The sequence below is a fragment of the Mesocricetus auratus genome, unplaced genomic scaffold (genome assembly GCF_017639785.1).
Source record: "Mesocricetus auratus isolate SY011 unplaced genomic scaffold, BCM_Maur_2.0 Super-Scaffold_100008, whole genome shotgun sequence".
In the NCBI taxonomy this organism is placed as follows: Eukaryota; Metazoa; Chordata; class Mammalia; order Rodentia; family Cricetidae; genus Mesocricetus; species Mesocricetus auratus.
In genome coordinates, this window is record NW_024429192.1 from 57,819,324 (window position 1) to 57,941,219 (window position 121,896).

The window sequence follows — 121,896 nt, forward strand, 5'->3', positions numbered from 1 at the left end:
ATTTTACAACTAGACCAGTCTGAGTGTCTCTGTAGATGCAGAATCCTAATAACATTATCTGGAGTCACCAGCATGTGAAGTTAGTGAACATTCAGGGGCACAGCTCAAGGTCACTTCAGCTTCAAGATCACCCAGCTCCTCTTACAGGCCTGGCCACTCTAGTATTGTTGTTGTTGTTATAAAATACTTATCCACTCAGAGTGTGTGTGTGTGTGTGTGTGTGCCAACACCAAAAGAAAAAAAAAATAAAACCTTGAATTCTGGCCTCAGACTGCAAATCCTAGTGACACTGTTTCTTACTGTGTATGATTTGAACAAACTGTTTTGGCAAGCCTCAGTTTCTTTCAGAAGAGAAAAGCTCCCTCCTTCCTGGCCTGGCATCTTCCCACAGCAGGTCAGGACTCTATAGCCCATTGGCTCGTAGCTGAATGTTGTTTCTGGGGTGGCTTTTAGAGGAGGCTGCTTTGTCCCAGAAGCTAATTGTGTGGTGGCATGTATGACACATTGGCACAGGGCTAGAGGATCAAGCCATTTCACCCTCTCACATCAGCCATAGCCTTCCATGAAATTAATTTTCTTTTCTTTAAAGATGATTTTTAAATTTTTATGTGCATTGGTGTTTTGTCTGCAGGTATGTCTGTGGGAGGACGTCAGATCCCCTGGAGCTGGAGTTACACACAGTTGTGAGCTGCCATGTAGGTGCTGGGAATTGTACCCAGGTCCTCTGGAAGAGCAGCCAGTGCTCTTAACCACTGAGCCATCTCTCCAACCCCAGGAGTTTTCTAAATACCAAAATAGATGTGGTGGTTTGAATGATAATGACTCCCATAGGTTCATATATTTAAATTTTGGTCCCCAGGCAGACAAACTATTTGAGAAGGATTCAAAGACATGACTGTGTTGGAGGTGTGTCACTGAGAGTGAGTTCTGAGGTTTCAAAAGACTAATGCAATTAATTCTCAGTGCACTCTGTCTCTGCCTCCTGGTTGTGGATCAAGATGTTCACTCCCAGATGTTCCTGCTGCCATGCCCTTGCTCTGCCATCATGGACTCTAACCTTCTGAAACTGTAAGCCCAAATTAAACACTTTCTTTTATATTGCTGTGATAATACACCATGATCAAGGCAACTTTTAAAGGTCACTAAGATTCTAGAGCAGAAGGAAGCTGAGCACAGTACATGCCTGTAATCTCAGCACTTGACAGGTAGAGGCAAGCCTCGGCTACACAGAAAGCTCAAAGCCAGTCTGGGTTACCTGAGACCCTGCTGAGAGGGAAAGGGGGATTGGGGAGGGAGAGAAAGGGTGGGAGGAACAAAGAGAGGGGAGGAGGGGGATGTAGGGGGGGGACAGAAAGAGAGAGAGAGAAATGAATGTCCTTAGGAGAAGAATCCACTTGTGATCCAGAGAGAAGCCAGAGATGACTGAGTTTGTCCAGAGTAGGAGACACAGGGGACATCAAATGATTTATGATGCCAAAGACAACTTTCTACAACAAGAAAATTGTACAATGCTACAGGTATGGTGACATGCAGAGTCAGTAAATCATAGGTAAGATTATCCAGTAGAATGAGCATAAGATTCAATCGGACTTGCCAGAGGATGCCTAGACAGAGCCCACGGATTAACGACCTAGAGGAGGTATTTCCTTTTCTTGGGGAGTGTAGTCATTATCTCTCTGGTCTTAGAGGATTTTAGTTCATCTTCCTAAGCTAAAAGGAGGAAAGATGTGCTCAGATTGTCAAACCACAAAAGCTGTTTCTCATTCTCCGAAAACCTTTGCTGCAGTCATTGACTGAACCAATGTTCAAAAATATTTTTAATGTATTTATTTTATTTTATATGTATGAGTGTTTTACTTGCCTGTATGTTTATGCACCACATGTATGGTTGGTGCCACCAGAGTCCAGAAGAAGGCATTGGATCCGCTGGAACTGGAGTTGGGGATGGTTGTGAGCCACCATGTGGTTCTAGGACTGCTGTGCAAATAACAAGTGTTCTTGGCTGCTGAGCCATCCCTACAGCCCCATGGACAAATAAATGTCCTTCACAGGTGGATAAAATGCCAAACACTTTGCTATGTCCAAAGGGGGCAATCAAAAGCTAGATGTCATCTCTGCCTTAGACTTGAGGGACAAAACAGGAAAGCCAGGTGCCATATAAGAAAAAAAATCTAATGAGAGGACTAGAGACCTATTTCTGTGACATGACACTACTAAGCATGCATAAGGCCCAAGTTTAATCTGTAATGCTGAAAAAATAAATAAAGGAAAGGGGGAATAGATGAGTCACTGGACATGTCAGGTCAAGAAATTCAAACTTTTTCCTAAATGCAAATAGTGGCAATTATTCCAAGCAAAAGAATGAATTACATGATGGCATTTGAGTCGTTTAATGTAGAAAGACATTTGGAGACTGAGAGATGGCTCAGTGGTTAAGAGCACATACTGCTCTTGTAGAAGACCCCAGTCCAGTTCCCGGCACTATAGATGCTAAAGTAGAACAGGATCACCTTCCGCTGAGTGAAAAAATTCTCAGTACAATGTAAATGGCCTAACGGGTACAGACTTCATCCTTCCTTCCTTTGAGGCAGCTGAACTTCACCATAAGCAGCTTTTTATAGCAGTTAAAGTCATTCACATCTTGCAAACCATAGCTGGTGACTGCAACACAGTAACAACAACCCACCCCAGCTCTTCTGGGGCACTCTGTATGTTTCAGAATTTGTGTTTTTCTTCTTTTAAATTTTATGTGCACATTTATCTGTGAGAAGATGTTGGCTCTCCTGGAACTGAGTTGCAGACAGTTGTGAGCTGCCAATGGGTGCTGAGAATTGAATCTGGGTCCTCTGGAAGAGCAACCAGTGACCTTAACTGCTGAGCCATCTCTCCAGCCCCTTGTTCTCTTAATTTTTGAAACAGACTTTTTATTCTAGCTGTATGAATGCTTTGCTTGCATGTACAGCTATGCACCACGTGTGTATCTGGTGCTCACGGAAGAACTGGAGTTACAGTAGTGAGCTACCATACAGGTGCTGAGAATTGAACCCAAGTGCTCCTCAAAAACTGTGTTTTGAGGTGAGTCCACCAGAGACCACCACACAAACTCTCTGAAAGCTGGAAAGAAAGTCTTTATTGCTGGCTAGTGAGTGCACAAGGCATTTGCCCAAATCATGCAGTCCGAGCCTTACAACCCTTTTTTGTTTATGCACTAAAACCACATCTTAGTTTTCACACTTCAGTTAGCAAGGAGCAGAACTACAGAAGCCAAAAAGCAAGGTTAGTAGATGTAGGAAGTTTCCTGAAACTATGAACTAGATCTTTGTTCCCATTTTGGCAGGTGTCAGGCCAAATGTTGCCTCGGTTAAGGTCCGAATGTTGCCTCTAACCCTGCATCAGTTGTGCTAAGTGCCTGGGTGTCTGCTACAACAGCAGATGCTTTTAACCATTGAGCCCTTTCTCTAGGCCCATGTTTTAGAATTTAAATCACCATCATGTCTTAACTGAATATTCACATATTCCAGGAAGGTACTAAATGTAGCTAACTCATGGAGACCATAGCCAAGTAGATGTGTGCATCTCAGAGAAGCAGAGTCTGTGCCCTGGTCCTGTGTGGTGTCTGATCCACTGTGCTTCCAACCTTGGAGAACTTGAAATCATTTCCATGCTGACTTTTGGCAAATGCAGTCTTTTCTGCATGCCAGGCAGCTAATAACTTAGAGCAGCATGGTTGCCCGAGGCCAAATTCAGCTCACCCTCTGGCTTCCGGTCTTCAATCTCCCCAAGCTGAGCTCCCCCCACATTCCAGTGACCTGTCTCCTCCTCATCACACTCCCAGTTCCCAGCTTTTATCTCCAAAGAACAAATGTGGTGTTGGTTTTCCAGCAGAATAAAATATAAAAGAAATATTAGCCTTATCTGGTGAGACATCTGATGACCTCCTGAAGGGTGAAGGTTAATACATATGGGATCTTCTTAGTTGACAAGAGTCACCTGTACGATGGGTGAATGGGGTCAAATAAAGGAATACAGAAGGCGTGATGGGTCAGGTGTGTGTGTGTGTGTGTGTGTGTGTGTGTGTGTGTGTGTGTGTGTGTTGCATCATAGGAAGAAAGGCGTCCTGCACATGGTGCCAGAAAGACTCCAGCAAAGCCCAGACTCACACTTTCAAGGCTATAAAGTTGGGTTTAACCAGAAAGTCCAAAGGTTTTCAGTGTTCACCACCATTCTCTAAATTAAATAGTGTGGGACCCCAAACAAAGCATGTTGGTGACAAGATCCCAGCGTACCAGTTCAGAATCCACTAACCTAAAATTATTATTATTATTTCTATCATTTTGATTACGGTGACTCATATACCCTGAACTGGACTCCTGATCCTCCTACTTCCACTGGCAAGCGGTGATATTACATACATGTGCCATCATGCATAGCTTTGAGTCAGTTTTTATTGTAAAAAATTTCTTTTTATACTTTACTACTTCAATAGTTCCTAAATATCTCTGTTTCTCTCTCTCTCTCTCTCTCTCTCTCTCTCTCTCTCTCTCTCTCTCTCTCTCTCTCTCTCTCTCTCTCTCTCCTTCCCACCCTCGCTCTCTTTGGTGTCAATGTATTACACAATCCTCCCTCAGCCTCCCAGATGGCTGGGATTACAATTGTGTGATATGTGCCACTATGGCAAATGTAAAATTTTTTCTTTAATTTTGAACATTCCAGCCATACATGTAATGAAATGTGATTATATCTACCCCCACTCCTTCCTCCATCTCCCCCATTTCCTCCCCAATATGCCTTTCCTTCTAAATTCATGTCTTTTTTGATAGTCCATTAAGTCCAGTTAGAGCTGTACATGTATTCGTTTAGACCTTGTCTCACGTAACCCAGGATGGCCCTGAACTCATTATGTACAGGATGACCTTTCCCTTCTCATCACCTGTGTCTGCCTCCCAAGTACTGGTTACAGGCAAGCAACATCATATCCACTTTATTATACTCAGTTCTTACCGTAAATCAGCACTCGGAGACAAAATACATACTTTAAGAAGGTTTGATGAAATATAAGCACGTATCCTGGTGGTGTCTTTATGACGGGGCCTTTTGAGAATATTTTTGTCTTTTTTTTTTTTTTTTGCAGTGTTAGGGATGAAGTCTAGGGCCTTGCAAGTGCTTGGCAAGCAATGTACACCTTAGCTACACCCCTAGTCTTGGGAAAGGGGTTTATAAACAAAACTTTTCCATTTCCATTTTACCAGCCATAGGTAAAGAGGACAGGTGAAAATGCAGGCATATTCATTTGCTACCATTATTACAGCAAAGTGCTAGAGGCCATGTGGCTTAAACGGCAACCATTTGCTTTCTCATCAGCCTGGGATGGAGACGGAAGCGGAACTGGTTTCTTTTAGGGTCTCTGTATCAGTTACCTGTCTCACTATTGTGATAACTCTAACAAAGCAACCAAAGGATTTCCTTTGGCTCCCAGTTCTGAGGCACTGTTCATCAGGCTTACTGTTCTATATAAAACCCTAGCTCCTGGTGCTGGCGTTGTGATTATGTGGTGGTAGAGTGTGTGTCTAGCAGGCACAAGGACCTGAGTTCAAGCCCTAGAAACCCTCCAAGAAAGAAATTCTAGACCCCAAAGTCCTCCCTTCCCTCAGCCCCTTCCTTTATATTTGGAAGTAGGGCACATTTTCTTTGAGTCAAGGTCTCATGTAGCCTAGGCTGGCCTTAAACTCACTTTGTACCAGAGACTTGCCTTAAACTCATTATGTACCAGAGGCTGGCTTTGAAACTCACTATGTACCAGAGGCTAGCCTTGAAACTCAGATTACAAGCATGTGTTCCCGTATCCAGGTAACCATTCTTTTTAAAATGTGGGTTCAAGCAAGCATTTATTTTGTGGCCGATATAATATGCCATGAGGGGGACCTTGGCAGATCCCATGGTGGGTGAGGGACAAACACATCCTCTGTAGACCAGGCTAGCCTTGAATTCACAGAGATTTACCTGACTCTGCCTGCTGAGTGCTAGGATTAAAGGTGTGCACCACAACCAACCTGAATGTCACCTTTTTTCCCCAGTGAGGATAGATTCCAATATCAGAGCTGATCCCCCTCCCCACTCTCACTAAAGTCTAAACAGAATGGAGCACAAACTGGTTGTCCTGTGCTGAATAGTTTTTTTTTAGATGCAGACAGTTGTGAGCTGCCAATGGGTGCTGAGAATTGAATCTGGGTCCTCTGGAAGAGCAACCAGTGACCTTAACTGCTGAGCATCTCTCTGGCCCCTTGTTCTCTTAATTTTTGAAACAGACTTTTTATTTTATTCTAGCTGTATGAATGCTTTGCTTGCATGTACAGCTATGCACCACGTGTGTATCTGGTGCTCACGGAAAAACTGGAGTTACGGTAGTGAGCTACCATACAGGTGCTGAGAATTGAACCCAAGTGCAGACCAGACAAGGGCATCAGATCTCATTATATACAGTTGTGAGCTGCCATGTGGGTACTGGGATTTGAACCTGAGTCCTCTGGAAGAGCAGCCAGGGCTCTTAACCACTGAGCCATCTCTCCAGCCCTTTATTAATTAATTAGTGCTGAATAGTTTTATGCCATCTTGACACAGCTGGCTAGAATCATCTGAAAGGAGGGAACCTCAATTGAGAAAATGCTTTCAGATGATCCAGCTGTAGGGTATTCTCTTAATTAATGATTGATGGGGGACGGTCATCCTGGACTGGTGGTCCTGGGTTCTATAAGAAAGCAATCTGGCTGGGCGGTGGTGGCGCACGCCTTTAATCCCAGCACTCGAGAGGCAGAGGCAGGCAGATCTCTGTGAGTTCGAGGCCAGGCTGGACCAACAGCCTCCAAAACAATACAAAGAAACCCTGTCTCGTAAATACCAAAAAAAAAAAAAAAAAAAAAAAAGAAAGCAATCTGAACAAGCCAGTAAGCAGCACACCTCCATGGCCTCTGCATCAGCTCCTGCCTACGGTTCCTGCCCTGTCTGAGTTCCTGTCCTGACTTCCTTTGATGATAGACTATGGACGTGTAAGGGTAAGCCAAATAACCGCCTCCCTTCCCCACTTGCTTTTGCTCATGGTGTTTCATCACAGCAATAGTAACCCTAACTTAGTCTCTCTCTGACTGTGAAAGTACTTGCAGGCTCTGAGATCAGTCTTGGGGGGGAAAGAAATTCTTCATTCCTGGAGGGTCTTAGGGAAAAAAATGATCAGTAGTTTGTTCACCACGGGGTTGGATAGAAGCCAAGGGAGGTGTGACACCAGGCAAACCTGACTCTAGAACTAAGGTTCTGCTGTTTCACAGATGAGGGTTATCAGGAAGAAAGCTGCCACAGGGAAGGGAATGTGGAGTGCAGTTATTCTAGGCCTTGCAGATGTGGTGGTGTTCCAGGACTGACCGCTGCCAGCCAGTGTGCTGGACAGGATCCTACCCTTGAGTGCTCTCATATGTAGTGGCGTTCCAGGGCTGGTGACCCCTGCCAGCCAGAGTGCTGGACGGGATCCTACCCTTGAGTGCTCTCAGCCAGCTCTTCCTGCAATGCGTTTCTCTGACAAGCTTTCTACTCAACCCTGTTTCCCCTTGTCATCAGTTTTCTCCTTGCGTCAGGACTGTACAGAGAACATACAACACGTTGCCATCTCTCCAAACTCAGTGGCTCTTCCTGAGAGTCATGGTCCCCTTTCTGGCTAGATTCTAACAAAACAAATGCACTCTGTGGTTTTCGAGCTGAGTTCTGCTGTGCCCAGCATTACCTGGATCTGAAGTAATTTGGGGTTATTAATATTATTACTATTGAGACAGGCGCTTATTATGTAGTCCTGGCTGGTCTGGAATTTACTATGAAGACAAGGCTGGCATTCAACTCACAGAGATCCGCCTGTCTCTGCCTTCTGAGTACTGGGATTAAAGGTGTGTGCCACCACTACCAAACAGGTTTATGATTGTTACTATTATTACAATTATTTATGTACTGTGTGTATGTGTGTGTGTAAATGCATATGCTGTGGTGTATGTGTATGAATGCATGTATATATGTAAGTACATGTACTCTGGTATGTGCGTGTATCTATGTATGCATGTATATGTGCTCTGGTGTATGTATATATCTGTGTATGTATGTATGTACATACATGTGCTCTGGAGTGCGTGTGTGTGTGCATGTGTGTAGGTCAGAGGACAATTTTGGGGAGTCAGTTCTTTTCTTTCACTATGTGACTACGTGGGTCTAGGGTTTGGACTCAAGTTGGCCGTCTCACCGGCAACTCCCCTCCCCATGACAACAAGGGTGTTTTCATGGCAAATGACAGCTAATGTTGTTTGAAGCCTAAGTTTATCTATCCCATCCCAAGCTCCCAGTGGAGGGACAGCCCTTCACAGTTTGTCTGCAGTTCTGCTTTCTAGACCCACACTAGCTTCCTACCCACACTGCGCGATCAAAATAATCTCAGGGTTTGATCCCATGTTTGGTCTAACTCAGTCTTCTCATTCGATTTTGTACTAGATTGTCTCTGGAACCGGGCAGCACATGGGAGGCAGAGGCAGGTGGATCTCTGTGATTTTGAGACCAGCCTGATCTACAAGTGATTGTCTCTGGCTGGGGGTCTTTATTGTACACAACTTTTGCCAACACAATGTGGAAGTATAAAAATATCCTAAGCATAATGAAAATTAATTCCTCTCTAATGTTCTGTTTGCATATGTATGTGAACTTGTGTCAGGATTAATTGCAGAAGTGGAGCAAAGGACTCAGCACCCCGCGCCACCCCGCGCCACGCCGCGCCACCTGTGTCACCCGGTGTCACCCGGTGTCACCCTGTGCCACCAGTCCTTCCAGTCCGTAACTGCAGGACACTCAGAGTCAGCTCTTCACAGCCCACTGCAAAGTAAGCCCCATAGGCTGGGTAGGCTCTCCTCAATGCCTCCTCCTCCCTTTTTATAATGTTTGAGTCATAGAAAAGAAAAAGTTAGCTAGGTGGTGGTAGTGCATGCCTTTAGTTCCAGCACTTGGGGGGTAGAGGCCAGCCTAGTCTACAGAGTGAGTTCCAGGACAGCTAGGGCTACACAGAGAAGCCCTATCTTGAAAAACAAAAAGCAAAAACAAAACAAAACAAAAATTAGAAGGTAGTAATTTAGCTCAGCATTAAAGCACTGTAGCATAGCTACAGCTCAGGGTTTAATTCCTAGCACATGTATACACACACACACAGTACCTGTATAAGTTGTAAATAATGGCACTGTTTCATGTCTTTTTATCCCTATGACTTAGCAAAGTACATGATACAACAAATACATTTCCAATAAATGATTCAGCTGGGTGTGTTAGCACATGTCTTTAATCCCAGCATTCAGGAGGCAAAGGCAGGAGGATCATTGAATTCAAGGCTAGCCAGGGCTTTGTAGTGAGAGTGTCTCAAAACAAAACAAAAACGAATGAATGGATGAACCCTCCCAGATCAAATATCTATACGTAGTCAGACAGCTAAGGTTATTATTCCAAGGTGAACTGAAATTCCTGACAAAGTGTATGAAAGCCAAATGCTATTTGCAGAGTTAATTCTTTCCTTCCCATTTGGATGCTCTGTAGAGCGGTCCTCAGCAGGCTCTGTAGTGGAGATGGTGTGGTCTGGCTGGAAGGCTGTTCACTGGAGTGAGACAGCCCCTCTACTTTTGAATTTAGCTCTACTCATTATTATGCTGTGCCTACATGTTTGATTCCTGTGGGTGCACACACACCACAGTACACGGTGGAGGTCAGAGGACAACTTCGTGAAGTTGGCTCATTCCTTCCACCTTTCTGTGGGTCTTGGGCATGGAAGTCAGGTGGTAGAAGACAGGTGAGTCTTTGCTCACTGGGCCATCCTACCAGTCCTGATGTGAATCCTACTCCACTAGCTTCTTATTGTATGGCCTTGGTCAAATTACAGCATGCTGAAGGCTTGATTATCGTATGGAGTAAATAGGAATAAATACTTGATCAGTTTACATTCTGTCTGTTGAACTGTCGCACCATATCCCATCTTATATTCAATTATATGCCTGTAATTCTAGCACTTACAAAGCCAAGGAAGGAGGGTTATGAATTTGACACTAAGCTGGGCTGAGTAGTGACTGAGTTTCGCATAGTGAGATCCCTCTCAAACACGTGTGTGATTTTTAAAGATAGGACAGTTTTTATCTTATGTGTATGCTTTTTGCCGGCATGTATGTCCATGTACCACGTGCATGCAAGTGACTTCAGAAGCCATAAAATGGCATCAGCCACTCTGGAGCTGGAGCTACAAACAGATGTGAGCTGCTATGTGGGTGCTGGGAACTCAGTCTGGGTCCTCTGCAAGAGTAGCAAGTGCTCTTAACTGCTGAGTCATCTCTCCAGCCCCACGTGTATGATTTTTTTGGGGGGTTTGGTTTTTTATGTTTAGAGAGAGAGTCTCTTTGTAGCTCTGGCTGTCCTGGTACTCAATCTGTAGACCAGCCTAGCCTTGAACTCACAGAGATCTGCCTGCCTCTGTCTCTCAAATGCTGGGATTAAAGACATGTGCCACCATCGTCCTGTTTGTGATTTTTAGATATCAATTTAAAACTAATATATAGGGCTGGGAGCTAGTAGAACACTGGTCTAGTACACTCAATACCCCTAGTTTGATCTTTAACCCTAATAAAAACTAATAAAATCATAATAGACTTAATAAAATATTCCCACCCCTAATATGCAAAAAGGGGCGAGGGAATAATAATACCTGCTGCTGTCATGGGATGGGGGCAGGGGTGGTCCTAGTTTTATTTCTGTCACTATGATAAAGTATTCTGACAAAAACCAACTTCAACTTCCAATTCCAGGTTGCAGTCCAATATAAAAGGGAACTCAAAGCTTCTGGAACTTGAAACAGCAGGCTACATCACATCCTCAGTCTAGAGCAAATAAAAACAAAACAAACAAAAATAAGTAGAAAAACATACAAAAACCAATTGATCGTGCTGCTTGCTTGTTCTCAGCTTGGTTTCTCTGCTCTCACACAGTTCAGGACACCACTAGCACAGGGAATAGTGCCACCCACAGTGGGCTACATCATCTCGCATCTGTTATCCAAGACAATCACCACGGACCTGCCCATAGGGCAACCCAGTATACACACTCTCCAGTCCCTCTTCCCAAGTGATCTAGGTTGTGTCAAGTTGACGGTTAAAGTTAACTATCACAGGAGGGAAAGTGAACTAGCCTTTGATATTATTACCTTCCCACAGCACTTTGGCTAACAAAATCAGGTCTAAGTATTTGGAGATGGAATTCATCTGACCCATTACTGAGAGAATATTGAAAGTTGGTTGACAGCTGTTAGTATGAAGAGTTCCCATCTGCCTGCAGGTTTCTACTTTCCTGCTGAAACTATATTCCCCACGGAGACTTCCCATGAGCACTATCCCTTGATGGCTTCATACTGCTTCTGACCTTGAGGGTAATGCTACACATGTCACCGTGGGTCCTTGTCTGTCAATTTTTCCTTTGGAGGGGCATTTGGAGCTTCCTAGCTGGATTTCTGTTACTGTGATAAACGCTGTGCCTTAAAGCAACTTGTGGAGGAAAAGCCATCTGCAGGGGTCGCCACAGCAGTAACTTAAGGCAGGGACGGAAGCAGAGACCGTGGAAGAACAATGCTTTGTGGCTTGCTCAGCCTGTCTTCTTTAATTTTTTTCCTTTTTTGGATGTATGAGTTTTGCCTACAAGTATGTGCACCATATGCCTGCCTGGCGCCTCCAGAAGTCCGTTCCCTTGGAGCCACCACGTGAATGCTGCGAACTGAGCAAGTGCTCTTAACCACTGAGCCATCTCTCCAACCCTCAGGCTGCTTCCTTTCCTTTTTTTTCTTTACTTTTTTGTTTTTGTGTTTTTCAAGACAGGGTTTCTTTGTGTAGCTTTGGAGTGTGTCCTGGCATTTGCTCTGTACACTAGGCTGGCCTGGAACTCAAGAGATCCGCCTGCCTCTGCCTCCTAAAGGACGGGATTATAGCCATGTGCCACCAGCGCCCAGCAATTTTTCCTGGAATTAATCCTAGAGATGATCAGTCTGTACTGTGACTCTTTCAGACAGTAAAGGGAGCGAAAGAGCTGCCGGGGGGGGGTTCATATCCAGTCTGGAATGTTGCTAATCTGGTGTGCCCGGGCATGATTAGCTGCTTCCAACAACTGTGTCACCTCCCTTCAGGGCAGCATGTAGCGACTTTGGCAGCCAAGGACATGGCTCCCATCCACTCTACTTTCCTGGGCCAACAGCCAGGTTTGGGGCTGGGCCAGGAGAGGGATTGGGGACAAGGCAGATTATCCCGGGACCAGAAGTCTGACTCTGCAACTCAGGACATCTTTCTAGACCTTCTACTCCCCACTCCCCCAGACCTCTGATTTCCAATAAGGAATAAAAGATAGTAAATATGTTGTGTGTTGGTTTGCAGTTTACAAGTGACATATTTTTATCCCCAGGAACCTACTGTCTTATGTGGTACAACTCCCTTGAGTTACTCTTAGGATTTTCATTTAACAGACAATGAAAACAGAAGTTCAGAAATGAATTTTTTTCTGGTTTGTTTGTGTGCCTGTGGCCTAGCATGTTCAAGTTAGAGAGAAGTAGCCTAGCATGTACAAGGCTGCAGGTGGGGCAGGGGCTTCTAAAACCATCTGGAGAAAGGATGTGAGAAAATGTTCAGTGGTCACTGTGTTGTGCCCAAATTCTGAACCCCAAAATCACCAAGAGGCCCATTTTAATGCAAAAGCAAAGAGTCTTTTATTGTAGATGTTTAACGAGCTAACCCATTAGCTCGGGCCCTTCACCCCACCACCTTGGCGAATGGCTGGAGAAAGACCCCAAGCAACCTTGAGGCAGGGATCTTAAAGGACAGTGTAAGGGGAGTGTCTAGGGGCATGAAACAATCTCAGGATTGGTGCGCTTCTAGGTTTGGGTGACCTGCCTTGTGTTGATTGGTCAACTGGTTGTTAGGTCCATAGGCCCTCCCAGGGCAGTTGCTGTGTTCTGCATGTCACTGTTGTGCACTGTCCGCAAAGCACACCCAGAGCCGTAAAGCACACCCCACCAGCTAACTTTTGATTGGCTCCTTGCCACGAGGAGGGCATCTGACCTTAGTGACCAGGACAAGAGCGGCAAGGTCATGCAAGCACATGTTAGCCTGTCATGGCTGCTAAAATGGGGGACTGGTCACTACAACTGGAATAACCAGAGAATGGGCTGTTTTCACAGTCTCCTCCCACATCTATCTCTATAGACTTTATTGAACAAATACCTACGTAGTGCTCGTTAGGTACCTGGTGGTCCTGCTCTAAGCGTATTGCTAAGGCTAGCCCAGCCAACACGGCACACTCATAACTTAAGATTTGAGCAGTTTTGTTAATTTGTTTAGTGTATGTGGGTGTTGTGATTCGTGCATGCCTGTGTATCATGTGCATGCCTGGTGCCTGAGGAAGCCAGAAGAGGGCGTCAGATCCCCTGGAACTGGAGTTGCAGACAGTTGTGGGCTACCATGTAGGTGTTGGGAATTGAACCTGGGTCCTCTGAAAGAGCAGCCAGATGCTCTTAAGCCATCTCTCCAGCCCTTGAGATCTCTTAAATGTTTATTTTTTTATTTTCAAAATTTATAGGCAGGGACTCAGGTATCCCAAGCTGGTCTCAAATTTTCTACATCTCTGAGGATAACCTTGAACTTGTGGATCCTCTTGCCACCTCCCAGCTGCTGGTGTCACAGGTGTTTGTCACCATGCATGGTTTTATCAGGTGTTGAGATCACCAAGGATTTCATGCTTCTTGGGCAAACGCTATTGACTCAACTGTCTTTCCTTACTTTTCTTTCTCTTTCACTTTTCTTTTTGAAATGGGGTCTCACTGTGTGGCCCTGACTGGCTTTGAATCTGAGCCTGTCCTCCTGCTTCTGCCTCCCAAGACCTGGATCACAGGTGCGTGCCACAGTGCTTGGCTTTGGGTGGTGACATCAACACTTGTCACAGCATACTGCTCATCCAGAGAGGCCTGGGCTGCTTAGTCAAATGATGCCTCAGTCTTGCTTCCTGGTATCAGATGAGCCAGCTTTGCCAGTGAGTGCCATGTCTTTGTGTGGCTCCAGGGACTGGCCTGTCTCCAGGGGCAATGAGGGAGTGAGAAAATGGCAAAGACACACAGACAGAAGCTGGGGTCGGGGCCAGTGGACTTTATGATAGAGAAACCGCAGAGCTCTGGAAGCTCCGAGTGTTTATATATGCAACTGAACAAGGAGGCAGGGTTTATGCACACGAACTAGGAGATGTGGTTACTACATACACATGAACTAGGAGGCGGGGTTATATACACATGAACTAGGAGGCAGGGTTACTACATACACATGAACTAGGAGGTGGGGTTATATACACATGAACTAGGAGGTGTGCTTATTACATACACATGAACTAGGAGGCAGGGTTATATACACATGAACTAGGAATTGGGGTTATTACATACAGCTGAACTAGGAAGTGTGGTTACTACATACACATGAACTAGGAGGCAGAGGCAGGTTTACCCAATCTCCATGGCAACAAGGAGCACACTTCAGGTTGTAAATGTAGAGGGGGAGCTATGGTAGACATTTTCTGCACACACTACCAACATTTACACAGGGACCAGAGGAAGGCTTTGCCATTTCTCTAAGTCTCACCCCCCACAAGGTCTGGGTCTGAAGCCAGGGTCCTTGACATGACTGTGCTCATGTCAAACAGTACACATTTTCACTCAGGACTTCACTCTCTCAGGGATTCCTCTGCTCCCCACAGTAGAAATTCTTGCCCAGCAGTTTAAAATGTGGCATCAGCCTTTGTTTTTGTAAATCCTTCAGGTCTATTTGCCATAGTATTTTTTTCAACCTTTAAACTCTGTAAAAAATAGTTTTATTATTTGCGTGATACCTGTATGTGTTATATCTCTGTGTGTATGTGAATCTATGTGTATGTGATAGCTGTGTGGCTGTGTGTGATAGTTATATGTGTGTGACCTCTCTCTCTCTATCTCTATCTCTATCTCTCTATCTCCCGTGTGTGTGTGTGTGGTGTGTGTGTGTGTGTGTGTGTGTGTGTGTGTGTGTGTGTGTGTCACATTCGTGCAGACGTCAAAGGACAACTTTCAGGCGTTAGTCGTTTCTCTCATTCAGTTGTAACCTCCAACTGAACTGGGGTTGGCAAGTTTGCAGAGCTCACACTTTTACTCTGTGAATCATCTTGCCAATCCTTGTTTTCTAAAGATAGGGTGCTACTTTATAGTCAAGGCTGTGTTATCCTGGAACTCAATATGTACCCAAGTTTGTCCCACAATTTATAACCATCTTCTAGCTCTGCCTCCTGAGCACTGGGATTATAGGCATGAGCCACACCACCTGTATAAACTTTCTTGTTTTAAGACAAAAACCTAGCCTGTCTTCAGCAGGTTGGCATGTGTGTCTTCATGAGCCCTTCCCCGTGCCCTGCACCATCTTGTACTTTTTTGTGTCTAGGAAGCATCTGACCACTCAAACAGGCAGAGTAGCTTAGAGGTTACCAGAGTGGGCTCTGAGACCCAGTCTCCTGGCTTTGGATTCTGGCTTTGCTCTTTCTGCTTTGTGATTTTGTCCAAGTCCCTTGCCTTGACTGTGCTTCAGTTTCTCCACTGCAAAGTAAAGAGAGAAAGGGAGCAGGTACTGTATCTCATTGGTATCTGTGGCCTTGACTCATCGTATAGTGCCAGGCTCAAAGCAGCTAGACCTAGACATGTAGGATGGGTGTCCCCTGCTCTGGGTTTGGGAAGCTTCCTTTAGTTTGCAAACTTTTACCCCTCGATAGGACCTGCGGAGAGTTGCATGGCCCCATGTGAAGTCCCTGTTTCCAGGCAACAAGAAAGAACATTTTACTGAAGTCTTTACAGAAAACCACAGTGCACCCATCTTGGTTGTCTCTTTTTGCTGTACAACTTCCCAATACAAAGGGGAATGGATACTAGCTTGAGAATGGAAGTAAAAAAAGGATTAATGGGTTATATTTTTATAAATAATGTCCTAGCCTGGGAATATTGTCTTGACCATTGACTCCATTTCCCTCTCTCCCTGACCTTGCAGGGTAGAAACTAGCTGTTCAGGGAGTCTGAGGAGCAGACACCTTGGGACTCTGCTCACTTTCTTGGAGGGGTCCAGGCAGAATGCACCCTGGAGACCCTACCCTTAGGATGTCTTAAAGCTACCTTTTTATTCCTTTTATGGAGCGTGGGATTCGGGCTGGAGTTGGAAGGGATGCTCAGGGCTTTCTGGGGGAGATGAGAGAAGCGGCCTAGAACACACACTCTCTTGAATAGAAGGTTGTGAGCCGCCATGTGATTGATGAGAATTGAACTCAGGACCTCTGGAAGATTTGTTTAAAAAATTACTGCTTGCACTGGGCATTGGTAGTGCACGCCTTTAATCCCAGCACTCAGGAGGCAGAAGCAGGTGGGTCTCTGTGAGTTCGAGGCCAGCCTGGTCTATAAAGCGAGTTCCAGGACAACCTCCAAAGTCACAGAGAAACCCTGTCTTGAAAAACCAAAAAATAAAAAATAAATTTTGTTTGCATGCCTATTGGGTGGCCCAAACTTTTAATCTCAGCACTCAGAGGCAGAGACAGATGAATCACTGTAAGTTTGAAGCCAACCTGATCTACATAGCAAGTTCTAGGCTAGCTAGGGCTACATAGTAAGACCCTATGCCCGAATAAAACTAAATAAATAAGTAAAATGAAGTGGCAGAGGAGGAAATCATTGCACTCATAGACTCATAGTCTCTAAAGACAAAGATGGACTCCAGGGCTGAATGTATGACTCCATTGTAAAGAACTTGCCTGGCCCTGGGTAGTGGTAGCGCACATCTTTAATCTCAGCACTTGGGAGCCAGAGGCAGGTGGATCTCTATGAGTTCAAGGCCAGCGTGGTCTACAGAGGGAGTTCCAGGTCAGCCTGGATGGTTACACAGAGAAACCCTGTCTCTGAAAAATAAAACAAAAAGAAAACTTGCCTAGATGCACAGGGCCCTGGGTTTAATCCCCAGCACCATAAATCAACAGTAAAATATGGGTCCCTCCGCAGATCTCATAATCTTATGTGGCAACTGCGGTTCAGGTGCTGAGTAGGAGCAAAGACAGCACAGGTCTTAGGACCAGCTTGGAGTGAGGCGGTTGGTGCCTGGGGGATGTGAGCCTTGTCTAAACAAATCTTAGGTGATGAATACACTTAGGCCAGTGAAGAAGCTGGGCAAGGGTTCTGCATATGGAAGACAGGAGAGGCAGCCCCAGCCAGAGCTTGGAGGTGGGAGAGGCAGCCCCAGCCAGAGCTTGGGGGTGGGAGAGGCAGCCCCAGCCAGAGCTTGGGGATGGGAGCGGCACTGCGGGTCCAAACGCAGACGCTGGAGTTCCCAGCAGGCTGTGTGCAGGCAGGGTTAAGACCACAGAGGTCCTTGGGGGTCACGGTTTTCTAAGGCCCACCCTCTCCTCTTTGAACAAGAGTCGTGGGTGGGAATGGGCTTCTGGGATGGAAAGAACGTTTAAAAGGAGTGACCCTCTGGGGAGAGATGAGGCCCTGTTACCACAAGTCAGCGACACTACCTCTGATGAGCTCTGGGCCATCTGCCTCTACCCAGGATAACAGCTGAACAGGGAGGTGAGGTCAGTGTGGATTTGCTGGGGGATTCTCCGAGGCCCACAAGCCCTGCGGAGCCCTGAACTGTAACTCCTTTAACTCCCGAGTGCCCTTCCCCAAACAACCTGCCTGCTTTGAGTCTCCCTAAGCCCCTCATCCTCTGAGGCTGCATAGGTTGCTCCTCATCTCCAAGGTGAACCAAATGCCCAGGCTCGACCCCCAGAGCAGTCTCCTGAACTGGGCTCCAGTGTCACTTCCGTCAGACCGACTCCTTTAGTCAGGTCTCTCCAGTCATTCCCCTCAGCTGGGCTCACAAAGCCGCTCACACACAGACTTTGCCTTTCACTCTGGGTTGCTGTTCGCTTCCTGCAAACAAGACTCATGTGATCTCACTCCTCCGCCTATGTGCAGGCGAGTCTCTCTTCTCCCATTCAGCCCTCAGGGAAATTCCCAATCCGTCTTTAATACCCAGGGGTAGATGCCTCAGTGCGTCATTCAGACTCCTTCCTTGACCCCATTCTCCAGGCCTTTCTTCACGTCTCTCTCCCCAAGACCTTTCTTTGCCTTGTGTGTGTCCCTGTTGCCTAATCTGTCATTGCATCGTGACTCCTTGTATGCTTGACTCACCTGCTGGACCGTGACTTTCTGGCGGATAAAGGCTTGTGACTCGCCACAGAAACACAATGGTGTGAAACAAGACTGAGTAGGCTTAAGTCCCAACCCCAGATACACTGAGGTGACACTTCATGTCGGAGAAGAGCCAACCGTCCATGTCCATCTTGTCCTGGACACAGTCCCCTCCACCCACCACACAAATACCAGCATTTTGAGGTCAACACAGTTCATAGGAGGATGGCTTCCCATCCAGGGTCCTCGCCTCTACAACAGCAGTGCCTGGCTGTGTGAACGGTCAGGGTCCTGTGTGGGCGACCTATCTGTGACGGTAACTGGACGGCACAGAGCACCATTTCCTACGCCTGTCTGAAGAATCCTTTTATCCTCCTCTGGAGAGTGTACGTAAATACAGGATTTTTTAAAAAAGAACATGGCGAAATAGACTCTGGAAATTATGCACTCTCTTAGAAAGTACATTAGCATAGAAGTCTGGTGCTAAAGCTGTTGCAGATTAAGCACAGCCCGGCACATGTGAGGACAGTCTTGGGTGGAACACATGGTTTGAAGTCTGAAGGTAAGAGCAGGGTTTGCACTTCCTCCCCAGTCAGAGGACAGATGTGTGGGCTTCAGGCAGACACTTCCCCTTCTGGAACCTTCGATTCCTCGTTTGTGAGTCGAAAGAACTGAAAACTCCCATCTAAGGACGCAGCTTGGTGTGTGTGTCTCCCATGTGTGAGGTGCTGGGTTCTGCCCTCCGCACTGAGTCTAAATGTCACGCTTAGATTAGATATTTATAATGGCCTACCTAATCCCTATTTTCCACCCAGTGGAGCAGATGGACAGCTCTGGCTCTGAGCCCTTTGCTGAGGCTTTTAGCTTCTAGGCTCCCATGAGGGGCACTTAATGTGGTCTCACCTCTGCCCTCCCACCCAGGGACAGCTGGGTGAAAGCTTGTTCTCATCTGCAGCTCTGCTCCTCCCATGCTGGGCCAGGAGGGTCCTTGGGGCAGCTGTGAGCTGTGTGTCAACTCTGCCATCTTTCATCTCTTAAAACCCAGTTTTTGCCTCACCTACAAGGGATGAACCCAGCACTTTAGTCCCAGCACATTGGAAGCAAAGCCTGACTGGGAAAGATGGAGCAGTGGGGACTGGAGAGATGGCTCAGTGGTTAAGAGCACTGGCTGCTCTTGCAGAGGACCTGGGTTCAGTTCCCAGCACCCACACAGTGCCTCAGAACCATCTGTAACCCTAGTTCCAGGGGATCTGTTGCCTCTTCTCTCATGACCACGGGACCTTTAGGCCTCAGTTTTCTCTTTGTGGGTGTCTGAGGCTGTTGATAATCAGCACCCATCCCCTCCATGCTACAAGCAAGACCCATTCCTTCAAGTGTGTCTGAGGAGAATAAAGTATACATGGTACCTGCAGATGACCCGTGTGCCTAATGACCTGAATTCAGTCCTTGGGACCCACATGGTGGACAGAGAGGACCGACCTCTGAAAGTTGTCCCCTGACCTCTGCACACTTGCTATTGCATGTGAGAGTACCCACCCGAATACACATGTGATAAATTAATGTAGTATAAAAAGAAAGTACACCTGCTTCAAGTCGGATTTTGTAATGTGAAGTTCACATGCACGGGTTGGCTGAGTGACATTTCCCGCTGACAGAGCACTCAGGAGGGCCTCACTGAAAGGGCTGAGTGTACCTAACAGCTCCCTTGTAACAATTCCCTGAAGATCTTTATTTTCAAATTGGCTAGCGTTCTTTGGCTGTCATATCAAAAGTCCGCTGAAGCTGGCTGAAGAGAAAGGGGAGTCTTTACAAGTCTCTGCTTGGTGTTATCTCGTGGAATCCAAAGGCGGCCACGTGACACAGCAATTTGAAGTGCCTGGAGTAGAACCAGGAAGCCACTAAAATGCTGCCCTGCTTGCCCGAAGGCCCCAACCCCTTCACCTGAAGGCCCCTCCCCCCTCATTGAAGGTCCCACCCTTCTCATTTGAAAGGATATTGTGGCTGAATTCTCCTGAGAATGACGGCTACGTTTTTCAAGTAGTTCAAATCCATGGCTGTCTAGCTTACAACTTCCAATTCCTAGCTTTCTGTCCTGGACTCCTTGTGGCCAGGAAAAGGGAAGCAGTGTGCGAGACCTCCGGGGCCTATCCCGTGGCAAGCAAAGCATACTTGCTAAGATGGCTCTAGACTGGGTATCTGCGACGCATAAGAAAGCAGAAGATGACTAAGTGGGACCGGGTCTACCCAGGAGAGCCTAATCATGACTGAAAGGGAACAAAGTATCCTATCGTCTGCTGATACACACCGGCACAACAAGAGGCTTGGGAGGAAGGGCAAAGAGCATTCTGGAGCTGGGTAATTGGGGACTAAGCAGAGGTGTGGCTCAATGGTGTATCAATTCCTAACCTGTGTGAGGCTTTGGGTGCCAGGAACCAAGTAGGTTCATAGGTCCCAGGACTAGGGCAGGGCTGTGTTTTGGGATCTTTATCCTTCGCATCATGGGCGCTGTGCCTGCCTCCTTGGAAGGTCCATAGGTCCCAGGACTAGGGCAGGGCTGTGTTTTGGGATCTTTATCCTTCGCATCATGGGCGCTGTGCCTGCCTCCTTGGAAGCTTCCTGACGTATTCCCAGCTCTAGCAGAGCGCTTGTCCAATAAGAAGCTGGAGGCACACGTGTTAAGTTGATGAGAGAGGAATTGTAAATCAGATTAACTGAAAAGCTTATCCTCGCAGCTTTCACTTCTTGTTTTCAGTTTGGGGTTGGTTTTTGGTTGCTCTATCTTAGGAGTCACAAGGACCAGAATGACCATCTCTTTTATTGAGCAATCTGTTCTCCCAACTGGCCCGGAATTTACAAAGGAACAGCCGCAGCCTCCAGAGCCTGTCATTCACAGCTGGTTGGAACTCTAGGCTACCAGTAAAATTTAAAAGCACAGGCTGTCTGCAATCTACAAGAGCAACCTTCACAGTTGCTTAAAACAAAGCAATACCCTGTACTTTGTGGGGCTGCAGTCCCGGACATGAGACCTGAAGGACCAAGGGGGGGCTTCTTCAGGGTACCCCATGACTTCTGGAGGTGGTGTCCCTAGAGATGACAAGCAGATGGCTGGGCAGGAGATGGAGGTCACAATGGCTGCACAGGAGGGACCACACACACAGGAGTCTCAGGGAGCTTCAGGCCTCAAGGAAGACCCTGAAAATCCCACACACTAGCAGCCAGTGCTTGTCTGTGAAGTTCTGACTGCATGAAGTCCAACCCAGCAGGGCCCAAGCTGCAGGACTGTCTGGTATGGACTTCTGCTATAAAGTTTCTCCCCAGTGAAGATGGCCATCAGTTCTCATCCGCTGCCCCATCACACAAACGCCTAATTGCAGAAACTGCTGGACCAGCGAATCCTACCCAGAACCCTTCAGCCTGGTGAACAGCAAGCCTTATAGGGATGTCTCCCTCCAGCATTCCGTCCCAGTGTCTCCTGGACCCTGGGGTGCCGGGGCCTTTGACATAGTGGGGAGAAGCCACAGAATGAAATGTTTCCAGCCACCTGTGTGTCCTCACAGTACCAGAAATCTACGCTGTGCTTTCTTCCCATCTATAATACTTAGATAAAAACTGAATTTTCAAATGCAGTTAGAAAATATATTACTTCATATTAAGACCGAATAAATCAATGAGCCACAAACAACCCTAATACAGATGGCAAGAACTGAAATAGACATTTCTCCAAAGACGCAAAAACTGCCAAAAAGCATGTGGAAAAATGCTAAATTTCATTGGAGAAATGCAAATCAAAACCTCTTGGATGCCACCTCACATTTGATAAGGTAGCTATATTTTCCCCTTAGACAGACTCTCACTATGCGGTTCATGCTGGCCTTGAAACTGATGGTCTTACCTCAGTCTCCAGAGTGCTGGGGTTACAAGCATGCACCACACACCCAACTATACATTGTTCCCAGCAAATAAGAGTTAGTGAAGATGTACAAACATGGCTTGGGAACCAGGAATGGTGTGGCCACTGTGGGACAGTCTGGTCATTCCTCAACTGGTTAAACTTAGAACTGCTGTAAAAGTTCTATGGAGTTTTATGGAGAACATAAAAACTCCAAATCTAGTATCCACAATGCCTAAGACAATTTAAATCAGATTGAAAAACATTTGCATTATTCACAATAACCAGAAAATGGAAAAAATTTGCCAGGTGGTGGTGGCGCACACCTTTAATTTCAGGGCTTGGGAGGCAGAGGTAGGGGGAATCTCTGTGAGTTCGAGGCCGGCCTGGTCTACAGAGTGAGTTCCAGGACAGGCTCCAAAGCTACACAGAGAAATCCTGTCTCAAAAAAACAAAACAAGTGGAGAAAAACTCACATGTCCACCAACAGATGGATAGATAAAAGAAACATAGACAATGGGATATTATGTAGCTGAGGCAGGAGAATTGCCACAAGTTTAAGGCCAGCCTCAGTTATATAATGAGACTTATTTTCCAAAAAAAAGAAAAAAGAAAAGCTAGGGGCTGGGAGGTGCCTCCATGGAAAAGCTCTTGCTGTGTAAGCTGATGGCCTGTGTTTGGATCCCCAGTACTTGCATAAAAAGCTGGGCATGACAACAGGGGCCTGTAACCTCAGAGCTGGGGTGAGGGTGGGGCACAGTCTCTCAGGGGGCTCACTGGTCATCCAATCTAGCCAATAGCAAGCTCCAGATTCAATAAGAGACTCTCAAAAATAAGGTAGCGAGCATTAGAGGAAAGGCCCTACACTGGCCTCTAACTTCTATAAGTGCATGTACAGATGAGTACACTCACACGTACAAACAACACACCTCCACACAAAACCAAAATAGCAACAAAATATCCAATGGCCTCACAAAACGCATCAAGTGAGACAAACATGCCAGGAAGCAACAGATACTCTGCGTGTCTAGCACACGTAAACTCACAGAAACAGAAAGCAGCTTCCAGGTGCCCGGATGCGCAGGGTGAGGAGGATGAACGGGGACTTCTTGCTGCAGGCTCCAGAGCTCCTGTGTGGAGGATGACAGGGTTATACGTAGCGGTGATTAGCACAAGATGCTGAGTATAGCTGATGGCGAAAAGTGGTGTGTCCTGTTTTCATTCAGGACAGTTTTTAGTTTTGGTTTTTAAAGATCTATCTTTAAGTATGCGTGTGCAGGGTATGTGTAAGTAAATGTAGGTGACCTCAAGGCCGGAGGATGCCCTGGAGCTGGTCTCACAAGATGTTGTGAGCCACCCAACGTGGGTTCTGGGAACTGAACTCAAGTCCTCTGTAAGTGCAGCAAGTGCTATTAGCTGTTGCGCCACCTCTCAAGAAACCTGTAACAATTTTTGAACAGTAAAAAAATAACAAATTATGAGATAAGAAGATGGCTCAGGGGGGCGTGGGGAAAAAAAAGATGGCTCAGGTCCTGGGCCAGCATGAGGACACGAGTTCAAGTCTCCAGTAGCATGAAAAAGTCAGGTGTGGCCACACAGGCCTCTAACTCCAGCACCATGGGGGCCACAGACTGGCGGACTGCGGGGGCCGCTGGCTGCCCGCCTGGCTCCACATTCATTGAGAGACCCTGTCTCAAGGTAATGAGGTAAAGAGTGATAAAACAGGACATGACAGCCTCCTCCGTCTTTCACCTGCATGCCATACAATACACATGCACTCTAAAAGACTAAGTTATGGACATTTTGCCAAGGGAGAAGCATGTTCAATGAGTCAATGGGGTCACAGGGTAAAAGCATGGACCCTGCTAATCCCCAGATTTATCGCAGAAAGAGATGTTTAATTATAGAGGCCTGGTGGAGACTTGCTCCACTAAGCCTTTGTAGCAGCATGGGAAGCAGCCAGACTAGTTCTGTCAAAACCACTGGGGGTGGGGCAGGGGTGGGGCGGGGTGGGGCAGAACTGAGACTGATGCACCTGAAAGTGCCCGTAGTCTGATTTTAGGGTTTAAGGAGACAAAGCAGGAAGGACAAACATTGAGAGAAGAGATGTTGTCTTCCATCTGACAAGAACAGGGCTAACGTGTGCCAACAGGACATATTAGAGAGAATGGAAAGAAACCCTGAAGCATTGAGCTAGAGTTACATTTACTGTTGACAAAAGAAAGTCACCAAATGATAAAATGGTAAACCTTAACTTTTCCAGGAGAAAAGAAACAGCAATACTCTTTTTTTTTTTTTTTGAGACAGGTACCCCTACTACTTTTGGCTACCTTCCTAGTTTAGCAGGTCAAGTGCTAGGATTACAGACAATTACAGCCAGTATGCTTGGCTGCTCTGGGTGAAAACTTGGGATATAAAGAACAAAAGAAAGGGCCATGGACTGGAGAGATGGCTCAGACGCTGAAACTGTACACAGCTCACAAAGAGTTCAGGTCCCAGCATCCACATCAGGCGGCTCACAGCCACCCATAACACCTACTCCAGGACTTGGAATTTAAGGGTCCCACACCCTCTTCTGGCCTCCAAGGATACTCATGCGCACACTCCCACACATAGGTGCATACCTATACACATAAGTCTTCACAAGTGAGTAAGATGATTTCATAGGCTAATGTAAGAGATAAAGTGTCACTGAAGGACAATAAAACTCTCCTTGTGCTCTTCAGCAATGGGAATCTCTGGGTGTCTACCTGAGGTCATTTAGTAGTGGGCTGTTGGGGAGCTGGAGGCACTGACTTTTTAAATGTTAAGAACAGTCTGTCTTAGCAAGGGTTTTACCGCTGTGATAAAATACTGTGGTACTCTGAATGTAATTGGCCCCCATAAGCTCATAGGGAATAGCACTATTAGGAGGTGTGGTTTTGTTGAAGGAAGTGAGAGCAGGTTTGAGGTTTCCTGTGCTCAGGATACCACTGAGTGTCTCAGTCAACTTCCTGTTGCCTCTAGTCTGCCTACCAACATGCTCCCCCATGATGATAATGGATGGAACCTCTGAAACTGTAAACTGCCACCTCAATTAAATGTTTTCCTTTATAAGAGTTGCTGTGGTCATGGTGTCTCTTCACAGCAATAGAAAACCCTAAGATGAGCCAGGCAGTGGTGTCGAACATCTTTTAATCCCAGCACTCGGGAGGCAGAGGCAGGCGGATCCCTCTGTGAGTTTGAGAGCAGCCTTGTCTACAGAGTGAGTTCCAGGACAGGCTCCAAAGCTACAGAGAGAAACCCTGTCTCGAAAACAAACAAAAAATTTCTTTATCTGTATGTGAGTTGTCTGCACGTATGTGCATGTCCCTGTTGCTATCAAAGGCAAGAAGAAGGGGTCAGATCCCCTGGAATGGAGACAGTGGGACAGTGACTTCTGCTGCTTGTGGATCAAAATGTAGAACTCTTGGCCTGGAGAGATGGCTCACCGGCTGCTCTTCCAGAGGTCCTGAGTTCAATTCCCAGAAACCACATACGTGGCTTGCAACCATCTGTAATGAGATCCGGTGCCTTCTTCTGGAACATGCAGGCAGAACACTGAATACATAAAAGACAAATAAATCTTTTTAAAATATAGACCTCTCACGGCTCCTTCTCCAGCATCATGTCTGTCCTCATTCTGCCATGAAGATAATGAACTAATCTCTGAAACTGTATGCCAGCTCCAATTAAATATTTTCCTGTATAAGAGTCGCCATGGTCATGGTGTCTCTTCATAGCAATAGAAACCCTAACTAAAACATACAGTCAACCAACACTGCCAGGATTTTCTGATTACTCTTACTATATTGTTAGCTTCCAGCGGTGTCTTCCCTTCCTACCAGTTTCGTCCTCCTAATGTAATCTATCGTGAGCCCCTGGCCTGAGAGTCTGGCAGACTAGGCTGGAAGCCACAGACTCTGGGAAGCTCAGTCTGGCTTACCTTGACATTCTTTCTTGGGCTGGAGAGATTGCTCACTGGGTAAAAGCCCTTCTCACCAAAGCTGATGACCAATCGGAGTTTGATCCTCAGGCTCCACTTGAGAGGACAGAACCAACACCTTCACATCATCCTCTGACCTCCACACATGTGCTGTGTATACATTCAAACAGATGTGGATGATTCATAGATATAAAGGTAGATAATGGCTGGGTGTTAATCCTAGCACTCGGGAGGCAGAGGCAGGTGGATCTCTGTGAGTTCGAGACCAACCTGGTCTACAGAGTGAGTTCCAGGACAAACTCCAAAACAATACAGAGAAACCATCTCGAAAAAACAGCAACAACAAAAAAAGATAGATGATGGATAGATGATAAATATATGTAGATATACAGCTATAGATAGATATATCTACATATATTTATCATCTATCATCTATCTTTATATATACTACATATCTACAGCTATATATGCATATATATACATACATACGGAGAGAGAGAGAGAGGTGAGAGATGACAAATGAGGAGGTGTCACTGAACTCTTACCTGAACACCTGCTTATTCAGCACCCATGCAGGACAGAAAGGCAAGGCACAGGAGGGAGGAAGAACTGACCATTTTCACTTTATTTTGCTGACGCAGAGTCAGGAACTTTGACATGAGCACATCACTTACCTCCATTCTTAGCTTGTTGGAGCTATAGTAGCTCACAGCTGTCATCTTAAAGGAAATAAGATCCAGTTTATTCAGGAGCCATTCTGAGTGGCCATGGTCTGGGACACAGATTTCGGTTACTCCAAACTCAATGTTCCAATGTGGAAGCCATTTCATTAAGTTTTTACAGTTCTACAGAACAAAGAAAGTCATAAATCAAGACAGGCTTAAAACACATCTTTGGTGTCTTAGTTACTGTTCTGTTGCCATGAAGAGACACCTTGACCAAGGCAACTCTTATAAAAGGAAGCATTTGGGCTTGCTTACAGTTTCATAGGCTTCGTCCATTGTCAGCATTGCAAGGGACCTGGTGGCGATGATGATGGCAGGCAGGCAGACTCTAGGGAAGTAGCTGAGAGCTACATCCTGATCCATAGGCAGAGAGAGAGAGCGACACTGGGGCTGGCATGAGCTTTTGAAACCTCAAAGCCCACCCCAGGGACACCCTTTCTCCAACAAGGCCACACCTCCTAATCCTTCTAATCCTTTCAAGTAATTCCACTCCCTGGTGATTAAGCACTCAAATATATGAGCCTATGGGGGTCATTCTCCTTCAAACTATCACAGATGGGTACACCAGAGATGCAGGCAACAACAAGATGGGGAGAGTTATTCTATAGGTCTAGATGCTATTTAAGACATTTTAAACGTTTGGATTGGTGGGAACTAGTGGTTTGCTAAGTCAGTAGATTCTAAAAGGTTTTTATTAATTATTACAAGATGTAGAGTAGGGCAAGGAATGGCTGTTCCAGAAGGCTAAAACTAGCTGAAGATAAGGTAATTATCTCCTGAACCTTCAAAATTCCCGTCTCTCTAGAGTACTGAAATTCCAGTCAGTCCATCAGTCTCTGTAGACACAGACGCCACCATCCAGGAGTTTTTCATTCACAGCCAGAGCTTCTTTCCAGGAATTTCCATTCCCACACCTTTGCCTCCTAACCTATCCCCCCAACACCCAAGCACAGTTCCAGTCACACTGGCCAAGTTGGTGTCTGTATGAAACTGATGACATGACCATTCTATGGTATGGTTAAGGGGAAGGTGTCCATTGTAGATGAGAGAGAGAGAGAGAGAGAGAGAGAGAGAGAGAGAGAGAGAGAGAGAGAACAGCCAGAGGCATCTGAGCACAGAAGGAAAGAGTTTAGCTGAACATGGCCAGCAGACTGAACTTTACCAGGAGAGAAGCAGTAGCAGAGAGACAGAGACAGAAAAGAGGAAGAGGAGGGAGACAGAGAGAGAAAGAGAGAGGGGGAAGGAGGGAGGGAGGGAAACAGCGCAGTGGAAATAGCAGGGTTATAAGTTGAATGAGTAGCTGTGGGAAGGGAAGTCCATGAGATGGAGGAGTTTAGGGTAGAGGAGGAGGTGAGAAGGGCTAGGAGCCCAGCATGGGCTTTGATATGATGATAGGCCTCACAGGCAGCCATAAGGCCTCTGTCAGAGGTAAGGGAATGGCTCTCTTTGGTAGGGAGGAATTGGCTTCACAAGTTCCTGAGCTTTATCTATCTGCCAGAGAGCCTGCTATAGTCCAGATTGAGTCCATTTCTGGATATTTGGACTGCCTTTTGAAGTCTGGGGAATTGGAGTTTCATTTGGATCTAACAGTGTCCAAACTGGCAAAGCCTGCTGGGATCTTTACTGCTGGAACATGCATCCAGTCAGCTGGCCAGATGCCAAGGGAAAAGACCATTTAGGGATGTGATGGCTCCTTTAGTGCCTTCTTCAGTGGCAGACAGTGGCAGGCATGCCAGGAACCCACAGTACTGATGACGTTCGCTCTGGCCCTCCTCGCTGCCAGCTCTTCTGCTCAGAGCAGTTCATCTCAGGCAAGGAGGCTGCTGCCAATCACTATGCCAAGAGTAAACGCCATGGGAAAGGACATCGCTGACCTTGTCTTGAGAGGAATTCACAAACACATGTCTGTAAAGAGAGGCTTTTTCCTCTGAGAGAAGCCTTCCCGCCAGCCTGGTTCCAGAGCCGCATCAGTCCCAAATAAACACACAGGAGACTATATTAATTATGAAGCTGTTGGCCTTGTTTGTTTCTTACTGGCTAGCTCTGACTTAAGTAATTACCCCATAATTGTTAATCTAAGTATGTCTCTTACTGGAGAAGTTTCCGGGCTTCCTACCCCATGGCGTCACATCTTGACTCTCTTGTTTCTCCTACCCAGAGTCCTTCTGGACTCCTAGTCCCTCCTATCTAGATTCCCTATTGGCCAGACAGTGCTTTATTGACAAATAACAGGACTTCCCCAACACCTCCTCTTTTCTGTTTAAACAAAAAGAAAGGTCTTAACTTTAGCATAGTCAAATTATATATAACAGAACAGTTATCAAGTAAGAACACAGTTACAACATTTTGTCTATTAACATTTAGCAAGATCTAAAGAAAATATCATGCATCCCATCCTTGTGAGTCCAAAGATCTATATGTAGCTTATCTTTTATCATAACTAAGGAAAACCATAACTACAACTATCTGCCTTCAACTCTATCAAAGACCACAGAAGGATAATATATAAACACTAGATTGACAGAGACATCTTATTGCCTGGACAGTCACCCAAAGTTCCACTGTAACGTTGGGGCATCCATCTTCAGCCCATAGGCCACAATGTATCCAGAAGATTTCTCAGCCAAGCAGGAAATTTCAAAACTGTCCATCTGCATCAGCAGTCTGTCAGTCATTTTTCTGTGTCCTGCAGAAAGTCCCGTAGACTCTTCCATGAAGCAGGAACCCTGTAAGACTGAGTTCAGCAGTAACTTTCCTGTGGGTCCTGCACGTCCAGATTATATAACAACAGTCAAACAGTCTAGGCAAGAGCAGTTTCTTGCCCAAATGGCTAATCTTGCCATGTTGAAAGCAAACTCCATAACGAGTTTCTTCGATGCCCATCTCAGACATAATTGGTGCTGCCAGGAGCAGACATTTCTCATTGTCAAGAAAAACCCTAAACCATTTTAAATGCCATTTTCTGAAGGTCTTTGAAAGGTTTGAAGACTATCTATCTGTCTCAAATACATCTCTATATATCTAGAAAACCTAACTTACCTAACTATAAGTTCTATTATAAGTAACTATCTATAGTCTGTATTCAATTATGCATTACATTTTAAAAGATCAGTATAAGCACAATACTTAATCAAGAGAAGTATACATGTCACAAAATTGACCTTGAATTTGTATCAATAAATGAAAAACCATACCCATACCATAATTCCCCTTTTTACCATTAAAAAAGAGATCGGCTTTTATCATTAGCCAATGATAAACAACCCCATTTAAATGAAAACAAAGATTTATAAACAAGATGGGAATTAGGACGTCGCTCATTCCAAGCTGTTTCATGCTGGAAGGGGGTGCTGTTCATACCATGGGGAATCATGACAAAACTCAGAAACCTGTGTAAGTCCTTATTTTCAGGGTCTGTAAAGCTGCATCATCTTAGCTATTTCAGTTGTTGGAACACCTGGCCCACTGCTTCCGGGGGTCTTGGTTCGTCAAACCACAGAAGCCTGGAAGGAATCCTCAGCTTTTCATTTTCTGTAGAAACATAAGTAAAATCTCCTTTCCCAAGTAACATATTCTTATACTTAAATTTTGAAGTCAAGGCATTTTCAAAAGATAGAAGTTGGATTAATTCAGCAGTATTTATAATCAAGTGTACTTTAGCAGCTGTTCCTTCCTGAGCAATTATAAAACTGAAAAACACAATAGCATACAGTATCCAGACTCGCTGTGTATTTTCCATCTTTACGTGGCTTATTTATTTATCTATTATTATTATTATTACTCTATTTCTTTCACTTTTATTTATTTTTCTCTGAGACAGGGTTTCTCTTTGGAAATCTGCCTGCCTCTGCCTCTGGAGCAATTTCTACCGGCGTGCGCCACCACAGCCGGCTTCTTTATTTTCTCTCTCAATCTTATGTATATTTTTAAACACACTGTAAACCTTTAGAGGTTTTTCTTCATCCAAGTTTGACTTTACTGTAAATCTTTACGTTTTTCTGGCCACGTGTCTTATCTGTTAAAACCGCGGCAGTTTAAACTGCCTTTCCAAGATGGCGGGCATAAGCGTGATTCCAGTTTACCGCCTCAGTCCATGCCGACATCCAGCAAAAGCTGCCACTTCCAGCTGTACGTACACACCTTTTAATCTTTAGCAGAGTCTCTTAAAACAACCTTGTTGGTTTTTTTTTTTCTTTTTATGCCGAGTCAGGAAGACTCCGGTAAGCGAGCCGTGTGAATCTCGGCTTGTCGCTAGCAAAACACCTGAGAAAAATGCTGCTATCAAAAATCTGTGCTTCTCTCCGTTCTTCTGTTTCTAAAGTTCCTTTAAAGCTTTTGTCATTCTACGTGGAAATTCAATCCCGCTCTGACACCATTCTGTAAAGAGAGGCTTTTTCCTTTGAGAGAAGCCTTCCCGCCAGCCTGGTTCCAGAGCCGTATCAGTCCCAAATAAACACACAGGAGACTATATTAATTATGAAGCTATCGGCCTTGTTTGTTTCTTACTGGCTAGCTCTGACTTAAGTAATTACCCCATAATTGTTAATCTAAGTATGTCTCTTACTGGAGAAGTTTCCGGGCTTCCTACCCCATGGCGTCACATCTTGACTCTCTTGTTTCTCCTACCCAGAGTCCTTCTGGACTCCTAGTCCCTCCTATCTAGATTCCCTACTGGCCAGACAGTGCTTTATTGACAAATAACAGGACTTCCCCAACATGCATGGTCTTGATTTTCCATAGATTTGGTTCACATACACCCTTCCCCTTTCTGGTCACAAGTCTCTGTTGATTATGGCAAGAAGCTCAAGGTGGATTTTAAACTGGTCCAGATCACCAGGTTTCTAAAGCTGCAGTCGAGCTGGGAACTCTAGCTACACACCATCCCGGAGTGTACCAATTGTGTGTCCGTGATAGACCGTGGGTCTGCCTGTGACGTCTGTCACAGACACCTTGATCCTGACCTCAGTTCCTTTATTATTGTCTTCCATCACCACTTCCCTCAGGTTTGATGAAGCCCTAAGTGTTAATGTAGCAAATCCAGACCAACGTGGGGCCCTGCTCCTATACCCATCACCTTCTGTGAGGTGCGACATGAGCAGTTTTCTGTAGCAGAGGTCACTACAGCTTGCTCTGAGCCAACCATATGGTTAGACCCTTGCCAGCATGGGTGCTGGGACCAGAACATGGGTGCTGTGGAAGAGCAGAACACACTCTTAACTGCTGAGTCATCTCTCCAGCCTCTGTTGACATTTCCTACCTTCCTCTTAGCCAGTCTGTTTTGTTTTTCCAGCATAATGCTTCTATTGATTATTTGGTGAATTTCACATCATACATCCCAATCACACTTCTCTGTCCTTCCTGGTCTCCCCCTACCATTTTGCCTCCCCCACCAAAATAAAAAGGAAGAAAAAGAACAAACAACCAAAAAAAAAAAAAAGAAGAAGAAGAAACAAAATAAGAAATACATATTGTGTTGCCCATACACTCACTGGAGCATGGTCAAACTCCCAGTGGCCAGTTCCTTAAAGAGAACTGAGTCCTCCCCCACCAGAACTCATCAGTTGTGGAGAGCCACATACCAGCATCCTTACCAAAATTTAATTGTTTTTCAAGATAGGGTCTTTATGTGTAGTCCTGGCAGTCCTGTAACTCACTCTATAGACCAGGCTGGTCTTGGAACTCAGAGATCCCCCTGCCTCTGCCTCCCAAGTGCTGGGATTAAAGGCGTGCACCACCACCACTGGGTACCAATCTCTTTTTTAATATGCTAAAATTTGTAGCCTTTGCAGGAGTCTCCCCAGGCTTTACCCTCTATCCTAATTTCCTGCCTCAACAGCACCTGGAGGGGGGTGGGAAAAGCCAAGTTCACACTGTACTATAGTTTTGAATAAGCTTTAATTTTTTTTTCGAGACAGGGTTTCTCTGTATTGTTTTGGAGGCTGTCCTGGAACTCGCTCCGTAGACCAGGCTGGCCTTGAACTCACAGAGATCTGCCTGCCTCTGCCTCCCGAGTGTTGGGATTAAAGGTGAGTGCCGGCTTAGTTTTAAATTTTTTAAATGATCTGTGTATGAGTGTTTTCTACATGTATGTCTTCACTGTGTGTGTGTGTCTGCACTGTGTATGAGTGTGTTCTACATGTATGTCTTCACTGTGTGTGTGTGTCTGCACTGTGTATGAGTGTGTTCTACATGTATGTCTGCACTGTGTGTGTATCTGCACTGTGGATGGCAGCAGAAAGCACAGGATCCTTGGAACTGACCTTGTGAGCTGCCATGTGGATATCGGGAATTGAACCAGGATCCTCAAAGAGTAGCTCTTGCTATTAACTGCTGAGTCATCTCTCCAGCCTTCTGAACAGAAGTTTTTAAATGACCAATGTGTCTATATGGTTGATGTAAAAGACACAGCTGTCTCCTTAAAGGGAACCAGAGACTGCTTATTCAGGAGCCATTTTGAGTGACTATGGTCTAGGAACACAGATTTAGGTCACTCCAGTTCCCTTGTTAGAATGTGGAAGCAGCTTCATAAAGGTTTATAGTCTTACAGAACAAAGATATAATAAATCTAGGCAAGTTTAAAATACATTGGTGGGTACTGTATAAGCTGATGACAGGACTGCTTCATGGTATGGTTAAGGGGAAGGTTTTTATTTTAGATATGAGAGAACAGCCAGAGCAGACAGAGAAAGCAGCAGAGTGGACAGGGTCAGCAGACTGGTCTGGCTCTCTGTGAGAGAGGGGAGAATAGCGGGGGATAGAGAATAGAGGAAAAATAGAGAATCAGGTGCAGAGCACAGAGAGACCACAGCAAGAAGAGCAGGGTTATAAGGAGAATGAGTAGCTGTGGGGAGGGAAGCCCATGTGGAGGGGGATGTCCTTCTGTATGCTGTGAATATGTTTCTCTGAATGGTTGATGAATAAATGCTGATCGGCCAATAGCCAGGCAGGAAGTATAGGCGGAGCTACCAGACTAGGAGAATTAGGGGAAGAAAAGAGACAGGGCAGCAGTCGTGTGAGAGAAATACAGTGTAGCCACCAGGAAGACAGGATGCCTGGGTGTTCTCCAGCGAGATAAGGCCATATAGAAATATAGATTAATAGTTATGTGTTAATAATTAAGAGAGAGCTGGACAATAAGAAGCCTGAGCAATAGGCCAGACAGTTTATAATTAGTATAAACCTCGGTGTTTATTTGGGACTAAATGGCTGTGGGATCAGGCAGGACAGAACCTGAGATGGAGGAGTTTAGGGTAGAGGATAAGGTGAGAAGGGCTAGGATGCCAACATGGACCTTGAAATGTGTAACAGATAGCTGTGATACTGAGAAACCCGGAGACAGCATGGGCTTTGATGTACTGATAGGCACCGCAGGTAGCCAGCTCTATGTTCCTCTGTCACAGGTGAGGGCAATGACTTCTTTTGGTAGAGGGGAACCAATTTCACAGGTTTCTGAGGAATGCTGGCTTTTGCCTATCCTCCAGAAGTCCCCCAAATAGACCAGGCTGAGCTTATTGGACTGCCTTTTGGAGTTTGGGGAATTGGAGTTTCCTTTGGACCTGACAGGTACAACAAAGAGGCGGTTATAGCTGATGGAGAAGCTTTTCCACAGGCCTCAAATGCTATCTGATGACATACTTAGCTCATGGGATGGTGGAGGCTAGTGGTTTAATGAATTTGGAATTACCAGATTCCAGAATGTATTTGTTACAGGATGTTAGCTTTGACACAGAGGTGGGCAAGGATGGGTTAAAGCTAGCCCAACATAAGGGAATTCACCTCTGGGCCTGCAGCAGTCCAACCTCCCTATATCCTACATCACTGGAGTTTTAACAAGTCTTTGCCGACAGAGCTTCTTTGCAGGAATTCCTGTTTATACCCTGGAGAGCTGAGGCAGGTCTGATTCAAACAGAGACAACAAAGGGGACTCACTATGAAGAGGAGGTGCCATGCCTTTATCTCAGTTAGTCATCTGGCATATCACCACAGGCTCTTGTAAAGAGCCCAACAGGTCTCCAGCAAAAATCAGCCTTTTGTGAAGTAACTAGGCAACTGTTGTCATGATCTAGTCAAGCTAATTGGAAGCTAGTAAGGCGCTACTCAGCCATGTGAGCTCCCAAGCCAGTGATTTTAAATCACCCAAGAGCAAGCACAGGGAGATGGCTTTTTGAGATCTTATGTAAGGATTCCTCCCCCAACCAACCTGTCTTCATTTGCCACTTGTGTGGCTTTCACTACTTTCCATTGCTCTGGTCATAAGAAGTCCTGTTCTGTAAAGATCCTCGGCATGTGGCCCAATCAGGCATTACATCTGTTCCAAGGATGGTTTTAGAGGGCCATAGATCCAACCCCCAAAGTTTATTTCCTTCTTGTTATATTGTAATGGCCCACACAACTATGTGACATATAACCCTGGCCTTTAGTGATCTTAAGGTCTAGCTGGGGGCTGGGGAAGAGTGCAGAAGACTAACAAAGTAGCCATCACAGGGAGTTGCAATGCAAATTCACAATGTACATCTAGCAGGAAAGAATGTGGATATTTTCAGGAAGGTGACATTTAAAGTGAATTCCAAGGACTTAATGAGATTCAACTGTTAGCTTGTAGTGGAAAAATACAGTAGCAGGAAGAAGGGTGTGATCTCTGCAAGAACGATGAGGTTATGCCAAAGGCATTAGCTAGCCCAGACTAGCAGCTGATACCTTGGAAAAAGATATTTAAGACCTAGGGTCAAAGGATGAAGACTGAATATGTCCCCCAGCCTAATGCAGTGCTGGGCACATACAAAGAGGGTTGTGACTATCAAAGAAAAATACAGTTTAAGTGTGCATTAAAAGCCAGGGGCATTGGTCCACTCCTTTAATCCCAGTACTCAGGAGGCAGAGGCAGGTGGATTTCCGCCAGTTTGAGGCCAGCTTGGTCTACATATCGAGTTCCAGGTTTAAAACATTAAGCATTAAGATCCAGTAATCAGGAAGACCGTACCATCAGTAGTAATCTTTAGAGGGAAAGACTCCTAGAGTGAGTACACCGCTTGGAGAAGCTGCTCCACAGCAGGAGGTTTTTAGCTGTGCTGAGCCCGGTAAACAGAAAAGGCTGGTGGTAGAGCCTGGGGCGAGAACCCAGCTACCAGCTACCACTGGGACAGCCCAAGTTGCCTAGGCTTCTGTCTCCCTTGCTCACCACCACACTTGTGCACAGACACGGACACACCAAGGTTTCTTCTGGGCAGATGTCTTGGAAGGCATCTGCCCACTCCCCACAGAAGCAATGAAGCACAGACTCTGCATCATGACACACTTGCGGTTTAAATCTTGTAATGTTTCACTACCATAAAGTGCCCCATAAAGTCTGGCGTGCCTGGGCTGTTAACTTCTCGGAAGTGAGACCACTTCCAGAATATTGGGCTCCATTATTTCAGAGCAGGATCACCATGCCCAGCTCCCTGCCTGCAAGCAACAGCTACAGCACCTACCCCTGCTTTACACGTGGCTTCCTGACCTGTGTGCAATGGATTGCCTATTTTTCTTTCTTCTTTCTCTTTCTTCTCCTCCTTTCTTCTTACTCCTGCTCCTCTTCTGATAATCTTGTTGGGCATGGTGGCTCATGCTTTTAATCCCAAGCAGAGGCAGGCAGGCTCTGAACTCAGAGGCCAACCTGGTTCCCTTCCAGGCAGGGCTACACAGTAAGACACCACTGGAAAATAAAGGCATTCTCTTGTTGAAATGCTTGTCTTTCCTTCTTTTGAGTACATGGCATTGGCAAGGGCTGGCCTGGTCAGGCATTGGCTCTTGAACTACCATAGCTTGCTTGGGCAAAGGGCAAATGCTCCAGACCAGCATGGTGAAACTGAAGACAAGATGCTTTAAATGCTGGGAGGAGTTCATAAACACTCCCTCCAAAGAGCCCATTGGCTGGTCCTCATGAGTACTGTGTGCTAGGCTCCTTCACTTCAGTAAAAGTCGTCCGTGTTTTAAGAAAGTGATCGTGCTGTCTGGACAGCTGTGCTGCCTTTTGGACACAAGAGGATCACAGGCAGAGCAGGGAGCGGCATATGGAGGATAAAGTACACTGTGCTGGTGCATGATGTGCCGTAGGGAGGAGCAGCATGTGGGGGATAAAGTACGCTCTGCTGGTGTACAGTGTGCTGTAGGGAGGGATATTGCATTCTTTATTGAATCACTCCCTTACAGCGGGACATTTATATGTTTGTCAGCACAACGATTTACCTATATTTGGTTGTAGTTCCTTTAATATTTGCCTAGTGGTCACAAGCAAGAAAAAGGAGGATTAAAAATAAAACAAAGATCTGGGCATGGTGACTCATAATTCCAGCATTCTTGAGGCTGAGATAGGAGGAGCATCCAAAGTCGGAGGCCAGCAGGGGGTGGGGTCTGGGATGGAAGGAAAAGAAAAGAAATAAGAAACTAAACACTAGGTAAAGAATAGTAATTGAAGGCATCTATTTACAAAATTTTTCATTCCTAATAATAAAAACTGAGGGCCAGTAAAATGGCTCAGCAGGTAAGGACCCTTGCCATCAAGCCTGGTGACCTTAATTCCATCCCCAAGAAGTACTTGGTAGAAGTAGAGGACTCCCAAAAATTGTACTCTGGCGGCCACATGATTACCATGGCATGCTCTTGCGCACAAAGACACATAATAAATAAAGTTAAAAAAACTGAAAATAGATATAATTTTTTTTTGGTTTTTACGAGACAGGGTTTCTTTGTATTGTTTTGGAGGCTATCGGTCCAGCCCGGCCTCGAACTCACAGAGATCCGCCTGCCTCTGCCTCCCAAGTGCTGGAATTAAAGGCGTGCGCCACCACCGCCCGGCAAGATATAATTTTTTGAAATTTTCATTTAACATTATTTTATGTGCATTGGTTTGAGGCTGTTGGATCCCCCTGAAAGTGGAGTTACAGATAGTTGTGAACTGCCATGTGGGTGCTGGGAATTGAACCCAGATCATCTGGAAGAGTAGCTACTGCTCTTAACCACTGAGCCATTGCTCCAGCCCCAAGATATAATTATTAAAAACCTGTTTTATGGCCAGCAAAATGGCTCAGTGGATAAAGCAGTCTAATGATCTGGGAACACATAATGGAAAGCGAGAACCAGTTCCTAAAAGTTGTTCTCAGGGGGCTGGAGAGATGGCTCAGAGGTTAAGAGCACTGACTGCTCTTCCAGAGGTCCTGAGTTCAATTCCCAGCAACCACATGGTGGCTCACAACCATCCATAATGAGATCTGGTGCCCTCTTCTGATGTGTAGACATACATGGAGGCAGGATGTTGTATTCATAATAAATAAATAAATCTTTTTTTAAAAAAAGTTGTTCTCAGACCTTCACATGAGTACCGTGTCACACACACACACACACACACACACACACACTGACACACTAAAGTGAGCCTATTTGAAAGAAAAGAAGTCTCGAACTTATACACACTGCTGTGTAAAACTAAATACGAACACAAGTCCCCAGAGTGGGAGTTGGGGGTGGGCTGTGTTAAATATCTTGTAAGACCGATTGACTGGATTGAAAACCTGCACTTGTAGAGAACTGGAATGTTGCAAGTCAGAAGCCAAATTAATCTTGGAATGTTTTCAGCAACCAAAATGGCCATTTATTACACCTTCTGTTTGATCTATGATCCTGTGATTTTCAGGTAAAAAACTTTTCAGATGTATAAAGAAGATCCCTTAGCTTCCACCAACCAAAGGCTACGAATGTCCCCAGATGGCACCTGAAGCTTAGACACTCCTCACTTTGCTGTAATCGCCTGTCTGTTTGATGTTTCACTAGTGTGAGAACTGCCCTGATTTCTAACTTTATTCTTGTACCGAACCTTCATTAAACGTTACCACAGTACCACACGGTGCTAGGGAGTAACCTGAATGCCCCTCCCTGGCAATGGTCACTCAAACTTGGCTCCATAATAAACTTTCTTACTCCCTTTGAGGGAAGAGCTGTGTTTTTGTGTCAACAGTCACCACAGGAAATTATCTCTTTTGCAAAAGCTCCATTCACAGACCACATTCCTGGTAGACGGAGGTTTCTTTCCTGGAGGCAGCAGCCCAGCTCTTTTCTGTCCTCTGTCTCACCTCACAGTGGAGGCAGTCTGCTCCGCACGCTGGGTGTGGCTGCTTCTCTCTGTTCTGAGTCAGCCTGCACGCTCTAGTCTCTTCTATTCGTGCCTCTGCTACAGTTTGCATTGCGAAGTCTCAAAGCCCAATATGCTAACAGCTCAGCCATTAGCCTTGGCACTTTGGGGAAGCGGTGAGGTCACTGATGGGGCTATGGGAGTGGGAGTTAAGAGGGAACTTGTCGAGACTCTCGTTATGGAAAGTGGCTCCCAGGATGTGATTCCTGGGACTGAGTCCATCAGTGAGGAAGTAGCTCATTGGCTTCAGTACGGGGCGTGGTCTACAGGCACTTCACCTCTCCACTCTCCTCATCAGGACAACACTGTATCCCCAACCACTATGGAACACTTACACAGACTTTCTGCTTAGCCTTCTTAAATCTACTGTGAGAAAGCAAATAGCTCCACGTTTACTTAGTCACATCTCATCTTCATGTATTAGGAGATGAAATGTGTAAGCTAAATCCCTGAACCATTTTTAAAGTAGGGATAAGTTCATAAAGACATCCATTTAGAGATCAAGTCATGCAAATTAGAAATTAGAACCTAATATGCAAGGAAATGAGCTTCCAGTCTAAGTTTGCATCCTAACCAATTCCTAACCTGGAAACACCGAGCACATGGATAAGTGCTCCCTGACAGTGCCACTTGTCGGGTTATGAACAGTGGTGGTGTAACGGGCACATCCAGTGTCAGCCATACCTTCCCTTGGGCAAAGTCAGGAGTGCCCAGTTGATCAGGCTCTAGGAGCCACTGGGCAGCTGTGTGGAGGCAGGCACGCCCACTGGTCTTTGTGGTTACCTACCTGCATGGGTCTGCCCATCCTCAAATACGACATCATCTTCCCATGAATGCCAGTGAGTGTGAACGCGTGGGATGCTCTCCCATCCTCAGCCTTCTGAAGGGCACTTCTGAAATGCTGGTAGGAGAGACCTAAGATGGGGAAACGAACTGTTTGGATACTGTGATTTGGATAGTTTTAAGTAAGGCAATATCATAAAACCGTCGAGTCTTTAAGGTCCGTTAAAACTGAAAAATAATGTGGGTTGGGGGCACTAAGTGCTGATATATATTGAATCTAAGGTAAAACGTATAATCCCAAGATAGGAAGGCAGAAGGGGGCTGGAGAGACGGCTTGGTGGTTAAGAGAGCTTGCTGTTCTTCCAGAGGACCAGAGCCTGCCCCAGATCACAGGTCAGGTGGCTCACAATCTGAACTTCACTTTTAGGGGATCCAACCTCTCCTTGTCTGCAAGGATACCCACAAACATGTGTACATACACATGAAAAATTATAGCAAATATAGACAGAAAATATTTCTACATATATAAAATGAAAAGGTTACTGGTCATCTATAGAACACCAGACCATATATTTAATGGTTTTACATTTTTTATTTATTGTGGGGAGGGGGAACACCGCAGCGTGCATGTGGAGGTCAGAGGACATCTTGCAGGTGTTAGTCTCCCCCCCTCTACTGTGTGGCTCCTGGGACTTGAACAGAGGTTGTTAGGCTTGGCAACAAACCACTGAACCATTTTAAGGGCCCCAGATCACATATTTAAAACACTTGATTTATTCTGCAATTTTTTTTTGAGCTAGGGTTTCTCTGTCCAGCTTTGTCTGTCCTGGAACTCGCTCTGTAGCCCAGGATGGCCTCAAATTCAGAGATCCGCTTGCCTCTGCCTCCCGAGTGCTGGGATTAAAGGCGTGCGTGGTCACCACTGCCTGGTTATTCTGCAACTTCTTTTTTTTGGAGACAATGTCTTACTTTATACTGCACGACTGCCTTGAATTTGTGGCATCCCCACCACAGCCTCCCAAGCACTGAGGTTACAGGTGTGGGCCACCTAGCTTAACATTTGTGTATGATGAATACCAGTGTATGTGTTTGTGTCTGTGTACATGCATTTGGAGGCCAGATGTAGATGTCAAGCATCTTCCCGTATATCTCCCACTTTTTGTGTGTGTGTTTGACATACAAGCATCATGTGAGTGCAGGTGCCCTCTAAGACCAGAAAGGGCTTTGGATTCCCTGGAACTGGAGTTACAGACAGATTTGAGGGTACCCCTCCCACTTAACTGAGGGTGCTGGGTAGTGAGCCTGGTCCTCTGCAAGAACAGCAGTGCTCTTACTCTCTGAACTACCTCTCTAGCTGCCCACTTACGTTTGAGTCTCCCTAGTTGGCTACAGTAGCACTGGCCAGTGATCCCGAGATCCTCCTGTCCCTGACTTCCCAACACTGGGGATACAGGTCTGTGACGCCATGCGTGATATTTTATGTAGGTGCTGGGTACTTGCTTGTATGGCGAGTGCTGTACTGAATAAGCCATTATTCCCTGGTCCCTTATTCTGAGAATTTTAAACCTGAACCTTCGGTGAAACCATGAAAGCTGACTCAAACTCCTTCATTTAAAAAAAAAGCCAGGCGTTGGTGGCGCACACCTTTAATCCCAGTACTCGGGAGGCAGAGGCAGGCAGATCTTTGTGAGTTTGAGGCCAGCCTGGTCTACAGAGCAAGTTCCAGGACAGCCTCCAAAACAATACAGAGAAACCCTGTCTCAAAAACCAAAAAAAAAAAAAAAAAAATTCACTGAGCTGGGTATTGTGGTACATATAACCCCAGCATTTAAGAGGTAGAGACTGGACTGGAGAGATGGCTCAGAGGTTAAGAGTACCAGCTGGTCTTCCAGAGTTCCTGGGTTCAATTCCCAGCAACCAAATGGTGGCTCACAGCATCTTTAATGAGATCTGGCGCCCTCTCCTGGCCTGCAGGGATACATAATAAATAAATCTTTAAAAAAAAAAAAAAAGAGAGGTGGAGACAGGAGGATCAGAAGTAGGCCACCTTGGGCTACATGAGATCCTATTAAACCAAAAGCCAAAACCCATGAGAAATGCTATGAAAAAAAAAAAGACTGCAGCTGGGATCACACTGATCTGGGGATCTGTCTGGCCTGCTGTCTTTCCAGCTTAACTCTTTCCTGTAGCTTTACTCATGGCTTGTCCCCCGTCCCCATTCTGTCCCCCCCCCCCCCGTCCCCATTCTGTCCCCCATTCTGTCCCCGTCCCCATTCTGTCCCCCGTCCCCATTCTGTCCCCATTCTGTCCCCTGTCCCCATTTTGTCCCCCATCCCCATTCTGTCCCCCCGCCCCCATTCTGTCCCCGTCCCCATTCTGTCCCTGTCCCCATTCTGCCTTCTTTGCTTACACTTGAGTAAACCGTGTGTCATTTCACAGTAACTTCCTCATCTTTCCCCAAAAGAGTTCACAACAGTGCTTGTGTTTCTTATCCAGGTTTCAAAAAGGTAATGATTGTTGGGCTTTGTGGCACCCATCTTTAATCCCCACACTCTGGAGACGGAGGCAGGTGGATCTCTGAGTTGGAGGCCAGCCTGGTCTAAAGATCGAGTTCCAGGACAGCCAGGACTACATAGTGTGACCCTGTCTCAAAAACAAACAAACAAAAAATAAAACAACAAGAAAGTTAATGGATTTTGGTAAAGACAAGCTTCAAGTCAGTTTCCATTTTTATTAAATGTGTTTTTCTAAGGAATATATTACACTTTACTTATTAAAAATGTAAACATAAAAGAATTCCCTCCCCGGTCTGTTTTCAGCTCAGGCTTCAGCAAAGCACATCAGTCCTCCTGGGCGGGGCAAAGGTCACAAAGGTCACGGCAGAGAGAGCTAGTGCCCACCTCGAAACTGGCTGTGAGGCTGCAAATCCATCTCCCCCTGCAGGGTCACTCAGCTGTCTTCAGAGCCTGGCTCTTTTCTGTTCGCCTGGCCCTAAGTCCACAGCTGGGCAAGGCATGGAACACAGCATCTAGGCTGGAGACTCCAGGAGGCTGAGCAGGGCCAGCAGTGACCTAGTCCTCGTCAAGTGTAAGTCATGAGGCTTTGGAGTGTAAAGATTCGGACCAACCATCTAACTGCTTTATGCATGGCCGCAGTCAGGAAATTTTCTTTTTTCAGGGGACAGTAGAAGTGAGACTGTGTCTCTCTACAGCCAAGACTGGTCTTAAAATCATAATCCTCCTACCTCTGTCTCCCTTATGCTGGGATTATAAGCATGACCACCATGCAGGGTTCTGTCTGCAAGTCCAGTATTGAAGAAACGTTAATAACATTTCATGGAATACTCTCATATAATCACTTATGTATCTTCCTAAAACTATTTACAACCCAAACAATTATGTTATATCTTCAAATATCAATCAACTCTAGGCCAACCTAGACTAAAAACTAATGCTAAGCATAATTTTAACACTTTTAGGATGCCCATTTGGTCTTAGAAATGTAAGAATCCTATAGGAAAAATGTTAGGATTACTGGAAGGATGTTCTGCAGAGTATATCAGGAGTCAACGTACAGACTATCAAACTCTGTCCAGCTCCTTTCCTGTCCTGCTCAAGCCTCCTCACATGGCTTTGCTTCCTTCCTGTAAATTCTGAGAAAACCTGAGACAATTCACTTGGTATGCTTGACACCTAAGACCTTAAAACACTTACAATGACCTGACCTGCCTGAACTGAACACCGAGGTAGTCAGTTTTTATAGACTCTTGACTTCTGACTCAGGAAGGGACTCCAGTTCACAGCCCCTTCATCAGCTGTCCCTCCCCTCTCCTCCCTGCCCCACTGCACTCGCAAACACCCTGCTCGTTTCCCTCTATGGCCACTGGGTTGTCCTTGTGATGTGAAAGGGCTAATCTGCCACAGAACACTAGCAGGAGGCTATTTCAAATCCTTAAGTTCACAGCTGAATGCTATAGATAATTCTGCACCGGACTCTCAGACGGTAGACTCCTTTTTAAAGTTATTATTCAAAGTGACAATGAGCCTCTTAAACTGTCTTACAGGCTGAGTGACCATCTAAGTCTTGCTAAGTCCGCCATGTGGGATCAGGGATGAGTGACCTCAGCTCTAGCCTCACTGAAGAGGAGGGGACAAAGCAGCGAAGCCAGGAAGTCTTGGGAGTTCAGTGCTTCTTGACATGGGCTGTGTTAAGTTTCATGTTTGTGCAGAGAAAACACTGGGACACCACATTCCAAGCTTAATAAATATATATACAAAAAATGTCATCTGTAACATTTTCTCCAGAAAGTCATTAGTGCAAATATAATTATATTAATTAAAAAATAAAGCAAAAATATATTTCAAGTATAAAAAGCACCATGCTTGGAAACAATATTACCTAAATGGCATTACTGCACAACAGTCAAAATGTAGTCAAATCTATCACTGACTCTCAATATACTCCACTGTTATTTTTGGTGAAATTCTTTATACATTTTGTAGGATAACTCATAATCATCATAGGTATGAAAGTTCTTTTTTCCCCCTTTACACAGGTATATCTCACTATGCAGCCCTAACTTGTCTGGAAAATTACGTTGTAGACCAGGCTAGACTTATATTCAGATATCCACTAGCCTCTGCCTCCCAAGTGCTGGGATTAAAAGAGTGTGCCACCATGCCCAGCATATTGTACACTTTTAAAAAACATACTCACTTTTCTGACTTTGTACAATTTAAAGAATGCAGAATACTGGAAAAACATGGAGTGCTGCCATGACTTTTCTTTAGCTGACTGAATTTAGGACCCTCAGCTTTTCACAAGGATGAATACCTCCAACTTGTACTGCATGCAAGTATACATTTTAAATTTCTGCCTTCATAAAAAAAGGGGGTGAGTTTCCCTATATTCTGAGCCTGCTGTCCCTCTGCAGTGCCGCAGTTACTGGAGTTACTACTTAGTGTCATGGTTTGCTCACTTACACAATTTCTTTCTTTTCTCTATTCCTAAGACAGGGTTTCATGCAACCAATACTGGCTTCAAATTCAAATTCCCTATGTAGCTGAGGATGAACTTGAACTCGGGATCCTCCTCCTAAGTGCTGGAATTACAGGCCACCATGCTCAGCTTTAACTGCACAATTTCTTAAATAGAGCACCCAGTAACTATGTGCTAAGTGGGACAGAGGGAGATAGAGGAGCGTGTCCAAATGTCATGTCTCATTTTAGGAACCGTTTTACATTTGCTTTCCTGCACCAGCGTGTGTGTGTGTGTGTGTGTGTGTGTGTGTGTGTGTGTGTGTGTGTGTGTGTGTGTGAGAGAGAGAGAGAGAGAGAGAGACAGAGACAGAAAGAGAGACACAGAGAGACAGAGAGAGAGAGAGACAGAGACAGAAAGAGAGACACAGAGAGACAGAGACAGAGAGAGTGAGAGTGAGAGAGACAGAGACAGAGAGAGAGAGAGAGAGAGAGAGAGAGAGAGAGAGAGAGAGAGAGAGAGAGAGAGAGAGAGAGGGACTTTCCGCAGTCAGTCCCTTTCTTCTCCCAGGTGGTCTCCAGGCTTCAGACTCAGGATATTAGGCTTAGTGGCAAGTGCCTTTACCCTCTGAGCTACCCCCTCACTGGTCCTAAAGGCTACAGAATTGATCATCTTTAGGGAGAAAAACAGGACATCACTCCTCACTAAAGAACTTCAAAACTGAGTTAGGAGAGGTTGGTAAGCTCTGGCAGAGCAGACTGCTTCACAGAATCCATGTGGACATTTAAAGCAAAGGTAATCTTCCAACTCAGTAAAGGACACAGGTGGCCGGGCCCCTGTGGGCGGGCAGCCTGGATGGCAAACCTACACTTGGCTCTTAGAAAGCAATTCAGATCACCTTGTTTTGATGTTGTTTTTCTTCCTGTCCATGAAATAACTTCCAGATATTAGCAGTTCTTCTGTAACAGCTCTGTCCACTTGGAAGTAACTGCATGTCTGAACTCCTAGAATTTACATAGCCAGAAAGGATCAGTTGGGTTTTAGTGGATTACAGTTGATCTAAGTATCACCTGAAGCACACAGCCATGCTGTCTTCTGTTTGCACGATTCCAATGCTCCTACTGTGCACTGGACTTCACACTCTCCCACCGGTTTTCAAGTTGCTATGAAATTAATGAGAAATGCAAGTGGACACTGACTCAGATGAGGACAGCTCAGAGCTGACAACACAATGGTGACAGCTCAGTCATGAACGGGCCACACAGCTGGCAATGGTGACAGCTCAGTCATGAACGGGCCACACAGCTGGCAGGAACATGGTCAAGTCAGAAGCTAGAGCAACATTGAACTGGCGGGCAGCAGGATGACTTGAGTGTATCATGTCCAGGTGTTCATTTAAAACACGTGCAATGTTGACAGGAAATCAGAAATCCCAATGACCATTTTTGGACTTGGAGGACGGGCTCTTCAACCTAGAGTGGTCAGTAGCCGCTCTGTGAGTGATCTTAGTGCACAGGAACTTCTTCAGTTAACGCAAACACTGAGGTATGTGACCATGACAATCCCCACATCCGCCCTGCATTCAAGGGAGAGCTCACTGCCAGAAGACTGCATATCCATAAACTAAGGGGCCTGAGCCTCTCCAAGCTCCGAGGTGGCTGTGTGGCTGATGAGGAGTGGATGCTGTGGAGCTGAGATGCTTCACAGTCCTGCTCAGCCAGCACTTCCAAGCCAGAGTCAGGAACGCCACTTCTGCCATCTGCGTCGTCGCATGGGCTGGCACTCCACCAGGTTTTGTGCTTTGTTCATGGGAACACGCCAAAACTGTCGTCTTGAGAATTCACTTTTCCATTCCTAGTGCCACACACACAGAAGAAATCCAGCCAGCAGAGGAAACAGGTTGCCTACGAGGAGCCAAAGCGTGACCACCAGGCTAGAAGAGCAGGAGCAGAGGTCTAGGGTAGGAAGCAAACAATACAGCATGTTTGTGAGTAAATCATCCCAGTTAAATCCTGAGAGAAGGGGAGCAAGGACCACCTTTAGAGAGGGGGGCAGACAGTCTAGACTCAATGGTACAGTGCTTGCCCTACACGCCTGTGGCCATGGGTTCAATTCCTAGCCCTCTATGAGCAGAGTGTGGTGTGCACTCTTGTAATCCAAGCACTGCGGCGGGCAGAGGGGAGAGGATCATGATGAGTCTAAGGCCAGCCTGGTCTACACAGAGTGTTCTAGGCCATCCTGGGTGACACAGTGAGACCCTGTCTGAAAATAAATTAAAAAATGAGTTTTAGTAATCTGAAATATATTGTTTCTGTAAGATTAGATGAACAAGTCAAATTGGAACAATACAACAAATAGAAATTCACTCTAATTTATTTCAGAGTATTAGCAGGTTATACATTTGCTTGTTTTTAAAAACAGGGTCTCATGCAGTTGAGACAAGCCTCAAACTCTCTGTTGTAGTTGAGGAAAACTGGAACTCTTAATCCTCCTGTCTCCATCTCCCAAGTGCTGGGATTGTAGGTATGTGCCACCATGCACTGTTAAACATTAGCTCTTTTTTTTTTCCTTTTTCTTTCTTTCTTTTTTGTTTTTTTGTTTTGTTTTTTGAGACAGGGTTTCTCTGTGCAGCTTTGGAGCCTGTTCTGGCCCTCGATCTGTAGACCAGGTTGACCTACAACTCACAGAGATCCTCCTGCCTCTACCTCCCGAGTGCTGGGATTAAAGGTGTGCAAGACCAACGCCTGGCAAAATATTAGCTTTAATGTTAGCAGCTTAGTACTAAAATAGTCAAATTCACAAGACAGCTAGCTACATTAGGGATGATACTGTTAAAAAGGTGTTGCTGTAGGTTAACTATATGTCTCATGCAAGTACACTGAAAATATTACATTTTAAAATTTGGCAAGTAATAACTGTTTTAAAGAGAAACAACAGAGGCAAGTAGATCTCTGTGAGTTTGAGGCCAGCCTAGTCTACAAAGATACACAGAAAAACCCCTATCTCAGAGAAAGAGAGAGAGGGAGAGAGAAAGAGAGGGAAGGAGGGAGGGAGGGAAGGAGGGAGGGAGGGAGGGAAGGAGGGAGGGAGGGAGGGAAGGAGGGAGGGAGGGAGGGAGAACTCAGTCTGGGATGCAGCTCAGTTGGTAGAGTGCTTGTCAAGCTTGTGTGAGGCCTAGGTTCAATCACCAGCATGCATAAAGTAGGCATGGCAATAGTGACACAGGTAGATAATCCCAGCACTTGGAAGATGGAGACAGAAGGAAGTTAAAGGCACCCTCAGCTTCAGATGGAGCTGCATGAGCTAAATGAGACTGTCTCAAAAAAAAAATGAAAAATGGACACACACACACACACCCCACAGACATACATGTACATATACACAGATATACAAACACACACACCACATAGACACATGCATTCACTCAGAGACACATATACACAAAGACACTCAAAGACACACACACAGACATATACACACAGAGAGACACATAGAGATAGACACACACAGACACACACACACACACACACCCAGACAACCCCCCCATACACACACTTTATGTAAAAGAGCAAGCATATGTGAGAGTTCCTGGCACAGCTTACTAGGTGGTCAGTTAAAACTCTTTTTTTTTTTTTAAAGATTTTTATTTATTATGTATACATATTCTGTCTGCATGTATGCCTACAGGCCAGAAGAGGGCACCAGATCTCACCATGTGGTTGCTGGGAATTGAACTCAGGAGCTATGGAAGAGCAACCAGTACTCTTACCCTCTGAGCCATCTCTCCAGCCCAGTTAAAACTCTCTGTGTGCTCTATTGACACACACTGACAAACACAGGATGTCAAGGCACTTCAGCATATCAGCAGTGTTGCTTAAGAAGTAGAAAGACAATGCCCAAGATCATCCTATTCTTGTTATACTCTGCAACCTCACAAAATCATTCGAGTGGAGGTTAGGAGGTAGTTAGGAGGTTCCAGAACTTTGAGCATGTTCCTCACAGAAATGACGACACAAAATATGGTCTCAGGAGGCAACTGATATATATATATAAAGAGATGCTGTGTCCAGCACAGTGGGACTTGACCTGACTAGGGGTGGCGAGGAAATGAAGAAAAGACACCTACTGAAGAAACTACAGACACAACACATGTACACTGAAAAGCTGAGGTCAGGTGGGCTGTGCACACTCTGATGGAGTTGAGCCAACCTCTGATACAACCTGGAACCTCAGTAAGTTTGCTACGTGCAGCCCAGGGGGAGGGGCTACCTAGTGTGCATAGGAAGTCTGTGGGAGAGCCATCTCAGGCTTTAACCATCCAGGAGAAGGAAGCTGCAGCTGTCAGCTTTTATACACATAATCTTTCCCACTTGGATGCCGGAGGAACCCTGCCGTCATTCTGAGCCTCACCTATGGAGGCTTTGCCACTCCTTATAAGGTTGAGGTACTGGAGTCCTTGACATGGGCAGGCCCACATCGACACACCCATTCACTAACTCAGGGTTTCCTCTGCTCCCTACTAAGAGGGAGCAGGAGAGATGTAAGGGCCACTGGGCTGAAGTGCAGGGTGTTGAATGTTTGTTATCACTGCTACCTCTGTCATGCTCCTGGGTTAGAAACATCATCATTTCACAGTCATGACTGGACTAGGCTTTCAAGTTTTCTAGTAACAGTAGGCAGCAGGGTCTTCCTAGAGAACCTCAATCAGAGGGAAAGGAGCCTGGCCTGCTCGGAGGGCCCAATATCTTGTAAGGAACAGCTCTTTATGCTCCCTCATTCCTCCAGTCGTGGAGAGTACTCACCCAAAGGAAGGACTCGGGTCAGGTTAGCAGCTGGAGGGTCGGTTTCTGGTGGACACTGCTCACAGAAGTCCCAGCAGGAAGGGCACAGAAGGTTTCCATTGTGAATCCAGCCGTTCATCTGAATGCGGACAGGCAGCACCTGCCCAGCCCGGCTGCACAGATATGAAGTATCTTGAACCCAAACCTTCAGACCTTGAGGGGAACAGGAAACCTTCAAATAGGGGATAAAAATGAAGTCAGTAAGAGCCTTTGAGGAATGCGTAATACACGGTTCCTCAGTGACAGTGTCATAGTCATGTAAACACTAAAAACACATCTGTCCCAGTGGGAGGACAGAGAGGTCTCACCTGTATCAGTACTTGTGCCTTCCCAGAGGCATCACACTGTGTGTTTCATAGGGAAACAATATGTGGCACTGTAGTTTTGGAAGAAGACAAGTTTTACTCAACCTAGTTGTATGTAATTTAAAGAGCATCACTTTCATAGCCAGGTGTGGTGATGTATACCTGTAATCCAACACTTCAAGGCAGGAGGAATAGGAGTTCAAGGTCATTGCTAGACCAGCCTAGTTTACATAGCAAGTTCCAGGATAGTCAGGGTTACATAGACTTTGTTTTTAAAAAAAAAAAGTCCATGCCGGGCAGTAGTGGTGCATGCCTTTAATCCCAGCACTTGGGAGGCAGAGGCAGGTGGATCTCTGTGAGTTCGAGGCCGGGATGGACCGACAGCCTCCAAAACAATACAGAGAAACCCTGTTTCATAAAAAAACAAAACAAAACAAAAACAAAATAAACAACAACAACAACAAAAAAAGTCCAGCCTGCCTCTGCCGCCCAAGTGCTGGGAGTGAAAATTTGCATAACTATGCCTGCCTAGCCCAAGTTACATATATTCCAAATAGACGGCTAAAAGCAATTTCACAAATGACAGCATTTCCTTAAACCATAGCACTCAAACTAATAATTACAAAACCCAAGTAAGTGAAAGTAATGATCAGTAACTCATCTATCTAAGCAATATCAATTATAATCTGACACACAATTATATATTTGAAGCAGGGACTGAACTTGTGGTTTACCTGGTAGCATCCACTCCCCCAGTCTGGGTAACTGAGCTTTCTCTCACACTGTTCCATGACAAAGGCTGATTTCTGAAGCAGACAGACCGAGTGAGGGCCATACTTCTCAGCACCGTAGTTTTTAAACATTTCTAAAACAAATTCGAAGAGTGTTCTCACATACTGACCGTTAGTGCAAATAAGAAATGAGGCATTCTATTTTCATGATTAAAAGTTGTTCTGGGGACGAAAAGGCAGGAGGATAGCAAACTTGGGGCCAGCCTTGGCTACAGAGACTCTGTCTTCACAATAGCAGCACTGAGGCAGGCCCGTAGCTCACATCTGCACTCCCAGGTCTTGAGAGGCAAAGCAGGAGACGTGCTGTGAGTCTGAAGCCAGCCTCAGAGGGACACTACCTCCCAAAGCAAAAACAAGTAAACAAATCAATGTAGCTGAAAAGAACATTTCAAGTTAAAAAATGATAAACAAGACTCCAAACTCAACTGAGTTTTCAGAAAGGAACCTAAACTGGGAATGAGATTACATGGGCCCAAAATATCAAGGTTAATTATTTAGAGGAGCTGGCACTAAAAAAAAAAAAAAACAAAAAAACCCCACAGAATTAGATATCAAAACAAGAACCACTTTCAGTGATGGTCTGTAAATATGGTGTCCTTTCATGTGACTCAGGGCAGGTGTTACAATATTTTGTTGTTTGGACAATATTTTGTTGTTTTGAGGACAGTGTCTTCCTATGTAGTTCAGGCTGGATGCAGAACTTGTGGTCTTCCCGCCTCTACCTCCTGCATCTTCTGGAAAGTCATACAACAGTTGCAGGCTAAAACACACAGCTGTGGATGTGTGGGTGAATGGAGGCAAAGTGACAAAATCCTTAGATTCTAGTTACAGTGTGTTTTCCTTATAGTTCATACAAGTTTCATGGTGGTTTCCATTTATTTGTAATTGTGTGTGCACAAATGTGTGCACAACATGGGGCTGGCCAGGCATAACACGGTGCATGTGTGAAGGTCAGAGGACGACTGTGCACTTTTCTCCTTCCACTTTAATGGGGCTCCAGGAATCAAACTCAAGTCCCCAGGTGTAAACAGCAAGTGCCTTTACCTGCTGAATCAATTTGTCAGCCCAAGGTTCATGTTTTACAAAGTAGGGGATTTAAGTAGCCCATTTTTAAACAGTGTAAAGAAGTGTTTGATTTTCTATAAGTTTTTTTAATTTTAATTTTATGAGCTATGAATTTTATGTAGCTCATATCTATGAATTTCAAGTGTTTGAAAGGAATATTGAGTAGTATGCAAAGGAGAGTTTTCAGCAAACTACAATCCTCAAGCTAAACCCGAGACCCCCACTCATTTCCTCTTCTCTATAACCTTTCACACTATAGAGGGCAAAGCTCAGTTGCAAAGCCTGAACTATTTGTATTTTTAAAAAGTAGTGTTGAGCCTAGCTCTAAAACAATACTGTGATCTTTCTAGCAAGTCCTCACGGACAGATCTGTGTGTTTCTGTCGCTTCAGCAAGGCCCCACTGAGTCATTCCATCATCAGTGTTTGGGATGTGTCTGCAATAGGTGAGTGAGAGCAAAAAGGGCCAGAGATGCAGTTAAGTGTGCCAGGCTGAGGCATAAGCAGCAGCTGTGGTTTGTATTCTATTGCTGTCAAGCCCACTGCCCTTTATGTTCAAGAGACTATTCCAAAAAAGAAAGAAAAAGAATGGTAAAAAATATCACAGAGGTCTAGGGTTTAAATGATCTAATCTGCAATACAGTAGGAACAAGATGGAAAGAGGGGATGACCAAGTTAAAATTTTTGAAAAAAAATGGAAAAAACAATTGCTGTTTGTCCCCCTTGCTTTAAAAAACATATATGTATTTTATTATTTTCTGTGTATGGGTATTTTGGCTGCTTGTATGTCTGTGCACCAAGAGCATGCCTACCGGGTACCTAAGAGGCCAAAAGTGGGTGTCTGATCCCCTGGAATAGGAGTTTCAGACAGTTGTGAGCTGCCATGTGGGTCCTGGGAATTGAACCCCGGCTCTGTGGAAAAGCAGCCAGGGCTCTTAACCACTGAGTAATCTCTGCCCTTACTTTTTGAGACAGGGTCTCACGATGAAAGTCTAGTAATTATAGACAATAGAGGAGTTGAAACACAAACTCAAGGTCATCTGGCTACCAGAACTGTTTTCTTAGCAACTATTTTATATAGGCAACATAAAATTGTATGAGGTACTTAACCGTTCATTTCACTAGACTACTAACCTGGTTGATTTTCCAGTATTCTACAGTCGGAGCTACGCTGGTATTCACCACTTAAATGCCAGCTGAATTCCTGACTGAAAGGGCAGTAGTCAGCAATTTCTACTGACCCACCATAGTGAGGTAAATCCTCTGCAGATATTCCACTGAGCTCGTCAAAGTACTGTGAACAAATCACAGGAGAGGAGAAGACCAAGTCACTCTGTAAGCTTAAAACAAGACCCAGGCAACCACACGTACATATTTGCCTTTGTCTTTAAAAAATGCTAAAAGTATATGTATAGCAAAAAAATGAAACAAAACCCCAAAAGACAGCAAGACAGAGCCAGACATGGTGGTACTCCTTTAATCCCAGCACTAGGGAGGCAGACAGAGCCAGACATGGTGGCACTCCTTTAATCCCAGCACTGGGGAGGCAGAGGCAGGCGGATCTGTAGTCTAAGAAGTGAGTTCCAGGCCAGGCAGAACTACATAGTGAGACCTTGACTCACAAACAAACACGACAAAAAAACAGTAAGAAAAAAGAGCTGATATAACATAAAACTAATGCATAAAATGAAGACATTTTTAATATAAAATACTAAGCACAGTGGACTGTGCTGTAAACCCCAGCTCCCTTTTGTGGGGGCTGAGACATGAGGAATACTGGGGCACAGGAGTCTGAAGCCATCTGAGCAGTACAGCAAAAGTAATAAACATAGGATTGTTTAAGTCATTTTAGGGGAAAAAAACTTTAAAAAAAACAGGCCAACCGGGCGGTGGTGGCGCACGCCTTTAATCCCAGCACTCGGGAGGCAGAGGCAGGCGGATCTCTGTGAGTTCGAGGCCGGGCTGGGCCGATAGCCTCCAAAACAATACAGAGAAACCCTGTCTCATAAAAACCAAAAAAAAAACAGGCCAGGCGTTGGTGGCGCACGCCTTTATTCCCAGCACTCGGGAGGCAGGAGCAGGTGGTCTCTGTGAGTTTGAGGCCAGCCTGGTCTACAGAGTGAGTTCCAGCACAGCCTCCCAAGCAATACAGAGAAGAAACCCTGTATTGAAAAAAAAAAAAAAAGTTAAAAAAATAAAGCTATTTACATAAAATAGTATGAATACCAAAGCAGTAAGGAACCAAGTACGTTGTAAAGGTGTCACATTGTGCCAGGAAGTGACACATGCCTTTAAATCCCACTAGGTGGGAAAACAAGCCAGGAGAACTAGTTGAGGATAGCCAGGGCACATGGCACCCTGTCTGGAAAAAAAAGAATCACATTTTACACCAACACACTGTGATACTATCCCTACAAACCCCTTTGCCATCTGATAGAGTCTGATGTACTCAGTGAAGTCAAGCCCATGTTGGAACCTCACACCTGAGTAGATATCATTGCCATTAGCTTCTGAGACACGTGTGACAGCAGATGCAGCTGAGGGAATTGAAAGACTAAGTCTAGGAACTTGGTTTGCTGCTGTTTATGACAGAGTCTTAAACCTTGAGGGCCACACCTGGGTCCAGAAGAGGAAGCTAAGATCAGTCAGACTCAGGCTGGACACGAGCAGCATTTTGTTTTTAGGAAAGATTTATTTACTTTAACGTTTATGTGTTTAAGTGTTTTTCTGGCCTGTGTATAAGTGTGCTATGTGTGTGCAGGATGCCCCTGGAGGCTAGAAAGGTCTACTGGATGCCCTAGCAGCGGGAGCTACAAACAGTTGTGAGCTGACGGGGTGTGTGTGTGTGTGTGTGTGTGTGTGTGTGTGTGTGTGTGTGTGTGTGTGTGTGTGTGTGTGTGGGAGCTACAAACAGTTGTGAGCTGACGTGTGTGTGTGTGTGTGTGTGTGTGTGTGTGTGTGTGTGTGTGTGTGTGTGTGCTGGGAATGGTGCCCAGGTCCTCCACAGGAGCCATCTCTCCATCCCCTGCTCATCGTTTAGATCTCACAAATCAAATCGTTTTAAAAGCAGAATTCCTACATCTTCCAGCTAACTAGAGTAGAGTACCTATTTTCTTTTAAGAGTTTTGTTTTCTGAATAAATTAGAGAAATTTAAAGGAGATGTTAGCAATGATTAGGAAGAAAAAGATCAAACAGAAGCTGAGGAGTTGCCTCTGTGGCTATAGCACTTTCTGTCAAGTGTGAGGAACCACATTTGACCCTTAACAGCTGGGCATGGGGCAGCCCTGTAAACCCACTGCTGGGGAGATGGGGCAGGATCCTGGGGTGTGCTTGGCTGTTGTCCCAAGGAACAGCTAGGTACTACATGACTGCTAAGCAGCACGTTAGCCCTGAAGAAATGAGGGATCCGCAAGCTCCAGGAAATGACACAGTAAAAAATGGAAGAGACTTATTCTCTTAATTAAAACAGAGATACTTTAGAAGAAGTGCTGGGACAAGTGTTACCTGGTACTCTGGTGGTAAAGGGTTAGGAAACCTCTGCAGGTTACACACAGCCACGGCTCTCTGGTCCTGTCTGCAAGTCAACTGCAGTGGGTTACTCCTGAGTGTGTCACAGTACGGGCTTGGCACCTGCCTCCTGCACACAAGGAAGGCAAGCTGGCATCAGGTTATTTTCCATGTCAACGGCCTGCTGAATGGAGGTCCGCACATGTCCATTACAGAGACCATCTCAGCTATAATCGCAGGGTCTAACAGTTCACAGTAAATCTCAGGTTATCAAGATTTTCCCCAGAGTAGAGGGGATGCTGAGCATAGACGTGGAGGACTTGTCTTGAGGCCGAGAGCATATTACACCCTATTGAAGAAAATCCCATTAACCCTTTTCTACACATCACCAGTAAAATCCGGTTCTGTAGGTCCATAGTCTGAATTAAGAAAGTATGAAGTCTCACTTCTATTCCCAGAACAGATGTATTTTCTCTCTTCTTCATTTAAAGGACAACTGAAATCCCTAGATAGTAGAACTAGCACAATGAAAGACATGGAAAACAGAGCAAAGAGGACAGACTAGACAGGGACTTCAGGGTTAGAAACCAGGGTGGTAGGAACTTTCTCAACGACTGTAGAATGGACCAGCCAGATGGCTCAGTGGGTGAAGGCTAGTCCTGCAGTCTGAGTTCAATCCCCAGAACCAACACAAAAGTGGAAGGAGAGATTCAACTCCACAGAGTTGTCCTCTGACAACCACACATGTACCATGGCATGCATAGTTCTCCCTACATACAGTATGGATACACACAGTAATATAGACAGATGATTTTTTTAAAAAATTTAAAACAATTAGGAGACTAAACAAGCAAGAAATCAAAAAGATGTAAAGGGTTAACAATATGGACCTACACGACATCATGGTCTTGCCATATATTCCACCAAACAATAGCAGACTATGCATTCTTTCCAAGTGCTCAGAGAACACACAGCAAGACAAACCCTGTTGAGCCATAATGCAAACCTCAATACATTCAGATACACTAAAAAATCATACAGAGTATTTCCTCCACTACAATGGAATCAAACTAGAATCCAACAGCAAAAATATGACATGAAAAAGGTCACACCCTTGAAAACTAAGTGACATACTAGTCAATAATCCACAGGTCAAAGAAAACTCAAGGGGAAAACACTTTGAACTAGATGAAAAGAAAGCTACAACACAATGAAACTGTGGTTATGGGGTCTGCTAGAGAGGAAACTTAGTGTTAAGGACATTGAAAGAAGAAATGCCTCTAATCAAATGGTTCAAGACTCTGGAGAGAGGAGATGGCCAGAACAAGCAGAGGGAAATATGCCACAAAGAGCAGAAGCCAGCATGAGAATATGACACCGGTGGCTCAAAATGAACCCAGCCTGGCCTCGAACTTGCTATGCAGCTGAAGATGACCTCTGGAATAGTGGGATTACATGTTTACTTCACCATACTGGCTTATGTGGTACTGGGGATCATGCTAGGCACTCTACTAACTGAGCCACATAAGTAGATTGCTAAGGAAGACGAATTTTAAAAGAAATATCTTTGGAAAGAAACAAAGAGAAGGTACAGCAACCTGACAGACAACTAAAATGTAACAAGAGGACAGTAAAGTCAACCTTATACACATACATTTGATAATTTACACAACAGAAAACCATAAAGTGCCACCATTTATTCAATGTGAGACAGACAACACGAATAGTCTCATGAGCTTTAAGGAAGCTTGTTCACAATGGTAGAACTCTTAGAAGAGTCATCTCCAGGCCCAGACCTGTCTCTGGAGAAGTCTACCTTACACTTAAGAATGAACCTTTCTCTGGTGGAGCAGGCAAATAAAGAGGGGAGGTTAAGGCAGGAAGATCATGAGTTTGAAGCCAGCCTGCGCCACAGAGAAAACTGTCAGGGGCTGGGTGGGAGAGGAAGGTCTGGAGAGATGGCTCAGTGGGTAGAGCTCATACTGCTCTTGCACAAAACAATCCTGTAGATACCTACGATTTTTATGAAGAACTTATAGAATATTTTCTACACACAGTAGCTGGTGTTTGATGCTCAAGACAAAGAACCCAGTTCAGAAATGAACTACACAGATACAGGTGGAAAGATGCTCTTACTTTTGCCTCTGCTGATCGATCCAGAATTTACAGCTCTTCCTGACAAATTCACAGCCCATTCCTCGGCCCCAGTCGAGTTTCTCTGCCATGCTGTAATTTGCTTTGTACCAGCTGTGGAGACAATGCAAGAAAGAGCCCTTTACTGCCCCTAGCACCTACCACAGATCTCCGCGACGGGCAGAGCACCGACTTCAGAGGGAGCCTGCAGGCCATGGGCAAGCTGAATATTGTAAAACCCTTGCTGCAGGAGGGCTGCTGCACAGGACTGTGAGAAAGGGGTTTTTAATCAAAGGCAGTTTAGCCAGCACACTCCAGCTTCAGGGGATCCAAAGCCTTCTTCTGGCCTCCGAGGGGACTCACACACATGTAGCATAGACACACACAAAAATAAGGTGGGTGTGTGGTGTACCCTTTATTCCCAGCACTGGCAAGACAAAGGAGGCAGCTCTCTATGAATTTGAGGCTAGCCTGGTCTACAGTGAGTTTCAGGTCAGACAGAGCTATACACTGAGACCCTGTCTCAAACAAGCAAAACCCCAAATAAATAATTTTAAAATTCTAATCTAGTGAGGACTGATAAACCAAAATACTCTAAGTAATGAGTTTTACAAAAGACAATTAAAAAGTACTACCAGAAGTATATCACCAGCAAAACTTAAGCTGGTGTGGAGACCTGAGGCCTTTATGAGGAAGCCGGTTTCCAGAGCTTCCTGGACTACAAGATCATTTAGTGCATTCTAGGAGCCTTCCTTCCTTTCAAAAGCAACAGAATGAAGAACTGTGCTGTGGGCAGTAAATGTGAAACTTTTCTCAGGAGACTTTGGTTCAGGTTTTATAGAAAATTTCAACAGTTGGTTGGTAATCACAACGCACTAAGGCAAGTACCAGGGCTTTCCATAAAGTAGCTTGGTTAAGCCTCAGAAACCTCGATGAAATAAGGATCACTGCCACCTCTATTTTACAAGTGAGGAAACTCAAAGGTGCAAACCAGTTAAGTGACAATGCTTGGAACTCAGAGTTTTGGCTTCTATATGCTTTAAAAAGTGAGATCAAACCCATATAACATGAAAATAATCTCTAGGATACACACATGGTCATGCCATAACTATTTAATTTCAGGACACTTCCATCACCCCTCGAATAAACCATGTTCCCTTCCCCATCTCCCATTCCTGATAAACACTAAACCACTGTCAGTCTGGATCTATCACTTAACATAATGTTTTACAGGCTCATACATGCTGTGGTGTATAGCAGAATCTCTTTTGTTTTTTCCCTTTTCAAACTTTAGTGTGGGGAGGCAGTTTTAAAGTACTAGCAAAATTGAGTAGAGGGTACAAAGACTTCCTAGATTCTCCCCACCTCTACAGACCACAGTGTCCCTCACCAAAGCTACACATTGGTTATACCAGTGAATCTACACGGGAATGCCATTACTACCAAAATCCATAGTTCACATTAGGGCTCACTCTTAGCATTGCATTCTCTTTTAGGTATGTATGTGTGTTCTGCCTAGCACACATACCTAAGATGCTGCACAGCAGGGTGTAGTGCCCCCCCCGTCTTCTGCACATTCCTTTCTCCATCCTGACCCACCTTCTTTACTCTGTCTCCAGTTTAACCCTGCATCCACAGTTGGATGTGCAGCGTGCGGCCTTTACAGACTGTCTCCTTCCACTTAGTATCCAGGTCCCCTCACGGCTTGTACTCCTTCGTTTTTAGTGTTAAATAAAGAATTCCTCCTTATCTGATCTATCACAGCTTGTTTATCCAGCCAATATGAGCATCTATGGGCAGGCTTTTGTGGCAGGTGTACAGTTCCAGCTCATTTGGTAAATATCAAGGAGCATAGTTAGCTGTATGGGAAGAACATCTTTGGTTTTATAAGCAATTACCAAACTATCTTCAAATGTGGCTGAATCATTTTGCTTTCCTACTAACAGTGAGTTCTGTTACTCTCTGTCCTTGCTGGGATTTGGTGGTATTGAGAGTGCTATGTATGTAGTCATGTCTCATTAGAGTTTTAATTGGTAGTTTGTTAATGACAATGTGATGTTATGCATATATATGCTCATTTGCCTCTGCATATTTTTTAAGAAATACTTTTTAAATTGTTTTTTCCCCTATGGCCTTTTTCTTATTGTGCCTTTCTCTGATCCTCTACCTATTCTGGATATTGTATAGGCACTCGATAAATGACCTGAAATATATATTCTTATTCTGTGAGTTATATTTTATTTTCTTGATAATTTTCTCTGAAGCACAATTTTTTTATTTTTTCCGATGATATCCAAATGTTCTATTTTTCTTCTTTGATTGCTGTAACTATTGGTGATAGATCTAAGAATCATTTCCTAATCCAGTATGATAAAGACTTACATCTGATTTATTTCAATTGCTTTATTTTTCAGCAAGTAAGTTAGGTCTTGTTCATTTCTGACCTGGTCCCGGCACCATTTGTTAAGGTGCTCTTTTCCTGTCGAAGGTCTTGGTGTCTCTGCCAATGCCTGAGCACTACACCTTGGTCAAGATGTTTTCCTGTGGTGTGAGGCACTATACCAGGGAAATTGCACACTTGTGTAGAATGTGCGAAAAAGGTTTAGATTAACAGACTGAAGAAATGTACCAACCAACCAGGATTATATTTAGATCTTTTTTTGTGTTGTTGTTGTTGGTTTTTTGTTTTGTTTTGTTTTGTTTGTTTTGCTTTTTTGAGACAGGGTTTCTCTGTGTAGTCCTAGCTGGCCTGGAACTAGCTCTTGTAGACCAAGCTGGCATTGAACTTACAGAGTTCCAACTGCCTCTGCTTGGATTTATGGCATGGGCCACCACCATCTGACCCTATATTTAGATCTTAAACAAATCAGTTATAAAAGGAGAAAAACAAAGGGTTATATGGTTATGTAAGCCTTTATAACAAGATATATAAAATATTAAGAAATTTTAAATTTTGTTAATGGTTCCTTTTAAAAGTCCATCTAGTATAGGAACTTGTAGTAGACTATATAGGAAAAATATCTGCAACTTTCAAGATAATAAAGACAATGTTACAGATGAGAGACAACATATTGCTGATTCTAGGATAAAGAAATATTTTTGTTGTTGTTGTTGTTGTTTGTTTATTTTTCCAAATAGGGTTTCTCTATGGCTTTGGAGGCTGTCCTGGAACTAGCTCTTGTAGACCAGGCTGGTCTCAAACTCACAGAAATCCACCTGCCTATGCCTCCCGAGTGCTGGGATTAAAGGCGTGTATCACCACTGCCCAGTGAGTCACTGTTTTATATGCATTGTTTTCTCTGCATTTTGGGTATACTAGTATATTTCATAATAAAATACTTAAAAGAATATCCCCAAGATGACAGAAGTGTACATGAACTTAAATATTTGTTATCACTTTATAGAATGTACCTTTTTTTAAAAAATTATTTATTATGTATATAGTATTCTGCCTGCTTGTATGCCTACAGGCCAGAAGAGGGCACCAGATCTTACTACAGATGGTTGTGAGCCACCATGTGGTTGCTGGGAATTGAACTCAGGACCTCTGGAAGAACAGCCGGTGCTCTTAACCTCTGAGCCATCTCTCCAGCCCAGAATGTACCTTTTTTATTTCAAATTTTACATGATAATAATGACTTTCAGAGTGCTATCAGGTATCCCCACCCTACAGGATGTAAGACGCTGTTTTTCTTTAGGGTTCTCCAGTGGTGAAAGAGGTTAGGAAGTAGGGGAGCTGCTTGGGGTTCACACCTGAATCCCAGTGCTAGGAAGACAGAGGTGGGGGCAGGAGTTCAAAACCAGCCCGGGATAGTGAACCCTGTCCCTTCCCCCAAAACAACAACAGTAACAAAAATCTCACAAGAAAACAACAAAAAGTAGATTTGTGTAGAGTCATAAAAAATGCCCATGAATCATTTAAACGACCTACATACAATTCCTCTTCCCTGGGGTTGAATTTCCTTCTGAATGCCAGTGACATGGAAACTATCATTTATGAATTTCCTCCACATTCAGCCTTTCCCTACAAAAGGACCTGCATCTTCACTCCCACTCCTTCCCCCTGAATTAACAGGCAGGAAGCCAATTCCCATCTGAGTTGATTTCTTTCTCTCATTAAGCTAATTCGTTCTTGGTTTTCTAGATCTCACCGAGTTTGCACTGTTAGGAAAAAGCTGTCTCAATCAAATCCTTCCTGACCTAGATCTTTGGCTCTCATTAAACAGAACAGAGGATTTTTTTTTCTTTCTTTCTTTATTTTTTTATTGGTTTTTCCAGACAGGGTTTCTCTGTATTGTTTTGGAGGCTGTCCTGGAACTCCCTCTGTAGACCAGGCTGGCCTGGAACTCACAGAGATCCGCCTGCCTCTGCCTCCCGAGTGCTGGGATTAAAGGTGTGCACCACCACCACCTGGCTAGAACAGAGGAATTTTTAGTCTCTATTATCATTATTTCTTATTATTATTTTATTATTATTATCATCACTATCATTATTTAATGGGAACATCCAGGTTGGGGATGGAAGCTTGAATCTGCTAGGCAAGAGTTCTACCATTAATCCACTGCACCCCACTCCTCTCATTTTTATCAAAACTATTCTCAGGGTCAGCTATGACCTCTATATCTTGTCATGACCTCTGTATTTTAAAATCTTTATACTTCTGTGGTAATTTGAATGAGAATGCCCCCCATAGGTTCATATATTTGAATAACTGAGTCCCCAGTTGGCAAGGATTTGGGAAGAATTAGGTGTAGTCTGGTTGGAGATATGACACTGGGGTGGGGGGCTTTGAGATTTCAAATACTCCCGTGATTCCCAGCGCTGTTTCTGCTTCATGGATGTGAGCTCTCAGCCGCTCCTTCCTCCCACCATCTCACGCTTTAACCCTCTGGACCCACAGGCCAAAACAAACACTTTCCTTGGTTATGTGATTCTATCACAGCAGTAGAAAAGCAATTAAGACAACTGCTTTTTTTCAGTTTTTAAATTTAGTCTTAATTTTTTAAATTTTTATTTTTATTTTATATGTATATGGGCACATGCACAATACATGTGTCTAGTGCCTGAGGGGGCTAGAACAGGGTGTCAAGTCCTCTCAAACTGGAGTCCCAGACAGTTGTGGGCTGGCAAGCGGGTGCTAGGAATTGAATTTGGTTCCTCTGAAAGAGCAGGCAGTGTTCTTAACTGCTGAGCTATCTCTCCAGTCCCCAAATCTTTATACTTTGTTAATTCCTCAAAAGTTAAGGCAATATCAATTATTTTCATGGTGTGTGGGTTGTTTTGTTTTGCTTTGCTTTTTTAAAAGAGTTTCTGGGCTGGGTGGTGGTGGCGCATGCCTTTAATCCCAGCACTCGGGAGGCAGAGGCAGGCGGATGGATCTCTGTGAGTTCGAAACCAGCCTGGTCTACAGAGTGGGTTCCAGGACAGGCTCCAAAACAACACAGAGAAACCCTGTCTCGAAAAACCAAAAATAAATAATTAATTAATTAAAAAGAAAAGAAAGAAAGAGTTTCTGAGGCAGAGTTTTGCTATAAACTTAGACTGGACTCACAATCCACCCTGTGTCAGCCTCTGGAGTATGAGGACTGAGATCACAGGCAGTGTCACCATGTCAGCTTATTTTCAGGGCTTTAACAATATTTTTTATCACTGGTTCTCAAATTCAATGCTATTTTCAAATTTCTTGTAGGCTGTTTTAGAAAAAGCAAGAGGCAATAATGCTTCCACTAAAATTACTCTGGTTTGTTAAGTAGGAGTTAAATAAAGCGGTTTATTTAAATACATATTTCACTCTTTTACCAGAGAGATCCACTCATTTAAAAATTAGGAATCTGTTGGGAATGGTGACACTAACCTTTAATCACAGCAGCTGGGAGGCAGAGGCAGGAGGCTCACAATGATTTTGAGGCCAGGCTGGTCTACGTATCAAGTTTCAGGTCAGAAGAACCACACAGTGAGACCCTGTCTCAAAACACAAAACAAAACAACAACAAAAATCCTAGGAATTTATATATCACTCATTTGATTAAATAATTTAAAACTATCTAGGTTAGTTTTCCCTTCATATCAGCATAGCTTCATAGTCTCTTAGATTTTGTTATATTCATTCTGTTATATTAAGAACAAACTACACAAAGTCCAAGAATCATAAGTACATATTGTTTGAAAAATCAGCACTTTTTACAGCTATATTTTGAATACGATTTCGTTTTATAAACACATCATTTTCTCACAGCCATCTTACCCAGTGTCCTCCATTAATGCCAGAGTGATTCGAGAGAGGACTCGGTTCTGGGTGTGAGAACCAGTCATTGCTTCATTCTGAAAATTACCAACAGATTTTATTAGATGATGATTCTATGACCGCTATGCATATTTAAGATGTTTCATGTGGGTAAATATTTACTAGAAAATGTGCAAATATAAAAGCTTTTAAGGCATTTCGATAGAGGAAGTAGACTCTACCCTTTGTCTCAAGTCACCGTCATGTATGATTTCCCACGGTGAGGACAACCAGCAGTGAAGACTTTCTGATGACAAAATGAACACAAGCATCCATACAGTGAGGAGCCCTACTGTAAACAGTTTACTCTACCTAAGGGAGTGTTGGGGACAGGTGGTCAGGAGGAATGCTTACATGGTTTGCAAAGAAAGCACTTTCCTAACTCTCAACTTCATGATCATAGATACCTACACTAATGTGCAAAAAGCATGGCAGATACAGGGAATCAAAGGATCTGGGGAAAATATCTAGTTGTCCAGTACCTTTAATTACATCCCAGGATTCCTACCAGAAAGCCACATTCTGGTGAGGGCTCCAGGCCAACTGGGCCACTCTAGTGTTTTTTGAGTCTCTCCATGACACTGAGAGTTCTTTTCCCATACCTTACAGCACCCTTTAATACAACAGTCCACAGAAACAACACTCTTCTGAGAGAAACAAAGAAGCTAATAAAATTGGTATTCTCGGGTCTTCTACTGAAAATTACATAAAGTTTCATTTCTGGCCAGTCTATAGCTTCCAAGGAAATCACTTAAGGAAATTCTTTAAGGAAAATACAAAGACAGACATTCCCACAGGAAGAGTGAGGGTACGTGCTTTCATAAATGTTTGTCATTGATGCTCTTTGGTGACCTAGATCACAGCAGCCAAGCACAAGCAGAAATTCATTGTTCCCAAGCTGATGACCTTCAGTCATGAGCTCAAATTGTGGCAACTACCCAAACAGATCTTGAAGAAGAAATGCACTTTCTAACCAAGGCATCTCATTTCAGAGTCTGAATTCTAACTCCTGATTCTTTTTATAGAAATGAATGTGACCTGAGATTAACTTTCTGGCTCTATTCCCCTGAAACCTAATAAAGATAGGACATTACCTGGCAATAATACATAAGGGGAAAGACTTGCTGATGTACCTCTGGGTTTGGGAGTACTATAAATGAACACAAATACCCATTAGGAAGTCACAGTTTGAAATGTCATTATGTAAAGTAACTATTGGGTGTGTCCCTTATGGAACCACTAAAAAGATAATAGCTCCTATTTGGGTCACAGTCTCTTAAGTCAAACCATATCTTACATCCGAGGGGGAGTTTGTGCTCCTGTACTGCAGATGAGCGAGAGAGGCAGGCTGTCAGCCGGCCTGATTCTGCTGTGCTGGCATGTTGTGTGCTAATATCCTTCTATGAACTGTCCCAACACGGCCTGGTGAGGACCTGAGCATGTGATCATTCAGTTGAACTAAGAATGTCCACTACCCCACCACCCTGGAGGGCATGCATAGCTGCTGCTCATCACATCTTTTTTTTTTTAATATTTTATTTATTTATTGTGTATATAGCCTTTTGCCTGCAGGCCAGCAGAGGGTACCAGATCTCATTCAAGGTGGTTGTGAGCCACCATGTGGTTGCTGGGAATTGAACTGAGGACCTTTTAGAAGAACAGTCAGTGCTCTTAACCACTGAGCCATCTCTCCAGCCTCCTCATCACATCTTTTTTTTGAGATGGATTCTCACTATGTAGCTCTGGCTGGCCTGCAACTTGTTACATAGACCAGACTGGCCTCGAACTCACAGAGCTCCACATGCCTCTGCCGCCTGAGTACTGCAACTAAAGGCACCCACATCCAGCTTACATGTTATTTTTAAATTATAAAAATTTATATATGTCAGAAATAAAACAATTGCCAAACATGCACAAGACTGTGGGTTGAATACCCAGTACTACAAAGGCAAAATCACAACAGTTTTTAAGTCTGGCATGGTGTACACATCTGCAGTCCTAGCACTCAGAGTCCAGAGGCAGAGGAAAGGGTATTACTTTAAGTTCAAGGCCAGCCTGGACTACATAATAACACATTGTCTAAAAATAAGAAAACTATTATTTAAAATACAATGTGCATTAAGATAGGCTTGTTTCAATTATATAATACAATATTACTCAGTCCTTAAAACTTAGGAGCGCCACGTGGGTAGTCTATGTTACTAATGTAAATTTCACCTTCTTACTCCAGAGCATGTTTGCATAATCTCCACTCTAAAGTGATTTTAGAATTACTTAAGTTTGATTTACTCTAGTAAATTCATTTAACTTCTAGATCCTCTCTATATAAACGAATGTTTATAGAGAAACATTACACAGAACTGAATCATGTGCATGAGTTACATTAGTAAAAATAAACATTGAGCAGACCTCCAGCAACCGCTTCTCCCAGTGGTTGAGCTCAGTGCCCATCCCGCCTTGATTTTCAAGCTCCATCCCCTCTAGAACTGGACAGTTGAAATGCCTCCGCGCTTCTTCCTGAGAGTCAGAAAAACAAACACCACAAGAGCAGGGTGAGATGACAGCACTTTCATCACGAGTTATTATAAAGTCACATGAAAGAGTCAGCTGCATGAGACAGAACCTCCTTAAAATGCGATTTAAATAGAGATAAATACTTTGATATTATCGCATTCTTCTTGGCTAGAAAACTATTACCTCTCTTAATATTTTTTCTCTCTTTGAAGATTTATTTTGAAAACCATGTATGTGTGTGTGTGTTTGTGCTCATGTATACAGGCAAGAGGGTGTCAGAGGCCTGGAAGCTGGAGTTACAGGCATTTGTAGGATTCCCAGCTTGCTACAAGGGTGGTAGACTCTGGTTCTCCTGGCTGCACAGTGAACACTCTTAGCCACTGAGCTCTCTCTTCACTTTTCAACTATAAGGGACATATATATTTTACAGTCTGGTATTGACACATGCTTGTTATTAGAGGCAAGATGATCAGGGGTTCAGGTCATCACTACTACAGAGAGTATAACCTGGGCTACATGTGACCCTGCCTCAAATAAACACACACAAAAAAATGTCACATCAAAAAAAAAATTAGAGCTGGGAGGTAGTGGCACACACCTTTAATCTCAGCACTTGGGAGACAGAGGCAGGCAGATCTCTCTGAGTTTGAAGCCAGTCTGGTCTAAAGAATGAGTTCCAGGACAGGCTCCAAAGTTACACAGAGAAACCCTGTCTCCAAAAACAAAAGACAACAAAAAAAAGATTATTATGCTTAGTTGTAATTCTAATGTTAATAATTTAAACATTTCTTATCTTTATAAATTGATAATTTATAAAATTATGCATTGTTATAGGGTACAGTAATGTCATGATTTATGAATATCATGGAAGAGTTTAATCAAGATAATTAACATATCTATCATCTCAAAATACTTATGGTAATATTTGAGAGCAAGAATAAGATTAAAATACATTACATACGCCGGGCGTTGGTGGCGCACGCCTTTAATCCCAGCACTCGGGAGGCAGAGGCAGGCGGATCTCTGTGAGTTCGAGGCCGGGCTGGACCGACAGCCTCCAAAACAATACAGAGAAACCCTGTCTCGTAAAACCAAAAAAAAAAAAAAAAAGAACTTTTGAAATTTATTCCTTAGCAATTTAAAAATATATATTTTACATGTATTTGTGTTCCTGAGTGCGGGTCTGTTCATGCAGTACCCATAGAGGTCTAGAGGTCATAAAAGATATCAGATTCCCTGACATTGGAATTACAGACAGTTGTGAGCTGCCATGTAGGTGGTGGGAATTGAACTCTGGAAGAAGAGCCAGTGCTTTTAACCACCAAACAATCTCTCCAGCCCCCTAACAACTTTTAAATGTATAATACTAATTTGTTAACTCTAGATCTGATAAAAAATTGATTTTTAAGAAGAAAAAAGTCCTTTCTCCTCTTTGAAATTCTATAGCTTTCCCTCCATGCTGGCCCCTGTCATCTATAACCCCCACCCTATGCCACGTCTGTGTATCCCTTTATTTTATTGTAGATAGGGTACTATTATGTAGCCCAGGCTGATCTATAAATTGTTATGTAGCTGTGGACGACCTTGAGTTTCTTCCTTCACCTCCAGAGTACAGGGTGCACAGATGTGCCCACATGCCCACTTTATGTAGTACTGGGGCCCGAATCCAGGGCAAGCACTCTTCCAACTGAGACACATGCCAGCCTGCACTGTCTCAGATATCACACGAGAACACTGAGTGTTTCTCATTCTGTGCCTAGCTTACTTCACTTAGCATAATGTTCTTGAATCTCTTGCATGATATCATAAATGAGTTTCCCTCCGCTTTAAGACTGAATGTTGTTTCACTATGTATGTACACATATGTCACATATTTATGCATTGATGGACATTTAGGCAGTTCTCATAACTTGGCCATTGTGACTTGTGCCGTACAAATATGTGAAAAAGAGACATTTGACAAACTGATTTGAAACCTCATGACTAAATATCCAAAAGTAGGATTGCTGGATCCTATGGTAATTCTATTTTAGTTTATTGAGGAAAAAATTTTTCCTCAGTGGAGGTATTTTATTCATATTCCCAACAACAGTGCATGCTTTCTCTGTGTTCCAACCAATACATAACATGCTGTCTTTTTTATAAAAGCCACAGGTATAAGACATCTTATTGGAGTTTTAATTATTTCCCAATGGTTAGTAATGCTGAACATTTTTATATATCTATTGGCAGGCTTGGTTTTTTTTGTTTTGTTTTGTTTTGTTTTTTGCTTTTTTATGTCATGTCAGTCGCTATGGTTGCCCAGGCCTTTAATCTCAGCACTTGGCATGCAGAGGCAGGTGAATCTCTGAGTTCCAGGCCAGTCTGGTCTACAGAGCAAGTTCTGAACAGCCAGGACTACAAAAAGAGACCCTGTCTAAAAAAGCAAAAAACAAACCAAACAAAAAGGCCTTTTCAGGTCCCTTGCCTGTTATTTGTTGCTGCTGGTTTTATTTTCTTTTTTCAGTTTTATAAATTTATTAAACTAAACAGAACTTTAGGAAAGAGTCACAGCCTGAAAGTAGCCCTTACAAATGAGGATAGGGAATACCAAATTTTAGACATTTATTTTCCTTTTAGGAGCCAGGGTCACACTATGTAATCCAGGCTGGCCTAGACTCTCCATCCTTTGCCTCCGAATCCTGAGTACTCAGATTACACCATGACATCTGTCTTCTTGTCCATTTTGCAACAAGGGCTTTGTTTTCTTGCAGTTATATTCTTATGTATTTATAGTAACTTACTAGCAAAAATACGGTTGGCAAATACTTTGTCCCAACCCAAAGGCTCTTTTCACACCATCAACTGCATCCCACTAGTGTACAGCTTGTTCTTTCCATTTTAATAGTTATCTTGATGGCATGTATGTGGGGCTGTTGACATTACTCAGAAACATTACAGCAATGACAGTTTTCTTGAGTTTTAGTCCTCAGTAATCATAACAAGGGATTTCTTATATGAAATTATAAAACCAGATAAGACTGCATTTATGCATCTATCACTTCAGGATTGTTGGAACATTGACATCCTCCAAACAGCCACATCTCTTGTGTCATAATGTCAGGTGACCCTTGGTTACATTCACATCATATTCTTTGATAAGAATACCCAAAACCGTACACAAATTCTTTTCTATACAAGATTCTGTCAGCAAAGTTCCGTGTGTATTATATGGGCCTTCTTGAAATGTCAGCTCATTGAATGAGCCTTTTGGGTTGAGGTGACAGTCTTTTAAAGCCATCTCCAACAAAGCAAGCATCAGCAGCTATCCTCTTCCGGCCTCCTTTCTTCCCTTTATTCAGGTATGTGCCCAAGGAAGGACAAATGGAGTTGCCAGTGAGCTGGATCCAAGAGTCCCCATGCTCTTCTCCTCCTTCTGTTTATTTATGAGGATTTTGCCTGCACGCCTGTGCACCCCATGTATGCCTGACACTTGAAGTCAGAAGGGGGCCTGGAGTTCCTGGGACTGGAGTTATAAACAGCTGTGAGCAGCTATGTGGATGCTGGAACTCAAACCCAGGTCCTCTATAGGAACAGCAAGTGTTCTTACCCACTAGCCATTGCCCCAACCCCAGGTATGGTTTTTTTTTTTCTGTTCAAATAACTTTGTGTGTGGTGTGCATACATGATCCTATGTGTATATGTGCATGTGGAAACCAGAAGTCGGTCACTGGTATGTCCCTTAAATATTCTCCACCTCATTTTTTTAAGGTTTTTTAAAAAATATTTATTGTGTATACAGCCTTCTGCCTGCAGGCCAGCAGAGGGTACCAGATCTCATTCAAGGTGGTTGTGAGCCACCATGTGGTTGCTGGGAATTGAACTCAGGACCTCTGGAAGAACAGTCAGTGCTCTTAACCTCTGAGCCATCTCTCCAGCCCATCCACCTCATTTTTAAAATAACATTTCTGTGTGTGTGTGTGTGTGTGTGTGTGTGTGTGTGTTTGTGTGTGTTTGTGTGTGTGTGTGTGTGTGAGAGAGAGAGAGAGAGAGAGAGAGAGAGAGAGAGAGAGAGAGAGAGAGAGAGAGAGAGAGAGAGAGAGATCACTGAACTTGGAGCTAATCTCCTGTGCTAGGCTGGCTGGCAAATCACCTGAACTCTAGGGATCTGCCTGTCTCCACTCCTTCACCAGTTTCTGGGGTTTCAGTCAAGCACTAGCTGTTCTTAGAATTTTTCTTTAACCAGGGGATCCTCATGCTTGTGTTGCCCCATGAATAACGTTGAATGATGCTGTTTCTCCCTAGGTGTGAGCAACTCTCATCTCCTGTCTTAAAGTAATGGGCTGATGGGGGTGCACTGCCAAATTTCCATCTCCTCCCCTCTGTCTTGGCTGGTGGCTTTATTAAATTGTCTTCCTATATTTTCTATTACACACTGAAATTTAAGCACACATTCTTAAACAGAAATTACCAGTAAAGCAAGGACCATAATCAAAAATGAGACACAAAGAAGTTCAATAATACTCACAACAACACGAGGAGTTACTAGGAGATACACAGTGTGGCGAACTATCTTATTATTTCGCACATTCCACAATCTCTCCACTTTTCGAACTACTTTATCACTCCACTGATACAATCCAAGACTGTAATTACAGAAAAGACAGTCATTTTGCCAATTTACTACAACTGTAAATGTAAAAGTATTTATGAATAACAATATGAAATTGAACTACTTGAGTGTTTCTTATGCATTATTTCCATGTAATGTACTTGTAAGCATTTTATTTTCTTTCTTGAGACAGGCTCTCACTATGTAGCACTAGTTGGCCTGGCATTCACTGTGTAGACCAGGCTAGCCTTGAACTCACAGAGACCCACCCATCTTTGCCTCTCAAGTACTTCAATTATAGGTGTGTACCACCACACCCAGGTTCATAAAGATTTTCTAACAGTCTCTTGTAGGCAAAAAGGAAGATGCTTAGGGAGATGAAATAACTTGTTCAAGTTCATACAGTAATACTGAGCTGGGACAACAATGAATTAACTCCATCTTTTCTCCTTTGGTTGTGAGAGATCCAGTCCAGGATGTTGTAGATGCAGGGTAAGCACTTGGCCACTGAGTAGACCCCAGCCCTCAGTGGCTTCTTCTGGCAAGTTTATTGCATTAAAAAATAAAAAGAAAAAAGGAGAAGGAGGAGGAAAAGTAAAGAAAGAAAAGAGAAGGAACCAAAGCAGACAGACCCAAGCATATAAGGAAACTGAACAAAAAAAAATGCTGCCATAATTAATGAAAACATGATTTAATTGTTGTGCACTGAAACTGGTTATCCATCAAGGAAACAATCATTCCATGTCAGCTACAAAATTAAATTCTAGAAAGTTCTCAGGAAAAAAATTCTGGGGTGAAATCAATGAGAACTTGGCCAAATCGACGTTTCCAGAGCCCTGGAAATAAGCAAAGGGCTGCATCAATTCAAGAAGCAATTATTCATGAAAGATGGATGAGTTTCGTGAAGAACAGCAGCACTGAGGTTCCCATCCCCTGTCTACAATTTCAAGGCCACTGTGAAAACCAATAACCCAGCACAGCGGTAGCAAAGGGGACTTTTAAAAATGCATGATTCACTATTTCGGCCCAAGAAATGCTGTTTAGAACCAAGGACACAAACAGAAGGAAAGCAATTTAGAAGATCACTATGTAAGAGGGCTGTAGTGGCTATCGTAACATCTGATGAAAGACGTGAAACAAAGATATCGTTAGAGACAAGAATATCCAACAATGATAAAAGGGCTTGCAGAAGAACCCAAAAAAATTTCTATCAACACTAAAACACCAGGCTATAGATGCAGCTGGATGCAGCTCGGTTGGTGCAGTACTTGAGTTGAGTTTGGTCCCCAGTATCATGTAAACTGGCTATGGTGGCACACACCTCTAATATGGAATTCAAGGTTATCCTTAGCTACATGTAAGTTTGAGGCTAGCCAGGCATATTAGGCCATATTTGGGGGGGAATAAACAGATATGCATAACATATCTGTTTATCTACTTCCAATTTCGAGATTGTTTTTGGAAGAGACACCTTATTTTGGACTATGATTTTAAAAATGGATACCGTGCACTGTGGTGAGGAAGTCATGGCAATATAAGTGTGAGACAGTTGGTGACATTGCATTGCATTGTAGGCAGCAAGATTAACCCAAGGCTGTCTTAGAGGCCCTGAAGAAAGGACAAAGGGAACTTCAGTTCTGTGTCCTTGTCCAGGAGTGGATTTGGCAAGGCCAGTCTAGAGCTAAACTCAGTGCCTCATAGCAGTCAGGGATGCCATTTCTAGGGACCTGACTCTTCCCCCAGACAATGGTTATCAGTCCTTAGCCAGCTGTAGCTGAGGTATCCCGTGTTTTCTGTCAGCATTGTCTTAGCTCTCTGCTGACCCTGGCCATTCCCCCTACAAACAGTATAAATGATACTATATTTCTTAATAAACTTTCTTGGCATAAGCTATCAGCTTATGCAAGACCTTCTGGTCCTAGCTATTGTTTTCATGTTCTTTAGTTCTCATCCCTGCTCCTCCTACTCAATACTTTGATATTCAGGACCCTTATTCCTATGGGGGGTGCTGCATTAATTCATTTTATTTTTATTTTTTGAAGACAATGTTCAAACTTAGTGAACAAAGCCAGCAAGAAAATGAACAGTTTTTAGTTCATTAATCAATCAATATTCTGTTCTCCATTCATCCTTCAAGGGTAACAGCTTCTCTCAAACCTTACTCCCTTTTGTTTGTTTTTTCTTAAAGATGCTCTCATATAGTATAGGCTGGCCTTAAATGTGCTATGTAGCAGAGGCTGGCTTTGAGCTCCTTATCCCACTGCCTCAGCCTCCCAAATTCTGGGATTACAGGTATAAACCACCAAGCCCAGCATATGAATGGTTTCTCCAAACAGGGTAGAGTCTAATCCAATTCTTTACGCCTAACAACTGAACTTATTATTCTAGCATTTCCAATTAAACTGGAAGATTTCATCAAGTATCAGCTTCCCTTGACCCTCACATCCATCACTCTCCCACTCCAGAAATGTAATCTCATCATTTACATTTTACATCAGGACCAGCACTGTTTTCAAAGACCAGATTTCCATACTACCAAACAAAAGGCACACTCTAGGAAAAACATCCATTTATACATTATCATTCTGTTTCTTTGTTGTTGTCCTCCCAACTGTGGTTCTTTGAGATGAGTCCTCATGTAACCCAGAGCTGATCATGTAGCAGAGGCTGACCTTGAACTTTTCATCTTCCTGCCTCTACCCCCAAGTGCAGAGGTTACAGATATGGGTCACTACCACTGCCTAGAATTTTGTACTTTATAATTACTCTAAAAATACTAGAAATAAGCCAGGTGTGGTGGTACACACCTTTAATCCCAGCACTTGAGAGGCATAGTTAGCTGAATATCTGAGTTCAAGGTCAGCCTGGTCTTCAGAGAGTTCTAGGACAGCCAGGGTTACATAGAGAAATTCTGTCCCAAAAAACAAAACAAACAAAAAAACCTAACTAGAAATTAAGAAATACATACTAAATAAATAGTATTGAGGCCGGGCGTTGGTGGCACACGCCTTTAATCCCAGCACTTGGGAGGCAGAGGCAGGCGGATCTCTGTGAGTTCGAGGCCAGCCTGGTCTACAAGAGCTAGTTCCAGGACAGCCTCCAAAGCCACAGAGAAACCCTGTCTCGAAAAACGAAAATAAATAAATAAATAAATAAATAAATAGTATTAACTATTTTACTGGAGAACTTTGCAATTAAAGCAAAATATACATAAGACAAGTCATATAAGGGTTAATTAAATTTTTTTTTAATTTATGTGCCTGTGTGTGTCTATATGTGTCTATGTCACTTGTGTGCAGGTACTCAGGGAGACCAGAGGAGGGGTCAGATCCTCTGGAACTCAAGTTACAAGCAGTTACTCCTGATGTGGTCATAAAACTCAGGTCCTCTGGAAGAGCAACAAGTGTTCTTAATTGCTGAGCCTTCTCTCCAGTCCCAAGTGTTAGGTGTTTTTGTTGTTGTTGGGTTTTTTTTGGGGGGGGTTTCGAGATAAGGTTTCTCTGTATTGCTTTGGATCCTGTCTTGGAACTCACTCTGTAGACCAGGCTGGTATCGAATTCACAGAGATCCTCCTGCCTCTGCCTCCCGAGTGCTGGGATTAAAGGCGTGCGCCACCAACGCCCAGCCCAAGTGTTATTTTTTTTTAATTCAAAATTTATTTATTACTATTAGTGTGTGCATGTGTATGTATGTTTGTGTTATATGCGTGTTTGTTAGGCTTATATAGCAAGCACTTTCCCTCCTGAGCCATCTTGCCAGCTCCAGATGAATTGTTAATACTTACTCCATGTTAGTACCCTAAGAAAGGAATGGGAACGGTCAGCACCTGGGAAGGTTTCCATGTGACGCTCCTCCATCAGTAGCTACTTTACAGCAGTTAACAGATTGCCACCTAAAGTGAAGCCCTTATCTTTTATTATTGCCAGTATCTGATTTCCATATAAATGGACTATTTGAGTTATTCTGCTTTATACTACACCTGAGCAGTTCACCCAAGTTTCTGCAAACAGCAAAGGCTAATTTAGTATGCTAAATAAATAAAACCCCAAATATGACCACTCCATGTTTTCCCACAGCCTAACTATACTGTCAAGTGAAATGTGTTATAATATGGTGGGTAGAGCCCCGAGTGTCAAGGGGTGTCCTGATCCTCAGAACAAGCCATCTCTTAAGTGCATCTTGTCTTACTGTCTACAGTTACTCTAGGTTGGCCACGAAGTCACTGTCACTCACCACAAGAACAGTGCTGCAATTCCCAGGTTCTAGTCCTAGCATCCTCTAAAGAAGGTGAACAAGGCCGGGCGCTGGTGGCGCACGCCTTTAATCCCAGCACTCGGGAGGCAGAGGCAGGCCAGCCTGGTCTACAAAGTGAGTTCCAGGACAGCCTCCAAAGCTACAGAGAAACCAAAAAAAAAAAAAAAAAAAAAAAAGAAGATAAACAAGAATGAAAATAGCAGGGTTGGAGAGATGGCTCAACGGTTAAGAGCAGTGGCTGCTCTTTCCAGAGGTCCTGAGTTTTATGGCCAGTAGTCACATGGTGGCTCACAACCATCTATAATGAGATCTGAAGCCCTTGTCTGGCCTGCAGGCATGCATGCAGACAGAACACTGTATACATAATAAATAACTAAATCTTTAAAAAATAATAATAATTAAAAAAATAAAAAGAATAAAGATAGCAAATACCTATAGTTAAAAGGTGGGAGTCCATCTGCAGACCGTGACGTCAGGGGAGTTCCATCTTGATCATGGTAGAATGCAAAAAGTCCAGCAGAGAAACCCTGGAAGAAAGAATCCAAAGTGTCTAAGAGCAGAATGCTAAGTCCCAGCACACACACAGTAGCATCCACCATCACAGAGGTGCTGTCATTAGTACAAGAGTGCTATGCAGCTCTGCAAAAGTTATCCCAGAGTTCAACTCAACAGCACACAAGGGTGCTGCATTTATAGTTTAAAACACTGAACTACTTGCTGTAAACATTTCAAAAAATTATTTTTACTTTCACTAATGTGCATCTGACTATGTGAATACACCCATGTATGTGTATGTGCTCTCAGGGGCCAGAAGGGGGTGCTAGAGGTCATGGAGCTGGAGTTAGGGGTGGTTGCAATCTGCCCCACATGGGTATTAGGAACTGTAAGAGCAGTATGCATTCTTAGCCACTGGGTCACCTCTCCAGCTCACTGATGTAGATGTTTCCACTACAGGATTTTCTAAAGTACATTATATATTTTACATTTGTTTTCAGGTTATATATATATCAATGCTATGTTATCATGATACTTCCAGGCACATACTACAGAGTACTGGGAATTGTACTTTTTAATTCATCTGTATGGTTTTACAGATATTTTAGTATTTTTCCTGTTGGAGACCCTATCATGTACCATTTCCAAATGTGAAACAAAAGTTGAAAATATAAAACTGGCACAATGAATTGCAAGACCGATTCCCTACCACTTCACTGGCCTTTATTTGCAAGTATCAGACTTAAAGAGAAAAACCTAAGAAAAAGTTATTATTTACTTTATACTAAACACAATCTAAGGCACCATGGACAATAATAACAAGGGCATTTTGGGGCTATTTTCTTCACCCAAATTTACTAAGTGCCAAAATTGCAGCCACTACTACTGAAAATTATTAACAATATTGAATGTGTAGGGAGCTGGGGATCAAGTATACTCCTAATAACATCTATAAAAGCTCAATGTCTGCACGCCTTTAATCCCAGCACTTGAGAGGCAGAGGCAGGCAGATCTCTGTGAGTTTGAGGCCAGTCTGGTCTACAAACCCTGTCTCGAAAAAACAACACAAAACAAAAAAGTTCAGTGTCTAAGCCTCAAATTGACATTATATACACATACATCTATCTACATTTATCTGTGTGTGTGTGTGTGTGTGTGTGTGTGTGTGTGTGTGTGTGTGTGTCAGAGGCAGTCAGCTAAGCATGCAGCTCAGTTGGCAGAATGGCTATCTAGTGTGTATGAAGCCCTGGATTTAATCCCCAGCACTGCATACACTGGGTACTATAGCACATTTGTAATCATGGCCTCAAACTTAGAGCAACCCTCCTGCCTCAGCATCTCAAATGCTGGAATACAGGCCTGAGCCACCACATCTGGCTCTAAGATGCTTTTCTTTAGAAGTTTAACCATCTCTTAAACATCCTACTTATGCAATGGAAATGTTTGTTTAATTGTAAATTATACTAGATAGCAAAACTCAACCTACCATCCTGACCATTAAAAATTCCTATGAACCCAAGAATTCACGTATCATTTAAAACATGTATTAAGATGAAAGAATAAACAACAAATCAACGGTCTGAAGGCAAGGATAGAAGTTAATGGCATTTACCAGGGCATGAATGATCTCATGCTTCACTGTGGACAACATCCCAATAAACTCTTGTGGTTGGGTGGAGATCATATTTGGACACAGGTTAGCATATCCTGCTATTGGCCTGTTAAAATAAACATGACATTTTTCACTATATCCCAGAGTAGTATTTACAACATTTGCTAACCTATACTTCTCTATGAAAGACAGCTCAAGGACAATACTTATGAAATGCAATTTTATAGCTAACTCTTTTTTTAATGTCAAGACCCACACCTTTTGCTTTCTAATGGCATGGAAAAGCAACACTTGTCTAATGAGCATTTGTCCTATTTAGGTACTGGAATCGCAGGCCTGGGCCTCAGAGGGGCCTCTGGAGGATCAGGTCCTCCATCCCTCTCCAGCTTCATGTCTCTTTCTTGTTTTCTGACTGAATTCCGAGCCTCACACATGCTAAGCAAGCACTCTACCACTCAGCTGCATCCCAACTCGTTTTTTTACAGTTTGATACAGGATCTTGCTAAATTGTGCTAAACCAGGCATGGGAGTACATGCCTGCAATTCTAGCACTTGGGAAACAGTGGAGGATCATTTTGAGTTCAAGGCCAGTCTGGAGTCTACATGGTTGAGTTTCGTGGCAGCCAGGTCTACATATCAAGAAGTTTTTAAAATCAAACAAACAAATAAACAACAACAAACTAGCCTTCAACTTTGAATTTGCCTGAACAGCCTTCCAAGCTGCCAAGATTGCAAGCATACACCTCTCTCTACCCCCAGAGAGTTCCCTAAGCCCTTTATTTGGCTAAAACCTGTCACTGCTCAGGTTTCAAAAGAGGTCTTCCTTCTCAAATCAAGTTAAATGATATTCCTTGTAACTCTTTTCCTTTGTTCTATGCTATAGGATCCTGTATGAAGTGTGTATCACATTTTAAAACAGCATGCTTACTTTTAGGTCTCTTTATACAATCTGTAAATTGCAGGAGGCAAGCACACAAGTCTAATTTGTTCACCTTCTTTGCTGGCAGAATAATCAGCTGGTCATGGGCATAGATTCACACAATACAGAGTTCTCTATAATCACAATACTGGTTGGGTGTGGCACACATGCCTCTGTAATCTCAGCATTTGGGAAGGAGCAGGAAGATAAGGAATTCAAGGCCATCCTTATTCATGCCATATAGTGGATTCCAGGCCAGGCTAGACACATGAGACCCTATCTCACTGGTGTGGGGGCAGAACTAAAGATAGAAGGCTGCCCTTTGCCCCACATCAACATTCCCAGAAGAAACCAAATCTTTGCCCAGGTGTGATCAGTTCCTCATTCCCTGGTACAAGGCCATTTATTCTTTTACCTATTCATCTATATCAAATATGATCAAACATTAAAAAAGAGAAGTGTAACAAAACTGAAACACACCTCTCCTGTCTGCCTCTTACACTGAATTCTCTCAGCAGAAGACAAACAGATCCAGTAGGTGCTTTCAGCATCATGAGACACAGAAAGGAGAGGCACTAACTAAGATTCAGTCACCTGGAATTTTATATCCTTCCTGCTATCAATTAGGCAAATGCAAACTGGCCCTGCCCATTGGGGACCTGGCAGAGTGGTCACCCTTGCATGCATGGTAGGCTCTGTACAAGGTTTGCTACAGGGGTTGTGACCCACAGGCTGAGAACCACTGCTCTAAGTCATGTGAGAGTTTAGTAATTCCATTGACTAGTTTTCTGATGTGTGGCAGCCAATCTTTTACAGATGTAATCAATTTATTTGGGGAAGGGGTTTGAGACAGGATTTTTCTTTTTCTTTTTTTTTTTTCCTTTTTTCTTTTTTTGGTTTTTCGAGACAGGGTTTCTCTGTGACTTTGGAGACTGTCCTGGAACTAGCTTTTGTAGACCATGCTGGTCTCGAATTCACAGAGATCCGCCTGCCTCTGCCTCCTGAGTGCTGGGATTAAAGGCGTGCGCCACCAACGCCCGGCTCAAGAATATTCTTATATTCATACAGTGTAAGCTGTTAAAGGTAAAAGTTAAAGTCCAAATTATTTTCTTAAAGAAGAATTAATATGACAATAAAATTTCTTTTGTTTTGTTTTTTAATCAGAAATTCTTTCTTGATAGTAGATTTTTTTCTTTGAACTTTTTTGTGGGAAAAAGGCAAGATGAGACTGAGAGATGGCTCAGCAGTTAAGAGCAATGACTGCTCTTCCAGAGGACCCGGGTTTGATTCCCAGCTCCCACATGGTGACTCACAACTGCCTGTGACGCCAATTTCAGGGAATCTAACGCCTGACCTCCTCAGGCTCCTGCACACATATGGTACACACACATGCACGCACGCACGTATACACACACCCCTCAGGTACACATACATACCCATAAAGAGTAACTAAACACATTAGAAAAAAAAGGAAAAAGTCAAGGGAAGTTTTCACTTTCTTACCTCTAACAACTTATTTCTTAGTCCTAAAAGCAACTGAACAGATGCAAAATTCCTTTTACAGTACGCTAAAGCTTTTGGGAGGCGGCCTCAGAAGAATGCTTACCTGTCCATTTTCGCCTCCTGCTGACAATAAGCTGCATAAGAGATGATGTTTTCATGGCTGCATCTCTCAGTGGCCAGAGCACCAACATAGAGAATGAAGTCTGCATCCTGGACACCCTCTTGGTCTAGCACACCCACTGCTCCGCAGGGCCACTTACCCTCTCTGCAGACCCTGCATTGCTGCACGGACGGGAGAACAGAAAAAGCAGACCAGACACTGGGTTAGCCGAGCGACAGTATCAGGCAAGTACAGACTGGAGAGACACATCGTTTAACTTTCACTTAGTCTCCCTAAACTCTCTCCCAAATCGGGAACTGAGCAGGCATGCATTACAAACCTACAGTCCTGGTACCTGGGAGGCTAAGTATGAGGCAAGCAATACCAAGCAACAAAACAAATCAAGGATCACAAATTCCACCTCTTTTCCTCTGTATCCTCACACAAATGTACATATAGATAAAACACAGTGCACATGAAATAAAAATAATAAAAAACGAACAACTAAGGCCGGGCCTTGGTGGCGCACGCCTTTAATCCCAGCACTTGGGAGGCAGAGGCAGGCGGATCTCTGTGAGTTCAAGACCAGCCTGGACTACCAAGCGAGTTCCAGGACAGCCTCCAAAGCCACAGAGAAACCCTGTCTCGAAAAACCAAAAAAAAAAAAAAAAAAAAAAAAAACACGAACAACTAAAAACACCCCCTCCCACCAAAACCTGAAAAATAACCAACAAAAAACAATCCAGAAACTACTAGGCACGCTTGGTTACTTTTAAATGTCAACTTGCCACAACCTAGAATCCCATGAGAAGGAAGCCTCAAATAGGGGTGGCTTAGATCATGCTGGCCTGTGGGCATGTCTGTGGGAAACTGCTTTGATTATTAACTGATGTAGGGGGCCCAGCCCACTGTGGGTGGTGCCATCCCCAAGCAGGTGGTCCTGAACTGTGCGAAAGCTGAGTATTACGCAGCCAGCAAGCATCCTCCTCCACGGTTCCTGCTGTAGCAACTTGGAATACCAACCAGGTCTGTCCTTAAAGTGCCTGCCTTGACGTCCCTTAGTGATGGGACTATAGGATGAAAGAAACACTTTTCTCCCCAGTTACTTTGGTCAGGTATGTGTCCCAGCAACAGAAATGAAAGTCAAACACTTGCTGAAGGGGTTTTCCTACACAGCCACACCCATGTTTCGCTGCACTCAGAATGGAACACACGCTAGGCAGTGCTCTACCATTGACTTATGTTATATACATAATTTTTGCAACTTCCTTTGGATATGGTTATTTCAAATCTAACTAATGAAAACTTTCAACCTAATGGACAGTATTTCCCATTATAAAGAAAATTTGGGTTGTTGAGATGGCCTGGCAGTAGAGGTAATGCTGCCAAGCCAGACCTGTGTTTGAGAGGACGGAACGAACTTTCAAATAATGTCCTCTGAGTTCCACACACATGCCATGGCATAAACACACAAAATAAATAAATATAATAAAACATAAGAAAAAAGCAAATATCTGGGAATGGTAGTACACACCTTTAATCTCAGCATTTGGAAGGCAGAGACAGGTAGGTATGTGTAAATTCAAAGCCAACCTGGTCTCTATAGTGAATTTTGAGACAGCCAAGCCTACATAGAAACCCTATCTCAAAAAATAAATAATAAGTAAATAGTAAAGCTGAATAGATGACTCAGTAGTTAAGAGTATCACAGACTGACTGCTCTTGCAGAGGACCGAAGTTCAGTTCTTAGCACTCATGTTAGATTGCTCACATCTGCCTGAAACTCCAGTTCCAGGTAATCTGACATTAAATTGCCCTTTTAAAATGCTAAAAGAAATGTTCCTAAAAAACAAAACAACAAAAGATAGTTCTCAACCAAACTGCTGCAGCAGACCCAGGCACCTATGTGGATGGGCCAAAGAAAAGGTCAAACAAGACTGCAAAGACATGAAGGAATAAAGCCGGAACCCTAAGTGTGATTAGATGTTGGTAGAAAATGGAGTCTTGGGGTGATAGAGTACTTGCCTAACATGCAGAAGCACCTGCTTACTCCAGAGCACCACAAAGAAACAAACGGAGTTACTGTGCCTTCGTACCAGCACCTGACAGCTCCTTGCTCAGAGACTGGGAACCTCCCATTAACACTCTGGAATGGAAAGCCTGTGAGTGCGGGGACTCACCTGGAGATGCTCCTCGGGCACTATAACTGGGCCACACTTGGTATGCACTGCACACTCCCCAGTACAGTATCTGTGTGGATCATTTTCTTTCCGTAGGTACTGGTTTGTTGCACATTGTCTTTGGGTTATTCACATGTCAAAAATTACAAAAAATAAAGAGAACAGTTCACAGCAGTTAAAATACAGTCACTTGCGCTGCCTGCCACCCATTACCTCTTCTCCACTATCATGGGCCCTAGCATCATGAACCCTAAGGCCCAAATAAGCCCTGCGTTGGTCCAGTGTTCTATCACAGCAATAGGAAGTAACTAATGCACTCACTGTAATACTGCTGTAAGAATGGTTACGATTTAACTCGGTAGGTAGTTCACTAAGAGACTTATCAAACACCTCACAAAGCAAACATCACAAACACATGGAGGAGGAGGGAGTGGAGACAAGAACAGCTTATAATGGAAAGGAGGTCATTTAGCAGGTGCTTTTTTCAACCCCTTTAAATATCTTGTATTTTAGTTTCTAAAAACACATGTAATAAAATTCTACTATAAATTTCATGCGTTGTCATGTGGTAAAACGGGGAGTCCACAGAACTAGCTGGATGGAGGAAAGGATCACTGTCTGAAGTGACATACCTGCTGAGTAAGATCCTGCCAGCAGGCCAACGAACCTGAAATGTTCTCTCTAAGTAAGAAATAGCTTGTGGGAAAAGTTTGTTCTAAATAAAATAGAAAAATCTAGTTAGAATAGAGAAACAGTGTGTTTAAGAAAACAAACATGGCTCTCCCTCCTGTACCTAGGCTGAGCAAGATATCCCTCCATAGAGAATGGGCTCCAAAAAGTCAGCTCATGCACTAGGGATAAATACTGGCATTGGTATATAAAGTAAGAAATATGGGTTATCAGTGGCTACAAGACATAAGAAGGAAGCTCCTAGGATTCAGAAATACAGACACCTGTCCAAAGTTATGTGGCAGCAAAGACAGAGTGAATGTAGGAGGACGTTATCCACAGTGAAAGATCTGATGAGGGCTGGTGAGATGGCTTAGCAGGTATGGGCATTTGCTGTGTAATGCTGTTGATACTAGCTCAATCCCAGGAACCCACAGTGGAGGGTGGATCAAACCCTGAAAGTTGTCATCTGACCACCACCTGTGCCTATATGGTATGCACAAGTGCATGTACACACACACACACACACACACACACACACACACACACACACACACACACTTGATGAAATGGACTCTATGTTAAAAAAAAAACAGGCTGGTGAAATGGTGAAATGACTCAGTTGTCGTTTTGTTATTTTTTTTGTTTTGTTTTGATTTTTCGAGACAGGGTTTCTCTGTATTGTTTTGGAGGCTGTCCTGGAACTCGCTCTGTAGACCAGGCTGGCCTCAAACTCACAGAGATCCACCTGCCTCTGCCTCCCAAGTGCTGGGATTAAAGACCTGGCGAGATGGCTCAGGTGTAAAGGCATGTGCCAATAAAGTTTGTCCCCTGATGGCCCTCTACATGTGCACCTATACTTACATCACACATATACACAGTAATAATGATAATAATAATAATGTCTCTGCTGTGTCACACTGTCACGTCAGCTGATCCTTAGGACAAAGAACATTCTTATGTTATGCACACAACGCTGTTCTCAATGGACTGCAAAACTTGTCCTTCGTACCCACCCTATCCTCAGCATGCTTTGTTCCCCCAAAACTTGACAGACTGAGGAAAAAAAGGATGAGAATACTGATTTAATATAAATTATAAAATGGTTAATTTAGGGGGGCTGGAAAGATGGCTCAGCGGTTAAGAACACTGGCTGCTCTTCCAGAGGTCCTGAGTTCAATTCCCAGCACCCACATGGTGGCTCACAACCATTTGTAATGAGACCTGGTGCCCTCTTCTGGCCCGCAGGGACACATGCAGGCAGAATGCTATACACATAATAAATAAATAAATCTTTTTTTTTTTTTTTTTTGGTTTTTCGAGACAGGGTTTCTCTGTGGCTTTGGAGGCTGTCCTGGAACTCGCTTGGTAGTCCAGGTTGGTCTCGAACTCACAGAGATCCGCCTGCCTCTGCCTCCCGAGTGCTGGGATTAAAGGCGTGCGCCACCAACGCCCGGCTAAATAAATAAATCTTTAAAAAAATGGTTAATTTAATGTCAAATTCCAAAAAGGTTTTGCTAAGCATATCACAAAACACCTTTATCAAATGAAAATTACAACTACTACCAAATCTTTTATTCATTTATCCACAAACCAGATGCATATATTTTTCTTTTTCATGGAAGAATTAGCACATAAAATATACCTGTTTGAAGTATCCACTTGGTAAGTATTTATTATTACATACCTTTACAAGATATCTTTTCTCAGGGAGCAGCCTGAAAATGATGAGAAAAACATAAAAGAACTGCCGTCTAAGGGTGGTGACCTAGCTCAGTGGTGGGGCACTTGCCTGGTGGTACAAGGCTCTGGGGACAGTCTCTACTACCACACAAGAAAAGCATGGCCGCCCTGAGTTACAGCACATCCTATCTCTCTGGCTTGTATCTCAAGGGCCCTAGGACATTCCATACTGAGGTGCGCAGTTGCACATTTGGAGCTTGTTTTCCAAAGTCTCAGCTTAGCCGGATGGGCCTGTGACACCTTACTTTGTGCCTAAGCATGGGAACTTAGCATGATCAGACATTATCTCATTCATCCAGAATGGTTAGGCTGGAGAAAGGCACAGACTGCTCTGTGAGCACATCATAAACTCCTTCAGACTCCTAGTCTACCTGTCGTCTGGACCGCTCTCAGATAGCATACCAATTACACTACATAATCTACCTACTGAATAATTCTGTAAACCTCCTTATGTTGGTTATATTTGCAACTCCTCTTATTTTTCCTTTGACTACTTAATGACAAATGTCTTCCAGGTCTGCTGTGGCCATAGTCAAGTAAGGTTGGATTTGTTCTCTTTAAATTATTCATGATGAACAGATTTTAGCTACATACCATGGCCTTTGCAATTTCAACTCAGTTCTATTTTCGAGTTACACCAGCCCTTTTCTGGTTCTATCTCTGGCCTTACGTTAGCTAACCATGAACATGTCTTTCATATTTAGACTGGCACTAGAAGAAGGTGACAAGACTGAGGCAGGGAGATGGTGAGGGAGCTTGAGCCCGGTCTGGGCAACGCAATGAAGGGATAGCCAGTGTGAGCAACACAGCGATGTCTCAAACAAACAATAAGCAAATGGCAAGAAGACAGCAAGCTTACTCTTCAATACTCTGATCGTAGATAGTCTTGATTCGTAAATGCCCATCAGCATCTCTCTTTACGACATGATTTGTCTTGAGATGAACCTTATTTATGACCTACAAGAATGAACAGTTTGAAAACTCTGTAAAAGCTCAATATGGACATTTTTCTTTATATAAGTAGAATTTAAATATAATGTGTGCTCACTTAACTACCCAATTCAAACCTAAACAAGATTAATGAGCCAAAGTATTATACTCCCCAAAAGTCCCTTACTTTATATTCTATGATGTTAGCAGTCCTGAATCCCAAATGTTTCCCAAGCAAATGTTATCATCTGAGAGAGAAGTATTTTGAACTTGAGTGACATGAACCAATCATAGTGACTGCAACTGCCAAAAGGCTTGGCCTTTGTTAATTCTAGTTTTGCTGACTCCAAGTTTTTAGAAAATGACAAGAGAGGTGGAGCACTTGGCTCACACAATTAATCCCAGCACTGGGAAGCAGGGGCAGGCAATCTCTGTGAGTTCAATCCCCGTCAGAGCTACAGAATGACTAGTGAGACCTTGTCTCAAAAAAGGAAAGAAATGACAAAAGATTAAAAGTATAAGCATGTATGTATGGTGGATTGTGTGTGTATGTTTGTGTGTGTATGTTTATGTGTGTATGTGTGCATACGTATAGGTGCACATACACATGGGTGCACATAAATGTGGAGGCAAATGCCCTCCACCTTGTATTTTGAGACAGGGCCTCTCATAGGCTTGGAAGTTGCCAAGCAGTCTAGGCTGTTTGACCACTAAGCCCCAGCAGTCCCTTTGTCTCTGCTTCCCCAGGGCTAGGGTTATAAGTAGAATCTTCACCATCTTTTGGCTTTTTTTCCCCTTTGAAACAGGGTTTCACCGTGTATTCCTGGCTGTCCTGAAACTCAGACTCATAGAGATCTGCTTGCCTCTGCCTCCCGAGTGCTGGGGTTAAAGGCATGTGCCAACACTGCCCAGCTCAGTTTGCCTTTTTAACCTGGACTCTAGGACACCAAACTCAGGCCCTCAGGCTCGAAAGGCAAGTACTTCACCAAATGAGTCATTACCCCAGCCTAAAGAACCTTAAGTTACCTTTTAAAAAGTACAAAAACTTCCTACAAGGGAGCCCTTCATCTATCTTTTGCCTAGCTCTCGTTTACATGACTCTCCCCAGTTTAGGAGAAATAAAAATTACAAAGCTTTATGGGCTGAAGACATGGCTCGGCGGTTAAGTTAAGAGCACTGGCTGCTCTTCTAGAGGACCTGAGTTCAATTCTCAGCACCCACGTGGCAGCTCACAACTGTCTGTAATTCTGGTTACAGGGGACTAATAGGCCACATAGAGACTGCAGAACCCAGAACAAACTTAGCACTAACATACAAGAGAGGACGTGGGAACTGCTGGCTTCCAGAAATGGAATGGTAGCTTCATATGCATCACACATTACCAAATTTGGAGGAAATGTTTTAAAAGAATACTACTTGAGGCCCACAATCCCAGCACTTGGGAAGTGGAGGCAGGCAGAGGCTACAAAGTGAATTCCAAGCCAGGTTGGGCTACCTAAGACCTTGATTCAGAAAACAAAACGACAAAGGAATACTATTTGAAGGCACTAGAGGAGGAAAAGGGACAGCTTGTAAGAATCTACTCTCAAAATAGAAACTGGGAACTGGAGAGATGGCTCAGTGTTTAAGGGTACACTGGCTGCTCTTCTAGAGGACCTGAGTTCAGTTCCCAGCACCCACCGCATGGCAGCTCGCAGCTGTCTGTGGCTCCAGTTCCAGTGGATCCAACACCCTCACACAGACAGACGTGCAGGCCAAACACCAGTGCACATAAGTATTAAAAATATATATGTATATACACATTCATACAGACGTGTGCGCGCGCGCGCACACACACACACATACACTGCACCTCTGACTTATAAGGCTACTTCTTCCTCTTGAGAACACTTCCCATTCTGGTTTTGTGTGGGTGGCAGAATGCAGAGAATTACAAACTTGGCGGGTTGAAGTGTTCAGAAGATCTTACAGCACCACAGAGTTACAGGAGAAGCCAGAGGGGAAGCCCACAGCCTCTACTATGTATCTAATGAAGACTCACAGTCCTGAGAATAGAAGAGTGTGACCTGTGCTCAACCCCACAGACCTGAACGGCAACAAGGGGTAATGAAGCTCTCATGTGCTCAAAGGCTTAAGGTGAATAAGCCCAGCAGGCAGTAACAGAAAGAACCAAACAGAAGCCAATGTGGTTTAAAGGAACACCAACTAAATGACGAGCTCCCTGGAGAGCATAAAAGACAAGAGCCAGGAGTGATCTGCCAGTTCAAGGCCAGCCTGAGCTACACAGCAAGTCTAGAGACAACAAAAACATCAGACAGCATTTGGAGATGTTATTCTAAGCGACTTAGAAACCAGCTTGGGCAACATAGCCAGTGCCAGGCTAGCCTGTGTTATAGAAAGAGACCCTGTCTCAATAGGATAAGTAAAATAATCCATCTGAAATTTAATGCCATGATAAAGCTAAAACGCTGAATGTAGGTACATGGGTGTCTGAGATGGGGGCAGGCTTATCAGATCAGGCATCCTCCAACTCATGGCTAACCTGGACTGTATGATATAAGACCCTGTCTCAAAAAAAGAAAACAAAACAACGCAAAGCAATAATAATAAGAAGAACTGTATGATATAAGACCCTGTCTCAAAAAAGAAAACAAAACAACGCAAAGCAATAACAGTAATAATAATAATAATAAAACCACCACTTAACCTTCCTAACATTCTGGCTAACGAAGTTAAACAGCATGCATACGACATTCTTAGAAATTACCACAAAAAGAGTAGGCTGAGATTTCTGGGCTGAAATGGTTTTTCTAGATAAAGCTTCTAAGCTTTCTAGGTACACTGTAAATGCCAATCTCACCATGCAGTCCTGTCTCAAGTACTGTCCCTTGTTTACTCACAGATTAGTAATTATGGGGCTGCCTCAGTACAACACAAATGTTATCTCAAGGAGCCTTAGGACTAGATTATACTGAGCTAAATGTAACCAGAGTAGAACCTGGTTAAACGCCGGCCAGAACACAGGGCACATAAGGCGTTCTGTGGAACTGGAAAGAATGCTCTACTGGGCTAGTTTGGTTAGGCAGACCTGAGGCTGAGACTTGAACAGACTAAAGGAATTTAGACTGGGAGAGAAACGGGTGGAAGGAGGAACAGACTTGGCAGGGCTGGGGTGGGGTGGGGATAAAGGCAGCAAACCGATAATAACTAGAAAACAAATGCTGAAATTTGTCTCCAGAGACCTCTCAGTAGCCCTCCAATAGCTCTGTCTGGTTCTCCCGTAAACTGCTTCTTAAGTCTTCAGATAGTGGTTCCCGGTGTGGTGCTCGGGTGAGCAGCATCAGTTCTAGGAATCTGAATTGCGAGGACCCATGCCAAACCTGAGTCAGAAAGTGAGGGAGTAGGGCAGCAGTCTGTTTTAACAAGTGCTTCGGTTATTCTGGTGCTCGTCCAAGTTTGTGGGGCTACTGGCTAAGCGGAATGCGAGGGGGACAAGCGCCTAACCCAGGCGCTCTGCCCGGAGCAGGGGCCGACGGCGGACCGGGCGCTGGCTTTCTCCGGCAGAGCACCTGCAGTCGGGCGCCCCGGACGCCACACCCTCCGTGTTACGCCAGCACTCCCTCGCCCGGCCCGCTCGCACCCGCTTCGCCCTACCTCAGTGTCAGAAGGGACGTGATGCCGACACGGAGGCGAAGTGCTCAGGGATATGGGAGCAGCCGCGGCGCCGGCCGGGAGCCCGCCCAGCACGAGCAGAACACCTCGCACCCACAGGCAGCCGCCCCAGCGGCCCCGCGGCCCTGCACCCGCGCCGCCCGCTCTTCCAGCCCCAGCGGCCGCCATCTTCGGGCCGGCGTCGTTACCATGGAGTGCGACGCCTCCGCGCCGCCGCCCGCCCTCGCCGCGGACAGGTGGCGGGGCCTCGGTCGCTCCGCCATTGGCCGGGTTCGGTGGAGGACGAGGGCAGCGGCGTCCGCGCGAGCGTCGAGCTGGCCAATGAACACCGCTGGGCAGCCCACGTGACCTGAGCTGTGGGAACCCAGGGCTGGTGGGGATTAGTGCGGAGCAGAAGGGCGTGGGGGGCAGCCGCCTCGGAAGTCGCTTGTCCTACTCCATTCACTAGATGTGTACCCACCAGCTGCCGGGACTAACAGCTTAGAATTGTCCTGTGAACCAGATCTGTTTTCAGTTCATACCGCCAAAGCTGCCTATACAACCCACTAAGGGGTTTGGGATTCCTGGGGCAGCTTGACTACCCAGTATTAACCCAGGAAAAGTTTGGCACCTTTGCACAAGTCACTTGACATGGCAATTATAAATCATTCCTTATACCTTAGTGGAGGTTCAACTTTCTCAACTTCAAATGCCTAATTCTTTTTTTTGTGTTTGGTTTTTTGTTTGTTTTTTGGTTTTTTTCGAGACAGGGTTTCTCTGTGGCTTTGGAGGCTGTCCTGGAACTCACTTTGTAGACCAGGCTGGCCTCGAACTCAGAGATCCACCTGCCTCTGCCTCCCGAGTGCTGGGATTAAAGGCGTGCGCCACCAATGCCTGGCCAAATGCCTAATTCTTATCAACCCCTCCAATACTACCTTATTCACTGTTTGTCTGCGTCACACATTCAACTTTTTCTTTTCCCCCTTTGGTTTTTCGAGACAGGGTTTCTCTGTGGCTTTCGAGGCTGTCCTGGAATTAGCTCTTGTAGACCAGGCTGGTCTCGAACTCAGAGAGCCGCCTGCCTTTGCCTCCGGAGTGCTGGGATTAATGGCGTGCGCCACCACTCGGCTCACAGCCCCCCCAACCTTGTAAACATTATCTATGCAATTACCAAAACCAAATTCTTGAAACCTTCACAACCAGTTACCTGTAAAATGCAAATTTAAAGCTTGATTAAATCAGCATTTATGGAACTCACTCTACTTCTCCAAAGTTTAAAATCCCAAATCCCATTTCAGTTTATAAAGGGTTGCCAAGATAATCCAAACATATTAACCTTGTCACTCGTTAATTTCCGTAACCACAATGGGGGGAACCTCATAAGAAATTTTGAAGACTGTTCATGCCTTGTTTCCCAAGAACTTTGTCCTGAGACACCTAGTGCTCTCACTATGTGCTCTTCACATTACACCCTACTTAATTTTTCTATTCCTGAGGCTGCTGAACACTTTTTTGAGACAGGGTTTCTCCGTGTACCTTTGGAGCCTATCCTGGAACTCTAGGGCAGACTGGCCTCAAACTCAGGGACCTGCCCGGCTTCTGGGATTAAAGACGTGTGCCACTACTGCCCTGAGCCATAAACACAAGTTGCCTTTTTGGAAAACCAGCTTTCATTTGTGGTAATCCCAATGGCACCTCCTACCCTTGAAACCTAGATTTTTCCAAGAGTGAGTCCTTTAGGGATCTAGTGAGCTAACTAGCTGACCCACTGCTTCCCAGCACACTCCTCTGGAGACACTTCAGCTTGAACTAACCGGCCTATGCCCCACCTTGGTCTTGGCATTCATTTACTGTGGGAAGAGAATTCACTTTTCACAAAGTATATTAGCTCAGGACCTCGTACACATTTACAATCCAGTCTAAAGACTGTTTAATAAAAAGGACTTGCTAGCAATTAGCCAAACTATAGAAGCCTTCCTATTTTTAGCACATCCTCAAAATTACAAGCATTTTAGAGCCCTACTCACTATTTTGTTGTAAATATGCTATCAACCCTGCAGTGGGCTTTAAAATCAAGGAAAGCCATTTTTCAAGGGCTTTCACCAACATATAAAAAGTAATGTACATCTACTCTTATTTAACTAATCCCAAATTAATGCCCCAACTCATCCAAATGAGGCAACACCAAGAGAAGCACCAATTAAGTTCTTCGCAACTCTTTGTACTGAACTTTCCCTACCTATACTGAACATCAGGAGACCTCCAGCCGCAAAACCACATCACCCAAACGCTTCACCTACCCCATGCCCAAGATGATTCAATGCTTAAGTCTAGAACTGAAATCACTTTCCCAAACCTTGTACACCACCCACTATGACGCCCCAGCAATAAAGTAGAACTTTGAGACAGGCTCTCAGTAGTCCTGACTGGCCTAAAATACCAGAGCAATGGCATTACGTTTTGGGGGATTTTTCAAGACACTGTATAGCCTAGGCTATCCTGAAATTCTCCCTGTAGACCAGGCTGTCCCTTCTGCTGGGACTGAAGCTGTGCACTGCCACCACCTGGTGACAAGGGATCTTTTATATTTTTGGTTGTGAGCCTAGCTAGCCTTTAATGCTAGCTAGGCCCTACAAGGGATTTTTTTTTGAAGTTAGAAACAAGCTTGTTTCAGATGTCAATCCCAGCTCAGCTCTACTCCCCCCTACAACAGGGGAATCTTTTTTTTTTTTTTGGTTTTACCAGACAGGGTTTCTCTGTATTGTTTTGGATGGAGGCTGTTGGTCTAACTTGGCCTCGAACTCAGAGATCCGCCTGCCTCTGCCTCCAGAGTGCTGGGATTAAAGGCGTGCGCCACCACAGCCCAGGCAACAGGGGAATCTTAAACATGCCTATTTAGTCAATACTGTCAATTATATAGAATTTCCTTGCACTCTGAAAATGCTAGACAACTTCCATCACCTTAGATACACAGAGAATCTTTTAGGACGTTCTGGTGAAAAAAAAAAAAACAAGACCACAAATCCACTTTTCTTTATTTACTTTTCATTAGTTTAAATTCTGGAAGGGTACAGCATCTGGGAAAAAAGAAAAGCATATAAACATTAGGTGAATGATACATACAAACTTACAAATCATTGGATACACAAAAAGGACAAATATGCTGATATGAAGGAAGTTTAGTTTGTACTGCATTTGGCCTTTAAGAAACACAGTTGCCAATACTCATTTTGCGCACATATTTACATATGTGTATACACACACACACACCCCGTGACATTCGTTTGCTTCCATGGCTTTTCACTTTGAGATAAGGAGGTCTCTCACTGAGTGAACCTAGAGTTCATTGGCTGTCCCAATATATCATCAAGGATCTTCTCCCCAGCGCTAGAATTCCTCAAACCCACTGCTATGCCTGAATTTTTTATATGGCTCCCGGGGAAAGAACTGTGGACTTCCTTTTGTGCAGCACGCTTTTACCAACTGAACCATCTCCCCAGCCCCAAGAACCAGCACCCCTCCACTCCACACTTAGTAAGCACAAGGCACTATGAACTCTAGGTATAATTGGGCCTAGATCCTGATTTTATCATCCCAACCCCAAAACAGCAACAAAAATTTTCAAGGGATGGTGAAATGGCTCAGCGGGCACAGGAACTCATGACCACATGAGTTCTTGTAACTGCCGCAGTAGAAGAGGTGGCTTCCAAAACACTGTCCTTTAACCTTGACATAATGCTGTGGCATGTGTGCCCACACATATAAAAATAAAATAACAGCACCAGAGTATAATATGAGAGTCAGGTATGGTCGCACTAAGTCTAGCATTACCATCATTATAGTGTAAGTGTACCCTAAAGATATTTGACAAAATTCTCATCTAGTTCTTGGGTTGGTTTTTTTTTGTTGTTGCTCTTTTAGGTTGAGACAGTTTCTTTGTGTAACAGCCCCAGTTGTCCTGGAACTACAGAGACTCCCCTGCCTCTTGGCTCCCTAGTGCTGGGATCAAAGGTGTGCAACACCACTGCCTTGCTAAAAATCTCATTATTTTATGTCTAAGACAAGGACCCAAGTCCCGAGACCTAGAGTATGTTTTCCCACATATTCTGGTATGGTAAAACTGACATACATGATCGATGTAGCTAAATATTATAGTAAGCATCCCACCCCAAAGCATATATGACACAAGACAAGCCTAATAGGACTGGCATTAAATCCCATGTACTTGGGAGGCTAAGGCAGGAGGACCAGGCCTGCCTGGACACTGCCTCAAATAAAGATTAGCCTTGTCCATTTAAAAAATCCCAGGACAACCAGAGATAAAGTGAGACCTGTCTCAAAGACACAACCAAAATCTGCCCAAGATATTTCTTCTGACAATCAGCTTTAGCAAAATCTGAAACTCACGTAATTCATTTGATCATCTGCTTTCACCTAGCTTTTCTCTCAACAATCAACAGATGTTCTATCCAATTTGCCACTTCCGTCACTCACTAAAGCCTTTAGAGTAAGTCCACCCTTGAACTTTGACAAAGAGTCATTTACTCTGCTGTTTGCACTTACCACACGGATTCTGTGTCCAATGGCCTTCGCAGGAAGGTTGCTTCGGAATTTGGCACGAACCATGCCACTGTTTCCGTGGGCCCGGGTTACTTTTCCCCAGATCACTCTGGTTTTGTTTGGTTTGCCTCCGGGTGTCACTGTGTTGCTGTTTTAAAAGGACACAAGAAGCATGACAGCTTTTCACTAACATTACCTGACACAAACTTGATTATTTTCTAGGACCCAGCTTTCACCTCTAGTTTTCCACAAAGAACCCTTTAGGAAACTGATATCTAATACTTTCATTCAACAGTTCACACATGTCAAACAATTTTTAATAAGATGATGACCAATGGGCGTTGGTGGCGCACGCCTTTAATCCCAGCACTCGGGAGGCAGAGGCAGGTGGATCTCTGTGAGTTCGAGGCCAGCCTGGTCTACAAAGTGAGCTCCAGGACAGCCTCCAAAGCCACAGAGAAACCCTGTCTCTAAAAACCAAAAAAAAAAAAAAGTTTAGGTTTATCCAGTAAGGAGACACAGACCGCGACTCAACGATCCCACGTGGACGGGGAGGGAAAAGGGGGGTGAGAGGTAACCAACCCATGCAGAGCAGAGAGAGAGTAAGAGCAAGAGAGTAGGAGAGCATAAACGGGCAGGGGTCAGTCCTTTAAAGGGGTCCTTTGCATCTACCTGGTTCTCACGGAACTCTGGGCTGGCCAGAGTGCTGCCTGAACGCATCCTGCCAGGTAACAGGGCAGGCCAGAGTAATGCCTGAACCTTTCAATAGTTGAATGAAATGAACCCCTGGAGTCCTGGCTAGCCTGGAACTCAGAGGCATCCCCCTCTGCCTCCCAAATGCTGGGATTAAAGGCATGCATCACAGGAGTTTGAACATACTCATGACCTTATAACGTGTATAAGGCCTTATGATCAATTCCCAGTAGGCAAAGAGCCAAAAGAGCCAAGGCAGTATCCACCTTAAAATAAAAGACAACGCAAAAATATCCCAAGGAATTAAAACAAGCCAAGATGCATTCAAAAGTATTCTGTAATGCCTTGTGGGGGGTGGGAAGCCTTAATCTCTTATTTTAAACCATGTTGAGACTGGGGGGCTGGTCCCTTCAAACCCAGGGCCTTTATACAACTGCAATTTTTCTAAAAGCCACGGTTGCCTATTTCACTACCACTGACAACATCTATAATCTCCTAACAAGTTCCTCCTCACACCTCTAAGCAGAATCAACAGTATCAGTCCTCACTAACCCTCTGCTTTTCCAGTAAAAAGGCATCAAACCACACTTACTTTTTTGCTTTATACACGTAAGCACATCTCTTGCCCAGGTAGAATTCAGTTTCATCTCGGGCATAAACACCTTCAATTTTAAGAAGAGCCGTGTGCTCTCTCTGGTTCCGGAGGCCTCGCTTATAGCCAGCAAAAGTGGCCTTGCACCACAGCCTAAGACACACAAGACAGACACTATGAATGAACTTCACAACTTTTCGTTTAACTTCTGGCAATCCATCATGACTTGTTTTGAAGCTATGTAAAGCAAACATCTTGTTCCCCTCCCGCATTATTTTAAATCTGGGTTTCACATCTACTTAAGACTAATAAAAAAGGGAAAACCGAACCTCGTACCTTCCAGACATATTTGCCTTTTAGAAAAGTCCTGTTCCCAGCAGGCCTGAAAACAAACAAGATCTCAAATTAGAGCCATGGAGCACGTTTCCCGGGAACCTGTCAACTTCTTTTCTTGAGCACGTTGGGCGAATGCAGTAGCACTTCCAGCACTGGGAACTCCTAACTCTGCCATATCATCTACAGAAACAGAGCCTGGCAAAACACTCAAGACTCCCCAGAACGAATGACAACTCACTACTCCGAAACGTGGAAAAGCTAGGTGTGGGGAAGCCTGAACAACGATCTAACTTCTAGAAACCCCGTAAGGAGCCCAGAGACAAACTTAAGCCTCTATCAGTTGACAAAACTCCGCAGAGCGCACAGGTGACACACACAAGGTCCAGCTCGGGGAAAGCAGCTTCTAGGGATCGCCGCTTCCCGGGCGAGCAAGGCGGAAGGAACGCGCCCTCCGAGCCCGAGGACCGCCGGACTAGCGAGCTCTCCGTCCCACGACCCGGGCACTCAACACCATCGGTCCCTCATCTCCCCCATCCCGCCCTCCCTCCCCCTGGAACCTCCAGAAATCGAGAGCGGTCAGGGTCCCCGAGATGCAGGGAGGTCTCGGGGGGGCGACGTACACAAACCCACCCCAGGAATCCGCCCCCAAAGTTCAACAGCAGGAACTGCGCTCACCTCCACAGGCGCCAAGATGGCGGGAAGAGGAAGGGAGGCCCCGCCGCGCGGCCTTGTGGGATGCACGCCCCGCCCCTCTCCGCGCTTAGGCCGCTTGCCCTCTGCCGGAGAGAAATGGTCAGGCAGAGGCTCGACTCAGCCGAGCCACGCTCGGGAACTTTACTTTCTTCTCTTGTTCTCTCATCTTTGTGAGCGGCGACACGTAGCACTTCGGGGGGTGAAAAAGGCAAAATTGTAGTCGACTAAGAAAAAGGCAAAGGTCCTACCAAAAGAAAAAAAAAAAAGGCCTGCGCGTTGCCATAGCTACGCCTTAGTTTGGGTCCCTCCTCCTGCCGGGCTGGTGGAAAGGTGAGGAAAAGGAGTATTTTTTTTTTTCCCTAGAATGGGATCCTACCCATAGAGGGCAGAAAAACCTGGAGCACGAAGGCAGGGGAAACGCTCCTTTCTCTTCGCTCTTTTCTCTTATCTGAATCTTTATCTTTCAAGAAAAAAAAACAAAAACAAAAAAACAGGGCATGGTGATTCCTGTCTGTTAATGTCAGAACTCATTCCGGAGCCTGAGGTATCACATCACAAATTCGAGGCCAGACTGAGTTAGACAGCAAGGTCCCATTTTAAACTACAGCAGCGTACGAGGCAAACCGCAGGTCGCGGTGCTTGGTTGTCGTCCCAGTATCATGGGTGCGCAAGCAGGACAATAGATCGGGACTGCTAGTCACCCTGAGCTATATGAGACCCCCCTCTCTCTCTCCTTGTTTTTGTTTTTGTTTTCGAGACAGGGTTTCTCTGTGTAGCTTTGGAGGCTGTCCTGGAACTCGCTCTGTAGACCAGGCTGGCCTTGAACTCACAGAGATCCACCTGCCTCTACCCGCCCCCCCAGTGCTGGGATTAAAGGCGTGCGCCAACACCCGGCCTTTTTTTTTTTTAAAGACCCCTCTTAAAGGGGGAGAGGGAGTGCGGAAAATGAGAGACGGTAATATTCACTCTTCCATTGTTTTACTTGCCAGGTGAGGATGAATTTAGTAGACTCAGATTCACATTTCCTAATTCTGCATTACTCTGTGCTGACTGATGGCTTCATTCATTTATTCAGCAAGTACTGCATGACTAACTACCACGAGGGAGAATGGTGTAGGCTTGAGGGCACTGCAGTAAACAGATAGAACCTTCTCCCTCTTGCAGGCTGGGCACTTTGGCTCTTGTGCCTGTAGTTCCTGCACTTGGGAGGCTGGAGTATGAAGATTGCTTTATGTTTCAGGCCAGTCAGAAGTACATAACATGTACACCGATATCCTGCCCCCCCCCACTCCCAAAATCACAAGACAACAATCAGATAGAACATCTGGCATGTTAGAAGGTGATAACTTCCTTAAATCAACCAACCAAACAACTGACCAACCAAAACTGTTTATGAAGACGGGTGGTGGTGGCACAGGCCTTCCTTTAATCCCAGCACTCCGGGATGCAGAGGCAGGCGGATCTCTGTGAATTCAAAGCCAGCGTGGTCTACAGAGAAAATTCCAGGACAACCAGGGCCACACATAGAAACCCTGTCTGGAAAACCAAAACCAAAACACGTTTATGTACAGGTGTGTGTGTCACATGTATGTGGGTGTTTTCAGGGGTCAGAAGAGAGCCTCAGATCTGGAACTAGATTCATATGCATTTTTTTAAAAAGAGGAACTAGGCTGGAGGGATGGCTCAGTGGTTAAGAGCACTTAATGCTTTTGGAGAGATATGGGGTTCGATTCTCAGTATCTACTATCACATGGCTCACAACTACCTGTAATTTCAGTTTCAGGGGATCTTCTGGTCTTCTGTGTGTCCATGGGGTGCGCATAGGGCCAAACAGGCACACACACATGAGTAAAAACAATAAAAGAAACATTAGCAACAAAGACAAGGTCCCATGTAGCTTATCAAACTCCCTATGTTAAGCCAAGGATGGCCTTGAACTCCTGATTCTCGCCCCTCCCCTTCCCAAGTACTGGGATTACAGACTTTTGCCACCATGCCCATCTCTGAAAGATAATAACTGAAACTGATTTCCATGGTTAATATAGTTTTTTGGGGGCTGGAGAGATGGCTCAGCAATTAAGAGCACTGACTGCCCTTCCAGAAGACTTAGGTTCAATTCCTAGCACCCACAAGGCAGCTCACAACTGTCTGTAACTCTGGTTCCAGGGAATCTGGCACCCTCACACACACACACACATGCAGGTAAAACACCAATGCACATAAAAATGAATAATTTTTTAAAAAATACAGTCTTCTAAATGTTCAATTGTTCTAAGTCAAGGTACAATAAATTCTATAATCTGACAGAACAGGGTAGATTCATTTAATTCAATATAGAGGAGAGAATAATAGAAAAATTAAACAATAACTAAATCTGTTCTATAGTGATTACAAATTCAAAATCAGAATACAATGACACATCCTAAAATTGTCTTTAAATTACCATAAGAAGAGGCAAAATGCTGTGTTGCATGTATCTTCTTTTGGTAGACCAGTAATGAAACCAACCACTGAATAAGCCTCACCCTGTGAGTCTGCTCCACTGAGGAGAAGGAGATAAACCACAGCTCTTGTAATTTTCGGATTTGTTTTTCTCCTAGTGAAAGAGCATGGGAATAAAGAAAACAGGATTCAGCATTCTCTTGAACTAATAGCATTTCTTTTCCATTTTAGCTTCCTGAATTCTTGTGAAATTATAAATCTATCCCAGAAGACAACAGAAGTAACTCAGGAAGAATGGAAGGGTATGTTCAAATTCCAGTTTGTTTGTACATATAGTGTTACATTATTGTAATAACTAAATTCTGTGGATTATTTATCTGTTACTGCATAACAAACTGCTGTTGTCGAATATTACTTTAACTAGGCAAAGATGTGTCACATTTGTTTTGGCTGTGGAATATTACTTTAACTGTGTAAAGGTGTGTTACTTTTGTTTCTGCTGTATTTGTTTAACTATGTAAAGATGTATGCTTAATTATCTAAAGATGGCATTTGTTTAACCTTGCCTGCCTGAGGCACCTGACTGGTCTATTAAAGAGCTCAACAGTCGGTAGTTAGACTGTGAAAGGACAGACAAGGCTGCCAGGTAGATAGAACAAATAGGGAGAGAAATCTAGGCTTGAGAGAGAAGAACAAGAGAAGAAGGATGAAGAGAACAAGGGAGAAAGAGAGTCACTCAGGGCCAGAAGCCAGGCAGCTGCCAGTCAGGAGGAAGAGTGAAAGTAAGATGTACAGAAGAGCTGGGCGAGCCGGGCGGTGGTGGTGCACGCCTTTAATCCCAGCACTCGGAGGCAGAGGCAGGCAGAACTGTCTGAGTTTGAGACTAGCCTGGTCTACAAGAGCTAATTCAAGGGCAACCTCAACCTTCAAAGCAGTACAGAGAGAAACCCTGTCTCGAAAACCCAAGAAACAAAACAAAAGATATACAGAAGAGAGAAAGGTAAAAAGCCTCGAGACAAAAACAGGTTAATTTAAGTTTAAAAAGCTAGCCAGAGCCAGGCGGTGGTGGCGCACGCCTTTAATCCCAGCACTGGGAGGCAGAGGCAGGCGGATCTCTGTGAGTTCAAGGCCAGCCTGGTCTACAGAGCGAGTTCCAGGACAGCCTCTAAAACTATACAGAGTGAAAGACCCCGAATTTATAGAAATAAAATATAAGCTTAAACAGGGAGGGCACCCCACTAGAGAACTTGGGAAGTGAACAAAGGACCCCATCCCAGGAACTGGCTAAACCACAGAATGAAATGTATGGTTTAGCAACCTTAATTGCAGAAGGGCTGTAAACCCACAAAAGGCCAATTCCAGGCTGCTGACCACCTGTGAAGAACTGACCAGGGCGTCAGAGATGGGCAAACAAGATTCGTGGGAAACAAGGAGATGATAACCACCATTTACTTAGGGAGAGATGATTAACTCATACCAAGGTTTGAGGAATTTACAACGTGTAGGTCAGGAAGATATCTACTTCCCCTGGTCAGTAGTCACATACCCCCCCGTCACAAGATAGGGACCCCTCCCAAAGGCTTGTGTTTTTTGTCTTTAAAAGCTGATTGTAACTGAACCTCAGGGCCAATCGGTCTAAAAGGTGACCGAGAGGCCCATCTGCAGATGCCTAATTAAAGCCTCTTGCGTGTTGCATCAATTGGCGCGTGGACTCTTGATTCTTGGGGTGACGAATCCAGCTTGGGGACCCCTCCTCAATTTGGGGTACCCCAACACAGAGAAACCCTGTCTTGAAAAAAAACAAAACAAAACAAAAAAGCTAGCCAGAAGCTGGGCATTGGCGGCTCACGCCTTTAATCCCAGCACTCGGGAGGCAGAGACAGAAGGATCTCTGTGAGTTGGAGTCCAGTCTGGTGTACAGAGAGAGTACCAGAACAGGCTCCAAAACAATACGGAGAAACCCTGTCTCGAAAAACAAAACAAAACAAACAAGTTAGCCAGAAATGAGCCTAAGCTAGGCTGAGCATTCATAACTAATAGTAAGTCTCTGTGTCATGATTTGGGAGTTGGTTGGTGACCCAAAAGAAAAAGCCTGGTACAAACTCCCCCCAAATTTTAATGACCTAGACTATAAAGGTCTACCATCTCAGAGTCCTGTGGGTTGGGAGTTCAGGAAGAGCTTAGAAAATGGCCCTGGTTTGGGGTCTGTGCTTAGTTAGTTCTCTCATTGCTGTAACAAAACCCGGAACAAGAAGCAGTTTAAGCCGGGTGTTGGTGGCGCACGCCTTTAATCCCAGCACTCGGGAGGCAGAGGCAGGTGGATCTCTGTGAGTTCGAGGCCAGCCTGGTCTACAGAGTGAGTTCCAGGACAGCCTCCAAAGCCACAGAGAAACCCTGTCTCGAAAAACCAAAAAAAAAAAAAAAAAAAGAAGCAGTTTAAGCCGGGTGTTGGTGGCGCACGCCTTTAATCCCAGCACTCGGGAGGCAGAGGCGGGCGGATCTCTGTGAGTTCGAGGCCAGCCTGGTCTACAGAGTGAGTTCCAGGACAGCCTCCAGAACCACAGAGAAACCCTGTCTCGAAAAACCAAAAAAAAAAAAAAAAAAAAAAAAAGAAGAAGCAGTTTAAGGGAAGAAGCAAAAAGCTTTGTTTTGGCTTACTCTTGCAGGGAAAGTCTGTTATGGAGGGAAAGGGACTGGTCACATGACATCCACAGTAAGGAGGTTGGGGGGGAGGGAGAGATAAGAGAGAGAGAGAGAGAGGGAGGGATGGAGGGAGTTGAGTGCTGAGGCTTACTTGGATTTCACCTTTTATTGAGTCCAGTTTTAAAAACATTTATTTTTAAGTGTATTTAAGTCTTGGGCCCCCTGGAACTGTAATTACAGATGGTTGCGAGCTGCCATGTGGGTGCTGGGAATAGAACCCAGGACTTCTGGAAGAACAGTCAGTGTTCTTAATCTCTGAGCCATTTCTTTAGCCCCTATTCAGTCCATTTAAGGTGAGTCCTCCCATCTCAAGCAACCCTGTCTTAGAAAATCCTCCACAGCAATGCCCAGAGGTTTATCTGGTGAGTCTAGATCCAGCCAAGTTGACAATATTAACCAGGAGATTGAAGCTGACCAGGGCCAGACAGGGCACCCTGCTCCCCTGGGAGTGAGCTTCCGAGTGACAGCGAAGCTGCCATGTTATTCACCACTTGCTTTGGAAACCACACTTCCTCTCGCTCAGTGTAGGGAAAACCACACAGACATAAACACAGACCACCTTGGAGGCTGGCTACCATTGACTGTCTTTCAGTAACCAGGAGGCACTTTTGGTTAGCATCTAAACATGATGCTTTTGGATCAAGTTAATTGTGGCTCGCATTCAACTTGCATTAGCATAGGCAGACAGCATAGATAGACTGCTCAGCTTTACTGGCCAGTACTTTGTCTTCAGTTGTCCTACTGGAGGGTGCTTGGCCTGCCTTTGTTTTTCTAGAGGTTATGTTATATGACAATGTGAACCTCACAGGAGTCAATTCACCTGTGTTTTTGAGGGTAAGTAATATTTCCTCATTGGCCACTGACTTAATCTTTCTTGTCTCCTGGCCTTAGGGACCAGTTGGAAGCCCTGGACTTCTCTTCAGAAGGTTTGCATGCTGAGGTGACTATGGTAGTGACAGGAGAACCTCCTGGTGCTGTAGAAGAAGAACTAGATAATGAAGAAGAGGAAGAAACCTCCGTAGAAGTCATAGATTCACTGTCCCTTCTAGACGTGCTGAGGGTCTCTACCATTATGGAGGACATCATCGACCAGCTTTCTATTCTAGGCTACATCATTCCAGTCCAATATGAAAGAAGGCAGAGCCTCAGCCAGGTCAGCACCCTCACCTCATCCATACCATCTTGTTGCCTTTCCTGTCAACCTCTCCAGTGCTTGTACTACTTAGCTTGGGAAACAACACCTTTACGTTGGGTAAAAGGCCATATCACAGTTATTTGAGGTCCATGCTTAAAACAGAACAAGTAGCATATAGCCCAGGGAGCATGGTGTGCTTTAGCAATATACTGGCATTTGTTCATAAGGCCCAAAGCTAAGTCTGTGTAAACACAGCAGACAGCCTTTGGTGTACAGATTCCGGGTCTCTGAATTCAGCCAATCTCTGGCAAAAACATATTTGGAAAAAGTTTGGTCTTTATTGGATATGTTAGACCCCCCCCCATCACTATTCCTAAACAATTCAATATAACAACTATTGTACATTGTATTCACCGTTATAGGAAATCTAGAGCCTATTTAAAACATAGAGAGTATTTGCCTAGATTGTATGTAATGTCGCACCAGCCTTATTTAAGAGGCTTGAGTATCCAGGGGTGCCCAGGAACCTATCTTATGGATGTTGAGGGGCTACTGTGCATATACTGAGATCACAGTTTAAGTTTTCTGAGACCAAATGTCCCACCTATCTTGTATTTCTTGGTTGCTAAAAGCCAACTGGACACTAAGTGTGGAGGAAATGCATCTGGACTCTGTCAACATTGCATTAAACAAAAACAACTCTGTTGTTGTTGCTGAATATGTTGCATTCTGCTTTTGCAAATATCTGGGCACATTACCATGTCAGCAGTTATATTTTCAATGGTAATGTGGATTTCTGGGTCCCACTGAGCTCATATGTGTAATCTTAGCACTGGTGATGCAGAGACAAGAAAATTGCAGGGAGTTTGAGCCAGCCTGATCTACATAGAAAGTTCCAGGCCAGGTTGGTGAGATGGCTCAGTGGGGAAAGGTGCTTAGCATGACTAATGACCTGAGTTTGACCCTTGGGACCCACCACTGGAAGAAATAACTGATTTCCATAAGTTGTCCTCTGGCTTCCAAACCCACTCGGGTCACATGCCTGCCCCACTCCAAATACAAAAGCAAATGTAATTTTTTGAAAGTTTTTTTTAAGTGTGTGGGTATTTTGTCTGAATGTATGGATGTTCACCACATACATACCTGGTGCCCAAGGAAGTCAGAAGAAGGTTATGGATCTTTTAGAACTGGAGTTACAGATGATTGCAAGGTGAAATGTTGATGCTGGGAACTGAACCTGGGTCCTCTACTAGAATAGCAAGTTCTCTTAATCTCTGAGCCATCTCTCCAATCCTATAAATGTAATTTAAAAAACACATTTTTTTGCCAGGTAGTAGGAGTGCATGCCTTTAATCCCAGCACTTGGAAGGCAGAGTTGGGTGGATCTCTGAGTTTGAAAACAGCCTGGTCTACAGAGCAAGTTCCAAGTCCATCAGGGCTATACAGAGAGACCCTGTCTAAAAAAATTAAATAAATTAAAAAATAAAATTTGTACAGAATATATTATTTATAATCTTGTGATCAGTAAAACCCACTATGTTGAAGAGAGAGTACTTTGTTTTTCATGTCTAACAGAGAAGTTCATACTAATAGAAGAAGACTAAATTTACCTCTAATTACCCTTTACAGATTTCATTCCTTAAAGGTTTATTATTTTTAATTGTGTGTGGAGTATGTGTGCATGTGAATATAGGTACCACATGGCTTGGATGCTAGGAATCAAACTTTAGGTCCTCTGCAAAAATAATTTATGCTCTGAACTGCTAAATCATCCACTTCTCTAGCCCTCATTGTGTGTGTGTGTGTGTGTGTGCGCGCGCGCATTTGTGTGCAGGTGCATGTATTCTCTCATAGATGAGATCTGAACTTACATATACACTCACCCAGGACATGAGAATAGAGAGAACCATGATGAGGGAGAAGGGAGTTTGAGATCTGGGGAAAAGAGAGAAAGAAGATTATCATATTTTCTCTTATATTTCCATGCTCTCTCCTTGTCCAATTTCTAAAACATTAGCTGTTTATTTTGCCAATAGGAAAGTAGCAGTTACCTAAGTAGGTAGTTACCTAAGGTCAATATGATTAGTAAAAAACAGAACCAGGATTTAGACACAGAAGCTGACTTTACAGTCCAAAAGTGTAGTCACTGTCAGTAACCCAAGCTTTTAGCCACAAGTTCAGTAGGAATCAATTGGGAGCCGGGCATTGGTGGCACACGCCTTTAATCCCAGCACTGGGAGGCAGAGGCAGGTGGATCTCTGTGACTTGGAGACCAGCCTGGTCTACAGAGTGAGTTCCAGGACAGGCTCCAAAACAATACAGAGAAACCCTGTCTCAGGAAAAAAAAAAAAAGAATCAATTGGGAGATTGGGAGACACATGATGTCCTGTGGTTCCTAAGTACTTGAATTTAGGTCTGAAAAATATGACTTTTCCTATATAGCCCTAGGATCTGAACTACATCACTAAATCTGATTCCAATTTTCACTTTTTAGTACAATTCTTTTATTTTGTATAGTTTTTTTTAAATATAGTTTTTTGTTGTTTGTCTCACTGTGTTGTTCAGTGAGTTTTCTCGTGACTCCACTCAGCCTTCCTAATACCATGACCACAGGTGCATGCCACCATGCTGTCTGTGTATCTAGTGTTCTGCCTGCATGTGTCCCTGAAGGCCAGAAGAGGGCACCAGATCTCATTACAATGGTTGTGAGCCAGCACGTGGTTGCTGGGAATTGAACTCAGGACCCCTGGAAGAGCAGCCAGTGCTCTTAACTGCTGAGCCATCTCTCCAGGCCCAGGATGATCATGTTTATATCCAACCTTATTCCATGGAGAATTTGAAATGAAAGAAAATGAAGAAATAGGGATTAGCTCAGAATCTGAAATGTCCAGGCACAAAGTCTGGTGTTCTATCCCCAATACAGAAAGAAAAAAGTAATAAATAAATAAATAATGAATAAGTGGAAGAAATAAAAGAATGTGAAGTGAACTGATGCCTCTAAGACACTGTCTCTCCTCTCATAGAGCCCATGATCTACCTCATCTTGGTATTTTATACTTACAATATGGTAAGCTTACAGATCACTGTGGGGTTTTTTTCTTTCTTTTTTTTTTTTTCTTTTTTTGGTTTTTTCGAGACAGGGTTTCTCTGTATTGTTTTTTGGACCATGTCCTGGAACTCGCTCGGTAGACCAGGCTGGTCTCGAACTCACAGAGATCCACCTGCCTCTGCCTCCCGAGTGCTGGGATTAAAGGCGAGCGCCACCACCGCCCGGCTCACTGTGGGTTTTTGTTGATTTGGCTTTTAACCATTTAGTTTTGGATTGTTGCTTTGTAGTTCTGAGCAGGGTCAACCTTAGCCCAAGCTGGCCTGAAACTTAATACCCTGCCAGGTGACCCAGAAATCCTGACCTCTGCCCTGTACTGCCCAGGTACTGGGATTGAAAGCCGGAACCATCGAACTCTCACTCTTTTCCCTTTGTGATGCTGGGGATGGTCCAGGGCCTTCCGCATGTTAAGGATGTATTCTATCACGGGCCTGCCCCCTCAGCCCCAAGCTTTACCTTCCCTCTTTGTCTATAGTTCACCAAGCGGTAAGTTAGGGGATGACAGAATGTGTGGAGCAGGAAGACAGGAAATAGCTGGGTATGTGGTTTGATGGGGCTGAAGAAAGGTCTGTTTTCTTGGAGTATGGAATGCAAGTGGAGAAAAAGGTTGAAAAATAGATAGCAGTCCTCTTAGAGTGTTGCCTCTTTAAAACAATCTTCTCTAAAATGTTTCTTGTTAAGGTTTATTTAATTTTTATGTGTATGAATGTTTTGTCTGAGTGTATGTCTGTGCATCACGTACACCCACAGAGGTCTGAAGAGGGTGTGTGGGTGCCCTGGATGGAGTTACAGATGGTTGTGAGCCTCCACATGAGTCCTGTGCAAGAATAAGTACTCTTAACCACTGAGCCATCTCTACAGCTCCTAAAACAGTATCTTTGTTTGTTTGTTTGTTTTGTTTTGTTTTTCGAGACAGGGTTTCTCTGTATTGCTTTGGAGGTTATCCTGGAACTCACTCTGTAGACCAGGCTGGCCTCAAACTCACAGAGATCCGCCTGCCTCTGCCTCCTGAGTGCTGGGATTAAAGGCGAACGCCACCAACGCCCGGCCTAAAACAGTATCTTAGGACGCCATTTATTTTCAGAAAACCAGTCATGAAAGAACATCAATGGCCTCAAGTACAAGGAAATCATCTGTTCCTTTGTCAGCTAAGGAAAAATCCACTGGGCCAGAAATCAAACAACGAGGCCAGGACTTTATCTTAAAGACTCCTACAAGGCAGACCATGATGACCCTGGAGACACTGAAGAAAATTCAGAATGACAGGTAAGAACAACAGATTTGGGGAGGTAATGATACCAGGCAGCAGGCATGAAAGAAGGCACCTGCTTCTGTGACAGTCTCAGAAGTAGAATGGTACAGTTTAAAACAAGGCCAGCCTGGTCTACACAGTGAGTTCCAGGACAGCCTGGTCTACACAGTGAGTTCCAGGACAGCCAGGGCTACACAGTGAGTTCCAGGACAGCCTGGTCTACACAGTGAGTTCCAGGACAGCCAGGGCTACACAGAGAAACCCTGCCTTGAAAAACCAAAACAGGCTGGGCGGTGATAGCACACGACTGATCCCAGCACTCAGGAGGCAGAAGCAGGTGGATCTCTGAGAGTTTGAGGACAGCCTGGTCTACAGAGTGAGTTCTAGGACTAACTCCTTAGCTACTGAGAAACCCTGTCTCGAAAAAAACAAAACAAAACAAAAAACAGGCCGGGCATTGGTGGTGTACGCCTTTAATCCCAGCACTTGGGAGGCAGAGGCAAGCGGATCTCTGTGAGTTCGAGGCTAGGCTGGTCTATAGAGCTAGTTCCAGGACAGCCTCCTAAACAATACAGAGAAACCCTGTCTCGAAAAACCAAAAAACCAAACCAAACCAAAAAAAAAAAAAAAAAATCAAGCACACCCCCCCCAAAAAAAACCATGATGCTGTATTATCTTGAACAAGTTAATGAGCCTTTGTTTCTTCCTTTCCTCTTACTTTCCCTACCTCTTTCTTCCCCCTTTTCTTTTTCCTTTTCTTTCCCTCCCTTCCTCCCTTCATTCTTTCTTTCTCAGAGTCCCTAGTCCCAAGTGGTCTGAACTCACTGTGTAGACCAGACTGGCCTAAAACTTCTGGGGCTCTTGCTGTCTACTGAGTTCTGACTTCCAGATCTGCACCACCACATCCTGCTTTAGTTTGTAGCTTCATTCTTCTTCTTCTCCCTTTTTTTCCAGACAGGGTTTCTCTGTGTAGCTCTGGCTGTCCTGGAACTCACTCTGGAGACCAGCCTGGCTTTGAATTCACAGATATCTATCTGCCTGTCTCTGCCTCCTAAGTGCTGCATTAAAGGCATGTACCACCACTACCTGGCAGAACTTTCTTCTTAATAGAGCTGTTAAATCTTTTTGTATGAACTATTGTTAATAAATATAAAATGACAAATATAATTTTTCCAACTCTGTATCAAAATAAATGTAAAAAATTTAGGTTTAATTTTGTGTGTGTGTGTGTGTTTGAGTTTTGCCTGCATATATGTATGTGGACTATGTGTGAGCCTTGTGCCCAGTTGTGAGCTGCCATATGGATGCTGGGAACCAAAACTGGGTCCTCTGCAAAAGCAGCCCAAGCTTCTCCAGCCTCTGGTTTTCTTTGTCTTGGCCTGTCTGGGCTGGAGGACAGCATTCCACATCCCTGAACCCATCTCTGCTCTCACTCTCCTTCCACCCTCCTCTGAGAGTTCCCTGAGTTTGGGAGGAGTGGTGGAGATACCCCACCTAGGGCTGAGCACCCAGCAGCCCCACAGCTCTGCAGTAACAGCTGCCCTATGTAACAGGACGCCACGGTAGCACTGATCTGTGGACACCAACAGAAATAGCCGGGAGACTGTAGCAGGGACATGCCAAATTCCTGGTTTTCTTTTCTTTTTTGATGTGTGATGTACACATATATAAGCAGTTTTTGTATGTGTAGACATGTGTGGGTACAGGTGCACATATGTGTGTGTGCATACCTACAGGCCTGAGATTGATGTCGGGGAGTCAAAAACGTCAGTCACTTTTCTACCTTATTCACTGAGGCAGTCAGGCTTTCCGTCAAGCCTAGAACTCTGTTTAGCTAGCCAGATTGCTCCAGAGGGTGCCCTGCCTCCTTTCTTCCAAGCACTGGGATTACAAGCAGGTTGCCACACCCAACCTGCATATACAGGGTTCCAGGAATCTGAGCTTTGGTCTCATCACTTGCATAGCAAGCACTTCATCTATTGAGCCATCTCCCCATCCACTGTTTCTTTTTTGGGACATCTCTGTAGCCTAAGCTGGCCCCAAAGCTTCTATGTAGTCCAGGGTGGCCTTGAACTTTGGTGGCCCTTCAGACTTCCAAAGCTGGGATTATAGGTGTGGGTCAACGTGTCCAGCCCCTTTCAACTTTTAACTGGTGTGACTTGTGTAACTCTTTATGAAGGTGGGCGGTGTGTCTTATGAGCTTGTTTGTTTCCTTTGTAGGCAATATTTCAGTGACGTGATTGCAAATGCCATGAAGGAGATGCAAGATTCTGGCTCATTCAGGAGTCTCCTGGAAACCTTGGGCAAAGAAAGGGATAATAGAATTAATTTCCATGATGTCATCACAAGGTCAGGGTGGTGATGGATTTGTCTGTTTTGAGATCCTCTCTTTAGATGTCCTCCCATCATGCTACTTAGGCAGTACTTAGATCCTAGGAGTTCCTCCTGCCCAAAGTAGCTGGGACTACACATGTGTGCCAAATAACCTGGTCTACTTTGCAATATCTCCTTTCTCAACATGTATGTGTATGTGGTGTGCATGTGTGTGTATACATGCTTGCTTGTATGGAGACATATGTATGTATGTGGGTGCATGTAGGCCTGAGGTTGACATCAGAGTCTTTCTTGAGTGTTTCCCACCTTATTCTTTTATTAGGCAGAATCTCTCATCTGAACCCAGAACTCACCTATATAGTGGTCTGGCTACCCAGCTTGCTCCAGGGATGTCCTGTCTCTGCATTTGGAGGGCTGGAATTACCCTACAGTGGGCTACAGCTGGATGCTACTGCACCTGGATTTGCCTGGGTTCTGGGTCTCCAAACTCAAGGCCACACTTCATAGCCAGCACTTTACCCACTAAGTCACTGGAAGGCTGACCATTGGGTCCTACATATTCCTAACCTAGAGGGAGCAATCATTCAGATTTTGGAGACTCAGTTAGTTGAATTCACACTATATTAAATATACTGTTGCTAGGTATATCGTACAGGGTTGTAATCTCAGATGCTCTAGAAACTGAGGGAGAGGAATTGCAAGTTAAGGCCAGCATGGCTAAGTTAAGTGGGAGAGTGAGTGCCTGGTACACAGCTCCTGGGTCAACCTCTTGTACTGCAATAACAGTAAAGATACTGCTTCTCTGTTCTCATCTGAACCCAGAACTCGCCTATACAGAGAGCAGTGGAGCACACTGAAACCTGGTCAGTGTCCTAGATGTGGTGTAGCTGTCAGGGATCACTTCTGTAAACATACAGACTATGAGTTCGATTCGCAGCACTGCAAACAGACAACACAACAACCAACATAAAGCCAGGTGTACACCATGATACACTGTCCTTCCCAGAAATGTTCACCATGGTCCAAAGATAGTCAACACAGGACTAGGAGCCTGATTTTTTTTTCTGAAGAGCCTGATTGTTTTGTTGTTGTTGTTTTTTTTTGTGTGTGTGTGTGTGTTTTGTTTTGTTTTTCGAGACAGGATTTCTCTGTGGCTTTGGAAGCTGTCCTGGAACTAGCTCTTGTAGACCAGGCTGGCCTGAAACTCACAGAGATCCACCTGCCTCTGCCTCCTGAGTGCTGGGATTAAAGGTGTGCACCTCCAACGCCCAGCGAAGAGCCTGATTTTTAAAAGTCCAGGTGATCCTAACATTTGAGAAGCCCGGTCTTAACATTCTTACTTCTTTTAGGGAGGAAAAAGGAAGAAGACAGATAAAATCTCTTCAAAAACAGTTAGTTGATGTCAAAAAGGAGCGCCAAATGCAAGTACAGGTAAGACTTACCTGTGAGGATTGTCTACTGAGCAAAGACCACTACATGGAAGTGATCATTTATAGAAGGGTTAGTTATGAAAGGCCTTTGCTTCTGCTGGGGTGCCTATTTATTTTGTTTCGTTAATTAACTAATTATTTTTCTGTTTTTCAAGGCAGGGATTTTCTGTGTAGCCCTGGCTGTCCTGGAACTCACCAAAGACAGCAGCAGATCCCCTAGAACTGGAATTACAGATAGTTGTGAGCTGCTTGTGGTTGCTGGGAATCTAACCTGGGTCCTCTGGAAGACCACCCAATGCTGCTAACTGCCTAGCTATCTTTCCAGTCCTAAAATAGTTTTTGAAATGGCCAAAGCATGAAAATGCATGCCTATAACTCCAGTACACAGAGGGAAGAGGACTGTGAAACTGAAGTTGGTTAAGGCCGAATAGCAAAACCCTTGAAAGAGAGAGAGAGAGAGAGAGACAGAGAGAGAGAGAGAGAGAGAGAGAGAGAGAGAGAGAGAGGGAGGGAGGGAGGGAGAGTGAGAGAGAGACAGAGAGACAGAGACAGAGAGACAGAGAGACAGAGAGACAGAGAGACAGAGAGAGATGGCTGGGTGGTGGTGGTGCATGCCTTTAATCCCAGAGTCTAGTCTACTAAACAAGTTCCAGAAAAGCTCCAAAGCTACAGAGAAACCCTGTCTTGAAAAAACAAACAAACAAACAGAAACAAAAATAAAAAGCAAGAGAAAGAGAGGAGAAAGTGTTGAAAGGATTGTTAAAGCCGGGCGGTGGTGGTACACCCCTTTAATCCCAGCACTCAGGAGGCAGAGGCAGGTTCTCTGTGAGTTTGAGACCAGCCTGGTCTACCAAGGGAGTTCCAGGACAGGCTCCAAAACAATACAGAGAAACCCTGTCTTGAAAAACAAAACAAAAAAAAAACAACAAAAAACAAAAAAATTAGTAGTGGGGCTGGAGAGATGGCTCAGAGGTTAAGAGCATTGGCTGTTCTTCCAGAGGTCCTGAGTTCATGGCAGCTCACAACCATCTGTAGTGAGATCTGGTACCCTCTTTTGGCCTGCAGGCATAAAGACAGACGCCATATACATAATAAATAAATAAATCTAAAAAATGTTAAAAAAGATTAGTAGCTGCTAAGCATAATGGTGCTAACCTGAAATCTCTATACTGAGGGATAGGGACTGAAGTTTGGAGGACAGCTTGGGCTATAGAGCAAGTATAATCTTGGCTGTTTAAGACCCTGTTTCAGGAAAACAAAATAAAGGGGAGCCAGGGAGGTAGCTCAATGAGAAAATGCTTGCCATCATGTACAAAGTACGGGTTTGCTATCTCCTGTGTGTGTGTGGGTAATAGTGTATGCACATGTGGGGGGGCTGTTGTGTGTGTGTGTGTGTGTGTGTGTGTGTGTGTGTGTGTGTGTGTGTGTGTTGCTTAAGGAGGCCTGAAGATGGGCATTCAATTGCTGGAACTAGAGTTACAGGTGGTTGTGAGCTGCCCAGCATGGGTGCTGGGAGTCACAGTCAGGTTCCCCTGAAAGAACAGGAAATGCTCTTAACCACCTCAGCATCTCAGCCCTGACTTCTAGACACTTTGATATAAAACAACCAGAACATGGGCACATCTCATCCTGTGCTCAACTCAGGATCCAGATTTCTCTTTCAAATTTCTGGAACATATCCCGGTTTTAGTTGACTGGAGACTCTAGCATGAAGCTCACCTTTTCTTTCTTTCTTTTTTTTTTTTTTTTTTTTTTTTTTTGTTTTTTTGAGACAGGGGTTCTCTGTATTGTTTTGGAGGCTGTCGGTCCAGCCTGGCCTCGAACTCACAGAGTTCCGCCTACCTCTGCCTCCCGAGTGCTGGGATTAAAGGCGTGCGCCACCAACGCCCGGCTTCACCTTTTCTTTATATTTAAACATTTCTTGACTCATTTTTCATGAATTGGCTTATTCATCTTTCGAGTGTTGGATAGACAAGTCCCCTCAGAGGATCCTTCTCAGAGTTGTGCTAATGGAGGTCACCCTTACTGTGTCTCCCAGAGCCTATTACGTTCTCCTACACCATCCACACAATTTAGAGAAGTCCATACTCACTCTTCCCTTCCACAACACCTTTTACTAGACTGTAATCCTTATGGGACTACAGCTGTTTAGGTCTTCACTGTTCACTACTGCCTAGCTCAGTGTCTGCTACTGGAGAATTTTCTTAAAAAAAATCAGTGAGTTTTGAGACCTTAAAACTGTGAAGCATGTCAGGTGGTGGTACATACCTTTAATCCTAGCACTCGGGAGGCAGAAGCATTTCTCTGTGAGTTCAAGACCAGCTTGGACTACAGAGTGAGTTCCAGGACAGCCTAGGGCTGTTACAGAGAAATTGTCTCAAAAAACACATTAACATGCAAACAAAGATGATGGTTAATGTGAAGCAAACCCACTCCTATTTACTCTACCTGAACAGACCCATGTTACGGAGAAACAGGTTACAAGACTGTGTTGTTGTTTCACAAGCTCTCAGAAATCTCTTCATGCAGCTTCATTCATGGACCGTGTTCTGACACTGGAGAGATCCAATTAGTCTGCATTTGCTGGTTTTCATTTCCTCTCTCCCTTCCCGTTTTCCCTCCCCTCCTTCCCTCCCTCCCTCTCTGTCTCTTTCACATTTATTTATTATTGTATATGTGGAGCGAATATATGGAGGTCAGAGGACAACTTGCGGGAGTTAGTTCTCTCCCTCTGTCATGTGGGTCCCAGGGATCAAACTCAGGTCATAAGGCTTGGTTGGTAGTAATTCACCAAGCCATCTTCTGGCCAGCCCCTCTGCCCCTTTTTGAGACACGGTCTTCTGCAGCCCCTCTGCCCCTTTTTGAGACACGGTCTTCTGCAGCCCAGGCTGACTTTTAGCAGCTAAGAATTTAGCTGAGGATGACCTTGAACTCCTAAACTTTCCGCCTTTATTTTCCAAGGTCTGGGATTATAGGCATGTACCACTACACCCAGCATTATTTTCCTTCTTTTGAGACAGTCTCAATGTGTAGCTCTGGCTGGTCTGGAACTTGCTATGTAAGTAGGCTGGCCTCAAATGCACAAAACCCACCTGCCTGTGCCTCCAGAGTGCTGGGATTAAAGATGTGTTCCACCACGGCATTGGTTTTCTTTTTAAAGAGACAGATTCTCGCTCTGTGGTTCTGGTTGGCCTGGAGTCTGTGACAAGCCTTATGCTCCGCCTCCTGGTTCTGAGATTCATTTTCATTCACAATATCCCGATGATTGAGTAGTTTCCCTCGGTGTGCTGGGAGAAAACCAGCCCCACTTGCCTATTGCCTTATAAGCACAATGGAGTTTTAGTTCAGAAACCCGATCTCACCTCTGCAGAATGGGAATGAATACATTGCTCACCTCAAAGACCAGTTACAAGAGATGAAGGCCAAAACCAACTTGGAGAATCTTTATATGAAAAGAAATACTGAGCTGCAGATTTCCCAGACCCAGAAGAAATGCAACAGAGCAGAGGAACTCTTGCTGGAGGAGATTGAGGTAACCTGTGCTACACTAGGCTGTCTGGGGATGGAGCTAGGTGACAGCATATGCCAGGTTCTGAGTCCACCTTACAGTGTTAACAAACAACAAAACAAAACAAAACCCCAGGGAGATGACTTGATGTCATGTGAGCTGTCACTTAAAAAATGATTGATTTATCTTGGGAAGGAGAGATGGGTCAGCTGTTAAGAGTATATGACTTCTTAGCTGGGCGGGGGGAACACATCTTTACTCCCAGCACTTGGGAGACACAGGCAGGTAGACCTCCTTCTTCGTCACTAGCTTCTGTAATTCAGGCTGGTCGCAAACTCACTTTGTCACGAAGGGCTGGCCTTAAATTGGTCTGCCTGCCTCAGCCTCCAGAGTGCTGAGATTCCAGGTGTGGGCTGTCTTGAATTCTGTACTTTACTTCTCTGGGCTGAGGATCTTGTACCACTGAAGCATTCATTGGTTTTAGATGATAGGGTTGTGATGATGTTTCCGGGGCCCTTGTGTGTGTCTAAGGAGGTGCCAGCCTATGGCTCCGCAGGGTTTGTGGAGTACAAATGGCTAGATAGCTCTTTGGGGAGCCCTGGCATTCCCGGGGTCCCTGCTGCACATGCGACCCAGGAACTGCTGACCTCAGCCTTGCTGAGGAGAGAACCCATGTTTGATGCATTGCAGAAACTAAGGATGAAAACTGAAGAAGAGAACCGAGTTCACATGGAGATTGAAATGTTCCTTAGGAAAGAGCAGCAGGTGAGTCTCCCAGCAATTTGACTCCTCAATTAGAATCAAACTAGAGAGGGCCTAGAGGTTAAGGGTACTGGCTGCTCTTGCAGAGAGAGAGGGCCTAGAGGTTAGGAGCACTGGCTGCTCTTGCAGAGGACCTGGGTTCAGTTCCCAGCACCCACATGGCAGCTCACAGTTGCGACTCCAGGGCACCAGGTATACGAGGCAAGCACTATGGCACTGAGCTATGTTCCTAGCCCTCTATTTGCTGATTTGTTTTTCCAGACAGGGTTTCTCTGTGTAGCCCTGGCTATCCTGGGACTCCTTCTGGCCTTGAACTCATAGAGATCTGCCTGGCTCTGTCTCCCAAGTTCTGGGAGTAAAGGTGTATGCCACCACTGCTTGGCTTGATTTTTTAAGTTATAAAAATAATATGTTTAGTTGAGGGAAGTTTTCAAAATTATCAATTGCTTTCTCATTTTGTTTATTTTTATTTTTTTTCTGAGACAGGGTTTCTCTGTGGCTTTGGAGGCTGTCCTGGAACTCGCTCTGTAGACCAGGCTGGCCTCGAACTCACAGAGATCGGCCTGCCTCTGCCTCCCGAGTGCTGGGATTAAAGGCATGCACCACCAATGCCCAGTTGTTCATGTTCTTACAATCTCTTTACAACTAATTTAAAATCATAATTAAAAAATCATAATAAAATGTCTCCCTGTGTGGCTATGCCACTATTGCTCGTCATTGCAGGTGTTTACTAAAACGCAGTCTCAGGAATAGAAAGCACTTCAGAGGGACTGGGACTGTGATTCTGTGATTCTGTATAAATGTTACTAATGTTCTACACCCCACATCGAGTGCCATGAATGAAACCTGGCACTGTCTAATCTCTAGCAGTGTTCCCTGGGAGCAGGAGCCTCCAGAAGATCGTTGTCATGTCCTCCTGCGCCCCCTACTGACAATGCTTAGTATTTTGCTAGTTGGCCAAAGAAGCATTACCAGTGAGGCCAGGTGGTGCAGAAAGGGCTTGGAGCCGAAAGGCTGCAAGCTGACAGCTGAAAACAGGGAGGCTGCCTCTGTAGGTCACTGCTGTGTACATGTATTATACTGAAAACAGGGAGGCTGCCTCTGTAGGTCACTGCTGTGTACATGTATTATACTGAAAACAGGGAGGCTGCCTCTGTAGGTCACTGCTGTGTACATGTATTATACTGAAAACAGGGAGGCTGCCTCTGTAGGTCACTGCTGTGTACATGTATTATGCTGAAAACAGGGAGGCTGCCTCTGTAGGTCACTGCTGTGTACATGTATTATACTGAAAACAGGGAGGCTGCTTCTGTAGGTCACTGCTGTATACATGTATTATACTGAAAACAGGGAGGTTGACTCTGTAGGTCACTGCTGTGTACATGTATTATACTAAAGAGTTTCTTGTCAAAGTCCCCCCTTTTTTTTAAACCAGTAATGACCCATTTGTTTTTTGTTTTTTTGTTTTTTTGTTTTTTTCTGAGACAGGGTTTCTCTATATTGTTTTGGAGGCTGTCCTGGAACTAGCTCTTGTAGACCAGGCTGGTCTCAAACTCACAGAGATCCGCCTGCCTCTGCCTCCCAAGTGCTGGGATTAAAGTCGTACACCACCAACACCCGGCTTGACCCATTTGTTTTTAAAGTTTAAATTTTTTGAGACTGCATTGCATAATATACCCTTGGCTAGCCTGGAACTCACTATGTAGACCAAGCTGGCCTCAAACTCAAGAATTCAGAGTTGCCTCATGAATGCTGGCATTGAAGGTGTGTGTCATCATGCCTGGATGATGCAGTTTTTCATCCATCAAAATGATGTTTTTCCTTTAATATGTTCATAAAGTATCTTAAGTCTGTCTGTCTGCCTATGTATATGTATTCCTGCCACGTGAAAGCTGGAGGAGGGTGTCAGGTCCCCTGGAGCTGGAGTTACAGGTGGTTGTGAACTTCTCAAACTCAGACCCTCCACAAGACCAGGACAGGCTCCTTGAAAACAAACAAATACACACACGCGCGCACACACACACACACAAACACACACACACGCGCACACACACACACACAAACACACACACACGCACACACACACTCACACACACACGCGCGCACACACACGCGCGCACACAGCACACGCGCGCGCACACACGCGCACACACACACACGCGCACACACGCGCACACAGACGCGCGCGCACACACACACACACACACACGCGCACGCACACACACACACACACACACACACACACACACACACACACAAAGTGTGACTCTTAGTGACGGTAAGCCATAGCCCATAGCTGAAGTCCCTCAGGAGGCAGTCATGTCTACTGGAAGGCACACAGGCTCTGATCTGGATTGCCAAGGTTCAGATTCCAGTCTAGCCCTCAAGTTTCCTTGAATTCTCTAGACTTTAGGTCTCTCTGATAGTGGTTGTAAAGCAGAAACAGAACAATCCCTGTACAGCACAATGCAGCATAATAATTTTGTATGCTAATGCAGTAACATTTGCATAACATTGATTTTAAATAGGATATTGGAAAGGGGAGGTAAATAAAAAGTTTTACTTTAATAAAAGCAACGGAATAAGCTGGGCGTTGGTGGCCCATGCCTTTAATTCCAGTACTCAGGAGGCAGAGTTCTAGGCCAGCCTGGTCCACAGAGCGAGTTCCAGGACAACCTCCAAAGCTACACAGAGAAACCCTGTCTTGAAAAACAAAAACAAAAAACAAACAAAAAAACCCCAAAAAACCAGAATATAGAATGATTAATTCTAGACCTATGAGAAAGAAATCAGAGCCTAATCGTGTATAAGAAATGAAAAGGCAGCCGTGGAGCTGGAGCTGGCACAGGGAACAGACATCATCATGTTTTCCAGAGGCTGGAATTCAGCTCCCAGCACCTTCTTTCATTCTCCCTTGCCGGCGTCCAATTTAGTAACTTTCCAAGACTGAATCTCATCTATCATATTGGAAAATGTGAATCTAAGAATCATATCCATTTTCACTGAGTATCTTCAATATTCCCCTCCCCTAGACAGGGTCTCATTTATTCCAGGCTGGACTAGAACTTGCTATGTAGCCAATGATGGCCTTGAACTTCTGATCCTCTTTTACTTTAGTATGGGCAACCATGTCTAGTTTTATGTGGTACTGGATGTCAAACCCAGGGCTTTGTGCATGCTAGACCAGCACCCCAACTGAGCGTATCCCCAGCCCACATTTCAGTCTTTTGACTAGTGTTCAGTGTTAGTAAAAGTAAGAACTGAGCCGGGCGGTGGTGGCGCACGCCTTTAATCCCAGCACTCGGGAGGCAGAGGCAGGCGGATCTCTATGAGTTCGAGGCCAGGCTGGACCGATAGCCTCCAAAACAATACAGAGAAACCCTGTCTCGGAAAAACCAAAAAAAAAAAAAAAAAAAAAAAAAAAGTAAGAACTGATGTCATTGCTTATCTTTCAGAATTTCTACCTGCTCCTCTTCCACCTACCCCATGACACTGAAGCCCCTCCCCTAGTCTTTACCTTGGCTTTGTATTGATTCATTTCTGAAGAGTTCAAGCATTTGTTTTGCAGTGTTGGTTGTCCAACCCAAAGCCTCAGGTGCAAGGCAAGAATTATCCTGAGCTGTACCCCAACCCCTCCTCTTGTTTTTGTTGTCATTTTATGTATTTTTCTCATCTTATTAGTTGATAATTTCATAAAATGTATTTTGATCATATTTTCTTCTCCAACCCCTCTCAGATCTATCCCCCACTTCCCTACCTACTTAGTCTGTCCTTAAAAAAAAACTCAACAAACACAATTTTTATTGCCCTATACTCGTGGACGTGGCATTCTAGTGGGTATGGTGACTACCAGGGGCCACATGGACTCTTCCTCTCCCAACAGCTATTTGCCATTATCGTCTTAGCTGCGGTGGGATTCCTAGCTCACCACCACCCTCTATTCTGGGGTTTTGACCGGCTTAAGTTCATGTGTCACAAGCTGTTAGTTCGTAGGCGCTCCTCCTTCTATTTAAAACCCCAGTATCCAAATATGGGGTGTAGAGTTTGATGTAGCCACCAACCAGATGAAATGACAGCACCCCTCTCTCGTGCCCTCACCAAGTCTTTTCTGAATGGATCTCTGTAGAAACATGTGCTTGTTCTTGCTGTAACAGGAACACATGGTCCTGCTATTTTATGTCTAGTGGGAGCCATGCTTTAATGTTCTTTCCAAGTAGAAACTTGAGGAGAAGCTAGAGTTCTGGATGGAGAAATTTGATAAAGACACAGAAGCAAAGCAGAATGAGTTAAATGCTCTCAAGGCTGCCAAGGCCTCCGACCTAGCTCACCTTCAAGACCTGGCAAAGACGGTAAGGGGTGGTAGGGGGACCCCTGGAGAATGAGTGGAAGCTAATCTAGGGACTGGGGAAGACTGGTCAAAAGTAGAGGTGTGTCGGTAAACCAATGGGATTCTCTGATGATGATGACAAGGGCAGAATTTTTTTTTATTTTTTTGAGACATACACTTACTATGTAGGGCAGATTGGCCTTGGACTTGTGGCAATCTTCCTGCCTATGTCCCCGGCATTCTGGGATTACTGGCATGCAGGGCTAGTTGGGCTATGGCGACAGTGCTCTGTGTGTACTTGTGCAGATCCGGGAGTATGAGCAGGTCATTATTGAGGACCGGTTGGAAAAGGAGAAGACCAGGAAGAAGATGGAGCAGGATGACCTGGAGCTGAAGAGCATTGTGAAGGTAGGATGCTGGGGCGGTTGGGGTAGGCACAGCAGGCAGACCGCAGACACTCTGCAGCACATGGTGAGGGCACACAGCCGCAGTACAGGGAGACACAGTGCAGGTCTGTGGCGAGGAGGCGAGCAGAGGAAGCAAAGCTTCTTTCCAGCTATAAAATCTGAGGAGGGGACTCTGATATAGGCAGCATGCTTCCAAATGCCCTGTCCTCCTCCACATCCTGTTGTAAGTCAGCCCTGGCTGTCTGCTGCCATCCAATACAAGTTGCAAAAAAACAAAACAAAACAAAACAAAAAAACCCAAAAACAAAACAAAAAACCCAAAAGGTAAAAGGAACAATGGAAATTTGAAACTTCTTTTAGCTTAATATTTTTATTCATTATTACTATTATTATTTTTTTTGTTTTTTTTTTTTTTTTGAGACAGGGTTTCTCTGTGGCTTTGGAGGCTGTCCTGGAACTCACTCTTGTAGACCAGGCTAATCTCAAACTCAGAGATATCCTCCTGCCTCTGCCTCCCGAGTGCTGGGATTAAAGGCGTGCAGCATTTATTCATTATTTTTGAGACAGTGTCTCTCTCCACAGCCCCGACTGACTGGGACTATGTATGTAGCCTACAGTGCTCTTCTTCCTCGGTCTCTTGAGCACTGGGGATTATAGATGTGCGCAATCAAGGCTTAGCTGAGATAGTAAAGTGTTTCGTAAAAGTTCTGTGTGAAGTTGCAAACATTAGTAATGACAACACTATCATGTCCAGATTCTGGAAAGTGTGTTAAGACTCACTTTGACTTTTAATTATGTAAAGGTCTGTGTGTCTGTGTGTGGGTGTGTGCACATGAGTGCAGGAACCATCAGGTCCCTTGGAGCTGGAGTTATGGATGGCTGTGAAAGTCCAGATGCTGTGGGTACTGGGAGACTAACTCAAGTCATGTGCAAGAGCAGTACATGCTCTTGACTGAGTCATCTCTTCAGCCATCGGAAAAATATATCTAAAGCAAAAACTATAATGCAAAGACAGTACCTGGAAGAGTATCCTTCCTTCAGGAGTCCTGGGGAAATGAATCTGAGATGTAGAGTAGGAAGCAAGTTCTGCCTGTGTGGCTCAGGTTGCTCAAGTGCTGGAATCATAGGTATGCATCACCACACAAGGCGGTGTTCTCTTCCATTTTGTGGTATTGGGTATCAAGCCCGGGGCCTCTAAGCATTTTATCACTAAGCTACAACCACAAGTCCAAAATGAGAATTTTAAAGTACTTTGAGAACCAGGTACCCAGGCTCATCTTTGATCTTCCCATTAGGAAAATCTGGTGTGTAATTAGAAATGTTGGTCAAGCTTGTATGTTTCCATCTGTCAAGATTCAGTTCACAATGAAGAACTAAGCAGAGACTGCTTTTGTTCTCACTGGTGGATTCATGTGCTCTCAGAAGGCAAGGCTAGTCTGATTTTATAATCTAGATTGCTCAGAACAGTTGCATCACACTGATAAAGACATCCAAGGGACTTTTAGCAGCTCCCTAAAGATATGTGGCATACCACACCATCAACCACTGAGACTTCTTTGCGGGTCCTTGAGTGCTGGTAACAGACATTCATTCCCTTTACCACCAATGGCTGCCAGGTGTGAGGTGTTTACCAAAGGAGCAAACACAACACAGAAGTTGGAGTTCTAAGTTTGAAGGAAAATTGGCCTAGCACACTGCATTTTCACTCTTGGCCAGGGACAACAGAGTAGCCACACTGACAGCAGCCTGGCCACTGCCATGTCTCAGAGATGTTCCTTAAACACAAGCTACTGTTGGGCACACTGAGGATGAACTGCCTCCCTTCTCTCTTGCAGCTCCAGGCCTGGTGGCGAGGTACAGTGGTCAGGAAGGAAATCGGAGGTTTCAAATTGCCCAAGAAAGAGAAAGATGACAGCAAAGATTCCAAAGGCAAGGAGAAGGAAAAACGGAGAGGCAAGAAGTGACAAGTGACAAATGCCTGTTGTTCTTTCCTCTGGTTTCAAGAGGCACAAATGATGCTGTCACAACACTCATCTGTGGGTTGTCATCCATGACGCCTAGGGATTTCTCTAGGCTTGTTGCCCTAGTTTTCAAACCCCGAATGGGGCTACAACACGGCTGTAGGGCCTCTTCACCAGGCTGTGGACTTGGGGGAGAAGTGTTGAGTAGCTTCTTCTTCCTCACAGAAAACAGCTCATTGGCTTATAGTGATGCTTTTACTAAAAACTCCTGTACTATTTCTGATTCTGATTTTATGCCATATGATTAAAGTGAAAAACTGCTATAAGTGAAATGCTCAGTGAGATTTACAAGGTTATCGGCTAGCATACTATGTATGCCCATGGAAATTAGTAAACTTTGGTTCTTGCCTGTCTCACAGGGTCACTGTCAGTCTAGGGTTGGTGGTACTGGGGGATGACACCTAATATACCTTACATAAGCTGCTCCGGTGACTGTTTTTGGGATGGGGATGAAGTGGCCAATATGAGAGAGAGGTGGAGTGTGGATACAGTTTTCTAGTGGTAAAGATGGGACATGGGTTCCAGAAGCTAGTTCAGAGATGTTTTGCCAAGTGAGACCCAACTATGTCCATCATCTGGAATTAAGGAAACAAGATGGGTGAAAATGGGCTTGTGTGGCATTGTCTGCTGGTTGTCTGAAGTTCTCCCTTAAAATCAGTGAGCCCACTGGCTCATTCTTGCTTTGACTGATCAACCAGGAGTTTTCAG

The 121,896-nt window shown here is 44.4% G+C and overlaps 3 protein-coding genes and 1 long non-coding RNA gene across 5 annotated transcripts; 1 reads left to right on the top strand and 3 right to left on the bottom strand.

Moving 5' to 3' along the window:
• Window positions 1-37,108: 37,108 nt before the first annotated feature.
• Window positions 37,109-39,936, bottom strand: LOC121141785. Its single transcript, XR_005878726.1, has 2 exons — window positions 39,830-39,936; window positions 37,109-37,268 (listed from the first exon to the last, which is right to left on the bottom strand). It is a non-coding gene; the product is annotated as an uncharacterized LOC121141785 (long non-coding RNA).
• Window positions 39,937-45,756: 5,820 nt separating this feature from the next.
• Lmln (leishmanolysin like peptidase) lies at window positions 45,757-89,310 on the bottom strand. Its single transcript, XM_040750892.1, has 17 exons — window positions 88,891-89,310; window positions 85,166-85,263; window positions 84,251-84,281; window positions 82,527-82,609; window positions 81,895-82,012; window positions 79,718-79,896; window positions 77,193-77,298; window positions 75,518-75,612; window positions 70,748-70,865; window positions 66,136-66,243; window positions 63,688-63,764; window positions 57,447-57,557; window positions 55,308-55,440; window positions 52,937-53,096; window positions 50,683-50,813; window positions 49,605-49,815; window positions 45,757-46,757 (listed from the first exon to the last, which is right to left on the bottom strand). The coding sequence occupies exons 1-17, from the start codon at window positions 89,074-89,076 to the stop codon at window positions 46,657-46,659; spliced, it is 2,046 nt and encodes a 681-aa protein (XP_040606826.1). The 5' UTR covers window positions 89,077-89,310; the 3' UTR covers window positions 45,757-46,656.
• A 2,595-nt stretch (window positions 89,311-91,905) lies between these two features.
• On the bottom strand, window positions 91,906-95,855 carry Rpl35a (ribosomal protein L35a). 2 transcript variants are annotated; one of them, XM_040750895.1, is made up of 5 exons: window positions 95,744-95,855; window positions 95,069-95,114; window positions 94,733-94,885; window positions 93,451-93,595; window positions 91,906-91,964 (listed from the first exon to the last, which is right to left on the bottom strand). In XM_040750895.1, the coding sequence occupies exons 2-5, from the start codon at window positions 95,077-95,079 to the stop codon at window positions 91,941-91,943; spliced, it is 333 nt and encodes a 110-aa protein (XP_040606829.1). In that variant the 5' UTR covers window positions 95,080-95,114; window positions 95,744-95,855; the 3' UTR covers window positions 91,906-91,940. The 2 variants fall into 2 exon arrangements, with proteins under 2 accessions (XP_040606829.1, XP_040606830.1); XM_040750896.1 differs by lacking the exon at window positions 95,744-95,855 and adding an exon at window positions 95,699-95,717.
• Window positions 95,856-95,943: 88 nt separating this feature from the next.
• On the top strand, window positions 95,944-121,454 carry Iqcg (IQ motif containing G). The gene is made up of 11 exons (XM_040750894.1): window positions 95,944-96,091; window positions 98,435-98,505; window positions 101,798-102,059; window positions 106,232-106,413; window positions 108,620-108,748; window positions 110,083-110,164; window positions 113,534-113,695; window positions 114,362-114,436; window positions 118,651-118,782; window positions 119,067-119,168; window positions 121,003-121,454. Exons 2-11 carry the CDS (start codon window positions 98,498-98,500, stop codon window positions 121,129-121,131), a joined length of 1,263 nt encoding a protein of 420 aa, XP_040606828.1. The 5' UTR covers window positions 95,944-96,091; window positions 98,435-98,497; the 3' UTR covers window positions 121,132-121,454.
• Window positions 121,455-121,896: the final 442 nt, after the last annotated feature.

Coding starts and splice junctions, on each gene's coding strand:
- Lmln (XM_040750892.1), bottom strand. CDS start 89,076: ATGGCGGCCGCTGGGGCTGGAAGAGCGGGCGGCGCGGGTGCAGGGCCG. Junction 79,897..81,894: donor TGCCCGAGGAGCATCTCCAG/GTGAGTCCCCGC, acceptor CCGTCCGTGCAG/CAATGCAGGGTCTGCAGAGA. Junction 50,814..52,936: donor AATACTGGAAAATCAACCAG/GTTAGTAGTCTA, acceptor AATTTGTTTTAG/AAATGTTTAAAAACTACGGT.
- Rpl35a (XM_040750895.1), bottom strand. Junction 93,596..94,732: donor TACGTGTATAAAGCAAAAAA/GTAAGTGTGGTT, acceptor CTTTTAAAACAG/CAACACAGTGACACCCGGAG. Junction 91,965..93,450: donor TTGGACACAGAATCCGTGTG/GTAAGTGCAAAC, acceptor CTTTTTTCCCAG/ATGCTGTACCCTTCCAGAAT.
- Iqcg (XM_040750894.1), top strand. Junction 102,060..106,231: donor GAAGGCAGAGCCTCAGCCAG/GTCAGCACCCTC, acceptor ATTTATTTTCAG/AAAACCAGTCATGAAAGAAC. Junction 108,749..110,082: donor TTCCATGATGTCATCACAAG/GTCAGGGTGGTG, acceptor TACTTCTTTTAG/GGAGGAAAAAGGAAGAAGAC.